The sequence below is a fragment of the Ovis canadensis genome, chromosome 16, assembly GCF_042477335.2.
Source record: "Ovis canadensis isolate MfBH-ARS-UI-01 breed Bighorn chromosome 16, ARS-UI_OviCan_v2, whole genome shotgun sequence".
Classification (NCBI taxonomy): Eukaryota; Metazoa; Chordata; class Mammalia; order Artiodactyla; family Bovidae; genus Ovis; species Ovis canadensis.
In genome coordinates this window covers 83,313,652-83,454,775 of record NC_091260.1, presented here as the reverse complement: position 1 = coordinate 83,454,775, position 141,124 = coordinate 83,313,652, and the positions used below count along the sequence as shown (strand labels likewise).

At 51.9% G+C, this 141,124-nt stretch overlaps 2 protein-coding genes and 4 long non-coding RNA genes across 7 annotated transcripts; 1 reads left to right on the top strand and 5 right to left on the bottom strand.

The window, feature by feature from the left end:
• Window positions 1-52,033: 52,033 nt before the first annotated feature.
• LOC138421573 (uncharacterized) lies at window positions 52,034-53,841 on the bottom strand. Its single transcript, XR_011249542.1, has 2 exons — window positions 52,840-53,841; window positions 52,034-52,699 (listed from the first exon to the last, which is right to left on the bottom strand). It is a non-coding gene; the product is annotated as an uncharacterized lncRNA (long non-coding RNA).
• Window positions 53,842-66,821: 12,980 nt separating this feature from the next.
• LOC138421660 (uncharacterized) lies at window positions 66,822-69,820 on the bottom strand. Its single transcript, XR_011249577.1, has 2 exons — window positions 68,705-69,820; window positions 66,822-67,967 (listed from the first exon to the last, which is right to left on the bottom strand). It is a non-coding gene; the product is annotated as an uncharacterized lncRNA (long non-coding RNA).
• Window positions 69,821-91,919: 22,099 nt separating this feature from the next.
• LOC138421963 (uncharacterized) lies at window positions 91,920-96,630 on the bottom strand. The gene is made up of 2 exons (XR_011249691.1): window positions 96,513-96,630; window positions 91,920-93,965 (listed from the first exon to the last, which is right to left on the bottom strand). It is a non-coding gene; the product is annotated as an uncharacterized lncRNA (long non-coding RNA).
• Window positions 96,631-100,230: 3,600 nt separating this feature from the next.
• IRX2 (iroquois homeobox 2) lies at window positions 100,231-105,635 on the bottom strand. 2 transcript variants are annotated; one of them, XM_069556463.1, is made up of 5 exons: window positions 105,083-105,635; window positions 103,328-103,733; window positions 102,336-103,058; window positions 101,475-101,549; window positions 100,231-100,842 (listed from the first exon to the last, which is right to left on the bottom strand). In XM_069556463.1, exons 1-4 carry the CDS (start codon window positions 105,329-105,331, stop codon window positions 101,497-101,499), a joined length of 1,431 nt encoding a protein of 476 aa, XP_069412564.1. In that variant the 5' UTR covers window positions 105,332-105,635; the 3' UTR covers window positions 100,231-100,842; window positions 101,475-101,496. The 2 variants fall into 2 exon arrangements, with proteins under 2 accessions (XP_069412564.1, XP_069412565.1); XM_069556464.1 differs by having other exon boundaries at window positions 102,336-103,004; window positions 105,083-105,571.
• On the top strand, window positions 105,330-109,520 carry LOC138421732 (collagen, type I, alpha 1a-like). The gene is made up of 5 exons (XM_069556093.1): window positions 105,330-105,434; window positions 105,481-106,353; window positions 106,532-106,655; window positions 108,657-108,968; window positions 109,134-109,520. The coding sequence occupies exons 1-5, from the start codon at window positions 105,330-105,332 to the stop codon at window positions 109,487-109,489; spliced, it is 1,770 nt and encodes a 589-aa protein (XP_069412194.1). The 3' UTR covers window positions 109,490-109,520.
• Window positions 109,521-114,093: 4,573 nt separating this feature from the next.
• On the bottom strand, window positions 114,094-122,185 carry LOC138421962 (uncharacterized). Its single transcript, XR_011249690.1, has 2 exons — window positions 121,910-122,185; window positions 114,094-115,031 (listed from the first exon to the last, which is right to left on the bottom strand). It is a non-coding gene; the product is annotated as an uncharacterized lncRNA (long non-coding RNA).
• Between the last annotated feature and the right edge of the window lie 18,939 nt (window positions 122,186-141,124).

Here is a 141,124-nt window from a genome sequence, read left to right as displayed (position 1 = left end):
GATTTTCAGTAACCTCCGAGAATTATTTAGGTACCATTCACACCTGCTGTTGACTTTAAGAAACGTATAAAGAAAAAAGATTTCCAGATTGAGGTGAGCTTTCGAACAAAATCCAACTGAGGCGATGGCAGGGGAAGGGTGGGAAGTGGGGGCCATTGATCCAGCTTCCGGAGTCCTCCTGCCAGTGATCCTGCTGGGGATGTGGGTGGGGGTGGGGGTTGTCCACAGGGTCAGGACCACAAACTAGAAAGTTCAGAAACAAGGAGTTTGCCCAGGGTAACATACTGCCCAGGGCCTAGACTGAAATTTCAGCTCCAGCCAGTCTGGATTTCATGAAGGTCAGATTTCAAAAGAGGTACTCTCTAGCTCAAAATTTAAAATGTTATTTCTGTGAAGCCAGCATTTTATTTTATTAGAAAAGCAATTCCAGGGATGGAGATGTTTATAAATACATACTTTCGATGTTAAAATGTTTTATAATGTTTGGTCCATTTGCAAACAAGTGTAAAATCACATGAGCTTTTCAGCCTTCCTTAAAAAAGGAAATTCTGTGGTTTAAAACCATCTTAAGTGACCCGTCTTGCCATCCATTCTGGGTCATCGACTATGACAAAGACAGCCCCGTGTTTCTGCATTTCTGTTGCTTTCTGAAGTACCTCAGATGTTTCAGTGAGTCCTAGAGTATTTTCAGGTCTTCCTGAAGACCACAGTCTCACTTTTTTCCTCCTTACACCCACCAGAAGCTAAGGACCGTGACATCTGGGTCATGACAGGCTCCATGCTGCTGCTCACCGCGCCCACCTTGGCATCGTGCTCTTTGCTCACGCCACCTCTGATCCTGGCACTACACCTGGGGTCTCCGGGACCATCTCTGCTTTTCTGAACAAAGAACCTGCCTCAGAGGCCGCTGCTCGTCAGGGACTCACCAGGATGTCTCTTAAGCGTCCTAGGGTCCGCACTCCTGAGCCTGCCCCCTCCCCACTTTGTGGGTTAAGCCCAGGGTTGGCCTGAACAGGGAGACACTCTGAGATTTGAGTCTTCTCACCCCCATCCCTGGGAGAACCAGGGATTTATCAGATTTGATCTAGTTTGATAATGGTCTCTGTGCTCATCTAAGTAATCAGCAATAAGAAGACATCCTGGAGTAGCACCCCATGTGTGAGCTGGGCTGGGGGCTGTGTGCTGCTACAGAACCCTGAAAAGGCAAGGCCACCCCCTGCCCCGCCCGCCCCGGGCGCAAGACGCAGCTGCTGGTGGCTGTGTGTGCCGGGGGGCCCCACACGCATGGACAATGCAACATGAACAAGAAAAGGCTCAAAAGCGTTTGCTTACGCCTTGACATTTGTATTTATTTATTCCACACTTTTTCCGTAAAAGGATTTAAGGCAGCTAATAATATACCCATTTTTTTAAAATGTGTTAAAATGTGAATATTGAATTTCCCCTTTAGGAAAATAGCTCAATAATGTGACTCACTTTATACTTATGAATATAACTTCAGAGAACATGTAGAAAATCGTTTGTAAAACACGAATGTAACATGAGTTTCTTAGATAAAGGCTGAAAGGTGGGAGATCATAGAATTAAGGCAGTTACGGGATTTGAAAGCAATTGTTTTGCTTTAAAAATGCTGGAATTTCCGTCTCTTCAGAGACTAAAAGAAAGGAAGGGTGCTGAAGGCAGCCGGTTGTAGACAAGAGGGCTCCTGAGGGAGACAGCCAGCCGGGGCAGCTTTTCCTGGACTGTCTGCACTTCTGAGCCTTTCACCAAGTTTCACCTGCTCAGACATGACCCAGCTCTTCATCCTCCGCACTTCAGTCAGAGACGGACCCTTTATTCAGGGGAGCAAATCTTTCGCCTGTGCTTGGCTCCGTTCTCTCCACTGCCATCATCTTCCTCCCACGACATACACAATTGGTTTAAAAAATAATTGATTTGAAGCAAATATCACCACAAAGTTTCCAACTCATACTGAGTTGAGACATATGAAAACTATCAGTGCAATATATTGACCATTTTTTTAACGTTGTTGTTTTTCCGTATGCATTCTTACAATCAAAGAAACACAAATTATGTTTATTTATGAGCATGATACAGTCAAGCTCATTTTGAAAAAGTTTTAAAAGACATTTATCATCTTAGCAAAATCACAAAAGCATTTTCTATAGTATGAGAAACGTCCATTTATCAACTAAGATGTATCAACAACATAAATTAATGGCTTTCCTCTGCTGATGCCTTTGTCCCCCGATGAAATGAATTCTTAGAATTGGAAACTGCAGAGCGCCTGCTGAACTTGTCCTGAATATACCGTGATTGTGCTCGAAAGACTGTCCGCTCGCTGGTTCGCTTCCTCCGAAGCTGCCCTGAGAAGCAGCGCATGTGTCTCCCGCATGTGTCCGCATCAGCTTTCTGCGTCTGAAGAGCTCCGTGCGCTTCCCTGGTGGCTCAGCTGTTAAAGAATCCACCTGCAATGCAGGAGACCTGGGTTCGACCCCTGGGTCAGGAAGATCCTCTGGAGAAGGTAATGGCCACCCACTCCAGTATCCGCATCACCAAATGAGTGGACACGAACTTGGGGAAAACTTCTGGGAGACAGTGAAGGGTGGGGAGCCTGGCATGCTGCAGCCCGTGGGGTCGCAAAGAGCCGGAAACAACCTCAACAGGCTGTTGAAGCCGCTTTGCCCCAAAGACCGAAGCCACCCTCCCCGCCCAGGGCAGCCCTCTGTCCATGGTGCTGACCCAGAGGAGGGACGCCTGCCCCCTCCAGTGCCGAGGAGGAAGGAACCTGGGACCAGACCCCCACTCCCGACGTGCCCGCAGCGTCAGGCGGAGTCTGATTCTCACCCTGCATCATCCAGCTCCCCACACCTGGAGAGTCATTCCTGACTCATCGTGGGCAAGTCTTCGTCTCAGAGTGTGTTGGGAGAAATCAACCGAAGAACCAAGCAACATGGCAGAGGGTAGAAACTCAAAATACTTCTCCCTGTGGTTAAAAATTGCAGCCTGGTTTTCCACTGCCAGTCTTAAGATAATAAGTGTTAAAGTAAATTGAGGGTAAGCTAGAACATCTTATCCGATGCTCTCATCATCTTCCTTAGTGTTTCCAAGCTTCTGTAACAATTCGGTGTACAGCAAAGTTGCATCAGTCGAATCCCCTGAGGTTGGATGGGAGAGTCACCGTGTCTGGGCTGCAGAGTCTGGGGTCCTCTGGGGAAGCGGTGCAGTTGGGGTGGGAGCTGAAGAGGTGCAGTTGCTCAGCTCCTAATGTGTACACTGTTATGTGTGTCGGAGGCTCAGAGGCTCCTGGAGGTTACAAAGCAGAAGAAAACAGCCTTCGCCAACCTCAGTATCCCCTTCCTGAGGCAAAACTGAGGATGCTGGCAGTGCTGCTGTAAGGCTGCCTCACATTTTAAGAGGAAAAAGAAAGAAATCCTCCAAAGTGGAAACATTCAGTCTGCTTAGAAACCTCCTGCTTATAGGAGGGCCTTGATCCTAAGTCTTCATGTACTCTCTGCTGGCTACAAGCGACGCGAGTCCCAGCAGGGGCCCCTGGCCCAGCCCGTGGAATAAAGTCAGATCAAGGACCACCAGGCCTGGAGTGAGGCCCCCTGGGGTCCAGTCCCGAAAGCAGTGGAGACTCAGGGACCACAGGGGTGATGATGAAGATCCCAGTGCTGCCTCAACAGTTCCAGCAGAAGCAGTCAACGCCTTTGTTCGTTCTTCAACAGACAAAACAAAAGGGTTTTTTTAAATGGATTGTTGTCAAAATCCTAGGGCCACAGTTTCCACCTGAGATGCCCTCCGGGAACACACAGTAAGTGAGGGGTCAAGCCAACCACTTTCCTTCTCGGGTGCGATCAGACACGGATGCAGCAGAGGGAGCTTTAGGTGGCTCCTGGAGGGAAGGACAGCTTTGTTCCCTCCTAAACTTTCTCTGTGGGCTCACGGGAGCAGCTGGGTGTCACCAAGGACTCACAGTGGGGCAATGAACAGCACATTCCCCTCATGGCCCCCTCATCAGCTGATGGGGAATCTATATTTGTGTTGACAGAGGGCTTGAAAATCCTGGCTTCTTGTAAAGTTAGCGATTAGTAAGCTAGAATGTCTTATCTGATGCTCTTATCACCTTCCTGGGCTTCCCTGGTGGCTCAGCTGGTAAAGAATCCACCTGCAATGCGGGAGACCAGCTGGAGAAGGAAATGGCTACCCACCCCAGCGTTCCTGCCTGGAGAATCTCATGGAGAGAGGAGGCTGGCAAGCTACAGTCCATGAAGTCACAAATAATCGGATATGACTTAGTGACTCCACAACCGCAGTCTGCATGCAACGCTGTAAGTTTAAGGTGTGCACGCGTGCGCATTGTGCTAAACAATCGCCAGGAGAAGTTTAGTTGGTCCCGTTGGCCTCCCACGGGTGTGTGTGTGTGTGTGTGTGTGTGTGTGTGTGTGCTGAGAACGTTAAAAACCTGCTCTCTTAGTAACTTTCAGACAGACGATACAGCATGGTTCACTACAGCCTCCATTCTGCACCTTACGTTGCTGGAACTTATTCCTCTGAAAGCTGGGTTTTTATATCTCTGACCACCGTCACTCACATCCCCCATTCCCCAGCCCCTGGAAACCACCAATCTACTGGTCCTTCCAGTCCAGTTTTTTTAGATTTCTCGTGTTAGTGAGGTCACAGGATGCCTGTTTTTCTCTATCTGACTTATTTCACTTATCACAATGACCTCAAGGTCCATCCATGATGTCAAAAGTGGCAGAGTTTCCTCCCTTTTTATGGCCGAGTTGTATACATATACGTGTGTATACATGCGCCTCCTACGCCTTTATCCAGTCATCTGTCGGCGGACACGCGCGCTGTCTCCATGTCCTGGCTACTGTGAATGACACTTCAATGGACACAGGAGTGCGGGAAATGCGAAGTCCTTTTCCTAGGGTTGTAGACCCAGAAACCTGAATTTCCCCCAAGCCCAAATTTCTAAAAGTTTGGTTATGATGTTCATTCATTTAATCTACATGTAGCTTCATCTTCACTAGTAGGAGGGGTTTTATTTTTTATTGCACTCTTTACTCTTTTGAACATGTCTAAATTTCTTTTGGTGGGGATGGGGGGGGCTATGCTGGGCACAGACTGTTTCCAATAGGAAAAGGAATGCCTCAAGGCTGTATATTGTCACCCTGTTTATTTAACTTATATTCAGAGTACATCGTGAGAAACGCTGGGCTGGATGAAGCACAAGCTGGAATCAAGATTGCCAGGAGAAATATCAATCACCTCAGATATGCAGATGACACCACCCTTATGGCAGAAAGTGAAGAGGAACAAAAGAGCCTCTTGATGAAAGTGAAAGAGGAGAGTGAAAAAGCTGACTTAAAGCTCAACATTCAGAAAACTAAGATCATGGCATCTGGTCCCATCACTTCACGGCAAATAGATGGGAAAACAATGGAAACAGTGACAGATTTTATTTTGGGGGGCTCCAAAATCACTGCAGATGGTGACTGCAGCCATAAAATTAAAAGACACTTACTCCTTGGAAGGAAAGCTATGACCAACCTAGACAGCTTATTAAAAAGCAGAGACATTACTTTGCCAACAAAGGTCCATCTAGTCCAGGCTATGGTTTTTTCCAGTGGTAATGTATGGATGTGAGAGTTGGACTATAAAGAAAGCTGAGCACCAAAGAAGTGATGCTTTTGGAGAAGACTCTTGAGAGTCCCATGGACTGCAAGAAGATCCAACCAGTCCATCCTAAAGGAAATCAGTCCTGAATATTCATTGGAAGGACTGATGTAGAAGCTGAAACTCCAATACTTTGGCCACCTGATGCAAAGAGCTGACTCATTGGAAAAGACCCTGATGCTGGGAAAGATTGAAGGCGGGAGGAGAAGGGGACGACAGAGAATGAGAGGGTTGGATGGCATCACCGACTCAATGGACAGGAGTTTGAGTGAACTCCGGGAGTTGGTGATGGACAGGGAGGCCTGGCGTGCTATGATTCATGGGGTCACAGAGTCAGACATGACTGAGCCCCTGAACTGAACTGAGCTGACGCTGTGCAGCAGGCAGATGTTAGTTCCCTGCCCAGAGATCCAGCTGGTGCACCTGCAGTGGAAGCACGGGGCCTCAACCACTGGACTGCCAGGGAAGTCCTGAAAACCTCTAACCTTCTGTTTGATGCCCCGACCCCTTTCCTTGGGTAGACCATCACTGGTGTTCCCAGTGAAAGACACCCACAAGACATACACCGTTCCCAGAGCACTTTAGTCTCTGTGGGACTTGACACCCTGATCCACCAGCATCCCTATTAGAGTTTGGGGATCTACCCAACGATGAGCCAAGGATGACTGTCTTCCTCTCCACCAGTGGGAGGAAATCCTGCGGATAGTACTGGCTCCAGAGAGAAAGCAGCTGCATTGCCATTGAACGTTACTAATCCATCAAGTTGAAGAGAACTGAGCTTATTAATGTCCCGAAATGTGTTAATCTTAGTGTTTAGATTACCTTTTGCAAGCTTAGAAAAGCAGTTCTGCTTGTAATTATCTTTTCATAAAATGTAATCATAAATGACACCCTAGCTCTGAAATAAACCAGAGGAAACCAGAATATTTTATGTGAAATTTAACATTCTACTGTGCTTTTTTTTTTCTTTTTGCAATGTACAAGCTCAAATAATATGTCAGAGATTAACTTGGCCATTCTTTCATTTAGGCTTCATACAGCAGATTTCACATTATTTAAAAAGCTTTATATAAAAGTCACTCAAACGTGAATAATTGAAATTATTTTTAATGATTGTCCCATTAGAGACCCAACTTACACAGATCTCAAACTGACCTAGTGTTTTTTTTTTTTTCCTTCCTTTCATCAGCTTATTTTGTTGGTGAATTTAAACAGATTCATCTCTAATTAGATATGTACTTTTCAAACAATATTGGAAAACAGCTCCTTTAACATTTGCTCTTTGCATCTGCCATCCCTGAAACACAGTGGCTTGTCTGTTATGTGTGTCCACGGATTTTCTCTCCTCATCCCTGTCAATTACACTGCTGGGAAGCTCTTGATGTCTCTAACCTTTCATTGTGAAGAACACACATCTAATTACAAGGAAAACGACTATGATGTAATAGGGCAGAACATGCATGCCTATCGCCTGGGAGGGGCTCCACAGAGGAGCCAGAGGGAGGGTCCATCCCCTTGGCTGAGCCACACCACTCACAGGGGCCCAGACACAAGGCTGCATCTTGGCCCCCCCCCCGCTGGAATGAGCAGTGTTCATTTGTTTAAAAGTAAGCGAACTATATAGGATGCAAATTGCCCTAAACATATAAAAGCATAAATATCCATCCAATCACCAATCTTAATATAGAGTCAAAGATGTTTCTCCGGACAAGAATTGCCTCATTGAAGAACCAGCATCTGTGATCTCTAGCTTCTTTTTGAAAAGTCTTCAGTTCAGTCGCTCAGTCATGTCTGACTCTTTGTGACCCCATGGACTGCAGCACGCCAGGCCTCCCTGTCCTTCACTAACTCCCAGAGCTTGCTCAAACTCCTGTCCATTGAGTCAGTGATGCCATTCAACCATCTGATCCTCTGTCATCCCCTTCTCCTCCCACCTTCAATCTTTCCCAGCATCAGGGTCTTTTCAAATGAGTCAGCTCTTCACATCAGGTGGCCAAACTACTGGTGTCTCAGCTTTAGCGTCATTCCTTCCAAAGAACACCCAGGGCTGATCTCCTTTAGAATGGACTGGTTGGAGCTCCTTGCAGTCCAAGGGACTCTCAAGAGTCTTCTTCAACACCACAGTTCAAAAGCATCAATTCTTCTGTGCTCAGCTTTCTTCACAGTCCAACTCTCACATCCATACATGACTGCTGGAAAAACCATAGCCTTGACTAGACAGACCTTTGTTGACAAAGTAATGTTTCTGTTTTTTAATATTTTGTCTAGGATTGTCATAGCTATTCTTCCAAGGAGCAAGCGTCTTTTAATTTCATGGCTGCAGTGATTTTGGAGCCCAAAAAAATCAAGTTGTCACCCTTTCCATTGTTTCCCCCCATCTATCTGCCATGAAGTGATGGGAACAGATGCCATGATCTTAATTTTCTGAATGTCGAGTTTTAAGTCAGCTTTTTCACTCTACTCTTTCATTTTCATCAAGAGTCTAGTGATTTGCTAAGATAATTTGCAAAGCAATCTGTCATTACCAAGTAGAATTTTTTTTAATTTGTAGAGTTTTATGAAAGAATGTTTAAATGATGTCTTGATAAAATCCTTACAAAGCATGAAACTTAAGTTTTGCACACAAAAAAATACTCTTCATACTTACTTATATCAATATTTTGTATTATACATACACTGAGTATTCACTTAGATGATCGTTCACTGAATGTGCAATTTAACAAGGATACCTGGGGCCTGGAGAAGGAAATGGCAACCCACTCCAGTATTCTTGTCTGGGAAACCCCATGGATAGAGGGCCCTGACAGGCTACAGTCCATGGGGTCACAAAGAGTCAGACACAGCTGAGTTACTGAGCATGCAACTGAGGCTAAGGAAAACCGCAGCTGACTCCTGGCGAATGTGAAATACAACCTCTGGGTCGGGTCAGAGGTCTGAGGGCAGTCCTGGGACCTACAGGTGTGCGTTTGGGCGTGATGACGAACTGGGCAGTTGCAGAACCACTAGGAGGCAAAGTCAGGAAATTCCTGGGTGAGGCCCCCGACTGGACTCAGCTGGTGAATGTGTGTGTCCATCACGCTCCTGCTGCAGCCGGGCAGTGAGCGTGGACTGAAGTATTGGTCACTGCGACCCCATCGACTGCAGCCCACCAGGCTCCTTTGTCCGTGGAATTGTCCAGGCCAGAATACTGGGGTGGGTTGCCATTGCCTTCTCCAGGGGATCTTCCTGACCCAGGGATGGAACCTGGCTGTCCTGCACTGCAGCGGATTCTTTACCGTCCGAGCCACCAGCGAAGCAGGACAAGAAGGCGCTTCTGGTCCACCAGGCCAGCTCTCCCGCGTGGGCTCTGAACACACTTTCCTGCCGGGATCCTGCTCGCCTTCAGGACCCCAGCAGAGAACTCCCGTGGGACCACGGAGTCAAAGCAGAGCCAGGATCTGGGGTTTGCTAGAGAGGCTCCTCGCTTGGATGGGGTGTGAGTTCCACTTCGGGGTCCATGGGACAGGGGCCTCTGGAGGGTGGACATGCTTCCTGGACCTGCCGCTCCTGCCTGGCCACCTTCTGCTGGCTGCTCACAAACTCCCCTTCAGGGGAGTGCCTCCGCCAGCAGGACCGGAAACGGTGGCACAGAAGGAACAGGAACCTTCCTGTTATCCAGGATCTCGTTTTCAGTGTCTAATACTTACTAGTGAGGAGCTAACAGGAAGCTGTGCAAACCAGGGAGGGCATTCCTCACGTGGTCCCCTTGGAGGAACCGTGTGGCCCCTCCCTGGTGCCCCATCACAGGAGGAAAAAGGTGACATCCCCCCCCGTGGGTGGTGGGGTGAGCCCAGGCTGTCCTTACAGAGGTGGAAGGGGGCTTCTCCATTATCTCGGGGAGTGAGGAGTCTGGGTGAAAGAACCTCCCCTCTTGCTGTTTCCAGTGCCTATAGGTCCTCTCCACGAGCTCAGAGGGGCCTGGAGCCTCTGGCCTGGACTGTTGTTTACCTGGAGCATCACAGTAAGTCAGAGTTCAAACAGCAGATACCGCAAAGGTGTATCGAGAATCTCTAAAGACTTACCCCGAAATGCTCTTTGCAGGGGAGCTGTGCTTGTGCAGACTCACCGCGCAAGGAAGCGGCCCTCGCTCTGATGGGAACGGACCAGCGGGGGCCCCGGCTGCCCGCGCCAGCACCGCACGTGGTGTTTGCACCCCTGCTAATCCAGGAGGCGCATCTTCTGAAGACCAGGGCTCACCACAAGGTTCAGGACCTCCTCCTCCTCCTCCTCCTCCTCCTCCTCCTCCTGCCCCACGGGGCCGGTATCTGCCTGGGTCAGCCTGTGCCAACGAGCACAAGACAGACCGAAATGGCCTGGGCTTCTGGAGTCCCAGACTGGCACGAGTGTGTCTGTGGAGACCTCAGGTCACCCACACGGGGGCCTGTGACTCAACGGTGGTCTATCTGCTTGGTGGCTGCCACTTCCAGCCTGGTTTCACTGTTGCCCTCCACAGTTCAGCTCAGCTCAGCTCAGTCACTCAGTCGTGTCCGACTCTCTGAGACCCCATGGACTGCAGCACGCCAGGCCTCCCTGTCCATCACCAACTCCCGGAGTTTACTCAGACTCATGCCCATTGAGTCAGTGATGCCATCCAGCCATCTCATCCTCTGTCGTCCCCTTCTCCTCCTGCCCTCAATCGTTCCCAGCATCAGGGTCTTTTCCAATGAGTCAGCTTTTCACATCAGGTGGCCAAAGTATTGGAGTTTCAGCTTCAGCATCAGTCCTTCCAATGAATATTCAGGACTGATTTCCTTCAGGATGGACTGGTTGGAGCTCCTTGCCGTCCGTAAGCCATGCAATACTCACCTTGAAAACAGGTCTCAGGTGAGGTTATTTTTCTTCCAGGCAGCACCTATTCCTCTAGGCGGTTGTGTGCAAACTGAACTCAGGACCAATCCTAAGAAAGCGCCTGACAGTGAAACCCGGATGCTCCGTGTGGAAGCAGCCCTGGCTCAGGCCCCGAGCTGCACGGACGCTCCTGGATTCCGCACCGCCGCCCCTCGGGGGTCCGTGCTCCGCCGGCTCCCTTCCTCGAGGAGCAGCCTGACCCTGAAAGCGGGCTGTGCACTGGTGAGGATTTGCAGCCAGCGCCCAGGAAACTGCCGCCCCCATCTGGGGGTCTGTCTGTGCCTTTCAGCTCTTGCTTTCCCTGTACCGGGTGTCTGCTCTGTGCTCAGTGACCCCAGCTGGGGGCCTTTGAGAACACAGGCCATCGGGAGCCCCAGCCATGCACGGCAGAACACAGGCTCTGGTCAGATGCCATGGGTCACTGGGGTCCTGGGCGCGCCGGAGGCTCTGTGGGCCCGAAATGCGATGCACCCTGAGCTCAGCAGGAATGCAGGCCCCCTCCTGGGAGGGCCAGGCTGTGAAGACTCCATGAGGAAGCCAGTGTGCACACGTACACACACACTGGAATACTGCTCAGCCGAAACACAGGGTGAGTGACGCCGTCTGCAGCAACAGGGATGGACGTAGAGGTCGTCACACTGAATGAAATGAGTCAGACAGAGAAGGATAAATACCACATGATGTCACTTATACGTGGGATCGAAAATATGCCACAGGCGAACTTATTTACAAAACAGAAATAGACTCACAGATACTGAAAATAAACTTGTGGTTACCCAAGGGTGGGGAGGGAAAAACCAGGAGTATGAGATCAGCAGTCACCAACAACTGTATATAAAGTAGATAGTCAACAAGGACCTACTGTATAGCACAGGGAACTGTATTCAATATTTTATAACAAACGGTAATGGAAAAGAATCTGGAAAAGAGTTTACGCATATGGGCTAAGTCACCTCAGTCGTGTCCAACTCTTTGTGAGTCCAAGCTCTTTTTTGGCTTGTAGCCCATTAGGCTCCTGGGTCCTTGGGATTTTCCAGGCAAGAATACTGGAGTGGCTTGCCATGCACTCCTCCAGAGGATCTTCCTGACCCAGGGGTCGAACCCAAGCCTCTTACATCCCCTGCATTGGCAGGCGGGTTCTTTACCACTAGAGCCCCCTGGGAAGTGCTATCTATCTATCTATCTATATAGATATACATAAAACTGAATCACTTTAATGTACCCCTGAATCACTATAAACAACTATTAATATACTTCAATTTTTAAAAAGTAAAATTAAAATTAAATCAATTGTTTTAATTTAAAACACAAGAAAATGCGGGGAAGGTGACATGACCAAGAGAAGACCCAGGAAAATAGCATCATCGCCACCCCCTCCTCTGTGGGCTGCAGGGGACGGGGCCAGCTGAAGCAGACAGGCTCTGCCTCACGCCCAGGACTGCACTGAAGGGCCACCCCAGATAGGGGAGACATTCCTACAAGTGACCCCGTCCATGCTTTGAAGGGGGCGCCCCGGTAAACTTGTGAGCTCACGGTGACAGGCAAAGAAATGGGTAGCTTTCCTTCAAACGTGCTGTGGCAGTTGAGATGAGCTGTCCCTCGGGCACCACTCGGACTGCGGGTATTGCTCTCTCAAAGGCTTCGGAAGTCCCATTAACTTGATTCAGACAATGCACTTTTTAAGTTCTAGGTATGATGTTGCAACCCACTCATTCAATTGTATCTGGACATGCAGTGAGTTTCAATAAGGGCTGTGAAATTTAGGTATAGGTGACTCAACCCAGTGTTAGGTAGACTTGGCTTTAAAAATCACTACACACAGGGACATTGGTTTTAAATTCCCGTCCGGGGGTGTTGGACGTTGGCTAATTCTCCCATCACTTTTTGTAAATGGACAGGATGCGGCCGTACATAATAAGCAATCGGTATCCCATGACAGAACCATCTAAAAACAGCCTCGCTCAAGTGATTCCAGCTTACATAAACCAAGGAGATGGTTTTCCCATCCAACCCAGATTTAAATTGACTGCTTTGTTTAGCACTAAATAAAACGCGGCTTTGTTAACTATCACCTCATCCTCTGGTCCTGGGAGACCCAGCCAATTGCTTCTTAAAACCACCAATAGACAAAGTAAAAATCCATAGCTACATTAGTTGCAGGTTACCGGTCAATAAGTGTTCATTAACTAGCGCATTGCTTCTATTCAGGGAGCAGCATCATTTGTTTTCTATTTTTATTAGCTTTGATCATACAATAAGGCTTCTTTTTTATTTTTTCCTGGAGCAGTAAATCTGCATCAATACAAGTAAATCTCCTCCTAACGCGCGGCGTTGCATCTTTATTAGCGCAGGAGCAGTCCTGCATGCAAACTTCCTCCCCTCCCCTTACTCTGTCTCTGTTACAGCAGCAGCAGAAGGCCTGAACATCGCGGAGGAAAATAGGAGCCAGTGGACGGCAGAGCCAGTTAAGCCTGGGCTCCGTCAGAGATGCTGCCACGCTGCTGGTGGATCCCCAGCACCCCCTCCGCTCCTCACCCAACCCCAGGGGTGGTCAGCGCTTGAGGGTCACCCAACCCCAGGGGTGGTCAGCGCTTGAGGGTCACTGCCCATCGCTGGCCCCGCCTTCCTCTGTGAGCCCCTGTCCTGTCGGTCAGCACAGTGAACTCGGGCACCTTCTGGCCCCAGATCCAGAGCAGTATCTCCCCGGGTCTCTCAGGGTCTGTAGAACGAGACCATGGATACTCCTGTGGCCGTGATTCAACAAACCAGGAGGATTAAACAAGATCAGGACTGTGAGATCCCCATCAGTCTGTATCCACTCATGGTTTTGTCTCCATCCCTCACTGTTTCTACCGTGCAGACCTCACCTGTGCTTTTAAGATGAGATATTGTCCCTCAGGATTCCCTGGTGGCTCAGATGTAAGGAATCTATCTGCAGTTTAGGAGACCCAGGTTTGATCCCAGATCAGGAAGATCCCCTGGAGAAGGGCTTGGCAACCTACTCCAGAATTCTTACCTGGAGAGTCCCCTGGATGAGGAGCCTAGGGGGCTACAGTCCAAGCGGTCACAAAGAGTCAGGCAGGACTGAAGAAACTGAACACACACAGCCGCACACACACACACACACAGCCGCACACACACATGCGCACACACACACACACTGTCACTTCATTGCATTATTGAATTTAAAAGAAAGACTCTTATATTTTATATTTTATGGGGAAAAAAAACTTCCCTTACCAAAACACTAGTAAATCACATGAAAAAAATAGACATTTAATTTTTGACCTTTTTGTCAAAATAACAACCAAGCCATTGGCTGTCTCCCCGGGCGATGCAACCCTTACAATATTCTGAAAACCAGGCCTCCTCCCGGAAGAGCAGCTAGAGCGCCGCAGCTGGCCCTCCGCGCCTGGGAACAGTCTGTCTGGTTCGCTCAAGAAACGCACACGCGGTTGCTCCCACTGTCCTGTTGCTGGTTTAGAGCAAGTTCTTGATGCTTCTTTGGGGGAAAAGAACTTTCAATTTCTAGGGAACCTCTTAGAGTTCACGCAAATACAGGCTAAAGAGTGTAAGCATTTCCATTTTGTTAAATCCAAAGCAGAGATGGTTAAGGGCCTCCCAGCTGCTCCTGGAGGAGCTCCTGCGTGGCCTGGAGTTCAGGGGAAATGCCTCTTGAAACCAAGCTCCCCAGAACTGAGCTTCCCTGCCAAGTCTATGCTCAACTTCTCTATCCAAAACTTTCTTGTCCCACCCTGTTCCCCTAAAGGATTGAAGAAGGTTGAAGAAAAGGCGGATTGAAACCTCCACTTCCCAGAGCAGGATCCTAGGGCCACCTGGGTACAAGCCATTCTCTCTCCCCCACTGCATTTAGTCTTCCCTGTGTTCCAAAAAGCAGAATCAGGCAGTTGGTGTTGAGGATGCCAGAGTCCCAGGACACTTAGTCCCTCCTGAAGGGATACGCATTACAATCCGATTCACATCTTTGAGTTGTTCTATAGAAACTAAGAATGCCCACCCAGAGAAGGATGTTAACCTCCTGCTGACCACAAGCACATGCATCCCAGGCTGGTTGGACCAGAAGGTGGATGACGCTGACTCCCAAAGCATCCCCCTGTGACCTCACCACCCACTGGTCAGAAGGATGTGCAGGAGCTGGCCAGGCATCCTGCAACCCTCGCCCCTAACAAGGCCTTCAGAAACCTTTCCCTGGACACCATCAGCGAGTTCTGTTCTTTTGAGCGTGAGCTGCCTGATGCCCTGCAACCAACACTGTACTTTCCTTCACCACAACTTGGTGTCGATAGATCGGCTTTGCTGTGTGTCAGGGGAATGGACCAGAGTTTGGTTCCATAACACCTTTTATGCACAAAGCGCTTGGCTGTGGATGAATTGAGCCCTGGGCCCAGATGCAGGGGAGTGTGGTTACAATGCTCTCTCATCTGATCTCTGAGCATTCACCTGCACTTTCCAGAAGTTTTTCTCATTTCACCTTTGAAAATTCTGCACTTTCCATCAGCTCCCTTCACCAGTGTCCACATCTTTTCAGCATTTTTTAGAGGATAATACAACCCTGATATGTTCTGCTCTCCACACAGGTGATGACAACTCCACTCACACGACTCAGTCGGGTGACGGGGCAGGAGACAAGGAAACTGGCAGAGAGAAGAGCCCCCAGCTGGCCGTGTCCATGCCTCATGGAGGTCGAGGGTGCTTAACCCCGCAGAAGAGCCACTCTCTGGCAACGGTGCCTTTATTCTTAATTTTGCCCAATGATGTTAAGTAATAATTTGGAAAGGCCAGGAAAAAGAGAAAGAGATCCATTTTTTTTCTTTTTACAACAACCTCCCTGACTTGGATGTTTTTATCAGCTCCTGATTGTGGAGCTAAATGATCCATGCACGGGTGGAGACATAGGAACCCTCGGTTCCCCCAAGGAAAGCGAGCATCAGGCTGCCCGGGAGGAAGCCCCTGCAGGTGCCGGCCTTGCCCTGAGGGTTCCCGGATCCTGTTTCAACCACAGCCCCTCTCAGCCCCCCAGTGAGGTCAAGCAATTTGGCCGCAGCGGTCACCGGCAGGTCCGGCTGTCCACCCAGAGTACAGCGGTGCCCGGGACGCTGAGCCTGCAGTGTAGGAGCTGAATGTGCGGCCTGACCATCCGGCTCCCCCTCCCCAGCTGTGAAAGCCTGGACGTCTCCAAGTCAGTCCCCCGTGGTCCCCTTGGCAGCTCCCCATTTGAGTGGATTCCGTATCCTCAGTGCCAGCCCATCTGTTGCGTTTCCCCGTGACACAATGTCCACTCACCCCCACGGCCCCCACGGCCCCTGTGCCGCCCCACTGCCCCAGACGTCCACTGCCAGCCCTGGCCGTCGAGCCCAGCAGGGCCCCTCCCCACTCTGCATCCCAGCAAGACCTGCAGAGGAGCTGACGCAGAGCCCCGCGGTCGGGCCCTGGGGCACCGTGTTCCTGGGCCACGGGGATGCCAGGATGCTGGCGGCGTGGCCCACGGTGACACGCAACAGAGGCTGGCTCACTGTCAGGGCACCTTCAGCACGGGGCCCGTGTTCCGTGCAGCGTACCCAGGGACCCCGTCCTCGTCCTCCCAGAGGGGTCAGCGGTTTCGCTCATCGCTGCTCCTGGTGCTACCAGGTTGGGAACTTCGAGACAAACAGGTTAAACTGGCTTCTTAACTGATGGGCTCTTTAGCGCTTTCCAACTTCAACGCCTGTGAGGCTCTCCACAGGACATAGGACACAGCAGACCCCGACCATCAGGGACACAGAGCCCTTTGTCCCAGGAAAGCCCAGGGGATGGAAAACTTTTCCAAGGACTTTGTCCTGCCTCAGCCTGTCTCACTCACCGCAAACCCCCGTCTGATCCAACCTCCAGGCACCATGACCCTCGTTTACAGATTGCCGCCGGCATCAGCCTGGGTGACACTCTCTGCTCTTTACACCTTGGCTTGAGCAGACTCAGAGGGTCAGTGTGGTCCAGGTGGGAAAGCACAGTGTCAGCCCTGGGACAGGGGCCAGTGGAGGGCCTGGCCCAGCACGGCTCCCACGTGCCCTGCCACCCCTGCAGTTTCCCAGGCCGCTCCGAGGCCACCCCGAGCCACCCACCCTGGCCAGCACCTTTCCCGAGTGGGTTGGCTGCCTGCAGTGACCTCTTGCCAGCTGGACTGCAATTTGACCTGTCATCGCACCTCCCCACCTTGTTTCACAGTTTCCACTCATCCCCCGGCTGGACACCAGCCAGACCCTCTGAGAGACCAGACGGGGAAGGGTGGGCCAGACTGCATGCGGGGGGATGGAGAGACAGCCTCCGAGCCTCCTCTTCTCAGCTGCACACGGCCCAGCGGGTCCCTCGGTCTCTGCAGAGACTGGACCTCACACACGTGCAGTGGCCCCAACAAGCGTGCCCTTCCCTGGCCCCGGGGCATAGTGCTGCCAGCCTTGTGTTCTTGAGGGTCTCAGGGCCAGCAGCACACGGGGCCCACCCCTTCCTGAGGGACCCAGCTCCTGCACACCCCTCGTCTGGGCCTAAAGCAGGGTTGCTCCCGTGCTGATCTGACGGGTAGCTCAGTGCCCCTCAGTCCAGGGGCCTGGCTTTAGACCCGGCCGTCCATTCGAAACTTACACCTGTCAGGCAGGGCATCCCGGGTGTCCTCCACGTCCTGTAACTGCTGCCCCACCCGGCAGATCGCTTACCGTCCGGTGGGCTCGCTGTTTGGGGGGGGGGGGCTCTCCATCCAGGCCCCACAGGAGGGAGTGCTCACTGCTCCCTATCTATATGACTGCATTACACACTGCGAGCCTACTCTCGGCAGTCAGTTAGAAAAGGATAAATCGACAGAGACCTCTGCTTTGAAATCTCACTTTACTTTTGATAAAGCTAAAACTTCCTAAAACCCAACAGTGTGCCACGTGGAGCTCAAGTTAAGACAGAAAATCTCTGCGTCTTCCCATTTTCAAAAACCTTGCTATCGTTGACCTTGAGGGCTGACAGTTTGGAGGCAGAGCCGTGTTCCTGCCGGCTCACCCCACGGGCGGGCAAGGCCACCTTCCCCTCAGAGACACAAGAGCACAGGCAGCCCGTCCTGGCCAGCACTCGCCTGGGGGACAGCAGGCTGCCCAGGCTCCTCCCGGGAGAGCAACTGGCTGGAGACGTGGCTCTGGGCACCCGCAGCGCCCAGGCCGCCTCCTCCCGGGCGCCGGCCGTTCCCAAGGCCAGTGAGTCTTGATTAATGGCCGGCTGCGAGAGGCCCCCCGCCACCCGTGCCCGCCTCCTGGGGCCTCCGGAGCCTCTGTGCCCCGTTGCCCTCCTTTCCTGCCCGGGAGCTTCCCGGCTCAGGTCAGAGCAAAAGCAGGCTTGGCCGTGCCCGGCAGAGTGAGGGCTGACCGCTGGGAGAACCATCAGCCGCGCCGCGAGACGATCAACTGAGCAGTAAATTAATCAATCATCATTTTATGCCTCATCAAGCACTTTGCTGAAGCTCTCAACAGGGGCCTCTCGAGGAGCCAATGGGAAGCTGACTGTTTTGTTTAGCTGGGTGAGACTTCCATAAACAGGGGAGGTTTTGACAAGCTAATAAATATGTCGTTCGTCTCTGCCACGGGCAGCAGCCGGCCCCACCTGCAAAGTGGTGGGGTTCTGCCTGGCCTGGCGGGCAGTGAGTGATGGCAGAGCCGTGCCTGGGGAGGTGGCAATCAGAGGCTCGGGGAGGGGGAGCCCCCAGAAGTTCCTGCGAGCTCTGTGGGAGGAGGGCCAACCCCAGCCCCGGCCCCACGCTGCCCTCAGGGGTCCCGCTAAGCGGGAAGTCCGGACTCTCGCCCTTGCGGCCTTCGCTGACATCACACAGGTTGCGGGGGCCTCTTCCCCAGAGGTTTCCTGATACAAGCACCAGTTCACACCTACGGATGCCCAAGCGAGACCCTCCAGAAACCCGTGTAGTGGTTCTAGCGCTCACGCGTGGATTCGGGAGTTCTGTGCTGATACTTCTCATCAACTTTAATGTGCACCAGAGCAGCTTTTTAGGAAAAGGTTCTCTCTGACCTCCATTCATCTCTATTAAGAAAAGTCCAGGAATGCAGAACCACCATTTTCTAGGAGACTAGGGGTGTTTTTAGTTGACTTTATAACATCCGGTTAATTTCAGGTGTGCAGCACAGCTATTCACTTATCCATGAATGCATATGAATATATATTCTTTTTCAGATTCCTTTTCCTTTACAGGTTGTTACAAAACATTGTGTATTTTACAATACTGTGCTACACGGCACGTCTATGTTGGTTATCTATTCTATATATAGCAGTGTGCGTCTGTTAATACAAACCTGAGTGAGGGGAGAGAAATGAGGTTTTTTAAAGCTAAAGCAGTGTTGACATTTGGGTGACGATTCTGATGACCTAGCAAATGCTTTCCTTTAGGTTTTAAATCCAATACAAAAGCTGATGGAGGCTGTTAGAGCATTAAAGAAATACAAATACCAGAAAGATACAAATGCAAACAGCTCACAGATCTCCAATTAATTTGCCAGTAAGTTTTAATCCACCTTCTATGAGAATTTCAAATGCCCTCTGATATCATTTGAAGAACACTCATGTCAGACGCGGCTTCCCAGGTGGTGCAGTGGTAAGGAATCCGCCTGCCAATGCAGGAGACTGCAAGAGATGCAGATTCGATCCCTTGGGTCAGGAAGAGCCCCTGAAGAAGGGAATGGCAACCCACTCCAGTATTCATGGAGGGAACCTGGCGGCTTCAGCCCATGGGATCGCATAGAGTGGGACACAGCTGAGCACTCACTCATGTCAGCTGAGCACTCACTCACGTCAGCTGAGGGTGGAGTTTCCAAGTGCAGGAGATGGGTTGCTGGCAGGTCCAACACATGGCATTTCTCATCAGGACAGCAGCAGCGGCCAGCGCGAACTTCGTGCGCTGTGGGTCCCTGCATCTGCCGCGCCGGCTCCTCCCAGGTCTTGGATGGCCTCAAGCACCCTCCGCCCCAGCTCTGGATAGTTTAAAGTTCCAAACTGCGGAAGAACCCAAGGGGCGCTGACGTGGAGCTCACAGAGGATGTCCCCGAGTTGCAATCCCGGGACCTTCAGCCTCGCCCTCCCCACCTCCCGCAGCCGCTTGCCAGGCGTTGCGGTGGCGGGGAGGGTCTAGGGCGCTTTTCCAGCAGGCCTCGCTGGGTCTGGAACCTGGGCCCCGGTTTCCGTCAGGAGCAGCCGCCGTCGGCAGAGGGCCAGAGCAGGTGGCCTCGGCTCCGCGGTCCCCGGCCGCGGCCATCCTGACTCCCGCACACGCGGTGCCCGGCATCCACAGTGACAGAAGGCAGGCCAGCGTGAGCAGCGCCAGCTCTCTTCCCAGCTCCAAATCACCGTCGGGGCGCACGGAGTCGGCGCCGGTGTCCTCTGAAAGGTAACTAGATGGGAGGCCTCGGAACGAGCCTCACGGTTCAGCGGAGCCGCGCGTCGCTCCAACCCGCCCCGCGTGGAGCACAGGCCTGCGCTTGCGGTCTGACGGTGCAGAGGAGCCTGTGGGACACCTGTTAGGGTGAGAGTCAACTTACTCCCTTCCGCTGGTGATAAAGAAGGGCGCTCCCTCTGGGCGTGCGCGCTCAAGGTCACTTCCTTGGGGGGCTCTAAGAGCAGGAAGCAGAGCTCAGGCCCATCCCTGTCTGCAGGCAGCTGTCTGCAAGGTCAGAGAAGAAGGCCTTGATTCTAACGGTTCGTGGGGGAATAAGATGTCAAAAGCCTGTGACCTCAGAGTTGATTCCTCCTTTGCTGTAAATGTTTTCCTTTTAACTCTAGTCTTCTCATTTTTTGGGGTCTCAGCTCAGGAGAAAGAAAGAGCATGGGAGAAGGGAGTGGGGGAGTCACCAATCGGGAAGTCAATGGAGTTCAGAATAAGGGACGCTGTCGAGTCCTGTTTCTGCTCCTGCCTGAACCGGCTTTCCTGCTTGAAGCCATAAGGACCAGCGCAGGGGAGGTAGCATTGCCCACCTGCAATGCCCCAGGACTGCCCCAGGAGGTGGATGTAGAAGTCTCAAGCTCAAGGACTCCCTGATGGGATCTCTGGACGCTCAGGACAGTGTTCTTGCCTTGTCTCCATCCTTGACCTTCACGTGGAAGTTAGTCAGTGAAGACCAGAGAGACTCGGGACTTCTGTGATGGTCCAGTAGCTAAGACTCCGCTCTCCAGATGCAGGGGGCCCAGGGGTCGACTCCTGGTCAGGGAACTAGATCCTACATGCCACAACTAAGAGCTGGCACAGCTGAGTAAATAAGAAAAATGAAATAAATAAATACTGGGGGAAAAAAAGACCGGCGTCTTCCTGCAGAGACCAGTTTACTTTAGTCCAGTCTGGTTTCTTAAATGTCCTCACCGTGAAGCCTCTCACCACAGAGTGGCTCAGGGTGTTCGAGGGTGACACACGGACCTCACCCCTTAAAGCCCCCTCCCCGAGCAGCAGCCCTGCTTTCCAGTGGGCAAGTTTCTTCCTCAAGGGCCTCGAGGCCCCATGATTCAAAAAGGTCCCCCTTCAGCCATCAGGCAGGCTGTCCCTGGAGCCCTAACTTTATCAGCTGCAAAGAGAGCAAACCACTCAGTCCTAGAGGAAATCAGTCCTGAGTGTTCACTGGAAGGACTGATGCTGAAGCTGAAGCTCCATTACTCTGGCCACCTGATGCGAAGAGCTGACTCATTAGAAAAGACCCTGATGCTGAGAAAGATTGCGGGCAGAAGAAGTAGGAGACAGAGACAAAGAGGTTTAGGAAGCATCACTGACTCAGTGGACACGGCTTTGCGCAAACTCTGGGAGACGGTGAAGGACAGAGGAGCCCGACGGACCACAGTCCATGGGGGTTACAGAGAGCTGGGCACGACCTAGCAACTGAGTAACACCAGCTGAGTTGTCTACGTTTTTCTCTGTTTATATTTTAGTAATTTGATTCATTCTTGGTGGGCATGATGCTCCTCCAAAATGGATAAAAATTGGTTCTCAGGGGGCAAAACAAAAACCTTACTCCTTCCATCTGCAAAGCACAAATACCCTTATAACACATCAACAGATATACTGTATACCTCTAGCATTAAATTTAATGCGGGTAGGAATTGCTCATTTAAAAAGCAATGATAAAAAAATAAGATGGAAAAGAACTTTTCCACTTTATCTGTCAAATTATGAGCCACGTGTATCTGACTCTCCTTGTGACTGTAGCCCGCGTTCTTTTCGTGTGTATATGCACACACACACACACACACACACACACACACACATTGCTCTTACATTAGCTGCTGCATCGTTGCCCCTCTGCTATACAGGAGGCCCTTGCTGGTCATCTGGTTTATATATAGCAGTGTGTGTATGTTAACTCCACTGCACTTAACACTAATAATTTTGCTTTGACTTGGTTTGGCTTCGGTGTTACGTACTGGCCTGTATCTTTATTTTCTGATCCTCCCCCATGACTTGATTTTGAAGACTTTCTTGCTATCCACAGAGTTGGATTTCATGACCACCACTTCCTGAGTTTTGACGTAGATGCTGAACCCAGTGGCAAAGAGCTTGGTGACTGGGGGGTCTGTGTTGGGGACTTTTAAATCCTTCACTTCATCCCATCATTTCTCTCCCGTAAGGTCTGTGCTTCTGTAGTTCAGGCGTCTTTAGCTAAGGCGTATGTTGCAGGCATCTCTCATTATCTCGGTACGCTCAGACGTGGTTTCACACATCGCACATTTGACTGAAACTCTTTGTCTTTTCCTGTCTTGAATTCCTGGTTCAGCTGGCATTTGGTATGCTCCCTTCTGGGGCTTCCCAGGTGGCACAGTGGTGGAGAACCCGCCTGCAATGGAGGAGTCATGAGAGACACAGGTTCCATCCCTGGGTGGGGAAGGTCCCCTACAGGAAGGCACGGCAGCCCACTCCAGTATGCTTGCCTGCAAAACCCCACGAACAGAGGAGCCTGGTGGGCCACGAGTCCGGACTCCGTGTCCACACTGCAGGGGGCACAGGTCTGAGCCCTGGTCGGGGAACTAAAATCCCGCAGGATGCTCTTGGCCAGGAGAGAAAAGGATTGACCCAGATGTTGCCCAGCGGTGGCGTATTGCTGTCGTAAAGCGTGATGTAACCTTGGCAGGACAGCATTGCCACCTCTGCATATGGGCGTGTGGGCTGGCCAGAATGTTCACTGTACAGAGAGCTGGGAATTGGGGGCCGTGTGTTTGTGTTTGCGGGTTGTGTAGGGAAAATCGCTTCCTTGGTGTATGGGTGCTGCGCTAGGTGAGGGAGGGAGGGAGTGGAAGGGGCCCGGCAGGTGTGGCTGACGAGGGTGGAGGCTGGAGGGAGACTGGGCCCTTCCTTTACGGGCCTTTGAGCAGCTCCAGGTGTCATGATGAGCGTGTTTATAGTACAGTTTAAAGAAACAGAGTAAAACAAACCTGGAAGGAAATACAATCCACTTTAATCAAGCAGCGATTCAGCATCTGAAAGCCGTCACGCCAGCGTCCCCCCGGAGCTTTCGCAGCAGGTCGTGCAGGACCATTTGCAGCTGCCTCCCAGCTGCAGCCTGAACCCGCGGGCCCGTCAGGTCCCTGCCCACCGGCCTTCTCCTCACTCGAGTGTGGCTGCAGCTCACCTTCTCCTTACACCTAGTTTCACAAGCCGCCTGATTTCTGCCTTCTTGGAAAACATTCAGAAAAGTTCATCATACGTGTTTCAAGTGGCAATGCATCCCAGGCTACCTTGGGTTGTTTGTCTGGTTTAGACAACTATCTCCAGATTATATCTGATAAGAATTTCCATACGTCAAGCATTTTCTTCTTCAACTGTGATATAGGTTCATGAAGGTAGGGGCTGCATGTTTTAGATATATTGCACCCATAATAATGCATCACAGGTAATGGAAATCAATAGAAAGATTGATTGGTAGCTATCTGATGGTCTGCTGGAAAGCTAGACCAGATAGCAGGGTCTTACAATGCAAGCTTTTATGTCTTCAGGACATTCTTAGAACAGGGCCCCTGTGCGATTGTATTGGGCAGCATTCAACAACAACGTCACTATCGGCTTCTCTTTCTTTCACTTCCAGCTTCAAAATATACTCCATACCATGTCAAACAGACACAGTTATCAACAACTTGCAAGGATATCAAAGCAGTCAATCCTAAAGAATATCAACCCTGACTATTCATTGGAAGGACTGATGCTGAAGCTAAAGCTCCAGGACTTTGGCCACCTGATGGGAAGGGCTGACTCACTGGAAAAGACCCTGATGCTGGGAGGGATTGAAGACAAAGGGACGAGTGGGTGGCAGAGGATGAGATGCTTCGATAGCGTCACCAACTCAGTGGATATGAATTTGAGCAAAAACTCTGGGAAACAGTGGGCAGAGGAGCCTGGAGTGTTCAATCCAGGAAGTCAAAGAGTCAGACACAGCTTAGCAACTGGAAGCCATGAACAACCGTCCGTGAACTAAAAACATAGATTTTTTTAAAATTAAAAAGATTTTTCAACTTTTGAGATTAAATTGTCATTGCAGAGAGAGTCAAACTGCAATTTGGAAAACCTGTTTCCGAATAATAAGAAATGTCCAAGCCGCATTACCGAGTTTATTGCCTAAGCACCAAATTGGTTGGTGTTTTGTTTTCTTCCCTGGCCTTCTCTGTAACTTAGAAAGATCATGTTAAATCCTTGGATTTAAACACAAGGAAAGTGAATAAATCAGCAATGTATAAACAAACTAGGGAAGCAAACAGCAAAGGACCAAAAGCAACACTTTCTCTAAAATTCTTTGTCGCATGAAATGGGTACTTTGTTTTCAGGCCAACGGAAGACTCCAGTTGCCTCTAATTTATCTGCTTCGAGGCTTCACGTATGTCCTTCTATGGTGTGATTCTCTCATTCCTGATTTTATACGTGGCTTTTCTCTCTAACGGATGAAGAAGGTGTTCAAGCCTTTGTCTTTTGCAGAGCACACAGGTGGCATGCTTCCTGAGGCTTTTCACTGAGAACATCGCCCAACCTGGGAGACGATGTCAAACACAATGGAACTTGGGGACCCCACCGGTCTTCTGGGTCCCAAGTGACCCCCTGCCATTCACCACCTACGACTGCAGAGCAGAAGTCTACAGCGAGTTGAATCGCTTACTTTTTTGTCCCTTAAGAATGCCTGCCAGTATATACATATATTTTTAATTTAGGAGTTTCAAAAATTGCCGCAATCTGTCTAAGGGTTCTCCCTGATGTCTGGGTCCTTGAGGTCAGCAGCCCGCAGCCTCCTTCCTTGCATCTAACAAGAGAACTTCCTTATCGAGAAGGAATAAAGGAACCAGAGCAGGCTTAGCCATTCTTTCCACCCCCCTTTCCTTCCCCCGCATTAAAAGCTCTCGCTCCAGAACGACTCTCCCTAACCCCTAGACCACGAGGAGTGGGTCACCGTGGGGGTCCCCCTTGGTGGCCCGGAAGGACACCCCACTCTCTGCCTGCATATGAGCAAGTGAGCAGCCTAACGTGCCAGCCTGTGAGGACTCAGCATCCTCCCAGAAGCTGTGGCCGCTCCTTCCAGAGGTGGACGGTAATGCGCCCTAACAAGTCAAGTCCCTGCTTCTCCCCAGGGCTGACAGGCCTCAAGAATCGGACCCAAGATTGCTGCAAAGCAGTGCATGTTGCTCGGGACAGAAGGACAGCTTCGTAATTAAACCATTGTTCACATAGCAGTTCTCTCTCCGTTCCTGGTTCCCTGTCCTGCCGATCGCCGGGTTCCATCTAGATGTCTGAAACCTCTCCTTTGTGGTTAATGGCTTGTCCTACTAAGCGTGCTAGTCCCTGCAGCTCCACCGAATCCCGTCCCCACTGTGTCTACGCAAAACGCCGTGTCTGGGTCAAAGACAGGTCCACACTGTGAGTGCCCATGGACCTCGGGGTCTCCTCTGAATTCCAGGTGGACATGTCCTCCTGAAAAGTCATTCTTGAGAGGACCCACAGGACAGATGCTGAGATACGATTTTAAAGCCAACTGATGCAGCTTCTATAGTAAAGTCTCTTAGAAATACTTTAAACAGAAACACAAAGGGGTTTTATGGCAGACCCACGCAGCTTAATGATTGAGCAACAATTCTTTTAATAAGGAGTGAAACGTTCTGACAGGTAGTGAGGGGTGAGGCTGATGGTCCCCCTCACCGCAAAATCTCAGTGGGTTAAATGAGCAAACTTGTTTCTCATTCATTCGCCCCATGTCCGTGTGATGGTTTTTTCTTTCAAACGTCACACACACGTGTGGGTGGCTGGTGGCCTGAGGTGGGGCACACTTTCTGCCCATCCTGGACCATCCAGGCCGATGGAGCCACCAGCTGCACACAGGCTGCCTCTGTGGCAGGTGAGGGGGGATGCAGTGTCTCACACGTGGGCTCTGAGAAAGTCTGTGCAGATCGTGTAGCTCCGTGTGGGCCCCTGTGGCAGAGACTCTCTCAGCTGAGCTCAGCCAGTGCACACCCCTGATGCAGCGGGTCAGGGAGGCGATGCCCCAGGAGTGGGTCCCTAAGGAGAATGAGAATGCTTACTGAGAAATGGCTCAGGGGCTACGAGAACAACCACCTCCCAAGACCTGGTAGAATCAATCCTACAGTTGGGAGAAACACACATGGGAGGTGCAGAGATCACAAAAGGGAAAGAATAAGCCACGAACGTTAGCACCATCAGAAGAAGGCAATAAAATCAAAGATGATTTCACAATAGGACATCTATTTTAGCCAGCACTTTTATTAAATAAAAAAAACTGTAACTTTTTGATTCATTCTACTTGATAGACATCGGTGGTTTTAAATGCTTGTGTCTTTTTAATTCATTAAATATAAAGTTTGGTGATAAACATTTTTGCGAATCATGATTTCCCAGATGTTGCCTTCAGAAACTGAGCTCAGGAACTACCTGCCCCCTAGGATGCCTTCACCTGTACCAGCTTTCCTAAATGGCACTCAAAAACGCTGTTGGCTTTGATTACAGGTTAAGTGGTATTCAGTGGAAATCTATCTTGCTAATTAAGTTAGGATAGCAAACTAACGGGATATGAGAATTAATCTGTGTTCTGCGAAGGTCTGGCTCTAAGGCGCTCCTGTGCTCATATAACATGATTAGACCCATTTGCTCTCTTTCAGGCTCTCAGTCGCGTTGGATGCTGTGACCCCACGCAGCAGCCGGAGTTCACCTAAACCCATGTCCGTTGAATCAGTGATGCCATCCAACCGTCTCATCCTCTGCTTCCTCCGTTCCTTTCTGCCCTCAATCTTTCCCAGCATCGGGGCCTTTTCCAATGAGTCAGCTCTTCACATCAGGTGGCCAAAGTCCTGGAGGTTTGGCATCAGTCCTTCCAATGAATACTGATTTCCTTTAGGATGAAGCAGAAGTAGGTGTTTTTCTGGAACTCCCTTGCTTTCTCCATTATCCAGCGGACAATTTGATCTCTGGATCCTTTGCCTTTTCTCAACCCAGCTTGTACATCTGAAAGTTCTTGGTTCAGGTACTGCTGAAGCCTAGCTTGAAAGATTCTGAGCATAACCTTGTTAGCATGAGTGTAAGTGTATGGTAGTTTGAACATTCTTTGGCATTGCCTTTCCTTGAGATTGAAATGAAAACTGTCCTTTTCCAGTCCTGTGACGACTGCTCAGTTTTCCAAATTTGCTGACACATTGAGTGCAGCACTTTAACAGCATCATCTGCTAGGATTTGAAACAGCTCAGCTGGAATTCTATCACCTCCACTAGCTTTGTTCGTAGCAATGCTTCCTAAGGCCCTCTTGACTTTGCAATCCATGTGGATGATATCCACATATCACTCAAATCTGTGGAGGAACAAACCTCTACACCATGGGCAAAAACGAGCTGTACATGCTGTTTCCAGCACACACACCTGAGACTGTCTGGAAAGAGAGTTCTGATAAGGAGCCGCCCCAAATGGGCAGTGACACACGGCATGAATAAACGGCTTTGAAGTTGGCAGGAGGAGGGCAGGGTAGTCTCGGACCCGGGCGGCGGACAGGTGCTTCCATTCAGAGGGACTCGATTTCTGGCTTCAGCGGCAAGTGGCATCACCAGGAAGCTTCATGGAATTAATCGCTCTGTTGTTTCAGAGAGGACTGCTGATGTTGACCCAAGCCTTGGGGTCTCTATTGTCACACTAGGTAATTTTTTAGAGACTAAAACCACCTTTTATGATCCTGTAGGTAATTGAGGGGGGTGGTGACTGTCCTCTTTTTTATGGCTGGGGCCACAGGGTTGGATAAGCTTCCCTCAAAGGGGACCATTCTTTTCTGAGGCCGACGAGATGTGGGAGAGGTAGCCGAACTCAGTCTTGGCCTCTGGACAGAGTGAGAAAAATGTGCCTCTGAGGAAGCTTCTAAAAGAGGAGTTAAGGGGATGACATGTCAGAGGACACCCCGGGGATGCTGCAGGTCCCGGGAAGAAGGCCAGCCACTGAATAATGCAGCTGGCAAGGGGGCGGTGGTGCAAGGACAACCTGGGGACCGGTGATGAGGCTCAGGACAGTCCCCCTGAGGCTGCGGCCTGAACACAGCCCAGCAGGCATCCCGAGCCCACTGAGAAGCCATCATGTTATGACCGGGGACACTCAGGTCAGCGGAAAGCCTCCTTTTCAACCATCCAGAGAGACAGGAATTGCAACACTGCTTCCGAGACGTCAGAGGCAGGAGGCATGGATCTCTGGTGGACTCGCTCCGGGATGGTCTCGCGGGGAAGCGGAGCTCGGAGTGCGTGAATCTCTGCAAACAAGCCCTGCTGGAAGGGGCTGGCAGAGCCCGGGCCGAGGGCACCCACGCTTCCCCGGCTCCCGGTCAGCCGTGCCCACGCTTGGCTCCCAAGAGTGTTCCCAGCCCTGGGCCTCTGAGTCACTTCCTCCCTCAAGCCCATCTCTCTGTTCATGTCAGCTTGAGATAAACTACATTTGTTCTCACCTCAGAGTGACGTGGAGGCGTGCTCACCCGCAGGCCTCTGTTCTCCCCTCCACCCCCCTTAAAAACTGCCTCTGACACTCACTTAGCAAGCGTTGGAGGACCTGCCCTGGGGGGCCCAGACCCAGACCAGGTCTCAGAGGGCCTCTCATACTCTTGAGTCAGAGCCTGAATCAGTGCACTGTCCGCCCTTCAGCAGGACAGACCCCTGCGGAGGCTGAGATGGTGGGGGAGCACTCAGGTACTGCCTGCAGACCCCAGCCCAGGTGGGCCTCCATTCCGGATGAGCCTCCATCCTAAATGGGCCTCCACCCCCGGTGGGCCTCCACCCTAGACCGGCTTCTGCTCTAGGTGGGCCTCCACCCCAGATGGGCCTCCGCCACGTGGGCAGGAGGGAGAAAGATCCTGGAATCCAGCCAATCCAATCCATTATGTAAGGCCTTCTTTCTGAAAGCCTGGCAGGGAAGAGGGACATGGCGGGGGGCGGGGGGCGGTGCAGGGCCCGGTGCTTTCTCACCGCCCCCTGCCCAGTAGGTGTGGCAGTCAATGGAGCCGGCGGTTTGAAGGTGGCCTCAGTTGCTGTCGTCCGCGTTCCACCCAAGACGGTGACAAGTGTCTGGGATGTCCCTCTGCCTGTTACTCAGGTCTGTGGATAAAAGCGGAACCTAAACTTGCTTTGTTTACCCTGTTAATGCAGAGCCTTTGGGGATGTTCATAAAATTTTCAGCAGAAAGGGGAGACCACCACTTTGGAGAATTTGGGGGCCCTTACCCCCTGTTCTGGATCCTTCTGTACAAAACTTCTCACATAACTTCCCACAGTCCTGGAGGGGGCATGGACCTCTTCTCGGAGGAGGTGGGGCAATAGAGCTGAAAGGCAAGGACTAAGTTTCCTACAGGGCTGCCCGATGTCTCCCCTTCCACGAGGTCCTGGGTGCAGTTATCTGTTGGGTGCTGGACCCAAGCGTCCCTCAGTCATTAGAGGTTCCCATAAAACTAGCTGAACTCCCGAAGTTCTGAGTGGTCTCCATCCAGGGCTCTGACAAAGAAGCCACTCCTCAGGCTCAGCGAGCAGGACTCTTCCCGTGGGATGACTCACATGGAGGACAGCTGGAAGGAAAGCAAACCAGCTGATTGGTGGGGATGAGATTCCATCCGAAGGCAACGGCACCCCCATTCCAGTGCTCTTGCCTGGAAAATCCCATGGACGGGGGAGCCTGGTGGGCTGCCGTCTATGGGGTCACACAGAGTCGGACGCGACTGAAGCGACTTAGCAGCTTAGCAGCTGCTTTGCTGATTTTGTACTTGTTAGAGTTAGGGGAAAGTCTTCTAAATAGGCTTTAAAAAGATACTGTTTCTTCAGGAGTGGGGCGAAGGCAGCGTCAGCTGTCAGCTGTTTGCCCGGCAGCCCTGCCCCGCCCCAGGTGGGGAGGGCACATCCGAGGGCCCCTTGCCCCCCGCCCCCACGCCTGAGTCATGCTCACTCCCCGCCCGCTGCGTTCAGTGCGTTACCTCTGCTGGACCCGCTCCAGACTTCCAAATTTAGCAATCCTCTGCTTAGGCACGGCTTCTTGGAGTCCTAGCCATATCTTAATGATGCAAAAAAAAAAAGTGTGCAGCCCATTAAGCATGATCTGATGGCTATCTGCAACTTGAGCGATGTAGCTGACAGCTCAGAATGAAAGAAGATACAGGAGGCCCCACAACTGGGCACGCAGAGTGCGCTCAGTACAAACAAGGACAGTAGATTTCATCTTTCCAATAAACCGGAGGCTCATCTCTCGCACCGCCCGCCGCGAACCGCCGGGGCCTCCCTAACAACCCGGCTAAGGAGGGGGCGCTGGGGGTGGGGGGCCAGGGACCCCACGGTCAGGTGCAGGCTGCCTGCCCAGCTGAGACGGCCACTTAATCTAATCTGTTATCCCAATGTGGTTTGTAGGAACAGTAAACCGCACCCAGATTTTAAAGAATGAGAAAGGCCTCCACCGTTTCAGACCTCCACATCCACTGGGTGATGCAAGGGGGCGCCCTGAGTGGCCCCCGGTCTTCTCTCTGTTCTGAATATATCAGAACTGGGGAAAGAAGCTCTCGTCTTCAGGGATCAGGTGAGGGGGTCAGGAGCAGGGAAGGTGGGTTTGTGGCCTGCCACCTAAGCACCCGAGAACTGCCTGGGCAGAATTCAGCTCTTCTCCAGAAAGCTACTGGTCGTGGGCAGGCTGGATCTGCTCTTGGGGTAAAGTTCCTTCTTAATGAGCTGCGATTCTTGCTCAACAGCCAGCCCCCACCCCAGGCACTTCTCATCAAGATGATAACATCAACCCAGGTGCCGGGCAGTCTTTAAAAGTCGTAAATCTTCGCCGTCACCTAAGGGAACCAGAGGAATAAAGGTGAAACAAGTTTGCAAGAACCTTTCCCAGGTGTTATTTTGCAAGTCGAGAGCTAATTGATGGTTGTGCCACAATAGGTACAAGTGATAAAGATCGTGTAAACACTCCCCACTGGAGGCAAGTCAGGGAGTCCCCGGGGGTGTGCAGCCACCAGATGGAGCCGCTGCCTCCCGCCGCCAGTACCCCTGCGTGGCCTGATGGCTCGGAAGGCTGGCTACCACCCGAGTCAAGGTGAGGAAGGTCCCGGGAGGGACAGAAGTCTAGGCAAAAGGATGATTGGGGGGAGTGGGCAGGTGCCTCCCACTGAAGTCAAAGGCAAGGCTCTCCGCCACGACCAGGTTGCTAAGAAACAGTGGTGGAGGAGCTTGAATTTGCTCTTAGGATCCCATCTTTGCCTCCCGCTGCCCCCCCCACCCCAACCCTGCCAACACACATACACCAGCTTCTAAAGGGCATAAGATTCATTTTAAAGCTAGTAACTCTCTTTGCAAGATGAGGAAGGGGAGGAAAGCTACCCCATGGTCCCCCCCTCCCCTGCAGCCCTGAGCGTGCACCGGGGCCTCAGGACGTAATGGGATTCTGGGGGCTGGGGGCGAGGGTGGGAGAGGGGTGATAAAGCCCGGTGAGAATTGCCACACAGAAGCACAAAGCCCATTTACATTTCCATTGGCTTCACAAGAAGAAAGTGTGGAGTTTTCCTCATTTTTGCCATCGCTGAAAAATTAGCCTTTGCCTGAGCAAAGATGGTCATGTTTACGTGCATGGTATCACCCCCGACTCAGAGGGAGTCTGGAGCATCAGAAAAACTTTTAAAAAATTACAGATGATAACATTTTCATTTGCTTCTTTATATTCCGTAGCCTGGTTTTTAACTGCATTTGCTTGGGGATTTTTTTCTTATGAAAATAGTATTATGTGTGACATTCAGGCTTCCATAAAAATGATGAGAGCCACAGTGTCTTTGATGATATGTATTTGGAACCTATAAATAACACCAATATAAATAAGTCCTGAAGCAACAATGGGCAAAAGGAAGTCATGTCAGGTTCCATGCCGGGCTCACCCCGCTTGCCTTTCCATTTCACCACCTGGAAGTTCAGGAGCAAACCACTGCCTCGTCCAGGAGGATGGGGTAGGGACGGGGGCACACCTAGGCCCACCCCCAGCGGGAGAGCCCGGCGTCTAAGACAGGCCCTCTTCCACCTGAGAGGGCCAGGGACCCCCAGGGAGCACACCAGCTCTCAGCGTGGCCAGTGACTCGAACTAGGGAGTGAGAGGAAAAGCAAGCTGCTGAAGGAAATGCCTCTGGCTCCCGCCCCCTCTTTATCTTGCCTCTGGAATTGGGCACCAATGAATCTCTCCCTGTCAGCTCTTGCTTCTCAAGAGTGTGAGCTCCTGAAAACAGGGCTTAAAAGTTCTGATTACTTTTAAAGGATTAAATTGTGTCTTGTTTGTGTATTCTCCTTCTCTGAATGGCAGAGCTCTGGATCCACGCGCTGGCCATTTTCACAGCATCAGCCTGGGTTTGGAATGACTTACTCCCGGAGAGCTGGTGCCCCGGTGGGAGCAGAGAGCCGACGTCAGGGGCCCGGCTCATGAGACTTTCAGGTCAATTCTAGGCCTTCCCTAGTGGTCGCCAAGTCCCCAGGGTCTCAGACGGTAAAGAATCTGCCTGCAGTGCAGGAGACCCAGGTTTGATCCCTGGATTGGGAAGATCCCCTGGAGAAGGGAATGGCAACCCACTCCAGTATTCTTGCCTGGAGAATCCCGTGGACAGAGGGGCCTGTTGGGTACTGTCCATGGAGTCCCAGAGTCAGTGACCACTGAGCCACTAACACACTGGACAATCCAGGGCCGGGCTATCCTAGCCACTGGCAGAGAAAGATCTGAAACAAAGCTTACACAGTCCTTCAAATTCTCCCCTTAAGAAACCAAAGTAAGTCCCCTGCCCCACCCGGAGGCAAATGGATCTGGCAAAATACAGGCCTCCTGCACTAAAGGCCTCCCTGGGGTAAAAGAATTAACGTGGGAGAGACCACTGCCGGGCAGGGCTGGGGAACACGTCCAGACATCTTCAGTCCAGTCACTCAGTCGTGTCCGACTCTTTGTGACCCCATGGACTGCAGCACGCCAGGCCTCCCTGTCCATCACCAACTCCCGGAGCTTACTCAAACTCATGTCCATTGAGTTAGTGATGCCATCCAACCATCTCATCCTCTGTCATCCCCTTCTCCTCCTGCCCTCAATCTCTCCCAGCATCGGGGTGTTTTCAAATGAGTCAAGTCTTCGCATCTGGTGGCCAAACTATTGGGAGTTTCAGCTTCAGCATCTGTCCTTCCACTGAATATTCCGGACTGATCTCCTTTAGGATGGGCTGGTTGGATCTCCTTGCAGTCCAAGGGACTCTCAAGAGTCTTCTCCGACACCACAGTTCAAAAGCACCAAATCTTTGGGCTCAGCTTTCTTTATAGTGCACTCTCACGTCCATTCCTGACCACTGGAAAATCCCTAGCTTTGACTGGACGGACGGTTTTCATGTGAATGAACGGTTAGCAAGAAGGCGCTGCCGGTGAACCAGGTACAGTGTGGCCCGAGGCTTCTGAGCTGTGGGGCCTGGGGCGGGGCAGCTGTGGCGGCACAGACTCAGCCCCGTGAGTCTGTGGGCACCGGGCGCCTCCCCATCACTCGGCAGCACTGAGACTAGGAGATGCCCGGACCTGGACTCCTCGCCAACCCCGTCAGGAGGGGACGCTCAGTTCCGGGGCGGGACCCTGCAGCAGCCGCCGCAGGACGTGGGCTGGCAGCCGCAGGCCCCTCAAGCGCTGTCGCCAGGAGCCTGCTTTGCTGGGTGCATCAGCTGGGCCTGCCGTTTTGGTTTTGACTTAATAAAGTTGATTTAAAACGACTTGTCGCTGCTGCAGTCAGAATCATTTGCAGCTTCTAAACACAGGCCTGTTTGAAGCAAACAGCCCTCTTAAACTCTGAAATGAGTTTCCTAAGACTTTAGCATAATTTACAAGGATTAGTAAATCTGAACCATTTCTTAGACGTGACCCCTGGAGGGACTCGGGCTTCCGTCGGGGAGGACTGTAACTGTTTATGAGCAGTTCTGATGCAGGCGGGGCCTGAAGTCCAGGTCAGGTAGGAGCTGTTCTGAGCCGAAGAAGCAGCCCCAGGAGTCCTTGTTCAGGGTATTTCTCCTGCCCTGCTCATGGTGGAGAATCGGGGGATAGTGGGTTTTCTGCAGAAGCACCCTGGCCCCTCATGGGGACGGGCTTGGCCACAGATCCTCGCTTTTCCCTGGAAGAAGGTGTTCTCAGGGGCCCTGCGGAGCTTCCTGACCGCCCTCAACATCAATACTGACCCCGACCCTGAATCTGGGTGTGGTTTGCAAGCTTGCAAGAATTCAGTCACCTCCTCCAACACTCCATGCAATCCCCAAACGGGGGAAACCAAGAAGCGCAAATATTTTTTCTGACAATTAGTAGAGAGACGCGCAGTCCTCTTATGCTTCCCTTGACCCCTCCCCTCCTCCCCTCCTCCTCCGGCTCCCCCTCCCCCACAAACGCCGCCTCTCCCCGTGAGTCTCACAGGTGACCACCTCGTCCTGCAGGGAGGGGACTCATCCTGTGAGGGGGGCTGCTGACCCCCTCCCGCGACCCCCTCCCGGGCTGCCCACCTGGGCCAGGCCTGCGGACACTGGGGCCCAAACAGAGCCAACTGCCAAAGGGGGGCCTCTCCTCGGACCGCTTGGCAGAGCTCATCAGGCCAGCATGCTTCGGAGGATCATCCAAACGCATTTAAAACGCAGGGCGGCAGAACCTCGGGTTTGATAACTGTTATTGGAGCCAAAAGAGTTACATTAAAAATAGATCATTTGGCCACACTCAACAAAGTCAGAGCCTGCACACGGTTCTGAATGGTCTGGGCGTGCAGGGGCCTCCTCTAACTGGCTGGTGCCCTGAGACTGCTGGGGAGTGAGGCCAACCGCGCCCCTGTGTTAGGAAAGCCCTGCGCTCCAGGGCTGGGCCCTCGGAGGGCAGGCAGGCAGGCCCAGCCCAGGCTCCGCCGCAGGGGTGCGCAGCTCCCCTGAGTCTGCGCTGCTCGCTCACATCCTGGCACTCACACCCACGGACAAGCGGGCAGATTTCGCTGCCTCTTCTGAGTCCTGAGCTCAAGCAGAACACAGTCCTGCAGACTGCTGTTCTGCCCCATTTATCACTCATCTCCACCAAAAGCCACTGTGAAGATAGGAAACGCTTGGCCGCTCTGCTGAGTTAGGAGCTTCTAACTCACTCCCACTCCAAATGTGCATGCTGCGTGCCAAGTTGCTCAGTCGTGTCCAGCTCTTTGTGACCCTCACGGACAGTAGCTCACCGGGCTCCTCTGCCCATGGGCTGCTCCAGGCAGGACTGGAGTGGGGCTCCAGGCAGGACTGGAGTGGGTTTCCATGCCCTCTTCCAGGAGACCTTCCGACACAGGGATTGAACCCGGGTCTCCTGTGAGTCCTGCATCGCAGGCAGACTCTACTGCTGAGCCACCGGGAAGACCAGCCGTCACTAAATACTGCCCCCCCCAATCAATTCGATCATCACATATTCAGGCCCACCCTTCGTATTCGGTGGCCTTGCCCCCTTGTGCAGAGGAAGCACCTTTCAGAGGATGCAAACGGCATGTTTTTTCAATCACTGAACGACTTGTTCAGACCAGCAAGAGCAGTTCCCTTTGTTTCCAAAGATTTAGGAAACAGAACTACCAGCCGTCCACCTGCGCTTGTGTCTCACTGACTGAAGAGAGATCAGTAAAGGAGGGCAAATCATTGCCATTGGAGGAGCTTTGCCGCTGCGCCCCACAGGTGACGTCCTCTGCCTCGTGCTAAATGGAGCTCAGCCCAGGGGAAGGACCACATCTGGAAAAGATGCTGAGGTGGCCGCTCAGGAGACGCGGAGGAGAAATGCACTCGGAACGAGGGTGAGGGGCCGCTGCTCGGGGGCCAGCGGGGACATCTCTGGACAGCAGCGCAAGCTTGTGTTGATCATTTTTACGTTATCAACATAATAAAGTTTTTAAAAAAAACCTCTCTGCTCGAGAAAAGAAAAAGCACAGCTACTGTCCTTTCGAGTGTTTAGGATCTTCACTGGCACCAATTCTTCACTATTATCTTTTGTAAATTATTAAATTGCATTTCCTTTCTAAGTTGGCCTGGTCACTTTCCCTCCCACACATTTTGTTCAGGAAATCCCGAATAGAGGGAGATTTTAGAGTGGAGGGAAAGGTATAGACCCAAAACACACCCTTGTAGTTTAGAAATGTTTGCTTCATAAGGGAAGAGAAACTCATCGTGGTAGAACAATCGTCCTTTCAGTTTGATTTCTGGGGCAGAGGGGTTCAATTTCCATAAAGATGTGGTTTTAAATCTATATATTTTTAATGAGATTGACTTGTTTCAATCCATGTGGAGGTATGGTTATGTTCTTCACAGACAGGAGAGAGAGAGAGATTTATTTCCCAGAAACCATAGAATGCCAAAATCTCCCTGGAAGGGATAGCCCCCACCCCCGATCGCTCTGCTCCCCGGAGCCGGCCCCCCTCCACTGAGAACAGATAAAGCCTGTGATTTATTCGGGGAGCGCCCGCTTTGCTCGGGGGTAAATACTGCACTCCTCCCACGGGGGTGCAGCTGGAGCTAGCCAGTGCCGCAGCGGGGCTGGGAACGCGACCCTCCCCAGCTTCCTATGGGCCTGCAGAGTGAAAGCATCTCATTTAATTAACAGCAGAAGATGAACGATCGTCTGTGAGCTCTACTCACAGTCATATTTCAACAGTTGCACCTTTCTGATACATATTCTTTGTTTTTCCAACTGTTCCCTAATCTGAAAGAGTTTGCAGTGTCAGCAATAAATGAGAGTTAATAGGATTTGCCTTTTATGAGGAGAAAAATATACATAGAATTCAGTCATGAGAAGAAAATGAAAAGCCTGCTTAATCGGCAAGAGCAGAACATTTTGCAACATCAGATGAGCTAATACACACTCACTAATGCGCCTACCCAGAGTCTAACACAGCCCAAGGGAAGAGCCACGTGATTTCAGGACTTCCTCCCCCAGTGTTAACCAAAGGACCCCAGTGATTCTGACAACTCTTTAAATTTACTAGTGATTACCAAAGCTAAAAATCCTCGACTTTGTAAATCACTAAACCCTGGCAGAGCCTGGAGATGTTGTGGGTTTGGTTCCAGACCACGGGAATAAAGCAAATATCACAACAAAATGAATTGCACAGGAGTTTTGGCTTCCCAAAAGATACACTTGCACTGCAGAGTAGTCCATGCTAAGCTGCTGCTGCTGCTGCTAAGTCGCTTCAGTCGTGTCTGACTCTGTGCGACCCCATAGACGGCAGCCCATGAGGCTCCCCCGTCCCTGGGATTCTCCAGGCAAGAACACTGGAGTGGGTTGCCATTTCCTTCTCCAATGCACGAAGTGAAAAGTCAAAGTGAAGTCGTTCAGTCGTGTCCGACCCTCAGCGACGCCATGGACTGCAGCCTACCAGGCTTCTCCACCCATGGGATTTTCCAGGCAAGAGTACTGGAGTGGGGTGCCATTGCCTTCTCCAAGAGTAGTCCATAAGTGCACTTAAAAAAAAAACAATCCATGCACCTTAATTAAAAATACTTTGTTGGTAAAAATTGCCCCATCATCCGCGCCTTCAGTGAGCCGTGGAAGCAGCATCAGAGACTGCAGATCCCAGCTCACCACGAGGCACCAGAAATGGTGAAAAAGTGTGAAATAGTTGAGAATCACCAACATATGGCTCAGAGACGCAAAGTGAGCAAAAGCTGTTGGGAGAACTGTGCCAATAGGCACGTCCGATGCAGGGTTACCAGAAAGCTTCTGTCTGTAAGGAAACACACAGTGCTGCCAAGCGCCATAAGAAGCAGCACAGCAAGATGAGACGGACCTCAGCTGCCCACACAGAGTCCTCCGGGGAGAAGGAGCCAGAGGGGCCGTTAGCGTCTCTGCACCTCATGGTGTTGGAGCCTGCTGTGTAGATTCTGATTTCATCAAGTCGGAACAGAAAGGCCAGGAACTAAATAGAGCACAGACGAAAATGTAAACATCGGTAAGATGACCTCTCCAATCACTGCCTTAAAGAGGGAGTTTTTTTCATAAATGGTGTGGGGTTCAGCACTTGCGCAAAGACACAATCTGATCCATACCTCACACCGCACACCCCAGAGAACTGGCTTCTGAGATTCTGAAGGAGAGAGATAGAATTCCTTCTCTTATCATTGTTGCCATTCTTTTTAAATGTTTTATTTAATAGGCCTGTCAGGCTTCCCTGGTGGCTCAGCTGGTAAAGAATCCGCCTGCAATGCGGGAGTCCCCAGCTTGAGTCCTGGTTTGGGAAGACCTGCTGGAGAAGGGATAGGATACCCACTCCAGGATTCTTGGGCTTCCCTGGTGGCTCACAGTTTCAGAGACGAACAGGTAGACCCCTGCCAGTGTCAGCCTGAACCGGGAAGGGCAGAAAATGGGTTCTCCCGGGGCTCCGCCTCCCCTGCAGAGCCTTCCCGTCTCCACGGTGCAGGACCCTGGGGACAGGACCCAAGGGGGCAGGGGTGGGGGACGGGCACATTCACTCAACTCACATGAAGGAGTTATGGATTCACAATGAACTGGACTTTTCACGTTAAAAATTAGATTTCATTTTATCTTACTTTTGTAGTTGTCTGGAGGCACTAAAATGTCTGGTTTCACAGAGTTTGGGCTGGTCCCCCCTCCAGGCAAGTTAGTAGTGAATTTTTTTTTCTTCCAGGTGGAGTCATGGAACATTGTGTTTCCTCTAGAGAGGGTCACATGGCATTGACGCCACCAGGACCCCACGGCATGTGGCAATCAGTAGGTCCCTTCTGAGGACAGAAGCATCCTTTCATTACTGATGTGATTTAAAGGTCCCCTTCACAATCTGCAGGCCCCACCGGAGGCTGGGATGCTGGCTCAGACCATAGCCTGACCTGCGGTCACACAGGAAGCTGCCTCTGATCAGTGCATTCTAGAGAAAAAGCAGCAGTGTGACTATTATTGAGATGCCAACGTTCTCACAAGGATCACAGAAAACCCGGCAACTGTGAGGTCCCTGCAGTAGTGTGTTACTGTGACTGTCTTGGGTTTTGTACGAAGTCTCCCAAAGACGGTCACGGCGTAGCCCCCCATCCATCAAGTCTGTCTCCCAGACGCCAGCCGAGGGCCAGCCTCGTGAACCCACCTTTCCAAACAGAGCAGTCTCAGGCCAGCTGTGCTAACCCTCTCTGTGCAGAATTTATTCTCTTCAACGGATTTTTGGAGTGTGGCAGCTATTATCCATTAAATATGTGTTATTAAGTTGAAATTGTGTGAACTTAAGTTACAAGGTATGAAGAAGTCCCTGAGAGTGAAGAGTTAATGAAAGAACAGAGAGGCGTGCGGGCGGGTTGGTGGCTGCGTGTCTGTCTTCCTTTCCCAGCTGCCTTGCATGATTTATAATAACATTACATCGATAATAAAAAACGTTAAGTATTGGAAATTAACAGAAGCTCTGGTGCCCGGAAGTCCCCAGCATAGAGGCTAGGAGAGAAATTCTCTCTCCCAGGCACCCTGGGACACCTCCCCCTGGAAACGGTCATCTCCAGCCTGGTGGTGGTCATCGCCTCCTCACAGGCATTCTGGCAAAGCTTGAACTTAACTCCCATTGACTGCACTGTTTTACCGATTGAGAAAGAACCGATCTTGACCGGGTTAACACCACACGTGGGATCTGCCCCACGGCCCAGCCCCCCTCTCATGCCATTACTGAGAACCCCAGGCCACGGATGGACACAGAGGGCGTCCCCATGGCACCAGTCACATGATACAGGATGAAGAGCAGCGTGAGTCTGTCTGAACATCTTCCGACTGTCAGATTACCTAATCTGACAAGACCCGGCCAGAGGAAATGGGCATTGGTTAGGAAAGAATTTTAATAAAAAGTGAGCCTAAATGACGCTTCCAGGCTTAAATCCCCTAGCATCACTGGCTTTTCAGTTGAAATGGGAGGAATACAGAGGCTGCTACTGATGAACTCAGAAATGTTTCCAGGAAATGACATAATTTCAGACTTGAAAGTGTGAAAGTGGCTTGGAAGCACTATTTGTCATTTCTTTCAGAGTGGACATGAGTGTCTGGTCATGAAAATTAACTGAGGGCAGGCCCTGGTTGGATAGCTGCTGCAGAGGCTGAGGGCCTGCATGCGAAACAGGCAGGTACCGTGTGAGAGGCCGAGATCCTTGCTGGGGCCAGGGGCTGGGAGGCTGGGGGACTGGGTCTGGGGGCAGCCTCCTGTTTTCCTGGCCCGCAATTGCTGCTGCTTCGGTCCCTGGAGCCCACCATGTGTGGTGGGTATGGGCGCCGGGGTGGCCACAGGGCAGCCCTCTGCAGAAAACACCCAGCCCATCGTTGCAGGGAAGCTACCCCAGGTGTGGCCTGAGTTGTGGTGAAGATGTTCCAGATAACCGTCCACTGCAGCTGAGCTCGACTGCCTCTGAGCAGAGCTGGGGGCCTCAGGCAGGCAGCCAGGGGTGAGCAGCCCGCCCACGGCGGTGTGAATGCCCCAACCCCTTCCCCGGCGTCCTAAACCACGGACGCTTGGCAGCAGAGTCTCTGTGGGTTGGATCACCCAGCTGGTGCCATCATCTTGGGCAAATTTGCTTTTCCACTATCTGGTGACAATATCACTCTGAGTTAGACGAAGTTTTCTGTCTGCAGATTAAAGACTCGAGTTTTTTCTGAGGGTGCCATTTCTCCTTAATGGGATGGGTCACATCCCCATAGCAGGGCCCGAAGGAAAGTTAGAAAAGACGTTAGCAGTGACCTTGCAGGATATAAAACGCACCTTCGAATTCTCCCTGTGGTATTGCCATATTTCCAATTGGAAACGTATATGGTTGGAACACAAACGTGTTTTCTTCTAGAAGTATTTAAAAAAAGAAAAAATCAGTGCGTACAGACGACAGTGAAGCCCTTGGCTTCGACCTTTCATCTGTTAGGGACACAACGGCTCGGAGGCTGGTGCCCAGGCCCCCTGGCTGCAGGCAGGTCCCGGCAGGTGTTTGCCAGGAAGCAGGTCATCAGAAGCGGGGGCTGATCGGGACAGTCCCCGCACAGTACAAATGAGCCCCATCAAAGCACAGCCGCAGAGAGATCCATCAGGGAGGCAGCCTTCTGTGCCTCAGCCATCCCCGCTCCCGGACCTGGAAGGGAAACCCAGCGGCTGATTCAAAAAGTGACAAAAACCTCAGGCAGAGGAAAGATTCAGTGCCAGGCCGTGTCCTTGAGGGAGGCCGAAGAGTCCTTCAAAATGCAAAGAGGCAAAGGTTCTTCAGAGACAGGAAACCTCAAAACCGTGTTTCCAGGATCCCAGGACATGAAGCTGGAGAGGTCCTCGGAGGCCCTGCAGCGGATGTTTCCCCCCAAGCCTCTTAACAAGAGGAGGCCTAGTCAGCGTGGGGACAAAGTGCAGCGCAGGGTCCACTTGGCCTCACCTGGGGCAGCCCGCCAGTACTAACGCAATGAGTTTCCAGGAACGTTGTGAGTTGAGCAAGGATTGTTGCTATTCAATTGCTAAGTGCTGTCTGATGCTTTGTGACCCCATGGACTGCAGCACGCCAGGCTTCCCTGTCCGTCACTGTCTCCCTGAGTTTGTTCAAACCCATGTCCATTGAGTCAGTGTTGCCATCCAACCATCTCATCCTCCGTCGTCCCCTTCTCCTCCTGCCCTCAATCTTGCCTAGCTTCAAGGTATCACCTTGATATCACCTTGATATCATCAGTGAATCACCTCTCCCCATCACGTGACCAAAGTGTTGGAGCTTCAGCTTCAGCATCAGTCCTTCCAAAGAACATTCACGGTTGATTTAGGATCGATTGGCTGGATCTCCTTGCAGTCCAAGGGACTCTCAAGAGTCTTCTCCAACATCACACCTGAGAAGCATTTCTTCGGTGCTCAGCTTTCTTTATGGTCTACCTCTCACATCCATACATGACTACTGGAAAAGCCACAGCTTTGACTAAATGGACCCTTGTCAGCAAAGTGATGTCTCTGCTTTTTAATACACTGTCTGGGTTTGTCATAGCTAGTCTTCCAAGGAGCAAGCGTCTTTAATTTCGTGATTGCAGTTTACTGTCCACATTGATTTGGAGCCCAGGAAAATGGAATCTGACACTGTTTCCACATTTCCTCCAACTGTTTGCCATGGAGTGATGGGACTGGATGCCATGATCTTAGTTTTTTGAATTTTGAACAAGGGGTTTTTGCAACCCAAAGAAATTTGGAATTCTATTTTACAAATAAGTAAACAAAGCTCCCCAGGGGTCAGTGGCCTCCTAGGAAGAAAGATCTAGAACTTGGCTCTTTCCACTCAGCCCCGCAGCTCCCAGATGATGACAGCCTGGGGCCCAGAAGCGGAGTCCGGAATGGGGGTCAGGAGGCGTCCGGCGACACTGCGGCTGAGAGGGAGCCGGCGAGGGCTGTCTGGGGGAGACGGCATTGTTTATCCTCTGTTTTTTCCTCTTCCGGTCCCTGATGACAAGGCCAGTGGAAGCATGACCCCCAAAGATGCTCAGGCCCTGTTCCTCCTGAACCTGTGGCTGAGTTGTGCTCAGTGACAAAGAAGACTCTGCAGAGGGGATTAAGGAGATGGAGCCTCATCTGGGCTCCCTGGGTAGGCAGTCTCTCCTTGTGAGCCCTTAGGGTACACACCATCTCTGCCTGGAGGCAGGAGAGCTGGAGACATTTGAAGGTTGAGAGGGGCGTGAGGGGCTGCTTCCAGGGGGCCACAGGTGGGGCATGAGAGGCACCTCGGGGGACCTGCTGGCGTGCGACCAGACTCGGCTGGTCTCCTGCAGGACCACGGGGCCTCAGTTCCCCAGCAGGACGACCTGAACTCCACGAGCAACAGGAACGAGCTTGGAAGTGGTTGCACGTCCAGGGCTCCCAGGAAGGGCCCTGCCAAGGCTCTGATGGGCTGTGCTGCTGTGGACGTGGACATACAAACATATCTCCTAATCTCTGCTCTCAGCTCTTTCGAGCGTTTAGGCAGGAGTACAATCACTAGACCACACGGCAGCTCTGATTCTGACGTTGTAAGGACGCACCATACTGTTCTCCACAGCGGCCGCGGCACTTTGCATTCCCACCGACGGTGCACAAGGGGTGTAACTTGCCTTCATCCTTGGCAATACTTTGGTAGCTTCTGGACATTTTGATGGTAGCCAGCCTCGTGGGTATGAAGTGGCGTCTCTGGGGTTTTGAGTCACTGTTCTCTGCTACTCAGTGATGCCCAGCATCTTTCCGTGTGCCTGTTGCCCACTGAATACCTTCCTTGGAGGAATGTGCTCAAGCCTCTTGCTCGCTTCATAATCAAGTTGCTTCCTCATGGGTGAGTTGCACCACCTCTTCGTATATTCTAGATACTAAACTCTTGTCCCGCGTGTGATGTTTCTCCCCCCCTCTGTGGACTGCCTTTTTACTGTGCCTTTTGATAAATAAGAAGATTCTCTTTGAAGGATTAATTGTCCTTCTGAAAACACCATAAGCTAAGATTAAAAACTATAAAAAATTAAATGAGCTTATGCAAACACTTAACATAGTACTTAACATACTGTTGTGTACAATAGGTGTTAGCTTTAGTGGGCCAGAGGGCTTAGTTGCTCAGTCGTGCCCCACTCATTGCGACTTCATGGACCGTAGCCCACCAGGCTTCTCCATCCATGGGTTTACCCGGGCAAGAATGCTGAAGAGAGGATCATCTTCTCCAGGGGATCATCCCGACCCTGGGATCAAACCCGCGTCTCCTGTTTCTGGGGCACTGACAGGCAGACTCTTTACCACCTGGAGGCCCTAGAATTGGTGCATACCTAGTCTAATAATAAAACTATGGCTTTAAAATTTCAGAACTTTAAAAAATTTTCTGTTAGGAATCATTTTGCATAGCATTTTAATTCCAAAGATAATCAGCCTCCTTATTTATAAACATGTTTATTAAGAGACTAAATACACAGTATTGGCTTAGTAATCATGGATTTTACACTTAGATTTTCTCCATGCTAAGTGTTGAGACTTTGGGTGGGTTCTATGAGCTAAATCTGCTCTCAGCCACAGAGTGTTCACTGCCGCTGAAGTACACACGGTGGAGTTGCTGACTAGTTTGAGCTTCAGTGCCACAACTTAAAAAATGAGCGTTGGGTTAAATGGGCTTTCGCGCTGGAAATGTCTTCTTTAAGAGAGAAACATTTAAAGCCAGCGTTCAGGTATGGTCCGTCTGCAGCCAGCGGCCACCTCCGTTGCCTTGACCACTCGGGAGCTTTGCGGATCCCCAGTGCTGGAACGGTGGTGCTGACACCTTCCGGTCCTCTGACCAGCCTGGCTGGGAGCCGCGTTCCTCTCTCCCGTTGGTCTGCGGAGAGTCACAGCCAGCGTCGCCCACCTTCCCCATCTGCAGGACTGCAGGACCAGCCAGGCAGATCGATGGAGGAGCGTCAGAGTCCCCCGGGGACGCTGAAGCCGTGCCGCTGTCCAGCTGATGACGGGCACTCTTTGTCGCCAACAGAGCTATATTCTGACCCGAAAAGGGGAGAAGTTCTTCGTTTATTCAGCCAGTAACTCTGGGCCTGGCAAGTGCTCCATCCTGGAGATGAAGTGTGCCTGGGTAAACAGTGAGTTGATCAACCTGCAAACTATGTAGGCTGTAATGGATCCCGAGATCTTCTCATTGTTAAATTGCTGCAGAACAAGAGCCCTTCTGTTTAGACCTGTTGTCTGAAGATGGATCATTCTGACTGGTTGAGCCAATCATTCAATTATGTACTTCCTCAAAGACAATTTGGACAACTCAGTCTGGAAATGCAGAAGTGAGCAGAGTGCTCGCAGGCTGACCATTTCATCTGGGTTTTCTTGCAGAACTACTGCTGCATTCTCTTCAGGGCCTCTGGTTTTGTCTTGTCTTGAGTTCCAGCCCTTAAATGATGATATACTGTGAGCGAGCGGCTGCCATGGTCTGCACAGTGACACGGTCCTCTCGGCCAAAATAAATTCAGACAAAGCAATTAAAGTCTGCCTCTTTGAAATGCTCCGAGTTGCCCAAAGCCAGCGGTGTGCATAAATTATAAAATCCAAAGCCAATGGATTCCTCGGCCGATTCTGCATCACAAAATTACCCAAAGCCACAGGAGAATCAGATGAATTCTCACAAGACGTGACATTCTTGGGGTGGCAGATCAAAGCGGATCTTCAGGAGTGGAGTTTAGCTGCAGTGGAAGTTGGCAAATGGACCCTGAGTAAAGGCTGATGAATGAGACGGTTCTTCTGGAAGCGACTCTGTTACCTGCTTGCTTCGCCCCCATTTCCAACGGGCAGAAGCCCATCGGGGGAAGGGGATTTTTAAATTGTTCCTGCCTGGAGACTAAATAATAACTGGGTTTTAGTTCATTTACATCTGAGGTGGAAACAACACTCTGGCTGGTGGGCAAGCCGTGGGTCGGTGGTTCCCTAGCCCTGCTCAGCCCACAGCACCCAGAGCCCACGCAGAAAGTCAGACGTGTGCAGGGTGGAGGGGCTCTGAGCAGTCAACCAACCGTGCTTGGAGAGCATCTTCCTTCTTCTGAGTTTACATCCTTCCATGGTTAGGAAGAGAAAATGCCCTTTCCTTCACCAAAGGCAGTGTCAGAGCAGAGTCAGAGTTGTGTTTCCTGTCGGCCTTTAACGCCTTCTCTTGTTTAAATAAAAGTTGGCAACCTTTCCTGCAACCTACGATACACTTATTTTCTTTACGAGTTTTTGAAAATTGAGAATTCCCAATTTTCCAAATTCGTTCTCACAGCGAACACTTTACACTGCGGTCGGGGGCTTGGGTTTGAGGAACGTGGGTGGTAGATACAGAAGGGCCGGTGAGGGGACACACGCAGGACGAGCCCCCATTCCGTGGGCTCACGCCGACCTCGGGCTGGATGGCTCCCCTGAGCCCTGAGCCCCTCCACCCTGGGCAGGCACCTCCTTCGTTCCAAGCACCCGTGGGGAGCAGCCGTGGAGGTGGGGAGACAGTGGATCCGCAGCAAATGCTGACACACGGCTTCAGGAGGATGAAGAGGTCTTGCTAAGAGGAGACGTCCCTCTGGCTGTGAACTGGGGTCCAGCCCAGTGGGTTAGAGGCTCACCCGTCAGGCCAAGTAGAGCCGCCGGGTGGTGACACAGCCTTGGTCCTGACGTGCCAGAGATGCCCAGTCTGGGGGGACAAGTGTGGTCAGAGGCGCTCTGACCAGTCGGCCAATCTGCCCATGAGGATGGCGCTGCCAGGCTCCGCGTGCAGGCTCCACCGAGCCCCACAACCCCTCCAAGTGGTAGGCAGACCCCAGGCAAACAGGGCGTGCAGTCCCCAACCCCGGGCCCGGCAGCCCTGAAATCTCTGCTTGTTCCGCAGGCCCTCTGCTCCTCACCGGCCGGAGGGGCGGGCGGCCGAGACGAACCCCACGGCGGTCCAGCTGGAGCCAGCCAGGCTCAGCCAGCGCCGGCCAGGGCTGCACCATCCACAGTGCGCTCTCGAGCCATCGTACCATGTGGACCCAGCCACATTCTGCGCCTTGTCTCTGTGCTGAGGACTTACCACGAATGATGGGTTGACCAGAAAAAGCTAACCGAGTGAGGGGCTTAGAAGCTTGGGCTCCCTGTTGTCCCCCAAGTCCCCATCATCAGAAAAGCAGGGTGGGTTGCTGAGCTGGCGATGAAGAGGGCTGACCCCTGGTCAGCCTGATGTGGACACTGAACCTTGAAGACCAGGGACAGGGATCTGGCCGCCACCTGGAGAGCCAAGGTCACAAGGACAGGCAGAGACGCCAGCCGAGTGTCGGGAGGGCCCAGGAGGAGCTCGACCCCCCTTCTGGGGACACGCCCACCCTCATCAGCCGAAAGTCCTCTCTCCTTGTCAGTGGCAGGGAATCCCACCCCTGGGACCCTGCTTATGAGATGCCCTCAGAGGGTCTTTTGACCTAATTCAGCCAGCTCAATGGCATTTTACTTAAAAGCCCTTTGGGTTTTTATCTCCCAGACACATGCCTTGTTTTGTGTTTTGCTTTTTTTTCCTTCCAGATTAGCTGATGGGAAGCAGGAAGTGAAGTTCTCACCCTCCTCCCTCCCACCCGCGGCGTCCCCACCCTCCTGTCCCCTTCTTCTCCGGTTCTCCCCCTTCAGAGACATGGATGTCGCTTTCCGTGGACTCAGAAACCACTTCACAGTCTCCCAGCACCAAGATGGGGCAGGACTATAGAGTCACTGTTTCTTCACAAATGGGATTTCAGACTTGCAGGGTTTAAAAACATACTGCCTGTTTATCAAAAAGAATGCAGGTTAAAATCATAACAGATATCAGACAAGGTTGTTGCAGATAACAACAAAGAAGAAAGGGGACATCACCTCTTGATGAATCTGTACATTGTGAACTTACACGCATTTTGTCATACACTTTAGCCACCTGATGCAAACAGCTAACTCGTTGGAAAAGCCCCTGTTGCTGGGACAGACCGAAGGCAAGAGGAGAAGAGGGCAGCAGACAATGCGATGGTTCGATGGAGTCACCGATTTAATGGACAGGAACTTGGGCTAACTCTGGGAGATAGGAAGGGCCAGGGAGGCCTGGCATGCTGCAGTCCACGGTCACAGAGTCCGGCGTGACTGAGCAGCTGAGCAACGATGTGTCTTGTTAGCTTCCTCCTCCTGAAGCTGGAGCTGTGATATGGTGATGTGGGTGTCCCCCTGGGGGTCACGTGTTCACCGGTTTAAAGATAGGGACTTACCGTTTCAATTTCAGTATTCTTTCCGGCCACAACGAGGCTTCAGACTTTCGATGGGTCTGAAGTGCTCTGCGTGGTTTCAGCTGCTGTTAAGTATCCGCTCCTGACCCTGCAATGGCGCCCACTCCAGTGCTCTCGCCTGGAGAATCCCAGGGACGGGGAGCCTGGTGGGCTGCCGTCCATGGGGTCGCTAAGAGTCAGATATGACTGAGCAACTTCACTTTCACTTTTCACTTTCATGCACTGGAGAAGGAAATGGCAGCCCACTCCAGTGTTCTTGCCTGGAGAATCCCAGGGACGGGGAGCCTAGTGGGCTGCTGTCTATGGGGTCGCACAGAGTTGGACACGACTGAAGCGGCTTGGCAGCAGCAGTTGACCCCAAGGACTTTTCTCTCAGGTGTATGCCTCCTCCTTGATTTATCATATGCCGTCTTTGTTCATTTTATCCCTTCTTCTTACTTGATTTCTGCTTTTATTTGCTCTGAATAGAATTTAAATTTTTACTAGTCAAAATTTTCATTGTTTTTCAGAAAAATTCAGGTCCACGAAATTCAAGTTTGATCTCTGGGTTGGGAAGATCCCCTGGAGAAGAAATGGCAACCCACTCCGGTGCTCTTGCCTGGAAAATCCCATGGACAGCTGGCAGGCTCCAGTCATAGGGTGGCACAGAGTGAGGGAAGTGACTTAGCATGCATATCTTGACAGTTCTTCCTAAAACCAGAACAATGTAACAAAAATGAACTTACTCCTCTTCCTAAACCTCTTTGGTTTTATTTTTTGGGTTTTGAATACTGTTATACACCTTACATTTATTTTTGTGTAAGATGTATATTCCTATTTTATCAAATGGATTATTTGCATTCAGATTTTTTGCATATGAGTTTTTTCCCCCCAAATGAGTAGCCAAAAGTGATCGTGAAGTCAATACCTCATCATTTTCTTGTCAGCATAAATGCTCCTTTGTACTTTGGCAGATGAGTGTCTGTCCTCTTTCCTCAGATGAGGCACACAATTCCATTAACTGTTCCATCCTTTCCTAGGCAAGCACTCAAGGATTCTAATTACTAGAACGCTTTCTTTTTTTCTTGACTATGCTGTGCACCTTGCAGGGTCTCAGTTCCCCGACCAAGGACTGAACCTGGGCCCTGGCAGTGAAAGCCAGAAAATCCTAACCGCTAGACCACCTGGGTGGGTCTTGCACAGTAATATGACTAATTCAGAAAGACCTGCTTTTGAAAGAAGTCATCTATGGATAAAAAATATGTAATGACTAAGGTAAAAAATCACACTAAGCCAATAATAGAAAAGCAAAAGAGAAACATTTGTATCAACAAGCTGGAAGCAGATGCAGAAGCCAGGATTATCAAATACCATGTTGACACAGAGTCAAGAGAGATCTCTAATCCTGAGGAACAGAGTCCTCCTTTACAGGGAACGCCAAGGAGCAGCATTAGCAAGGTGAAGTCCCGGGATAACCGTGATGCTGTGCACTTAGGGTGGGCAAACCGACTCCACGTGTATGGGGAGGGAAAGCCCCGGATTAACACAGCCTCTTGTGGGAAAGACCCAGGGCTTTACCTCACCACAAGTGCAGCATCAGCCACAGGCGAGTTTAGGCAGCACCAGCGGATTTAGCATCTCCACGGCAACCAGAGGTAGCTGAGCTCCCCCTAGGTTCTGAGCTCCCCGCCCCTGGCTTCCTCACACTGGGCCCCCAGGAAGCCAACAGCCCCCTGGGGCAGGCGCTCCAGTCTTCGTCCACTGAAGCTCTCGGGGGAGACACAGTAAATACTTTGGAAGCAGTAGTCCCTGTCTAGACTAGAATTTCCTTACAGTTGTTTTAGGCTTTCAACATGTTCCCTCAAAATGAGGTTTTTAGAAAAATCACCCTTGTACCAACAGAAATTATGATATTTTAATAAGAAGGCCATGAATCGCTCTCTATATACCTTTTCAAAAGATGCTCCAAGGAGTATTTCATCTGCCCTTGCATCAAGGAGATAGACCACAGGTGGAAGGGAGGCGACCCCACGAACTGTAACCCGCCAGGCTCCTCTGTCCACGGGATTCTCCAGGCCAGCATACGGGAGTGGGTTCCCGTTTCCTTCTCCAGGGGATCTTCCCCACCCAGAGATCGAACCTGCATCTCCTGCCTTGGTGGGCTGATTCTTTACCACGCAGCCACCCAGGAAGACCTTTCTGGGCGGCACAAGATGCCGAAGTTGATCCTGAAGTGGAAGACACTACAGGAGAGAGGAAAGCAGTAAGAAGGCGAGCCTGAAAGTATATCTGGATCTCTGCAGAGCGTACAAAGACAGACAGCGGAGCACGCTTCCCCCTCGCTTTGAAGCACTCGCTCAGTTTAGGAAACAAAAGAGACAGACGGAATGGAGGAGCCGGAGGTCAGAGGAGGACGGGAAACAGTGGGAACAGCAAGCGAAGGACGAGGAGGGGACAGGGAAAGGAGGCTCAAGCACACCGGTTTCTGGAACTGCCAGGCAAATGGATGCGTTGCCAGAAAAATAACAAACGAAGCTGTCACACCGGCTCTCAAAGACCCGCAGCCTCCTGAAGCTGGCCTCGGGCCTGCAGCCTCCCTGTCCGGGTGGGCTGCCCCCGGTCACAGCCCCATGGGCAGCAGCGACCTTGTTCCCCCAGGTCTTCCACCAGCCGCTGGGGGGACAACATCCATGTCCACGTCCAAGCTCAGGATGCATCTTCTCCTGAAATCAGCTCCAGGGGAGTCAGCGGCACTGAACAGGACCAGCTGAGCTTTCTACGGGCTGGCCTGGGACCTTCACCACCATATATGGGGCTGTTTTGGGAACTTGCACATGAGCCTTTGGAGTTCAGTCCATTCATAAGCTGAAGACTGCTCATCCTTGCCACAAGCCTATTTGCCCAGTCCTGGGCTGACAAGCACAGCAGCTGTGAAAGCCGCCTTTGATGTGAGCCTAATTGATTCCAAATATTTCCTTTGTGAGCCTAGGGCTGGAACTTTGTGGTGGAGGCTGTTGGACCTTCCTGAACTGGATCTGCTGGGACCCCGCCTACTGGAGAGTGTGAGCTGTGGTCCCCTTACAGCCTTTGGCCTGATGGTCAAGTGCAGACGTGGAGACGGTCTACGCGAGATAAAGTCACATGATAACCAGGCGGGTCTCTCAGGAGCCACGTGCTGCCTCCAAGCCAGGCCTGTCATTATTTCAGCCGCGTCAACACTCCTCCCCGCTTTGCCGCCCCATGATTTGAAGTGACTGATAAAAGTAACACAATCGCGTTTACTTGTTTAAACACAGCTTGGAAAGTGTTGGGTTGTATCGCAGTGTTTAATTGCTACCAAAATAGGTGTGTGTCGAGTAAACAGTTATAGATAAAAGGAAGTCATTGTTCAGAAAATGGATTAATTAGTATTTAATTGCTATAACTTGCAATTAATCCTTTAATATTAGGAATGCAAGCTTGTAACAAATTAGTGAGGCACTAAAGAAAGCAACAAGGGATGTGAGGTCCTTTGCCAAATCCACACGGCCGAGCATTCCCAACCCCACCCCACCCCGCAGCCTTGAGAGGGGCCAGTCAGAACCTCGAGGTCTCTGCTCTGGTTGAAACCCAAATTTTTTTTCTCACCCCAGAATCTGTCATTTTAAATGGCTAAAACGTAGACTCGGGATCCATTCTGATGACTCACTTGGAGGTGATACGGGCAGGAGTGGGTGTCTTCAGCTCAGAGCACATCTGAAAATAATCGCTTTGCAGGTACGCAAACCCCAAATGTCCTCTGCCTCCCTCTGTGGGGGCTTCTGGAAGATCTGAAACCTCGGCTCAAACCAGGCGAGTATTTTCTAACACATCTCTGTCCAGGGGGCTGCGCATGGGCCTCAGTCACCCCTTGGAAACTGGGCCACCTTTAGGGTGAACGCAGTTCCAGCTCCTGGCATGGCCTGGGAAACTCTGTGGGGCCCCTACCTGAGTCACCGGGACCCCAGCCGGCTCTGCTGGGCACCCAGGCCCCGGTCGAGGCCGGAGCTGCCCAGTCCCTGGGGAGCTGAGTCCAGCTGCTCCTCAGGAAATCAGAACCCCACACACGATGGGTCCCCAGGCATCTGCCACTCCCACCCACCCGGTCCACCCACCTCCTGCTCTTAAAGGCCTCTCTGAATCGTCTGCTGTCAGCAGAACAAGCGTGTGCCCTGGGATCCCGCAGACAACAAAGCCCCCAGCAGCATTTCAGGCAGGTGATGTCACCCAGGTAAAACTGTACTGACAAGCTTTTAATTAAAGTTTTCCCACACATCTTTCCACGGGTCCCCGGAGCGATTATTCATTATGTGCCTACTGCCAGCCAATTGTGAGTTGGGAGGGAAGTGCTTTATTTTCAAAGCTCTTGCTGACAGCTAGAGAACACTCTGTTATACAATCTGTTTACATCTTCACACACACACACACTCACACACACACACACACACACACTCGCACGCACGGTCTCGCTCAAGGAGAAGCGGCCGCGCAGGGTGGTGCGGCAGTAATGAAAAGCATCTGCTGTTGGGATACGAGGAGGCTGGGGGTGCACAGCACAGCTCCTCTGCAAACAGTCCCCCGTCCCAGCCAGACCCCTCACTGGTCGAGGAGAGACGTGCCCGGGAAGGCGTGGGTCTGAGTGGGTGCAGGGGCCCCGAGGCTGGGGTCTGAGCCGAAGGGGGTGCCTCGTGCGGGGGTAACAGGCAGTCACGCAGGCGTCTGTAAGTGCCCATGATGGGGTCTCAGTGCCGCAGAGTGGAGGCCTGCAGAAGCCTTGATCGGGCGAGGGAGGTCGGACTCACTGGGGATGGGGCTCCGGGTCCCTGGTTCCTGCTGCGGAGCTTCTGCAGAAAACTCGGGCCTGCATCTCTGCATCACCATCACTGGGACAAACTCTCCAAATCCTGGGGAGGGAGGAGGGATGGAGGGGTGAGGGGCGAGGGGAGCCCACCCCCACCCCATGAGAAGTGGCCCAAATCCTGGGGAGGGGGGAGGGGAGGGAGGGGTGCCCCAGGCCCCTTGCTTCCTCCCATCGCGGCTCAACTGTGAAGCCGAAGCAGGATCAGGCTCCTCCACTCAAGCAGGCCGGGGCCCACGATGCCCCCACGATGTCTCCCCCAGGACCTGCCTCCAGACACCCAGAACGTCTTGCAGAGACCCCAGCTGGGGTGTAGGCGGGTCCCCCAGCCAGGCCCATGACAGGCCCTTCCAGCCCCAAGCCACGGGGCCCGCCAGCACTTCCTGCTCGTGGCCCGTCTGCTCTGAAATCATCAGTGAGCTAGGAAATCATCAGTGAGCTGGGAAGTCATCAGTGAGCTGGGAAGTCATCGGTGAGCTGGGAAAAGAAAATGTGTGGCTATATGTGCGGCCATCTGGAACGCCGTCCGCTCTCCCGGTGCAGAAGTAAGAGGGGGTGTAGGGCCACTGCTGTGGGCCCACGGAGGCGCCTTCATGGACCGGGCCTCGCTCTGACACCGTGGCCTGGCCGGGCTGGTTCCTGCGCTGCTTCTTGCGCTCCTGGACCACGGATGCGTGGAGGGGCTCGGGATGCACCCGCGACGAGTGATGGCCGTGCCTCAGCCTCCCTCACCTCCTCTGCCGTCCCCCCTGGAGCCTGACTCCCCTTGAGCCTGAGATGTCAACCAGAGAGTTAAAGAGAACCTCTGACTCATGCGGGCACAGTGGGGAGCAGAGCCTGGATTCCCAGCATCGCTTCGAGGGCAAAGGACTGTCCTTTACAGCCCATGCCCCCGCCCCCCACCCTGGGGACAGAAGTCCTCCTCCAGGGTCCAGCATCCCACTTCCAGGCGCTGGGCAGAGGCGCAGAAGCAAGGTAGAGTGGCCGGCCGGGGTGGACTCCTCCCCTCAGCGCAGGCTCCAGACTGCACTGAGGGGACCACGATCAGCCGGAGAAGCAGCTCCTGGAACGGTTAGACCAGCGCCCGCCGCCCCTGCACACACGAGGCCTGGGGGTGGGGCCGGGGTCACAGTCCTGCGCGGGACACGCTGGTCCTGCCCTCTTCGCGTCCGGCTGCGGCTGCAGACCCTGGAAGGAGCGCAGAGGACACAGGAGATGCTGGAACACGGAGAAGGGAGTTCGCAACGGAGGGGAAGGCAGGGAGGGCTCCAGCAAAGTCGCCAAGACCAGGGGAGAGAGAGGAAGAGGCAGACGTGGAGAGAGACAGACAGAGCCTGAAGGGTCGGGGTTGAGCTCTGTGTGTGAGGCCTGAGTCCATGCGGAGAACAGCAGTGGAAGGAGGGGGCTGAGACCCCGAGATGGGCGGGAGGGCGGGCCTGAGCTCCCGGGGCACACTCCAGGGCACCTGCCTCGGCACAGGAGCAGGTGGAGCCCCGGGAAGGCTGTGAGCAGGAAAGGCCGTGGTCCCCTCTGTGTTTTAGAGAGAGCTTCCTGGTGGCTGGGCAGAGGGTGGATAAGACAGGGGCGTGGAGGAGTAGGGGGCCCTTGGGACACTCGACAGCCCCGCCCCGAGTGGGAGGGGTCCTCCGAGACCCGGCCGAGCCAGTGGGGATGCAGAAGGTGGCCACAGCTCCGCACAGCCTGTCATACGAGCTGCATGGTGGGAACATGTGTGTAAACACATGGGTGGATGGATGGATTCCATTAATGAACGAGCAGAAAATCATTTGCCCTCAGCTATCTGGCAGTTTCATTATTTGGAATTGGTTTAGTTAATCTAATTTGGCATAATGCATGAGGCAATTTATGAAGGGGGAAAGAAAAAACAAACAGCCGAGAAAGTCTCTGCTGCTCCTCCCATCGGGCTGGGGGCTACAAGCCCCCTCCTCTCCCTCCCCCGGCAGTCAGCATCTGCCCCACCCTGCACAGCCTCAGGCACTCGTGTTCCACGTCTAAGGCTGGTTTGAAACACACAGCCCAGCTTCGGCTTGCCCTCCTGAGCCCTGGTGTTGGAGGGTCTGTTGTGTTTAAGAAGTTCAGCCATGTGGACCCATCCTGGCCGACCGTTCCAGCACCAGACAACTTTTCTGATGCTTTGCTCAAATCATCCCCCACACCCCCATTCTATGGGTCAGAACAAACTTTGTGTGTTTCCATCCAGATACTGCAAATCAGAGACACACTGCCTCCTCAGTGGCCTAATTCCTAACTCCCTGAGTATACTAGCAGATTTCAACGGTCATTTATGCCATTAAGTTCTGGGTGGCTTGTTTGTGTCAGTAGGAATGAGAAGAGAATTTGGCAGCTAAAAATGAGACGCCACCATCCGGAAAACCTGGGATATACTGGTTTCAGGGCCTTGAGGAGACTGTGGGCAGAAGACAGAACTATGTGTTAAGAAGGGTGAATGAAATCTCAATAAAAAGTGAGGAAAAGGTTCTTAGAGGAAAGAAGACCCTGCTAATTCAGTGGACATTTTAGCAAAATTATTGCCTGAAATAATGCATGTAATCAAATGGTAGATTTGTCTACAGAAATGGTTAAGGGAATGTCGAAACTGTCACCTAGTCTAGAATGAACATCGTAAGGTAAGGAGGAAAAATAGTGAGCTACTGAAGGGATTACTCAGTTTTGAAGAAGGATTTAGAGGAAAAATAAACAGGCAGGACTTGCTGGCCTTGAAAATATAAAGCCCAGAGAATTAAGGCAGTGATTCATGACTCTTTCAAACTAACCCATCTTCTCAGAATCTCAAGGCACAGATCCAGCTGGTTAAACAATAGGGTTTCTAAGAATCTTAAAGTTGTTCTCCACACTGTGCTCAAAGGGAGCTCAGATTAGAGGAGGGCTCACCTTGAAAATGCTGAGGATGTGCCATTGATTAAAGGAATCAATTAAAAGTGATACGAAAGAAACCCACAGTGTTTTTGAAGAAAAAGTACAAAAAAAGAGAGCATTTTGGAAGTGCAATATTTGACATCAGGTAGTAGGTTGACCCGGCTGTTCAGTTTAATTCAGGTCCCTTTCTTACAGAAAAGGACCAGTGACGCTTCTGTGCACAGGTCTGGGGCTTCCCTGACAGCTCAGTTGGTAAAGAATCCGCCCGCAATGCGGGAGACCTGGGTTCGATCCCTGGGTTGGGAAGATCCCCTGGAGAAGGCCAGAGCTGCCCAGTCCCCAGGGATCTCCAATATTTTGGCCTGGAAAGTTACATGGACTGTGCAGTCCATGGGGTCGCAAAGAGTCAGACACGACTGAGCAACTTTCACTTTCTACAAGGACCCACACACACAGCTCTCCTTCTCACTAGGAGGCTGATCCTGTGTTTAGTCTTGAGATTTTTGCACAAGAGAAAAATATAAATAGTTTGTGATCAGAGAACAGACTGTAATTTTTTTAAGGAAAATGAATATGAATTTCTTCAACAGTCCTTTAGATATGGGGTCTTTGTCCTGTCTTCTTAAATCTGGTAAGACTTGTGGTTGTTTTAGCTAAGAGCACAGCAGAAAAGATGCCTGGGTTCCTGAGGCTAGTCCCTGGGGATGGCCCAGGCTTTTCCTGGCTCCCGGGAGCCCTCAGTATGGACCCTGGGCCACTGACAAGGAGCTCCGGGTCCTGGAGCCTGCCGCACCACGAAGAGGCCCGAGTCGCACAGGGGGTCGCAGCAGCTGGTTCTACAGTCCCAGCCAGAACACGTGGGCAACGGGCTCTGCGATTTCAGCCACAAGCCAAGGAACAGAGGCCGGCCGCCAGACTCGGGCAGAGGCCAGGAAGCCTCCAAAGGGAGCGCCTGTGCCCTGCTGGGACCCTCGTTTCGGGCGCTGGGCTCCAGAACCGCAAGAGCACACAGTCAGAGCTGGAGCAGGTCTGTGTCCACCACCCGCTCAGCCAGGACAAGTGCCCCACGAGGCCCGCCCGTCAGAGGCCCAGAGGCCGTCCTCACGGGGCACACGGGGCACCCGGAGCCCAGGATGGCTCTAGGGCTCGGGACCACAGTGCTCCCCAGACTTCAGGGCACGCTGGAGACAGATGAGACGCCATCTCACACGGACGAGACCCCGTCCCTCCCGTGCGCAGACCTGACCTCCAGGCCCCACCGTCCATGCAGACGCTCCCTGGTTATTCTCAGCATTCAATCCCTAAGTCACGTCCAGGAGCCCCGTGGACAGTGTAAAAAGGCAGAGAGACGCTTGCTCACCGGGGCTTCGTAAGTTCCCCGCAGTGCGGCTCTCTTAGAGCGAACCCCCGCACCACAGACAGGCGCGCCCGGGCCTCCTCTAGGATTCCCTCCCCCCTTCCGGCCCTGTTCCTCTGTCCCTCCCTCCCATCTTGCCTGCCATCTTTCTGTCTGTCTTTCTTAGTGTTCCTGAGCAGCCCTTGAGACATGCAGGGGGAGTTTGGGGAACGTGCTCCCCTCGTGCCCGCAGGAGGTGGGCTTGCCTCTCGCTCCACCAGCAGAGGCGGGACCACGGGGCCTGTGGCCTTTTCCCTCGGTCCCGTATCTGTCCTGTTCCTCCTGTCTCCAGGTAACCTTGGGGAGGCCGGGGCGTCATGGGTGTGAACAGCCACACCGTCTATGGAAATGGTGGGCTCCGACTTTGCTGGGTTCACTGCGGACTCACAGCTCCAGGAGGAGCGCTGGCCCGGGAGTCCCCTGGACATGCCTGTCCCTGCACGCACGGCCTCAGCCAAGCGCCTGGCCTTCGCCCCGGCTGTCTGCCCCCAGCAGAATCTTGAGAAAGAATCAGCCATACAATAATAGAGAAGGCGTTCCCGAGTACGCGAGAGGCAGAGGACACCGACGGGAGAGCGCCACCTTCAAGACTCAGCCGCTGAGAGATTCCACCGCCTCCATCCGAGGGAGTGGAAAGCAGCCTGGCACCACAGGTGACCTTCTCCTCCCGTCCCCCAACCTAGTGTTCCCGGCCGTGGAGGCCTGAGTTGTGAAGTGGAGGTGCACGCTGGCCCAGGATGGAGACACCCCCCTGCCCAGCACCCTGGCCTCATGGGCTTCCCTGTGGGGGCCTCCCGGGGGTCTGGGTGAGAGGGAAGTCTCTGATGTGAGATGCAGAGGCCTGAAGACCCTGGCTGCACGGACACACCCTCAGCCTGTGTCCACCCAGAGTGGCCGCCAGCAGGGGTCTGCGGAGAGCCCTGGGTGCCCTACCTAGGACGGTCACCACAAGAGACGTGGCCTGGATTTCTGCTCTCAGGGAGGAAGCTACTGAGATGCGTTTTCTCACCAAACAGTCTTCTGGTTTTGTTTTATTTGCTTGCTGGCTTCATGGGAAGGGCCTTCCCTGGTGGCTCAGAAGGTAAAGAATCCACCTGCAATGCAGGAGATGTGGGTTCGACCCCTGGGTCGGGAAGACCCCCTGGAGGAGGAAATGGCATCCCACTCCTGTAGGTATTCTTGCTTAGAGGATCCCATGGACAGAGGAGCCTGGGGGGCTACAGGTCGCATAGAGGTGGGACATGGCAGAGTGCTTAACATTTTTTGCTTTTGTGGGGAGAGTTGCTTTTCTCTCTTGTGGCATTCTTTTTTTTTTGGCTTCCTGCATGATTACTGGGATCTAAGTGAAGCCACCTCTCGGGCTGCCCTGTTATTCATTATGCAGATGCCTCCCAAGTTTGGACAGGTGTGTGAATCACATTCACAGGCACTCAAACTTTCAGAACTGTCCTTCCTAACCCACTAAGCAGTGGGTACCAACCAGTGATTAACGGTGTTGCTCCAACGGTCTTGGAGTAGAATGGCATCATGGAGAGAAACTCAGCCTGGCGAGGTGAGGAGAGCATGCTGGGAGGAGGGAGGGTGTCCAGAGCACTGGGAAGATGGACTGGACCGTGTGTGCAGCCGAGGACTTCCCTGAAGACAGTGGGCAGCACTGGGTCAGGTCAGGCTGGGAGCCGAGCAACTGGGGCTGCTAGAGCGTGAGCTGAGCGTGTGTGTGTGAATTCCCTTCAGCCCTGTCTGACCGCTTGCCACCAGGCTCCTCTGTCCATGGGATTCTCCAGGCGAGGACACTGGAGCGGGTTGCCATCTCCTCCTCCAGGGGATCTTCCCGACCCAGGGATGGAACCGTGTCTCCTGGATCTCCTGCACTGGCCAGCAGACTGTTCACCACTAGCACCACCTGGGAAGCCCACACGGCCTGACACTAACCAGAAACTGTTCCCTGCGGTTTCCATCCCAGAGTCTCTTGCATTGGCACGTGAGACAGACACACAGGAAGGAGAAAGAAGACGAGAGCCCCCGGAGGACTGCTGGTCAGCAGCTCCCCTTCTATGCGGGCTGTCTCTCCCTCGCCCACGTCCGGTGAGGACCCCAGGGTGTCCAAGGGAAGGCTTTGTTGGGGCAGGCGCTCCCCCTGGCTCATGCAGCTGGCAGATATGTGGGAGGCTTTGATAACCGGGAAACCCTGAAACAGACTGTGGAGGGAAATTATCTGCAGCTGTGTTGCAGGGGGACAAGCCCAAGGATGGCCAATAAATTAGTCAAAATTACATTTCCCGAGATCAGCATCATCTGCCTTCTGAAGTATAAATTATGGTGCTGGGCCTGCGATCTAAACTTTCCTAAGTCTTCAAAGGCAAAGCACCCAGAGTCCTGGCTGTTCTGGACAAATCTGTGTTTCTTCCCTGATGGTGCTCGCAGGAGAGCTGAGATGTGTTCTGGAGGTTTACCAGTAGGCAGAGGAGCCTGTTAGGAAGAGCGAGGGCCCTCGGGGCTGCCCTGGAGTGGAGCTGAGGGCTTGCTGCCCTGGGTCCAGAGAGCAGACCCTCCCCTGCTCCCGGGGTCAGGGGACACCACCCCTGCTGAGCCTGGGAGGTGCTCGTGTGCTCCTTGCGTGCCTCTCTGCTCAAGGAACGCTGGTCCTCAGGCATGAAACCCCTGTGTTCTTCTGATGACCCTGACATCACTACGGTGAACAGAGAGACTCTGTTTTCACTAACCGCCGCTTTAAAGGAGCAGAAAGCCCCACCACAGAGAAACCTGGATCAGCAGATCCCCAGCTGTGCCGAGACTCCTCAGAACGCAGCCGAGGGATGCCGGTCTCTGCTGGGCACAGGACACTTCCAAGCGCTGACTCCTCAGTGTCCGGTATTCCAAGGGATTCCCAAGACAAAAAAACAGAACCAGCCTGAAGGGAATATTCGAGGAAACACACAAGAAGTTTCTTGGAAACTGAGTTTGAAGAGGTGTGTTGAATTTCTGCCCTTCAGATCATGTTGACTGGTTTGTTAGGAAACAGCTAACATACGGACAGTCCATCAGTCATGTCTGACTCTTGAGACCCCATGGACTGCAGCCCGCCAGGCTCCTCTGTCCATGGGATTCTGCAGGCAAGAATACTGGAGTGGGTTGCCATTTCCTTCTCAGGGGAGTCTTCCCAACCCAGGGATCAAACCGGGATCTCCTGCATTGAAGGTGGATTTTTTACCATCTGAGCCGTAATATACTGGTGCAATTAACAAGCAAGAAGTAAAGCACGCCTCCTTTTCCCAGGTGGCTCTCACTCGCTCCCTCTGGAGATGCGCTTGAACCCGCAGGGGCGAGGATGCCGAGTGCCCTGGTGGGGGTGCGGGGGACACCTGCCAGACGTGGGGGGCCCTCGCGCTGGGGGTGCCTCCTCCGACTCCCGGGCGAGGCGCCATTCATCTCCCCCTCACTGTACAGGCTCGTCCAGCGTCCCTCCAAGAGCGGCGTCCACTGTGACTTCAGGGTGCGAGCAGCACCACCCGCCGGGCCGGTGATGACGTGCTGCACGCCGGGGGGCGCGCACACACAGCGGAGCGTACCGCTTACGGTTCTGGAGGCTGGACGGCCACGCTCAAGGCGCCAGCAGGGTGAGCAGGCGGCCTGGCTTCCTGGCCCCCCGATGTGCCACAGGGCTCTGAGTCCAGTCCTTGCGAGAAGGCCGGGAGGAGGGCCCACCCTGGGGGTGAAGGCGGCTGGACTCTGCCCACATTCAGCACCTCCGCAGCCCCCACCCCATGTCTGAGACGCGGCTGCCTGGTGGGGGTGTCCGGCTGACCGAGGACCCTCTCCTCCACTGGGGACGCCAGTTCCTTCTCTAAGTCGCCCCTGATGGCTGCCTCTTCGTCACCAACCCCAGCAGAGTATATGGGAGTATCTGGTGTGTCCTGGCACCTCCCGGCAGGCCTGGGGTGTGACCTGGTGCCTGCTGAGGGCCTGGCCAGAGGAGGGCAGGGGGCCCGGAAGCGGCAGGATGGAAGGCGTGCAGAAGGAGACCAGGGCCCAGTCTCGGGGGTCCTGAGCTGCCTCCGAGGGCCCGAGAACCCGCCCCCTGGAGCCCGAGGGGAGGGAAGGCTCGGGGAGACCCTTGGGGGCACCTGGCAAGGATCTCCCACATGAAGACAGGACCCCCCCCCCCTTCGCCCCAGCCTGCCCACCACAGGAGAGCCACCCGGGGCACCCAGGCCCTCTCCGCACAAAACCCTGCCCCTGCGCAGGTGGCCCCACCCGCCCTGGCCCGCCCCGGCCCCACCCCGACCCCACCCCTGGCCCTGGGCTGATGGCTCCACCCACCCCGGCCCCTAGCAGAGCCAGCCGTGCCTGCGACCTCAGGGAGAAGGAAGGGTCAGAGAGGGTCAGTCGGGCCGGTTTCTGGGGACCTCACGGCCAGAGCTCCCCCATCCCTGTCCAGCCTGCCTCACCCCCACCCCGAGCACACGCTGCTGCACCCTGATGGCTTTTCACTCCGCACGGGGGCCTTTGCGTGCGCCTGCGAAGGAGGGAAGTCGTCCCCTGCCTCCCGCCACCCACCTCCTCATCTGTAAGGAAACCTAGCGCCAACTCCGCCTGATGACACACAGGGAGCCCCTTGCTGGGAATTTGCCTCCGCAGCCCACCTTGGCCAGGGCTGCCTCCCACCCTGCCCCCCCCAGTGTGGGGCGCTGCGTGGCGGGCACGTGGCCGCCACGGTACCCAGGGAGTCCCTTGGGACAGATGCCTCTCCTCCCACAAAGGCGATGGGCACACATTTGGGACAAGAAAGGGGGTCCCTCGGGCACCGCGTGGCTACCAAAGGCTGGAGGACCAGTTAGCTGCACATTTAGACACCTTTCATCTGGACCAGCACAGCCCCCAGCTCACCCCCACCCGCCTGCCCTCCACGCATGCCGAGGGGCACCACGGGCAGGGCCTCGGGACCCCCCACGTCACCCCCTCACATCAACCTGCTCTCAGGATTAAAACGTTTGGCGGCTGCCCATGGACCTTGCCGGCTGCTGATTATGTCTCCTCCTCCAGGAAGCCTTCTCTGCCTTCCCCAGGCCTAGCCGGCTGAGCAACCTTTTCTACTGTCTGGGGCACCGAACCTGGCTGTTTCACAGCCCTCGGGGGAGGGTCGTTCCGTCTTCGTGCCCTGAGCTTCTCCGGAGAAGGAACACAGGGTGTCTGTTTGAAGCTGCAGCAGCGCTGACTCACTCACTCACTCACTCACTCGCCTGGGAAGTGACCGTCACACAGGACCCTTGTACTGGGGCTGAGAAGGAGCAGTGATGAGACAGGTAAGGCGCCCACCAGGAGCTCACACAGGATAGGGGAGACACCCAGTGTAAAGTCCAAGGACAAGATACCCTGCATGAGTTACCTAGACGTGCGTCAGCTTCAGCTTGAGGATGGCCAGATCTTAAGCACAGACTTCTGAGAAGGACAAAAGCAGGCTTCGTATACACTCTGGCCTCACCAATGTTAAAAGCACAGACAGTGAGCATCTCCTCTGTGTTGGTAACACACATGGTGCCTTTGCAGACGCAAGCAGATCAGAGGACGTTAGCTGAGGGCCTTTCCACCAGCCAGTGTCCTGACAAGCATCTGCCTGTACCTCCTCTTTCTGTCACCCTGGAGGGTGGCCCCCAAGTCCCTGAACACTGCGCTGTCTCCCGAGGGCCTCGGGCAGGGCCACCTGGATCACGGGAGAAGAATCCAGCCCCTCCCCGGTCTCCTGCGTGTCCCAGGGCCTCGGGCGCCAGGCTGGCCTCAGGGATGGAGCTGGGCGGCCCCTAACTCAGTATTTGTGTCTTTTGCGCAAAGAGCTGGGCTACCGGATTTTCTGGGTAACACACATGGAGCCTTGGAAGTTAGACTGCCCTCGTATTTGTAAAGCCCCTCTGTGTCCCCATGGCATCATCCGACAGTGCTGGGGAGCCGGGCCTTGGAAAGAGCAAGACCCTGCAGCTTGTTGAAGCCAAGCTGCGCCAGCCCTTCCACAGGGACCTGGCCGGGGGGTCTTCCAGACAAGCCTGCTGGAGTCCCCCAGGGACTGTACCGGGCACGCGGCCGCCAGGCTGTTCTGCCCCATTGCTTCCTGGCGAAATGAAAATACTAATAATTCCTAAGGCTTCAGACTCTGCCTCCCAAAGTACTTTTCCAGGAGCACGCTTTGAAAGAACACCATAGAAAATATGGTCCCGGTGACACCGAGCTTCAGACATCCTCATGATTTAGGGGGCGAGACCGCGAAGGGGCTCCTGCAAGGATTTTTTCATTTCTGAAATTTCAGAAGCAAGAAAACACACCTTTGAGCCGAGCCTGTACTGTCAGCAGTCAAAGTGCCTCCAAGCTTTGCTTGGCTGGTGCCCGTTCTAAGAGAAAAAGAGCGTGTGGGCTGTGGAGGCCTGGCTGTCTGCAGGTGTCCCCATCCTAAGTGGGGGAAGGGCAGTGCTAGAGATGATGTCCGAAGTGTAAAGTCTCGTACAAAAGTCACTGGATAAAGCACAGATGAGGAGAGAAGGTACTGGAAGGTTCTAGAGAAGGTTCTAGGGGAGGTGAGTCCTCCGGGTGCATGAAGGTTCTGGAATGATTCACCCAGACACAGCTGTGTGTACGTGAGTGAGCACCTACTCTCCCCTTGGCCCTAAGCTCTGGGGAGAGCGCGTGCCCAGATGGAGGGTCCGTCCTGTGACCGTGATCGCTCCTTCATGTGAGGCTCCTGGGCTGCCCCTGGGGAGGGACGCAGAGCCAGCTCCTCGCGGCTGATCACTCCAGACTCGAGAGCCGCACCGAGTGCCGCTTGGACCAGAAGACCTCTGTCTTTTCTGAGCGGTGATTCAAAGCTAGCATTCACACGCATAATGCAGAATGCCTCCTGCTGCTCCAGAAAGGGACCCTGAGTTGGAAAATGTAAGAGGAGAGATGGAGACCCCGGGCTTCCTTGAACACAGCCGTGGTTTAGCCAGGTCAGCTCAGAAATGGTCCCAGACAGCTGGAGAGGTGGCAGAGGGCGACTGATCCAGACTCTTGCTTCTACCCACGAATCCTGGGCATCATCATGTTGAGGGGGCGTGGATGTCTCTAACAATTCCGTCTTGCTTTCCTGGGAAATCTGGCATTAAACAATGAAGAAAAATCTTGAAAAATTTCTTTCAAGAAAGTTGGGCAGACAAATACACAGTGGGTCACATCGTTTCAAGACTTCCCTGGAACAAGCAGACAGCTTTGCCCTGTATCCAGAGAATAAAGTATAGAGCTAACCGCTTTGGGGGTGGGGGTGGGCCGTGGGCATGCGCCTTCCTCCCCACGTCCAGGCAGATCTGGAGCCCTTGGGTGCAAACCCTCCCTGTTGCTGGAAGCGTCGCGAAGCCCGCTGACGCCTCACTGCAGAGCTGCCAGGCCCGCCTGACAGTGATACGGTATCTCGTGCAGAAGGAGACAGGACCATGCCCCAGATTAATACTTTGCCTTTTTAATCTATTAATCTACCACCTCTGGGACATGGTTGCAAATCCACTCCAGAGCAAAGTGACTGAAAATCACTCCAGTCTGACAGTTTTAAAAGATCACAAGCGAAATGTGTTAAGAAGGTCTCAGCCCATCGATTCAGCACGAGGACGCCTCTCTGGAAGCCTCCGGGGCCGGGCGATGCTTCTCCTCCCTCCCATTGGGAGCGTCCCACGCAGACAGGCGCAGGGCAGCCAGGATATGGTGCGATTAGACGGGGTAACGGGGTGAGTCCCTGCTCTATCAGATCTGAGCAGAGGACGGTGCTCTATCAGATCTGAGCAGAGGACGGTGCTCTATCAGATCTGAGCAGAGGACGGGTATTGCTGATGTGGTTCAGAGACCCTCGGAGTTCCTGGAGGAGACATCCCTCTTCTCTGCTGGGATGGGCCCTGGTCAGTTAAAGAGGGGAGGGGGGTACGGGCCAGAAACAGTGGATAGAGCCTCTGTTTTGTTGTTGTTGTTTACGTTTCTTTTTTGACAACACCGAAGCAGAGTGTGTCTGCATTTTTAACACCAACGACTGAGTCCCCGCTTCCCTAGTCAGTCCCTGTGCTCACCAGCCCAGGTAACCCCCGTGGCCAGGAATGGCCCTCCAAAACGGGCTCCGAAAGCATCTCTCCATGCTAAGGCCACAGATGTCCCCGGCCAGCCCACCATCAGCACGGGATGATAACTCACAGAGCTCAGCCTCCCAAGTAGCGGAAGAGGGGAGAGGAAGGACAAGCCTTGCTTCCCCCCCCCCACCCCCATCAGGCGTCCACACTGCACATCTGGCCGTTTGCAGGCACGTGTTCTGACTACACCAGTGTGAAGGGAAGTGTCGGTCCCTTAATCATGTCCGATTGTCTGCGACCCCATGGGCTGTAGCCCGCCAGGCTCCTCTGTTCATGAAATTCTCCAAGCAAGAACACTGAAGTGGGTCGCTATTTCCTTCTCCAGGGGATCTTCCCGACCCAGGGATCAAACCCAGGGCCTCCCATATCACAGGCAGATTCTTGACTGTGACATTCAGGAATCATCTGCCTGTGGGGGACAAGGAGGAGGAAGCACCAAACAGAGAGAGGGGGTCACTGGGAGAGCAGCTAAGTGACGTGTCCGGGATGACCCGTGGCCAAGGACAGAGGTGGGGGGCTCGGCCTTTGGTCGGCGGGGCGACAATTTGATAGGGAGGACTCGAGCGGCCGGAGGTGTCCCGTCATGGGGACAGACAGGAAGCGTGGACGCTGCTCCTAGGATCCATCAGAGGAGGAAAGGACACCGGCTGGGCTGCGGGGCGGGGCGGGGCCAGGAGGCGGTGGAGGGCGGGGGCTGGTGTGCCCGCAGGTCAGAGACCCGCAGCAAGCCGTGCAGCCAGCGCGGAGGGGCGGGAGGGCAGGGGTCCCCAGCACAGAGGACACGGGGCCTTCAGTGAGGCCGGAGCAGGAGCCTGGACGCCCGGTGCAAGGGGCTCTGCCAGGGCCGAGCCTCCTGCTGCTGGCTCTCCTCTGTATGCGGAAAGCCTGCAGTCACTTGGGCGGGAGCCGGGGGTGTCAAACCCGGATCGCTCACCTCTGAGGCCCTGCCAAGGCAAGTCCGCCGGGGCCTCCTGACCCGGCCTCTGGGATCACCTCCCGCATCAGCTCCGCGCTCCTGCCGCCTTCACCCGGAAGCGGCTCCGGGGTCACTGGGAGAGGCTGTTAGGCATGAGAGGGGGAGCGGGGGCCCTTAGCAAAATGCCTCCTGGAAAAACCAAAAGGACAGTCAGCGCTGTGCAGGCGCGGAGGCAGAGTGGAGGGAGGGGCTTCAGATCCCCCTGCAAGCGTCAGCGGGACACAGGTTGTAGCTGATCCGCCCAGGGCCTGTCTGTCCCAGTCCTCAGTCCTGGCCCCCCTGTCGTTCCTGAAATAGCTGAAGCAAAACGCAGGACAAGAGTACAGCCAGAAGTATCTCTCTGTCCTTTTCAGGCTCAGACAGTAAAGAATCTGCCTGCAATGCAGGAGACCCGGTTCAGTCCCTGGGTTGGGAAGATCCCTTGGAGGAGGGCATGCCCACCCACTCCAGTATTCTTGCCTGGAGAATCTCATGGACAGAGGAGCCTGGAGGCTACAGTCCATGGGGTTGCAAGAGCTGGACACAGTTTAGTTACTAAACCACCACTAATTAACATGCCTCATAAATAAATATATATTCAAGTTTAGTCATGTTCAGGATAAGTTCACGATTAGAAATACACTCATTTATTATAAAAAATTTTAAAATGGAATAAAAAGACCTGTGCGATTTGACTAATCTGAAACTATCATGCTTCGGATGTTCCATTTCAGTCTTTTTCTATAGGCACATATTTTTAATGAAATTCAGTTTCCTACAGTTCATATTGTCTCACGGTGTGTTCCTTTTATTTTCTCCACACACACACAAAGCATATGACTGGCCTTCTGCCCATTAGTTTTTACGTGAAAAGTCTTTGATATTTTGGTCTTTTGCTACCAGAATTATGTCTAGTCTGCCTTGTCTTCCCGGGAAATGGCAGAGGATAGCTCTCTTGCCTTCAGGTTTTCACATGGCTGGTTTAAATTCAGAAGCGTGTTAATTAATATTTTATTGTTAGAGTGAGAAGCTGCAATCATTTTAATCCCTCCACACAAGATAACTGTGTTGCCGTTTCTCCACACCCTAAAATTTCTAGACAAAGTTTGAGGGTTGAGACACGTATTACCCTCCTTTGAACAACTGGGGTCTCCATTTCATTCTGCTGGTTACCACCTCTCCAGCGTCTTTCTGGATTAACCCGCTGTGTATTTTCTAAGATTCTCTGCCGAGCCGGGGTCCGTCTTCCGCACTCTGGTTTGCTTCAACCCCCAGCCTTCTTGTGCCTCCTTAAGCGGTAGAGCTTAGTTTTCCACAGAAGGCAATCGCGTGGCACGCTCTCTGAGCCCCGGCGGTCTGGGTGGCTCGTCTGTGTGGATGGAAGCTCTCAGCTGAGCTGAGAAAAGGCCCTTCTCCAACAGGCTGGAGCAGCAGGAGACGGACCACCCCGGCGCCGGATGGAGACCTTAACAGGGGCCATGGATGCCCAGGTGTGCTGTGCATGGTTCTGTGACGTGGAGCATCGGTGTCATCCTAGGCTGGAAGCCCTCGTGCTCACAGTGAGGCTGCCAGTGCCCAGCAGGACTTCGTCGCTCTTCCCTCCAGACAGAGAGAGGCTCCGTCTACCCTAAGTGTTTTCCCAGCCACTTCCACAAACCTCTTCTGAGCTCTCACCGCCAGCTCTCATTCCTCTGTGGGGTCAGGTTCAGCAGGGGACGTGGTCAGTCCTAGAGAGGCCAGGCCTCCTGATGCCCAAGGCTCATGGCCACACAAGAGAGGCCTGGGGAGAGCCCGGCAATCTGGGAAGTGTGGATGGGTAACACATGCACCGCGAGGACAGACCACTGTTGACTTTCTCCATACACAACGGGTTATGGGGTTCATGGTGCTGGAACAAATGTGTTGCCTTGAAATAGTAACATCTGCTACATCTCTGTAATTAAAGAAATAATAATAATTGAACTGCAAACACTACTCCTGCCTGGACTATTCCAAGCATTAAAGTTTCCTTCTCAGAGAAGAAAATGTTCTTCGATTTTAGTTCTGACTATGCTGCAACGTCAGCTGGCACTTGGCCCTGAGTTCTCCCCTGTCCCATCCCCAGTCCTCTCCCGAGTGACCACCGGCCCCTGCGGACCCTTCCTCTGTTCCCATTTTACCAGAGGAGAGGCAGGGTGACCTTCTTATGCCATCTTCTCCCTGACCCAGAAGACAACCGGCTACACAGGCAGCTTCCTCGCCCCGCGCCTTTGACCTCATCGCACCCAGCATCCCGGGATAGGTGCTCCCGATCCTGCCTGGGGACGGGACTGGTCCTCTGACCCTCTTTACCACGTGGCTACTGGAGTTTACTATCACCTTCTCACCCGACAGGCTCTCTGTGTTCATTTTCCCCGACTTCTGTGGCAAAGCACAGGCTAAGGGGCTTCAGACCCTAGAAATGTGTTCTCTCCCAGCTCTGGGGGCCAGAGTCTGACATTAAGGTGGCAGCGGGGCTGCGCTCCCTACAAGGTTGCAGATGGGGGTCCTTCCTGCCTCTTGCAGCCCCGGGGCCCACCACGCCACCCCCTGCCCTCACCGTCACCCGGCCTCCTCCGCTGTGTCCCTCTTTTCCCGTGTCTGTCTAACCTCCCTCTTAGAAGGACACCTGTCTTTGGATTCAGGGCCCACCAGGTAATCCAGGACAGGTTTCTCATCCCAAGATCCTCAATCACATGTTCAAAGACCCTTCTTCCAGGTAAGGTTCCATTCCCAGGTCCGAGTGTCGGGGTGCAGTCTTCGTCCCCGGCGGCCACCGTTCGGCCCACTGCACCTGGTGACTTGCCCTGCTCGGCTGATGCTGCTTCCGGCTGTGCAGATAAACCCTGGGTGCGATTTCTAGAGGAGCTCCTGAGAGCTGGAGGGTGACTGTCTGGGGGTTTTTGCCATATTTCATCCAATTCCACGCCCCTCCCCACTGGATCCCCCACGGATTTCTTTTCTCTTAACACAAGTGACTGGGAACATCTCCCTGGGACTGAAAGCAACTTACCTGCGTTTCCATTCTCGGTGAAAGTCTTCTCATGTTGCTTGTCCACTTTTCTTAGAGGTTGGCACTCCCCTTGATTACTCAAAACATTTTAAAATTTACGGTTTTTAGCCCTTCTACTAAAATATGCATCTACTCAAAGCTATGGTTTTCTCAGCAGTCATGTGTGGATGTGAGACGTGGACCATAAAGAAGGCTGAGGACCAAAGGACTGAAACTTTTAAACTGTGGTGCTGGAGAAGACTCTTGAGAGTCCCTTGGTCTGTGGAGATCCAACCAGTCCATCCTAAAGGAAGTCAGTCCTGAATATTCATTGGAAGGACTGATGCTGAAGCTTAAGCTTTATTTGGCCACCTGATGGGAAGAGCTGACTCACTGGAAAGACCCTGATGCTGACGGAGGGTGAGATGGTTGGATGGCAACACTGACTCGGCGTACATGAGTTGAACAAACTCCGGGAGACGGTGAAGGACAGGGAAGCCTGGCGTGCTGGAGTCCATGGGTTCTCAAAGAGTCAGACACGACTGAGAGACTGCACAACACCAAAGATGTGTGTCCTCAGTCGCGCAGTCGTGTCCGACTCTCTGCGACCCCGTGGACTGCAGCCCACCAGGCTCCTCTGTCCATGGGATTCTCCAGGCAAGAACACCGGAGTGGGCTGCCATTTCCTCCTCCAGGGGATCTTCCCCACCCAGGGATTGAGCCCACATCTCCTGCCTCAGCAGGTGGGCTCTCTATCACTGAGCCACCCGGGAAGCCCCAGGTTAGGCTTGTGTCCTCCTAAATGTCCCTCAGCCCTCTCTCCCCCTCTCACCTGCCCCCTTCCCCCTCCCCCCTCCCCCCTTCCTCCCCCTCCCAGGCTGGCTCCCTCCTGCCATTTCAGCCAGTTCCCAGAAAGAGGCTCCTAGGGCATCTGTTCACAGCCTGGCCTGTGCAGCCCTCTGGGCCTCCCCGTCACCAAGGGCAGCCCCTGGCAGTTCAGCTTCCGCTGCCCCCAGCCCCCACCCCAGGCACCCGGCCTGGGCTGACCAGCATGGAGACCCTGGGCTGCGGTTGCCTTTGGGAGAAAAGTTGGACACCTGCTCTGGGACCCCCTAAGGGAGGGACATCGTCACTGAGCAGAGGGTGCCCCCACGCCCTGGGCCCAGACCAGAGTGGGGCCTCTGAAGGGCACTCCCTGCTGGGGGACGGGGCGGGGGGCCTCGTGTGTTATGATGGACAGAGGCCCCCGTTCACACGGAGTGGCCAGTTAGCCAGAGGTGACCCCGTGTCCAGGACGGACCCTCCCCTAATGGGGCCCCCTGAGCTCTGGACAGCCCTCTGTCCTCTCGGTCAGGGTGGCCAGCTGCCCGTCAGCCCTTCAGGCAGCAGGAAGTCCATCCGTGCGGCAGCCTCTCGCCTGTAGCCCTGAACTCGGTGACAACACGGGGGGCTGCAGGCCAGGAAGGGGGCCAAGAGTTACAGGAAGGCCCCGACTTCAGACCCAGGGCGGGAACAGGGAGACAGGACTGGGCAGGGCCCCACACCCTCCTCAGAGCACTCTGGGGGGCACTCCAGCTGATTCCAGGGTTTGGGGTACCTCCATGAGCTCTCACATCAGAGGCCCTCCCCGGAGAAGCAAAACCACTACAGAATTACCAGAAAGCAGATCCGACAGCGTCAACCTCGTCTTTGTGACGCTCTGCACCACACGCATTCAAGTTCAAGCGTCATCACTTTTCTCTTCCCGCCTAATAGGCAGACGCAGACCGGAAAAGCAGCCTGGAGCCAAGTCGAGACAAAGAACAAAGTGTGGGCTCACAGGATTCAGCACCCCCTTGGCCTCACGAATGAAGCTGGTTCACACACAGTTTAAGCAAACTATCTACACTTTACAGCCCCAGCTGTGTGTTTAGTCCCTGTTCACAGAGGAGCAGCGATTGGTCAGCAAGCTATCTCGTGGTCAATGAATCATCACAGGGAGATGGGCCCTCCGTGGTTAGCACCCAAGCATTTCAGCAGACCGTGTCCCTGGTCTTGCTGCTGGAAGCTTCCCTCCGGCCTGAATGCCGAGGGTGGGGTCGTCTCACAGGTACAGACACAAAACGATCTCCACGACTTTCACTTTAGACCTTTGCTCAGACTCCTACTTCTGAAAATGGTCAATGAGTCCCATTAGCTGTTTTTAAACAGCAAAACCAAGGAAGAAATTATCACGCAAATAGAAAGAGAAGCATAGTTCTCTTCTACTGTGTGCTGGCGGAATATTTACAGATGGCCAGTGCGTGGGATCCCTGCTAGCAGTGTATTTAAAATGATCACTTCCAGGGTCAGTAGCTGGGCCAGGGTGGGGAGGGTGGGTTCCTCTCCTCCGTGGGTGCTAAGGAAGTGTTTCTACAGCGACTTCCAGGACGGTCACTTGTGGAACCCACTCAGAAGCGCGACACCAAGGTGGGGATTCCACCTCTGGCTTCAATATTATTCACAAATTTAAAATAACAAAGTGTTAAAAAATATATTATAGCAAGTAACCGCCACCAATAATGCATCCAGGAGGTGGAACGGACTACATTGGAGGTATTAAAATTGAAGTTGATGGTGACCCCACATTATTCATTACATCAAATGGAGATGCCTTTAAATTTATATTAAATTCAATTTAAATGCCATCAAAACCATGGTTGACAAAGTACTGATGGATGAATATTTTAGTCTGATTCAATAGGGGTAAACTTTATTTTCTTACCTTGAGGCAAGGTGATGGAGTTTTTATATGCAGTAGGTTGAACTGGGTTTGTAGTAACATGGCTTCTGATTTCCATAAAATAAAATTTTATCTTTTAAAAATGATTTTCAAGGGTTTAAGTCTTGAACTCTGAAAACACTTCCTCAGGGTTCTTTCTGCTTCACTCATTACTTTATACTCTGAAATCCAAAACCTTTCTTATACCACTCTTCAAAATATCTTCTGGTTTAGAATGAACAATTAGTCATTTTAAAGGTTTCGTGTTTGATGTTGATATTCAGTAATATTTCAGCTCAATTTTTCCACTTACAGCTCTTGGTCATAGGGGAAAAGCCACTTACACAGAAATTCACTTGGAGTTGGCATTGAATGCATATGCATTAAACGACTGAATGAAATGATTAAATAATTGATTAATTATAATTAACTAGTCTCCACAACTCTTTCTAACGAAAGAGAGGCAGTCTTTTGTCTGCCCATGGATATAGCCCTTTTCTTAAGAGCTTACAGGTCGCCTCACAAAAAGACATAGCCAATGTCCCTAAAGAGAGTATTAGTGATATGAATATTGATCATTACCAATGTAGAGAAATAGTTGGCTATGGACTGAGGCCTCTGGCCCCACCTGCTTCTGTCTAAGCTCCTGGAATTCAGGGAGGGTTTTCCCACCGCATCTGGTTTCTGGAACAAAGACCCTGGTTTTCCTGTGTGTAGTTTTCCCAGAGATGCCCAGAAGCGCCTGCACTGGGCCAGCATTCTGTCACATATCCCTGTGTGTTGTAACCTTCTTTAGCCCAGTGTATTTTTCAGTTCAGTTCAGTTCAGTTGCTCAGTCGTGCCCAACTCTCTGCGACCCCATGGACTGCAGCATGCCAGGCCTCCCTGTCTATCACCAATTCCTGGAGTTTGCTCAAACTCATGTCCATCAAGTCAGTGATACCATCCAACTGTCTCATCCTCTGTCGTCCCCTTCTCCTCCTTCCTTCAATCTTTCCTAGCATCAGGGTCTTTAGCAATGAGTCAGTTCTTCACGTGAGGTGACCAAATTATTGGAGGTTCATCTTCAGCATCGGTCCTTCCAAAGAAAATTCAGGATTGATTTCCTTTAGGATGGACTGGTTGGATCTCTTTGCAGTCCAAGGGACTCTCAAGAGTCTTCTCCAGCACCACAGTTCAAAAGCATCAATTCTTTGGTGCTCAGCTTTCATTATAGTCCAACTCTCACATCCATACATGACCACTGGAAAAACCATCGCCTTGACTGGATGGACTTTAGTCAGAAAAGTAATGTCTCTGCTTTTTAATATGCTGTCTAGGTTGGTCACAGCCTGTCTTCCAAGGAGCAAGCGTCTTTTAATTTCATGGCTGCAGTCACCATCTGCAGTGATTGTGGAGCCCCCTAAAATTAAAGTCTCTCACTGTTTCCCCATCTATTTGCCATGAAGGGTGGTGTCATCTGCATATCTGGGGTTATTGATATTTCTACTGGCAGTCTTGACTCCAGCTTGTGCTTCTTCCAGCCCAGCGTTTCTCATGATGTACTCTGCATATAAGTTAAATTAGCAGGGTGACAATATACAGCCTTGATGTACTTCTTTCACAATTTGGAACATCTGTTGTTCCATGTCCAGTTCTAACTGTTGCTTCCTGACCTGCATACAGATTTCTTAGGAGGCAGGTCAGGTGGTCTGGTATTCCCATCTCTTTCAGAGTTTCCCACAGTTTGTTGTGATCCACACAGTCAAAGGCTTTGGCATAGTCAATAAAGCAAAAATAGATGTTTTTCTAGAACTCTCTTGTTTTTTCCATGATCCAGCAGATGTTGGCAATTTGATTTCTGATTCCTCTGCCTTTTCTAAAACCAGCTTGAACATCTGGAAGTTCACTTTTCATGTACTGTTGAAGCCTGTTTTGGAAAATTTTGAGCATTACTTTGCTATTGTGTGAGATGAGTGCAGTTGTGTGGTAGTTTGAGCATTCTTTGGCATTGTCTTTCTTTAGGATTGGAATGAAAACTGACCTTTTCCAGTCCTGTGACCATGATGAGTTTACCAAATTTGCTGGCATATTGAGTGCAACACTTTCACAGCATCATCTTTTAGGATTTGAAATAGCTGAACTGGAATTCCATCGCCTCCACTAGCTTTGTTCATAATGATGCTTTCTAAGGCCCACTTGACTTCACATTTTAGGATGTCTGGCTCCTGGTGAGTGATCACACCATCGTGGTTATCTGGGTCGTGAATATCTTTTTTGTATAGTTTTTATGTGTATTCTTGCCACCTCTTCTTAATAGCTTTTGCTTCTGTTAGGTCCATACCGTTTCTGTCCTTTATTGTGCCCGTCTTTGCAATTTTTATCTAGTTAATGCCTCCTTTGTCCATAGAATTCTCCAGGCAAGAATACTGGAGTGGGTTGTCATTTCCTTCTCCAGGGGATCTTCCCAACCCAGGGATCGAACTCAGGTCTCCTTCATTGTAGGGAGATTCCTTACCATTCCAGTCACAGAGAGGAGTGCAGCTAGTGGCTCTTTCTTCCTAAATGGTGACGGCCACAGCTTCGGGGGAAGGACAGACACAGCTGAAGGTCAGGAAGCCATTGCTCAGCTGTGACTTTAAAACAGCCATAGAAAATGGGGTGTCCACGAGATATGGGAGCCAGGACTTCCACTGCAAAGCCAAGTCCTTGGTAAATAAAAAAGACGCACAGCCATTTACACTTTGCCTGGTTGACTAGGAGGGGTTCCGTGGCCGGGGCTGAGCAGCAGGGAGCTCTGTGGAGTAAACGCCCAGCTTTTCCAGAGTCTAGAGAGGAAGGAGGGGGTGTGGAGGGGCTGGGCATGAGGCAGCTGCAACGATGTTGACGGCAGCCCTCCGGCACTGTCCTCAGCTCTGGAAACGGGCAGGACTGTGTGCCGGTGCAGACGCCTGCCTCGGATCCCCGCCCAGATGGCTGTGCTTTGCTTCCTCCCTGTGTGTCAGCAATGGCCTCTCTGGTGATGAAGGCTGACACCTCCTAGGGCCCCTGCTTGCAGAGGCTGTTGTTGAAACCATCTTCTTGCTGACCGGTTCCCACTGCCATTGGGAAGACATCGTCACAATCATAACATTTTGCATCCTCCACCATATCACCTCCAGGATGGAAGGGCTGCATGCTGGTGGGCAGAAAGCAGGTTGGGGTTCTCAGGTTCCAGGTCCCTCCGTCACCTCGTCAAGGCTCACCTGAAGGGCCACCTGGTCAAAGGAGCACGCAGTGATCCAACATGGTTGCAAGTGGTGACCGCTTCAAGTGCTTGACTTTAATTGCCCCATTATTTTTATAAATGTTTAGAAAACTTTTTTCCAAACATATTTCTTAATTAATACAAAATAGATCATTTAAAAAGAAAAATCTGTAGTAGGAGAGAAAAATCAGCGTGGAAAGATGATTTACTTCAGCATAAAATCGGTCACTTCTTACTGAACAGCAAAAACCTGTGACTGCCGTACACAGTATCAGGAACGCAGTCTCAGGATGGGTTTTGTCTGTTCTTGGCTTTGCAGGACCAAACACAGACTGAGAAACGAGGCGTCACTTCACAACGCAGCGCCATGCCGAAAGCACTGCATGGTGCTTGCCCTTCACAGGACCTAGAGTAACACTGCTGTGTGGCCATAGACATTTACACATTACTTGTTGATTCACAATATGTATACTTTAAAGGCGTACAGACTTGTCCCACTTTCCAGGATCCCAATATACACATTTATGAAATGATTTACAAATTTCACTTTGTTTTTTTTGAATTATCCGCATCTCCAGAGGCTCTGAGGTGTCCCTGCTGCTGCTGCTGCTGCTAAGTCACTTTAGTCGTGTCCAACTCTGTGCAACCCCATAGATGGCAGCCCACCAGGCTCCCCCGTCCCTGGGACTCTCCAGGCAAGAACACTGGAGTGGGCTGCCATTTCTTTCTCCAATGCATGAAAGTGAAAAGTGAAAGTGAAGTCACTGAGTCATGTCAGACTCTTAGCGACCCCATGGACTGCGGGCCACCAGGCTCCTCCGTCCATGAGATTTTCCAGGCAAGAGTGCTGGAGTGGGGTGCCATTGCCTTCTCCCTGAGGTGTCCCTAGAACCTCGCAATTCTGAGCAGAGTATCCTTGCCTCATGTTTAAAAATAGAAGCCATGATATTCTCTAGCTTTTGCCAAACTGCAAATAAGTGAGCAGCGTGAAGAACGATGTGATGAGTCAGAGCCGAAATCCTCAAGCCCAACAAGTGTCGAGGAGCAATTACACAGCCTCACCCTGAGTCCCACACCCTCTGCTCTGGCCCGGCGAGGGTGGTCAGACCTTGGGTCATCAGCACTGAGGTCAGGCCCATCCATGCATCTGAAGCATCTTTGAGAAAAGGCAACAGATCCCAGCTCCTAAAATACGTAGGTGAAAGGAGCGAGCCACACGTGTGTCTCAGCCAGCGACCCAGCACGCGGGGAGAGCTTCTTTGCACGGCCGCTTTGTCACATGGCACTGGGTGACGGGCCTGCTCAGACCTAGCTGGAATCTCAGAGCGTGCGGGGAGCCCTGAGGCTGATTGCTCCATATACAGTCCCCAGGAAGTAAAATTCCGTGATTTATGGTGGTATTAAAACGCTCCTAAGTTAGAAGACCACACGCTCACAATGGCCTGTGTTACCTGGGGAAAAGGGTGATGCGTTCTTATTCCGCACGTTGTCAGTTGGTCCTTCCCCCACTCACTCACACCCACCAGCCACTGAAATGTCTCGTGGCGACTTCAGCAGCAGAATCCGGGCTTTGCCGTCAGGAATGTGATGAGGATTAAGTCCAGCTGACTCTGCACCTGCGGCTTTGGGAAGATGGTCCAGTGGTACGGGGAACGGGCAGGGAGGTGGCTCGCAGGACGGGCTGGGTGTGGGCTGGCCTTGCCCTCCTAGCCCCTGAGTGCTGCCCCACCCCCAGCGCACACGCCCGGCCAGTCCTGGGGGTCAGGCGGGGCCGCACCTGCTCTGGGGGTGATGCAGGTGCGGCTCCATCAATGCACCGGAAGACTTCCATCTGCAGGGGCAGGCCCGGGGCTGAGCGCACAGCAGGCGCAGGGCCAGCCACACAGCCCCTCTCGGTGGCCACAGGGCTTGTCCAGCGGTGACCACCCCCACCGGCAGCCTGGTGGGAGCCCTTTCACCAGACTTGTGCTTCATCCCACCCCCGATTCTCTGAAACACCAGGGAGAAGTGGAGCCTGAACACAAGGCCACATGCTTATAGAGGGGAGGACACGCTCCAGAGACGTCCTTCCCCCCAGTGGAGAAGTGGAGCCTGGACGCAAGGCCACATGCTCATAGAGGGGAGGACACGCTCCAGAGACGTCCTTCCCCCCAGTGGAGAAGTGGAGCCTGGACGCAAGGCCACATGCTCATAGAGGGGAGGACACGCTCCAGAGACGTCCTTCCCCCCAGTGGAGAAGTGGAGCCTGGACGCAAGGCCACATGCTCATAGAGGGGAGGACACGCTCCAGAGACGTCCTTCCCCCCAGTGGAGAAGTGGAGCCTGGACGCAAAGCCACATGCTCATAGAGGGGAGGACACGCTCCAGAGACGTCCTTCCCCCCAGTGGAGAAGTGGAGCCTGGACGCAAGGCCACATGCTCATAGAGGGGAGGACACGCTCCAGAGACGTCCTTCCCCCCAGTGGAGAAGTGGAGCCTGGACGCAAGGCCACATGCTCATAGAGGGGAGGACACGCTCCAGAGACGTCCTTCCCCCCAGTGGAGAAGTGGAGCCTGGACGCAAGGCCACATGCTCATAGAGGGGAGGACACGCTCCAGAGACGTCCTTCCCCCCAGTGGAGAAGTGGAGCCTGGACGCAAGGCCACATGCTCATAGAGGGGAGGACACGCTCCAGAGACGTCCTTCCCCCCAGTGGAGTAGGGGGAGCCCTTTGGAAGGGCTGCCAGTGGGTATGAAGGGGCTGTGACAAGGCAGACAGCTGAGCCCGAAGTGTGAGACGCTGGGCTCGTGGCCCATCCCGGAGCCACGTTCCCTGATGGAGTCACCCGCTCATCCCAACAGGAGCCTGTAGTCAGAGCCCCACGTGGTCCTGACTTAAGTATGACCTCTGCTCCTAAACCAGCCTGCACAGGATGCCCAAGAAAACCACTGTCCATGCAACAGTGAGAGTCAGGATGCCTCCTTCCCGCTTTCGCTGTCGTGGGTGTTTATTGCAAGTAATCAGGAAAACGCGAAATGTACAGAAGACAGGCCAAAGGATCACAGCCTGCTCCTCTTCCTCTCTCAGCTGGAATGCTCTTGCCTGCCCCAGTCTTCACTAGAGCATCAGAGTACCAGGGGCCCCTCACTTAGTGAACGCTGAGCCCCCAGACTAAGAAGAACGGCCGGGTTAAAGGGGACAGGCCCTCACCCCAGAGGCACGTCCTGGCTGCACTAATGTATCCCTGCACACTGCAGGGGAGAGGGCTTATTCCCCATCAGAACAGAAACCCAGAGCCAAGGCCGCATACACCAAGGTCATTCCTTCTCGTGATCATGCAGAGTGGCCACTGACCTGGGTGCCCAGGAGGGAAGAGACTTTGCCGATGGAAGTGAAGGAAGGGTGTCTGCAGACAGGAAACCCCAGAGTCTGGGGACAGGGGGACCCTCCCCGACCCTGGTCATTTCAGGGTCCATGGTGCATCAGCGATGCCCAGCCCCAGCACACAGGAGCTGTCCATTTACTGCTTTAAACAAATGGAAACTTCCTATTTAACTATTCTGGGGCTGCAGGCAGAGAATGAGAGGTTTTGGGATAACCGCAAAGAGAGCATGGTGCCCTGGAGCCATTTTGGAGGACAGGCGTCCTTGTGTCCTAGAGTAGAGCTGCAGAGAGGACAGCCCCTCGCACACACAGGGCACCTGCACAGCCCACCGGCTGCGCTTGGCTTTGGTTTCTCTCCCCAACCATTTCAGGACTTCAAGCTCATGAATGTTACGGAGTAAACGTGCTTGACAAAACAAAACTTAGCTGGAAATGATTCTCACAATCTCCAGAACTTTTAGGGTGTGTAATATACATTAAAGCATGTCAAAAGTTAAGCCCATAAGTCACAGGACCTCTCCTGGCTTTGGATCCCGGATTTGGGAATGAGATGATAAAAGTGTAAAGACGCAGCTGAAGCACGCGGAGCACCTCGGAGAGCTCCCGAGCCCATCTTCCACTGAGTAGCAGGAAACAGCTGGCCAGAATTTCTGAGCGCCTTTAATGAAGAGGGTTCTTCGTTGTTCGGATCTGGTGATTAAATGGAATAAGACTAATATTCCTTAGTGGGTTTCCTGAAAGAAGATTGCCCTGGAAGACAACTGGGGCTGAGAATCCATCCTGGGGCCCCACGGGGCTACGGCAGGGGTGGGGAGCCAACCATGGAAATTAAGATTTCGATCACGTGGTCCTTGTCAGTGTGCCTTCTCCTCCCCCTCCCCAGCTATTTCAAGACTCTTTCTAAGAGGTCTGGGTTACTCTGTTTGCTGGGATTTCTCTTCTCAGAATATAGTGCCAAGAGTTTGTACAATAGCCTCCCCATGGTGGCTGGTGGAATGATGGAATGAGACCACGCTGCTGTGTGCAGGGCTGAAGCAGGAAAACTGGGAACTTTCAGGGGGCAAGAACGCCCACAAGGGCTCCGCAGAAATGTTCCCAGGCCCCAGACACTTTCTCTCCAGGATGCAGAAGTCCTGACATCACCAGCCGTCACCAGCAGCTCAAGGTGAAGTTTGTGCCATTTAACTATGTACTGAAGCTGACAGCGATCGTAGTCACAGCTTTTTAGCTGAGTAGTTTCTGCTTCTCTCACCTTTGGGGGTTTTCAGTGTCTTAGTCGGGCTTCCCTGGTGGCTCAGCTGGTGAAGATTCTACCTGCAATGCAGGAGGCCCCAGTTCGGTTCCTGGGTTGGGAAGATCCACTGGAGAAAGGATAGGCTACCCACTCCAGTATTCTGGGGCTTCCCTTGTGGCTCAGCTGGTAAAGAATCTGCCTGCAATGCAGGGGACCTGAGTTTGATCCCTGGGTTGGGAAGATCCCCTGGAGAAGGAAAAGGCTACCCACTCCAGTATTCCTGCCTGGAGAATTCCACGGGCTGTATAGTCCATGGGGTTGCAAAGAGTCGGACACGACTGGGCAACTTTCACTTCTCACTGTCTTAATTGGCAGGCAGAGATGGAGGCCTGGGGTGGGGTGTGCAGTGGTGGGTTGGGCTGCCCTACGCACGAGCAATAGCAGGGGCCCAGGTTCCTGCTGGCTCACAGACACTGCAGCCCAGTGCCCGGGCTTTGCTGCACAAAGCCCCACAGAGAGAAGTGTCCCAGGTGGAGCCCGGCGGAAATCCTGCCCACTGTCAGAGAAGCACGGCTTGTCACTCACTCACAGCCCCCACCCGGCGGCTTCCGAGCACAGTCCTCAGAAAGAAGTACCATCTGCACACACGTTCTCACACAGCTGAAACACATGTCCACAGAATGCCCCTTACCTTCTGGGTGTTACTTTCTCTTCTGTCTATTTCATTTAAGGAAAACTGGATACACACTGTGGGGAGAAACCCACAATTCGAAAACAAACTTGAATTTCTCGGACCATCTTGCTTGTTCCTGGCTGCCTCACTGCAGATTCACGCCCAGAGCATCTGTCCACGAGCTTTTCCCTGCATAGAGTGAGACACTGCCATTTCTGTGGCCACAAGGAGCCTGTTTCCAAGAGGCATTTAGCTAGATTCCAGCCACTACTGCAGACTCAGCCCTTGTCTGCGTGCATGCACGCTGAGTTGCTTCAGTCACGTCTGACTCTTTCAACACTACAGACTGGAGCCTGCCAGGCTCCTCTGTCCATGGGGATTCTCCAGACAAGCATACTGGAGTGGGTTGCCATGCCCTCCTCCAGAGGATCTTCCCGACCCAGGGTTTGAACTCGTGTCTCGTAAGTCTCCTGCCTTGACAAGTGGCTTCTTTACCACTAGCACCACCTGGGAAGCCTTCATCCTTGTATAATCGACTTAAGCTTTTATCCAAGGTAGTTAAACAGCTTAATGAGACAGACAGGAGTTATCAGTGAGCTTCGTATAGGACCGCCTCTGTTTAAGGAGCTCTTAGTAACTTCAAAAAGATCGCATGTCAGTCCAGACGATCTCGGGGTTATGAACTCTTATTAGCTCTGGGAGAAACTGAAGCATTGGCCCTTCTTCCCAATGCTTGTTTTATTCATTAAAAGGAAAGCATCTGTGAAGTACACTGTCCGACCCAGCACCCAGTACGCAACGGCAGTGCAGTTATACAAACTGAATTAATGAGCATGACCCCTTGGGCAAGGCCAAGGCCACACAGCAAGCCCCAGGATGGGCTGAGTTCTGTGTTGGCACCCCTCGACCATGGCCCCAGCTCACCTTCACGCTGGTAAAGACACTGCTTCCCGAAACCGAAGATCCTCCCAGCTGAGAGGGCAGGACCACCGCTCTGCCCTACCTGTGCACTCCTGCCTGCTCTCCCACGCCTCTGAGCTGAGACAGGAGATGGGGTGACAACTCCCCCAGAGTCTCGTCTCTCATAAGCTCACCTAGAAGGCAAACCCACAGCCCACGTCTCATGAGCTCCGGGTTTTGATGAGGTTAGATTGCGGGAAGCAAGAAACAGGAAGTTTCGTTTAATCTAAATTCACGCCCCTGAGGTGGCATTCCCAGGGGAAGATAAAACGCGTCTTTGAAACAAAAACTGCTTAAGAAGGGCCACACAAGCGACAAGAGGGAAGGGACCCACTGGGCCTCCTGCCTCCTGCTTACCCCTGGATGTGGTTGGGAAGGTTTTTCATTTGTAGAATCCAAGGTCATTTTAGTCACTAGTGAAGTGCTTGTGAGGAATTATTAATAGAAACGGTGAACAACGCCGCCGTCAGACAGCATCCTGATCTATCCGCCTGTGTCAAGCAGAGTGTTAAGGAATCTGAGAGGTTTGGATAACAATAGCTGGTTTTTCTCATACAAATGGGGCACCTGTCAGCTTCTCCAGTAAAGAACTTTCACGTGAAGCGTACTAAACTCTTCCTGCCCGGCTGCCAGCGTCCCGCCATCAGGCACAGGTATTTTTAAACGTCTTTCAGTATAGTTTATCACCTCCGAGTGCAGCGGAAATAGCCTGTCGACGTGAAGCCTTTCCCGAATGCGACACCAAGCAATCAAGCGTCTTAGAGACAGCAAGCCATCACCCTAATCGCTTCTGATTTTCTCCTTCAAAACCACATCATGAAAACACCGCACTGTGAATAAAGGGATTGTTCTCGAGGAAAAGAAGCGGAAGTTCCGTTCAGGGTGCACAGAATCCCCGGGGGCTCTGCGGGGCCCCCTGGGCTGTGGTCAGGGCCATGCCTGAGGGTGAGGGTGACCGGCTCCTCTCCAGCCCGGGGACACTCCAGTGACCTTAGTGAAGGCGCTTCAGCCTCAGGAACCCGGATGCTGCTGCTTCTGCCTTGCTGCCTCCACAGCTGTGGATGAGTTGGTGAATTCATGCTTGTGAAATACTGAGAGCCTCTCGGAGAGGGTCTCAGGGGTAGGAACCACACGGCTCCTCTCACAGAGGGAAAACTCAAGAGGAGGCAACGTGCAAATGAGAATCGGGATAAGTGCAACACACCGTCACCACACTGTGAGTTATGAGTCCACCTAGTTCTGTTTCCCGTGAGCCCCTGGCTCCGTGAATCCAGAAGGCGTTCCCTCTCAAACAGGAACAGAGAAGCTCCAGAGCCCGCCTTCCATCAGTTCAGTCAGTTCAGTTCAGTCGCTCAGTCGTGTCTGACTCTTTTGACCCCATGAACTGCAGCATGCCAGGCCTCCCTGTCCATCACCAGCTCCCAGAGTTTACACAAACTCATGTCCATCAAGTCAGTGATGCCATCCAACCCTCTCATCCTCTGTCGTCCCCTTCTGCTCCCACCTTCCATCTTGCCCAGCATCAGGGTCTTTTCAAGTGAGTCAGTTCTGTGCATCGGGTGGCCAAAGGATTGGAGTTTCAGCTTCAGCATCAGTCCTTCCAATGAGCACCCAGGACTGATCTCCTTTAGGATGGACTGGTTGGATCTCCTTGCAGTCCAAGGGACTCTCAAGAGTCTTCTCCAGCACCACAGCTCAAAAGCATCAACTCTTCAGTGCTCAGCCTTCTTCATGGTGCAGCTCTCACGTCCATACATGACCACATTCCACAGAGACAAACAATCAGCTAGGGCATTTTTCTGTTCTACCGACAGAGGCCTAAGTCAATACAGCTCTCCTGGATTTCTTTTCACCTTTATAAAGTCTCTCTCAGCTTCCTTCTTTCCCACCGTGGGGGTGGTGGGGGGAGCACTCTGCCGCTGGGGGGTGGTCACTTTGTAACCAAAAGTGGGGTCTGGCTGCTGGCTGCTCAACAGTCCATAAAGAGGTCTGGTTGGAGGAGCAGAAAGCTTGCTGTGTTTCAGATGCTGGGCTGGCAGCTCTGGGGAAGGCAGCCTCCTCTCACCCCTCCTGCCCCACCCGCACAACAATCCGGGGGCAGGAGCTTTCACAGGCAGAGGAGGGGGGCTGCAGGCAGAAACAGCACCGTCAGCTCTGACAGGCATCTTCAGAGTGGTCTTCGGTGGTCTGACGAGCGTCGCCTTGATCGTTTTACGCACAGTTGGTCTTCAGTTCCCGGGTCGGTTTGCTCCCATTTCTCGAGGCCCGTTCTCAGGATGCTGGAGCTTATGTCACGGGCGTCGTCTGGTCCTCGTGGAGCTAACCTCTCCCACCTGGCAGGGGCTTCAGCATCTAAGACGCAGCTCACAGGACACAGCCCGGAGCATTATGTCCAGCCCTTGAGAAGGAACTGAAGGCCCTTGACTGTGCTCAGTGGCTGCGGGGTTATTTGTCCTGTTTGACTGCTTTCTTCTGTTTTGACATTTTTCTCACTTCTCTGATTAAACTTATTCTTTGCTTAAAGTTTTTCCACAGACAAAAGACAGATGTAGGACATGGGGGTTATGGGCCATAGGATTGCACTCTATTTCAACATTATTGGTTTTTTTTTCCTGTTTCCTTTTATGTATGGGATCACATTCATGGATAATAGATACCACACCCATCTGCTGTCTCTAAGCTTTAGGAATAGTTCTGAGTGATCTCTCCAACAGAGGATTCAGCTTATAATTAGCACTATCCCAGTGACTCAGTGGCAAAGAACCTGCCTGCAATGCAGGAGATGCAAGAGGTGCACATTAGACCCCTGGGTGGGGGAGATCTCCTGGAGTGTGAAATGACAGCGCATTCCAGGATTCTCGTCTGGAGAGTCCCATGGACAGAGGAGCCTGGTGGGCTACCATTCAAAGAGTCGCAAAGGGTCGGACATGCCTGAAGTGGCCAAGCAGCGACAGAGTTAATAATACTCAATGAATTGAATAATTTATCCCATTCTTAACAGTAGTAGAAAACCTGTTGATTGCTGGGTATTTCATGAGGCCCATGTTACTTACTTGGTGGTTGTGATGAAGTATAGTTGGTTGACAATGTTGTGCTAGTTTCTGCTCTACAGCAAAGGGGTTCCGTTTTACATGTATCCTCTTTTTATATCCTTTCCATTATGGCTTACCTCGGGATATTGAATATAGTTCCTGGTGCTCTAGCAGGACTCTGTTTATCCACCTTACAGGTAGTCCTTGGCATCAGCCAATCCCAAGCTCCCACACTGTCCCTCCCCCAGGCTCCCTCCCCCGGGGCTCTCTGTCTGTGAGTCGGCTTCTGTCCCATAAGCCGTATTTCAGATTCACATATAAGTGATCTCTCGTGGTATTTGTCTTTCTCTCTGACTTCATTCAGTATGAGACCTTCAGATCTATCCATGTTCCTGCAAATGGCATTATTCCGTTACTCTTTATGGCTGAGTAGTAGTCTTTTATAATTTTCTTTTTTATCTGAAGGAGAAGGCAACGGCACCCCACTCCAGTGCTCTTGCCTGGAAAATCCCGTAGACGGAGGAGCCTGGTGGGCTGCAGTCCATGGGGTCGCTTAGAGTCAGACACGACTGAGCGACTTCACTTTCACTTTTCACTTTCATGCATTGGAGAAGGCAATGGCAACCCACTCCAGTGTCCTTGCCTGGAGAATCCCAGGGACGGGGGAGCCTGGTGGGCTGCCATCTATGGGGTTGCACCGAGTTGGACACGACTGAAGCGACTCAGCAGCATTGGTGATTTACAGTATTGCCAATTTCTGCTGTAAAGCAAAGTGATTCAGTTACACATAGATACACATTCTTCAGTATCTTCACATGGACTCCATTTTAAAAAATAACCTTTTCAAGAGTGAACAGTCTTGGCTTTGTTACCACCAAGTACACTTTGCAGGAACTCCAGGATGACGGCAGACACTCCTCCTGATAGTGAGCTGATCAGTGTGTTGTCTGACATTCTCAGTTCTGCAGAATCACAGGCAGCCCGACGTGAGAGGGCCCCGAGTCCCAGAGCCTCCGCGTGGACGCGGCTCCAAGGCTGCTCTGGTACTGGTGCAGGAAGGATGGGGATGTCCGGGGAGCGGGAGGAGGCCGTGTCTGACCCCCGCCCCGAATGTGCCGCCCACGCCCTCTCAGATCAGGGGACACTCAATAAACCCATGTTTGAGATGTGATTTTCAAAATACTCGCTCTCACAGTCCGCCAGGATGCAGGCCTCCAACACGGGGCCCAGAGTGGAGCCAACAGCAGGTAAGGGACTGTCCCCGCCAGACACTTCCGGCCCCCACTGGGAAGAGGGGCTGCACCCACACCCCAGGGGCACTGTCGGGGGGGGGGGCCTCACCCCAAGGGGATGGGGCAAGGGGGACCCCATGGAGAAGCCTGGGAGCCGGACACGGGGATCACATGGAGGGGGTTTTCCCCTGTCCCCAGGAGGCCACACTGGGGGCGGTCGCCCTTGTACCCCCATGCTGCCCCCCCACTGTTGCCAGTAGCCCTCCCTGCTGACTCCCCCTCCCAGTCAGTGGAACTTAACCTTCATCCAGAAGTTGAATATTTGCTTGTGTAAACATCTGGCGATGCCTGTCCACTGAATCGAGGCCTGCAGACCCCAACCAGCTCCCGATGCCTTTGAAAGAGACAGAGGAACACACAGGAGCCGGTGAACCCCACCCAGCCCATCTTTCCCAGGCAGCTGGTGCAAGACAGACAGTGTCGAGATGCTGACGGATGACGGGTGACAGTCCCCACGTATTCCTGAGATACGCGGTCAACTTGATTCGTCTTGCTTAAGGGCTGTTTCTCCACAGCATGGAGCAGGCAGACATACTTCTGCTCCAAAATTAGATTGTGCAGGCGAGGCAGGAATCTGAGCCTCGTGCACAATTAGGGGAGTGTTGCAGTCCTCTGGGGAACGTAATGGGGTGTGTGTGTGTGTGTGTGTGTGTGACAGAGAAATCAAGAGGCAAAGACACCATGCCTGATTTTTAAGGGTTGCACAACCTCAACTATTGTTTGTGCCAAGGACACTCAGTTTTTAAAACAGGAGAACAATTTACTAGAGAGGGCAAGAGATGAGACCTACCTGGGTAAGCTGAGGGTGCCTGGCTGTTGTCCTGTGTATCTCAGGTCAGGAAAAAGCTGACAGTTTATTCAATAGAAGGGAGCAAATTCAAGTGATGTTTCCATAAGCTGCAGCTCTAGACTTCAGCTCCCTTTCAGATTTTTGTTTATTCTTAAAAATGTAAACTTCATGGGTAAGGGATGGTATATGAGTAGAGAGAGAAAGACAGACAGACAGAAACAGAGAGAAAGAGACGCAGAGAGAGACACTCCGAGAGGTAGGCATCCTAAGTTGCTTCAGTCGTGTCCGACTCTTTAGGGCCCCATGTATGGACCATGGACCTCCAGGCTCCCCTGTCCATGGGGTTCTCCAGGCAAGAATGCTGGAACGGGCTGTCATGCCCTCCTCCGGGATCCTCCTGACCCAGGGGTCGAACTTGTGTCTGCCATGCTTCCTGTCTTGCAGGTGAGGGTTTTTGACCACTAGTGCTGCCTGGGAAGGCCGTAGAGAGCTACATCAGATCAAAAGACCTCAGCTCTCAGGGAGGAAACCAGCGGGTCCAGGAGCAAGAAGGCCGCAGTCCCTCTCGGTCCCCGTGTGCAGAGCCCGGGCAGAGCGCAGGGTCCGTCTGAGCGCGCCCTGGCCCCCCAGGCCCCAGAAGGACAGCAGAGCCCAGCCCCATTGGCTTGAGGGCTGAGACCAGCATCGTCCGTGCCTTTCTGCCAGGCGCTGGTTTGGACGCTACAGCGCATCCGTGGGTTTCTGCAAACCTGGAAGCCCCCTTTTATGAACTTGCTGTGGAGCAGTTTTAGGAGGATGCTGGCACCTGCTCTGCTGAAACCAGGACGGACTTTGCGGTTCCCGTCTGCGGGGGACGTTGGGCGCTGCAGGCGCGGTTTCATGGGACTGTGTTCACATGTGTCCACAGGTCCTGGGGACATTTACCAGGGCCGATGAGGATGGGCCATGGGGATGGGCCCCCCTGTTGTCATTTCCTCCATGACCTTTGTTTGCTTGAAGGCCGGCCGCTGGCCCTGGGGACAGCACCAAGGGCCTTTGGCAAGGTGGGGAGGAGCCGAAGCTCAGTGGCATCTGAGCTGGGCCCCGCGACCTGGCCCAGAGCAGAGTCCTCAGCACAGGCCCCGCTGGGGGTTAATCCGGGCAACTCACAAGTCTCAGGCTTCTCACCTGTAAAGCGGAGATGAAGCTCACAACCCTTCTTCAGGGCTGCCGGAAAGGGTAGGCGAGATGACCCAGGGCAAGTGCACGGATCAGTTCAGTTCAGGCGCTCAGTCGTGCCCGACTCTGTGCGACCCCAGGGACTGCAGCTCGCCAGGCCTCCCTGTCCATCACCAACTCCTGGAGTTTATCCAAACTCATATCCACCGAGTCAGTGATGCCATCCAACTGTCTCATCCTCTGTCGCCCCCTTCTCGTCCCACCTTTAATCTTTCCCAGCACCAGGGTCTTCTCCAATGAGTCAGTTCTTGGAGTGGGCACCAACTGCACGCGGGCAGCCACTGCCTCTCCCATCAATGGCATGTCCTTAGACAAAACATTTGGAACATCCACGCTCCCCCGTGTGCCACGTGAAGAACATGGTGTCGGCCCGGAGAGCCCTGAGGGATGGCGTTTAAATCAGATACTGCAGGGGATAAGGCAGGTGCTGCTCACTCTCAGCTGGTCCCACGGCGATGTGCGTCCTCTCCAGCTCTGCTCATGGGGCGCCTCCAGCCCCAAGATTCCCGCTCCATGAAATTCTGTGAGATCCCCCAGCTTCTCTGTCAAAATACCTAACTTCCAACTCTTGAACGTCACCCGGGTCACTGGAATGAACTGAGGTTCAGGCATCAGCCATGAAAGCCCCATGTGGGTTTTCATCTTGTGCTGTGTGCTAAGTCGCTTCAGGCATGTATCCAACTCTTTTCGACCCCATGGACAGTCACCCACCAGGCTCCTCCATCCGTGGGATTCTCCAGGCAAACCTGCAGTGGGCGCCGGAAGTGTCTGGTGGGGACGGTTCCTTACCTGCTGTTGGCTCCACCCTGGAGTGGGCTGCCATTTCCTTCTCCGGGGGGGTCTTCCTGACCCAGGGATCGAACCCGGGGCTCTCGCCATGCCTCCTGCCTTGCAGGTGGCTTCTTTACCATCTGAGCCACCAGGGAAGGCTGGAGAGCCTTGTACCCAGCCGCAGCGTGCGTGTCCTGGGGCTCGCGAGCTGGGAGTGCGGCCTGGGAGGTGAGAACGCCACCGGTGCCTGCGCAGACAGCTGCAGACTCAGTTCCCACACACCTGCGGTTTTTAATTTTGGGCTATAACACATGCATAGTGCATTGATAAGCAGAGTTGTCAGCTTAACTGCTGTATCCATCGGGGTTGATGTATGACATCGGGGTTAGTTCAGAGAGAACGGGATTTTCAAGCAGCGATTTACACTCTTAGTGGAGAGAACTGATATTGAGAAGAAACAAGAGACGCACTAAGCCCGGGGCTCAAGAGATGCCGAACCTTGTGCTTTCAGCTGCTTTGGAGGGAAGGCGCGTGCCAGTGGGGAGCAGTGCCCGTGGCCCACGTCCTCTGCCCCCTTGCTGCCTCTCCAGCCTTCCCTTTGGTGTCCTTGCGGGCAGTCCTCACCTCTCTGCCCCCGCAACGTCCAGGCCCTGGGTTCCTGCCTGAGTCCCTCCTGGTGCCAAGCCATCCCACACCAAACTCCAAAATCCCCATTGCTATGTCTGGGGCAGTTAAAAGTCTGATGTCCTTCCACAGACATGCAAGGCAGCCACCGCGAAATGGACACAGGCCAGGCGCTGGGCGCAGGATTCCTCTGCTCTGTGCTGAAGGGCAGAGACCACAGACCACAAAGGTCGGTGTGTTCTTAATACACACGTCCAGGGCTGCACAGTGACAGGCCAGCGGGAAGCTCCTAAGAAACCTGAGTCCCTAGAGGTTTGCGGTGGATTCTAAGGGGCTTATTGATAACACATCTGGATTCATAACGGGACTGTCCCACCACAATGAAATCCAATGAGAAATTACTGAAAACTGAAGCTACATCCCCTGCCTGTAATTCCTGTTGAACGGAACAGTAAGTACACTGGAAACACCCAAGTCCATTACCAAGGGCCCAGGATCCCAGCGTGGACCAACGTGAAAGCAGCTTGTGGAGGTGACGACAGGCGCCAGGAGCCCAAACCTCAGGAAAAGCCTCACGACCAAACCTACCGCTTCAGTCCCACCCTGTTGCTCCTCTCCTATTTGCAAACACCTAAATCCATAAATACTCACCGTGTCGCTCTGGAGTCAAGGCCACCCCCGCGAGGCTCCCTGCCCATCGAGTCCCCAGATCTCGGCGCTGGCCGGAGCTGGGACAGGCAGCCTTGCAGGTCAAATCGTCTGCAGAGAAGAGCTCAGGGCTGAGCTCTGAACAGCGGCACCCCTTCTTCCTGCTGAGTGCAGTGAAAAGTGGCCTGTGTGCCCACCGGGCTGAGGCCGCCCCCACCCTGGGCACCACTATCTGCCACACGCAGATACCGCGCTGCCTCTGACGGACACCAAAGGGCCTCCTGACCCCGCGGTGGCCTCGCTAAGCCACCGTCTCCAGTGTCTCCACACAGCTTCGTTTGCCGGACGTCAGGGGTCCCTGGAAATGCCTGGCTCTTTGGAGAGCATGTGGGCCCTCACGTCTGCGCTCCACCCTGGAGGAAGTCCACAGACGCTCTGGGGCCAGCCCTGTCCTGCAGGACTCCAGCCCCTGAGGCCTCCTTAAGGCCCACTGTGGCTTGCTTTGTTCGCACTGTCTCACCTCAGTCCTGCGCCTGGGTCCCGTCAGAACGACGGAGCCCCGATCTCCACAGCCGAATTCAAGGCTCTTCTGGCTCAGAACCATTGGGTTAATGTATGAAGCTACTTAATGTACAATGTAAAAGCCTCAAATGCGGGTGACTGTCAACAAACCCATGAAGTCAGGTGACCGTTTTGAAATAGCAGCATTTACTTCTGAGAAGAGAATGTGAATTGGGGGCAGCTTTTCACTGAAGAAATGTGAGATGGAGGGTTTGGAGAGGGATCCTTTGGAGGAAAGAATTGTTGAGGTCTCTCTGTATGAAGCTCAAGTTGAATCAAGACCCCTGGGAGTCATATCAATAACCTCAGATATACAGATGACACCATTCTAAGGGCAGAAAGCAAAGAGAAACTAAAGAGACTCTTGATGAAGGTGAAAGAGGAGAGTGAAAAAGCTGGTTTAAAATTCAACATCTAAAAAATGAAGATCATGACACCTAGTCCCATCCCTTCACAGCAAATAAAAGGGGGAAAATGGAAACAGTGACAGACTTTATTTTCCTGGGCTCCAAAATCACTTCAGATGGTGACTGCAGCCATGAAATTAAAAGGTACTTGCTCAGTTGGTAAAGAATCCTCCTTCAGTGTAGGAGACTCAGGTTCAATCCCTGGATTGGGAAGATCCCCTGGAGAAGGGAACAGCAACCCACTCCAGTATTCTTGCCTGGAGAACTCCATGGACAGAGGAGTCTGGTGGGCTCCAGTCCACGGGAAAGAGTCGGGCATGAGTGAGCAGCTAACACTTGCTCCTTGGAAGAACAGCTATGAAAACCCTAGACAGTGTATTAAAAAGCAGAGATATCACCTTGACAACAAAGGTCTGTATACTCAAAGCTATGGTTTTTCCAGTAGTTATACAAGGCTGAGCACTGAAGAGCTGATGCTGCTGAACTGCGCTGTTGCAGAAGACTCTTGAGAGTCCTTTGGATAGTAAGGAGATCCAACCAGTCCATCCTAAAGGAGATCAATAGTAAGGAGATCCAACCAGTCCATCCGAAAGATCAGTCCTGGGTGTTCACTGGAAGGACTGATGCTGAAGCTGAAACTCCAATACCTTGGGCACCTGATGTGAAGAGTCAATTCATTGGAAAAGACCCTGATGCTGGGAAAGATTGAGGGCAGGAAGAGAAGAGGGTGACAGAGGATGAGATGGTTGGATGGCATCACCGACTCAATGGACATGAGTTTGAGCAACCTGGGAGACAGTGAAGGATAGAGAAGCCTGGCGAGCTGCAGTCCCTGGGGTTGCAGAGCTGGACACGACTGAGCAACTGAACAACGAACTCTGTATAAAAAGAAGTTTCGCCTGCTTTCTGTCTCTGGGTGACGTAATCCTGGCTTGAACCCAAGTCCCATTACACTTCTAATTCCATCCGTGCAAGTCACTAAATTCAATCCTGTCAATTCTGCCCCAATTCTCCTCCCACACACCTCTGTTCCAAGCCATGTATGAAGAAAGTATCATTTGAGAAATATTTTTAATGCATTTCATCAGTATGAAGGTTGCCAGATTTAGCAAATAAAAAACAGAACACCAAGTTTGGGGTATTCTTGTTTTTTGCATCTGGTTTACTACATAGTTTCTGTTGAAAATGTTCTTAAATGTATACTTTGAATACAACTGCTTTCTAATTTTTGAATCATTATTGTCAGTGGAACACAAATTATATAAAAAGCTTGATTACTACACGGTAAGGAGTGATCCTGCTGAAAAGAAGACAAGAAAAAGATTAAATAAATATATAATTTATGAATTACACGGCCTTTATTACAAATCTGAGCATCGCCGCCCCTCAGAACGAAACGCCCAGACTGCAGAGTAATCGTTAAAGTCAGTCCTCTTTGATATGGTAGTGATTTCTGTGCAAGTTTTGCTTTGCACACATTTTGTGAGTGTGTCAGTTGAAGGTGTATTTTTCCCAGGTAGAAAGCTAAAACATACTGCGTGGGGCAGTTTGTAAGCCTTATTTGAAAACGGTGAGCATTCTGAACAGGCCTCAGTTTACCCTCTTGGCCTGGTCCCTTCGTGGCCGTCATTCATGGCCCCTACGTTACCCTTCGTGGCCGTCACTGGGCCTCGGGCTCTGAACAGGCCAACGGGGCAGGTGGATGCTGACGCTGGGCCAGAATCACCCAGCGAGGAGCCCCTGGGAGAGCCTCCAGGGCAGGAGGAGCTGGGAAGTGGAGGCAGACCACCTGGGGTGCTCAAAGGAGCCCCCAGAATCATCCTGAGCTTGTGGTGGGCACTGGCAGGCCTTGCTTCGTCTGGGGTTGCCTGCCCAGCAGCTCTGCCTCCAGAGTGCAGACCCTGCCTCTTTCCACAGGACCCCTGCCCAGAGCCAGAGCTGCAGCCCTACGGAGGAGGCCGCCTGCGCACCCCACTCCGCTCCATCGTCCAGCGTGGGACACACTCCAGATGCCGACACCATCACGGCACTCAGCGCCTGCGTTGGGCATCCTCCCTGAGGCCTCCCAGGCCTCTACCACCACCACGAGCCAGGACCACCGCGGGCCCGTCTCCCACAGGCTCGCTACCAGCAGCTTTCCCTGATCACCAGGGAACAGGCCAAGCGGGCTCCGCCTGCAGCCCACTGCCCACCTGCGGCTTACCCTTCTGTCTGGCTCTGACACCTTCGCGCGGGCAGGCAGGGCCAGCAGGGGCAAGCGCCTGAGAACATCCTGTGCTCCTGCTTAAAGATCTAAAGTCGGTAGAAAGTTTACATTGTAACTCGCTTGTGCCACTCTCTCCTTGCAAGCCCCTTTATCTTCTTTCAAAGCCCAGCGGCCTTAAATCAGCCCCTTCCTCTGCAAGAGGCCCAGCCCCACCAGAGGTTAAGCCACCGGCCTTTCTCATCAGGGCTTGGGGTCCCCCAACCCCTGCCACAGACAGCCCCCCACCCCCACCCCCACCCCCACCCACCCCCAGGAAGCCGGGACTTTCAGGAACTCCTGTTTACATCTGGGCCCATTACCAGCTAAGGCGTTATTGTTGGAAGGGCTGAGGATCACTAATCATTTTAAAACAAATTGCTTTTCCACTGCCTGAGAGTCAGAAAGAATAAACCTGGAGCCGGCCTGGGCCTCCTGTCTAAATAAACCAGCACCCTGGACCGGGATCTGCCCAGGGGTCCGTTGGGCCCTAAATCCCACCGCACTCCTCCCACCCTTCCACCCACCCAGCCCTCCCTTCCTCCAGGCCTTGGCGGGTTGGTCCAGGCCCCTTCAACCGTCTCCCCATCCTGGATGTGTATGGACCACCGCCCTGCCCCCTCCTGGAGTGGGATGGCAGGAAGCTGGGGCCAAAGTCATGTCCTGGGCACAGCTGACCCAGAACAACAGGCCCGCCAGAGGATTCCCAAAGGGTACAGAGCACCTCCCAGGTACAACCCTCACTGGCCCCCAGCCCCAGAGCCTCCCGGAGGGACCAGGCCTCCTGCAGGTGCTGCCTTCCTTACGGACCCTCTCCAGCCCAGCAGGAAGCTCCAGACACCACTCCTGTGGTCCCACCTCCGCGCTGCAAGCTCTGAGTGTCCAAGCCGAAGTTGCCAGGACCCCCCAAAGGAGGGCCCCGGTCGTGTCTGGCAGGCACAAGTTCCGGAAGTGAAGGGTTGGAGGTTCAAGGGTTCAAGCACCCCCGCTCCCCTTGACTCTGGAGCTTGTCCTGAGGGACTGTAGCTGATGGTCACCCAGGCGACCTGGCACGCCCGAGGGTGCCCCTATCCAAGCCCCGAACTCCGCTGTGTCCCCGCGGGCTCCTCAGCACCTCCAGGCAGTCCTCCAACCGGTTCTTAAAAAGAAGCGTGTGGAGCTAAGTCAACTCGCCTGGTCTGTAAAACCCCGACCTCTCCTGGTAGGCGCTCTGAGAAGGAATGTCTCAGGCTCGTCGCCTGTAGGAAGTCGCGCCCAGGCCGAGCGGCTCGCTCAAGAGCCGTCAGGCCTCTGACTCGCTGCCCCGGGGTGCGGGGAGGGCGGGGTCCCCGCCCAGGTCCCGCCCGGAGGGACGAGCGGAGAGAGCGCTGCCGGCGGCCCAGCGAGCGGCCTCCCGCACTGGGCCCCCAGCGCCGCCAGCAGCGCCGCGCGCGCCGCAGACTCGCGGAGGCAGAGCGGGGCGGGCGGGCAGCGGCTGGCGGCGGCTGCTCCCTCGCGGGAGTGGGAAGGGCGCCCGAGCCTCCGCCCACCGTCCCGAGCGCCGAGGCAGGGCTTTCGGTTTGCGGCGGCCCGGGTGTGCACTCGGGGCCCCTTCCGCGCGCTCACCGCTCCAGAGGGGCAGGGCGGGCGGCACCCAGAACGAGGGCGCCCGGAGCAGGGCTGGAGGGCGTGGGGGCGCGGAGAGGGCCCGGGAGGAGGGGAGGCTTGCCTCGGAGTGGGGGCCGGCCCGGGGCCGGGGACGCCGAGCTAGGGGCGCGCGTCGTCGGGGGAGCCCGGGTTGGGGCCTCCCCTGGGACCCGGCGAGAGCCTCGCGTCCCTGAAGGCTGCTGGATGGCCCGGGCCCTGGCTGCGGCCTCCTAAGGAGGCCTCGAAGGGTGACCCAAGCCCGCTTCCCTCGAGGGGCTGGGGCCCGGAAATGGCGGGGGGCCTTAAGCAGGCCGCGCGCCCCCCACTTCCCGGTGCCCGGGCAAGTCTCCGTGCTTCCGGGACCTGCGGCTCGGCTCGCCGGCTTCGGTGCTGGTGCTGCCTTTCGGGGCCTCCACGTGACCAAGGCGCGCGCACGCGGTGGCGCTGCGCCGGGGGCGGCGGGGCAGAAATGAGTCTGGGGGTGTCCGCTGCAGGCCGACCTCAACCCCAGAAGGCCCCCCCGGGGGCTGGAGGCAGAGGAGAAAAGACAGTTCCCTGGGGAAATGATTGTAGCAGTTGTGCAGGACCCAAACGTGGGCTCGAACCTTCCCCGGGGTGGCAGACGTTAAAGAACTTCAGGCCGCCGGGCCGCCTCCAGCGCGCGCGCCTCCTTCGGGGCCGCCGGCGCCCACGGCCCTCCTCGCGCGCGCTCCGGGGCGGCCTCCTGGGCTGACACTGCCTCCCCGGAGGACATCCATCTGCCGCCCCCATCTTCCCCGGACACCTACTTGTCCCCACCTGACCTACAGCTCACCTCCCAACTTTTCAGGGTCGAGGACGTTGCCCTTGCCCGCGGGCCGGAGGTGGATGAGGGAGCCGGGCGCACGCGGAACCCGCGCCCGCGCCGGGCGAACACGCGGCACCCTTCCCACCCCCGGGCCAGGCGGCCTCGCTATGCTGGTGCGAACAGGGCCTGGAAACGGGCGTTCTCTCGCAAGCCCACCCTTCCCCGTTGGAAGATGTCGGGGTTAAATGTTCGCTTTGCCCTTTCTCTTGATCTTGGAGGGAAAAGGGGGGGGGGGAACTGCTGGCACCTTTATGGGCCTTAGACCTGTGGCGGCGAGCAATCCCAGCCCCGCTAACTCTGATCAGCCTTATTAATTCCAGCTGCGCTCTATTTGTTTGTCATTTTCCCCTTTTCCTGCGCAATCGTTATTTATGGCAGAGGAAAAGGGGGGGGGGAGTGCCTGAAGTAGAATGGAGGCAGAGAGGGGGTTTCTGACAAGGAGAACAGTGAATGTGTTTTCCCTAAAGGTCACCAACAGGAGGGGCCTGGTCTGATCATCTCCCCTCTGAATCATTCCTCAAGAGCATTAACTTAATTATGCGACCAGAGAAATGAAAAAAAAAGTCTTTAAAATAACCAAAGGTAATTATAACCGTGTTGTTGACACTAATGGTTAATAATTGATCAGGACTTACACACAATCAATTGCCAATTTATCTCCCCCACAAAACCCTGAGTGATGTCCTGTTACTCCACTCCTGCCCTTGGACACTGCCTACCAAGCTCCACGGCTGCAGCCACTGGAGGCAGCCCCAAGCTTCTCACTTGCTTCTCTAAGAGCCTTCCATTTAATTTGTTTTCAGTTTCATCCAGAACAGACTAACACGGGGATGCCTTTTAAAAGGCCTTTCCTTATTATCTTGGAGCCACCCTTAAACAAACAAAGACCATTCTTCCTCTTTCCTTTTACCTGGGATTGCAAAAGAACGGTCCTGGTGTTTCCTAAGCCATCCCATCTGCATTATATTACCAGAAGAGTCCTCCTTCCTAACATCCTCAGTTTTTATCTTTCTTAGAAAGAGCGTGAACACGCTGCCCTCAGCAGAGGGAAGAGAAACCCGTCCTCTGCCTGGAGGGTGGAGGGTGAAAGTGCCAGCTAAGACAACGTCCCTCTGTTAGCAGGAGACACAGGTGAAAGAGCAGAGCGGTGTGTGCGGAAGGGGTGTATTTGCTCCCCAAACCCGGGGTGGGAGTGCTTTCTCTCTCACTTACCAAGGCCTGACGTCCAAGTGCACAGCATCAAATACCAGCTTGCTCGCCTTGCAGCCCAAGCACAGGGGAGGGCTGGCGTGTGCTTTCATTACGGCCAATAGAAAGTAATTTCCAGCAACTGGAAAATTATATTGTCATAGATTACTTCTCCTTATAATAAGCCTTTAAAATATCTGTAGGGATTTGTCACTTACATAAAGGTTTGCAAATACATCAAAGGGACATGTCCCCTCTGCGATTTGTAGAAATTCAAATGCTGTTAATCATAATATCCACATATCACAGACTGTTGTGTATTGTTCCCAAGACTGCCTCTTGAGTTAACACATTTTTTAAGTGTTTACAATGTTTTTAAAAAGCAATGTAAAAACACATATTTAAAAGGTCTATTTATGTCCGTAATTTGGGGGTTAAAATGAATGCTTTCCTTGGGATTGTCAATGCACTGGGGAACTAAAGGAAAATTATATGGTGGGTGATCATTGGAGACTGTTACTTGGAGGAACTTTATAATAATCCAGTGTATTATTTACACTTGAAAGAGATGCTCTGACTTCACAGATAAATGCCTTTGGATGATTTTGGCCAACGGTTGATTGTTTACTTCGACTTGAGCAGAGAAAGTTTAAGGCATATTTTCTGACCCGTTTAAGAAACAAAAAGATCGAATTGACTCTTAGCCTCTTTGATAGTATCTCTCAATGCGGTGTGAGATGACCGCAAAACGAGCAGCGGCGCGCACGGGCCAGGCCCGCAGGTGCCGGCTGAACACGCGCGGGGCGGGCCTCGCGGGGACCGGCTGCTCGCCGCCTCCTGGACCAGCTCGGTGGCGGCGGCGGCGGCGGCGGCGCGGGCCGCGCAGAGCCCTGGTCCTTTCCTCTCCGCCGGCCCCGCCGCCTGGCCGCAGACAAAGGTGGATGAAGTTCTTTTCAACTTTCAAAGGCAGTTGCGCAGCAGCTTTGCAGAAACAATAACTCTTTTATTGGGAACAAATGTTGACATTTGACGGGCGAGGGAGGCAGCGGCGGCCGGGCCAGCGCCCCGCTTGCTCTCGGCCCGGTCCCCGGGGCCCACCTGAGATTAAAGCGCGAATTCCGATAAGTCGGCTCTAACGCGCCCGGGGCGGCGCAGGGCAGAGGCCGGCGGGCCGGGCCACACGGGCTCCGTCCTGCGGCCCCGCGGCCCCGCGCTCGCAGCCGCCCGCCTCCCTCTCCCCGGCCTCCGCTAACATCTGTGAAAGCCTCCGTGGGCCGGGACGTAATGTTTGATTAGCTGAATTCTAAAGCAGAAGAGAGCAATCAGACACAGTAACCCTCTTCCCTGAGAAGAGCCTCTCTGTTTCTCCCTCATCTTTCCTAAAGACCTGCAACGGAGGAACCATAAAACGCATTCTACATTTCCTTTAAAAAGATGCCTCTAAACACCTGCGGGTTTTCTGTGCTTAGCATACATTAAAAAAAAATCAAGTTTTCCCGAAAGAAATTCAGGTCAGGTGGCAGGGTGGGTAAGTTATGGAAATCATTGATAATTTGTTGGGCATACAAACATCAAAGAGGGTTCGTTAGTCTGGGCTAATCTCCTGAGCTGCTCGGAGTTTGCACCAATTGAAAGGTGCAGATTGTCCCTGAGAAGGAGGTCTGGGGTGTGTGTGTGTGTGCGTGTGTGTGTGTGCACTCGCGCTCGCCTGCACGCCCGTGTGTGCAGCGAAGGGATCATGTATCCAGGTAAAACAATCTTCTGTTCCGAAGGGAGGCAGTTTTCAGGCAGGCTTCAGTTTCTGAACATATGCAGGGAGATCGGTTTTTACTCGGTGCCCTCGCCTCCCTGCTTCTTTAAGAGCGAGAGTGCTGTCTCTAGCATCGCCATCAGGCAGCACGGTCTCTCAGTGCCTATTTGTTAAATATTGTTAACTTCCATACTTTTCACCCAAGCCTTCAAATTAGAATATCACATATAGGAAATATTGCTGTCACGGAGGTTGGATTCTCTGCTGATTTAGGAAATATGGCTAATGTTAATAAAAGCAAAACCGCTTAACATCTGCAGACTGCAATGTCAAATGCTATCTGGAGGGAAAATCATTATCCTCACGGTAATTCCACAAAGGTTCCATCTGAAACAAAAACAGGCAAAGGAGCTCCTGGCTCCCTTTTATGTGCACAGACTCGAATCTGTTTTCCTCCAGACGGCTGCCACAGAGCAACCAGGCTCCCCACGTGAAAAATCTTCCCTGTCACCAAGAGATAGCTCCACTCCAAACACGTCCAGATCTCCTACTAGGGGAGGCAGGAAGGAGGAAAAAATAGTTCTCTACCCGCAAAAATTCGCTTTCTGCTAACCTCTGATCTCATAGCTACTCCAAGCCAACAGAATGCCTGAAAATGAACAGAAAACCGAAGCCGTGGTGTGTGCCTTCCTGGGCAGTCAGACCCCATAAAAGGCAGGGCTCTGTGACCAGTTCACAGCCCCCTAGCTTTGCCTCAAGTAGCTAAGATTACTTTCAAATACCCTTTCTAACAAGACCCCAGCAAGAGGCCACTAATTTCCACGGCACAAAAAGCCACTGGAGAGAGATCCGTTTGTCAATATCAACTGGTCCGGCAATTTCCCATCCTCAGACACATCGGCCTATCAGAGCCGGCAGATGTTTAGACAAGATTTTATAAATTGTTCAATATCAGCCCATAATGAACCCCAACTGACCATTCCAAAGCAGCTAAAAGCATCCGGGCCGACCCCCGCTGGGATCCAATAATGCTCTCAGGCTGCAACATTATTAATCATGGAATAAAATAGATGAACCTCTTGAAAAATAAGTGTATGATTGATTAAAGGGCAATCTAAGAAGCTATTATTCTTGTTTTATAACCGTAAGTTATATTCACTCAATTTATCTTTGGAGAGGAAATAAATGATTGTTCATTTCTTTTCTGAAATTATATTATATGGGTATCCATATAATTTTGCTGAAAATTAAAGTGACAGTTTTGCTGCTTTTATGATACTAATCAAAGGGAATATGTTCCTTGACTACAAATTGTAGACTTGTCCTAGAATTAGGTAGTGAGTCACACAATAACGAGGCAATAGTCTAGGGTTCTTTAAACTTTTCTTTCCCCCCAGGGTAAGGCTAAGAGCCACTGAAAGGAAAATAAATCTCTCCTCCCCGGATTTTCGCCTTGTGTTTAACGTGAGTTATATGAAAAGAGGAGTTAAGAAGCCGTTCATTAAATCTGAATAATCTACGCCAATTTGGGCAATTCAAATAAACAATAAACAATTATTTCACTCAATAATTTATGGTGGGGGCATCATTTATACCCCATATTATCCACATTATCCACTCACAATACTCTAGTTACTGAGGAGGCTCAGTAAGCCCAGAAATAAATGTCCAATGGATCCTAATACATGGAGTATCAGATCATTTTATTTTGCCAAGTTTTTTAAATGTACACTAACAAGCCATTTGCATATTCAGAACACAAAATCCAGATTTTCTTACAATGCATGTGTATATAAATAATGTAAAACCATGCGTATCTCCCTACTGTGTACTGCTCTTGCCTCTGCCTTCTTGCAGGAGCAGAAGGGAGGGATTATTTTACACATTTTCATTAAAAAGCCTGAGGTCAGATCACCTGGGGGGAGGGGCTGCTATCCCCAGGGCTCCCTACCCAAAGACTCTTCCAGGACAAATGAGCCCCAAACACCACACTGCTGTAGACTAGTTTGTTTTTATTTACAATTTAAGATATAAATTAGTAAAGAATTCTTGTTAAACAACCAACAAAGATTGTATAACCAGCAATGTTCAAATAAAAACCAGGCAGAATTTATTTACAAAAGGTTTAGATTCCATTGCAATACAACTTGCATAAATTACTAGAAGCTTTATATCATTATAAAAATAAATATCAAATTTGTTTCCACTTCTTAAGTACTCAAGTTCTATAATCACGTTTTATTTCTACTGTGTACATCTTTTACAAATAAATTTTACAGTAAATCCTATCACACCTATAGAATATATACCGTGGCAATGAAGTGATCAATTCAAGATATCCTGAGAAAAAAGATTGTTTTCAAAAGTCACACATACATTGGGGAAGCTATACTATGCCAACAAATTCACGTATGTCCAACAAAAGTCTGTTCCGATAGAGTCTGTGGGTTGGCAGTGCCCTGTGGATCCTTCCTTTTACAGTGGCACGAGATGCGGTCCGGATTTAGAGGTCATTTTATATATATATATCTGTATATTTATGAACTTGGGAGGAGAGAATGGCCTGCTGACTTTTTTTTTTTCCAAAGCAATTGTGACACCTACCTGTGGACCAAGGAAAAAACCAAGTCATCCCCCAAATCCTTCAGCCCCCACCAGTACCAGTCACCACATTCTAAAAAGGGTCCATCTCAAAAGGCTTCACTTCTTGCCCACCTTCAAGATCTGTGATGAGTAATTTTGCCTACTTGTAAAGTAGTTTTCTTTTTGAGATACTACTGTCAGCCAGGCAAACTGCTGATCCTATCTAGTCCATCTGGACACGGGGACAGGCCTGATAAAAGACTCTCCAGTCTGGCTGCAAATGTCATCTAAAAAGGGGTCTGATACCCCCAGTTTCAGGAGCACTAGCTCATGAAAGCAAGTGCCTTTTAAGTTTTTCCAAAGAGAAAACAGCAGCAGTGGTGTGATAAATGCATTCCAGTTGAAGGAGTGATTTTTTTTTTTAAGCAGAATTTGAGCCAAAAAAAAAAAAAAAAAGAGAGAGAGAGGAGCTCTCAAAAAGAGCATAATCCTCTCCCACTCAAAGAAAAGAAAAAAGAGAGAGAGAAGTAAGGCTCTGTCCTCAGACCCCATGACAAGAAGCAAGAAACACATTCAGCGAATTTGCTGGGCAATTGGTGCCGGAAGGTTCCGCATGGGGTGTGGGGAGGGGGAACCCCAGGGAGCCCACTTACTTGCATTGCTGTCTCGGCCCTTCTATAGGTAGGGCTGGACGCCCCCACCAACCGCGGTGCAGCCCTCGCTGGCATCTGTCAGGGGAGGGGGCAGTTAGTCAGGACCCGACCCCAGAGCCATCTGCCTCCCGACAGCCTCGCGGCCACCAGCCTCGAGCCGCCCCACCACGCCGTGCCCTTCCCCCTGAATCCCCAAGCGGTCTGGGGGACCCGGCTGCCCCCCGCCACCACCCGCCCCCTGAGACACTCGCCCGTCACATTTCCGCATTTTCTGCCCCCTTGACCTCCTTTTATAGGTCTGATCGGCTCAAGCCTCCATTAGGAGCAACAGAGGCGAGGCAAAGAAAGGGAGGGAGAAAACGGACTCTCGTTTTCTGTTCTGAAGATTTAAAAACCGGAGGCCCCAGGGAGGAAGCAGAAGGCTTTATCTCCTTGCAGCCGAAGGCAGAAAAGGAGATTGAGCTGAGACTCGGAACCGTCAGAAAGCGCCGAGACTGACGCTCAGGACGCCGGAGGGAAGCTACACTTGGCGTCGATTTGTATTTGCCAAACCGAAAACAGTCAGGACGATACCAACAAAAGGAATAATAAATCAAGTGAAAAATCAGTCATAAGGGGGTCAGTCTGTCTCCGTCTCGAGTCAGGATCGTCTGGCCCCCACCCCGTTTCTGTCTTCACCAGCTCCCCCTTCGTTTCTAACTTGGGAGTTAGAAACTCCCATCCGTTCCCCGTTCCCGGTTCAGGGACAGGGCTTTCCCAGCCAGACCTACAGGTGCCCGGTTCCCTTTCCCGGCTCCTAGGGGTGCTCGCCCGCCGGGACCCTCCGCCCCCTCCGCCCCCGGGGCCCCGAGGGCCGCCTACCTTTCTTCGGCTCGTAGCCGCCGCCCGGGGGCCGGTAGTGGGGCTCCGGGAGCGGGTGCGCGCCCGCCTTGCCCGCGTCGCTGGCGGCCTTCGGCGCGGCGTGCAGCGCTTCTGCGGGGGCCGCGGCCGCCGAGTTGTACCGAAGCAGCCCCTGGCCCTGCAGCGCCGCGTTCAAGTTACCGTAGTTTGTGTAGCTGCCGTAGAAGGGCGAGGTGTAGTAGAGATGACGGCCGAGCAGCGGCGACGCGGGGTAGGGCGAGCCGCCCGGCGGAGCCCCGCTCGAGGCGGGCGCCGCGGCCGCCGGCAGCCCGGGCGGCGCGCAGCCCGGGCCCAGGCTCGGCTGCTTGAGGTCCGACGTGGCGATCTCGGCCAGAGACCACAGCTTGGGCTTGCTGGCGGCCGGCGGCGCGCCTGGCGACGTCCGGTTGCCCAGCGGCGTCTTGCCGCCCCCGCCCCCGCGGGGCGCCGCCTCGGGCGGGGGGCTCAGCAGCGGCGGCGCCTCCACGCCGGTGAGCGGCGACGAGGTCACGGGCTTGGGCGGCGCCAGGTCCCGCTCGCCGTCCTCGTCCTCGTCGTCGTCGTCGTCGTCGTCCAGGTCGTCGTACTTCTTGCACTCCGAGCCCGACTCGCACAGGGGGTCCCCGGCGCGGCAGGGCAGCTTCTCTCCGTCTGACTCGGCAGAGCAGGAGTGGTCGGTGAGCGAGTCCACGTGCAGGCTGATCCCTGCAGAGGCGCGGGGTGGGGGGCACGGTCTGTGGCACCCCAGGCCCCGCTGCCCACCGCTCCCCGCCCCCGCCATCCCTCACCCCGACCCCACCCGAGCCGCGTGCTCCAGGCAGCCTGACCTCCCTGCTCGTACGGGGCCTCAGAGGCGCCAGGCAGCGGCGCCTGGAGTGCTGTGCGGGTGGGCGGCCTCCTCTCCGGCCTCAGCTCGGCGCCCCGCCTGGGAAGAAGGAGGCTCCGCGCCCCTGCGCCGCCTCGGCCGCGCTCACCTTCGTCCTCCGCCGACGTCTCGGTGCCCTCGTGCGCCTTGTCCGCACTCTCCTCCTTGCCCCTCGCCGCGTCGCCCTCGTCCTCGTCCTCGTCCTCACTTTTGTTCCTGGGGGCCCACGTCATCTTGTTCTCCTTCTTGAGGCGCCGGCGCGCGTTGGCGAACCAGGTGGAGACCTGCGTGAGGGTCATCTTGGTGATGATGGCCAGCATGATCTTCTCGCCCTTGGTGGGGTAGGGGTTCTTGCGGTGCTCGTTGAGCCAGGCCTTGAGCGTGGCCGTGGCGTCCCGCGTGGCGTTCTTGCGGTAGGCCGGGTCGTTGAGCTGGTACGGGTAGGCCGCGCTGCCGTAAGGGTGGTAGCTGATGGCGCCCGTCATCCCGGTCGTGTGTGCGTCGTAGGGCGCGCCCTGCAACCGACAAGAGCCCGGTGAGCGGTCGTCCGAGGGCCCGACAGGCGTCAGCGCCCCGGCGACCCCTCCACCCGCCCGCGGCCGCCTTTCCCACGGTGCCTCCCCGCGCTGGGACTGCGCCTTCCTGCAGCAACAGATCCGGAGGACGCAAAGGGTCGTTTAACGCCAGCTGTAGATCTCGGAAAGCGCTGCGGTTTTATTCCCAAACTTCCCAACGATTTCATTTTCCTAAAAATGGCACATCTGGCCCCGAATGCCCCTGAGCCGCCGGTACGTGCGTGCACAAACAGGCCCGCACACACGGGCCCGCAGGTAGCGTCTTGATATCTAAATTTCTCCTGGTGTGAAGAGTCGCCGCCTCCTCCTAGTCCCCTTCCCCTCCCTTTAATGGTTAAAAAAAACACCCCAGAGCCCCCGCTCCGCTATTCACCACTCTAAAGCTGGGCAAATCCAATTTGCAACTCGAAGCCAGTCACCGTTTCGAATTCTTCAAATACGCGGCAATTAGCATTTTAATTCAGCCCTTAACGTTTAAATTCGAGACTTCTACAGCCAGCGCCGAGGCCCCGGCTACCCCGTCTCTGCTCTGGAATTCCGCCGAGGGCGGGAGGTGGCCACCAGCTCCCCCCCCCCCCCCCCCCCACCGCGTCCGGGCCTCCAGCGTCTAAAACACGCTTTGCCAGCCCCCGGGCCTGGCCGGGCCGCGGAGCCGGAGGAGCGCGGGCCGGCCCGGGGGCTCGGGACGCAGGGGCTGCTCTCGGCGCCCGGGGACCGAGGCGGCACTTAGCCGGCCGAACGCTGGCCGACATGTTTTTCTAAAGCACGGGCCTGTGGGGCAGATGGAGGCGAAGATCTGAGCGGCCCGGCCGGGCCCCGGAGCCGCGGCCGAGGCTCCGCTGATGTCCCCAGCCCCGTGATCACAAGCCCCGCGAGAAAGTGCCCAGCGCCTGGCGATCGCCCCGGAGGCCCAGGGGCGCCGACCCTTGCTGCCCGCGCCGGAAGAAGCGAGCCCCGGCCCGCTCAAGACTCCTCGCCCAGCTTCGGCGCCTGAAAGAGGGCCACCCAGGCCAGAGCCCGTCCCCACCCCAGTGGGGTCGCACTTCTCGGGCTCGCGGGGAGATGACCTCCGCAGCCGAGGGGAAGGGCGCGCGGAGCCCCGCGCTCCGGCCGTCGCCGGCCGACCGCCCCGCCTCTCGTCCGCGCCGGCCGCGCCACGGCCCCAACTCCGCGACTTCGGAGCCGCCCCCCAACACTACGTTCCCCGCGACCCTCGGCTCGCCGATCACAGGCCAGGGTCTCTGCGCCCGGCATCTCGCGGCCCCGCCCGCCAGCCCGCGCTCGGTTACCATGTAGGACGGGAAGCCGGCGGCGGCGGCGGCGGCGTCGGCGGAGTACTGCAGCGGGCTGCCGAAGCCGGTGGCCGCTTGCGCGGTGAAGGCCGCGGAGCCGGGGTAGGGGCTGAACGCCGAGCCCGACGCCGACCGCGCCAGCTCCTCGCTGCGCGGCGCCGCCAGCGCCGACGCGCCGTACGCCGGACACGAATAGAGCGCCAGCGAGCCGGGCGCCTGGTACAGGTAGCCCTGCGGGTAGGACATGGTGGGCGCGGGGCGCGGGGGCCCGCGTCACGCCGAGCAGCGGGCAGGGCGCGCGGCGCCCTCCATCCACGCCCGGCCGGGGCGCGAGGCGGCGGCGGCGGCGGCGGGCGCGGGGACCGCCAGCCGAGGCAGGCCGGCCCGCGCACTAGCCCGGGCGGCCCCGCGGGCCAGGGGATTGGCGCGGCGGCGGCGGCGGCGGCGGCGGCGGCAGCTCGGAGCCGGTGGGCGCAGCCGCGCGCCAGGCCGGCGGTCGGGGTTTGGGGGAGTCTGGAGTCGGGAGTGAGGAGTTGAGGAAGGAGCGCTCGAGTTTCCGAGGGACATTGGAACGCGGAGCTGTCCGTCACGGGCTCATCTGCATATCCGGGCGCCCGCCCCCTCCCCTGCTCCGCCCGCTCCGCCCGCTCCCGCCGCCCGGCCGCTGCCGGGGAGGGGCGGGGACGCCGGGGGAGGGGCGGGCGCAGCGGCGGCGGGAGCGCGAGGCCGGGCGCGCAGGCTTTTGTGGCTCAGCCGCCTCTCGCGCAGCCCCAGCCCCCGGCCCGCAGCCCGGCCGCACCGGGCAGTGCGCGCTCCCCCTGCCCACTCGCGCGGACTCCCGGCGCCCGCCCCCGCGCCCCCCACCTTCCCGGCCGCCCCCCTCGCCCCCGCCCGCCGCTCTGCCCCCTCCCCCTGCCCCGCCCCCAGCTCGGCCCGCCAGGACCCGCGCAGAGGCCGCCCGCTGCCACTTGGGGTGGGGGGGGGATGAGCGGCCCGGGCCCCCCTCACCGGCCGCGCACTGCGCGCCGCACCCTCGTGCCCGGGTCGGAGCTACGGGTGATGCGGCGGGGGTGAGGCGCCGCGGCCCGGGTCCTCCGGCGGGCGGCGTGAGCGGCTCTCACGCCCGTCTCCCCCGGTCCGTTCTTGCCGCGCGGGCTGAGCCTCCGCGCGGGACCTCGCGGCTGGCCGCCGGCCCCGCGCCGCCCGGCGTGCCCTGCGGGGCCCGGATCCCGGGCGCTTCCGTCGCGAGCCGCCAGGAGGGCCCTGAGGTGAGCTCTCTGCCCCGGGGTGCGCAGTGGCCCGCGGGCCTGGGGGTCAGGACTCTCTGCTCTCGGACGCGGCTTAGCCCGCGCCTCCAGTGCTTTTCCAGGACGCCGCCGCCTCCCCCAAAGGGTTTTTTATTTTGTTTTAATAAGTTGACGCCTCTTTCGGATTTGTGTTGTAAAGCACTCGGGGGAAACGATCGTCACCGGACAGACCGCCTCTGGCAGGACGTGGAGCCTCGCTGTCACTCGGGAAGGGACGAGACAGTCACAGGCCGGGGGCGCGGGCGGCGCACGCGGCTGCCCAGGTAGCGCAGGTAACAGGGGACTCGAGGGCCGCCTCGCGGGGCCCAGCGGCGAGGCGCTCGGCAGGAGGCTCTGGGACCCAGCCCTACAGACACCCTTCTCCACGGGCCTCGTCCACCCTCCCCCACCGGGCCTTGGAGAAGGGTGTCTGGCGTTTGGTTTGAGGGAAGGGGTGCAGATGGGGCCACCGGTGGGCGCTCAGGAAGTGGGCGCACGGGGAGGGGGGCGGCGGTTGTGCGAGGCCCCGCCGTGGTGGTCAACACAACAGGTGCCTCTTCCTGCGGGGAGGGTGGGGAACGCGGTAGGCCGGAGCTCCAGGCCTCAGCCTCTCCGACCCACCCCCCAAACTCCTCCACCCCCTACCCACCTCCCCCTCACTCCCTACCGACCCCTCTACCCCATACCCTACTCCTCTACCCCCCACCCCGCTACCCCACCGCCTACCCATCGCCCTGGCCCACTTCCCAGCCCGGTTGGCTGGGCAGATCGCGGAGGGACCAGGGTGATCCCATTCGGGTCTCGGTCTCCCGGGTACCCCGGGCGCCATGCGGCCTCTTGCGGGGCGCGGCTGCAGCTCGAGCACCAGGAGGCTCCAGCCTCGGGCAGGGCTTGACCTCTGACCGCCTGCGGAACCTTCGAGGCTGTGTTTGTTCCCCCAGATCCAAGGAGACCGGTTGTAAACTGCAGGATTGGACTTGAGCAGAGCCCACCCGCCTCCACCTGCAGGCGGTGGCCCCCCCCCCCCCCCCCGGTAGGTGAGGTCCAGGCGCCTGACCCCAGCCGCCTCCCCACTAGCTCCCAAACCGCTGCACCCTCGCCTGTCCCCCCAACACCGGCTCTCCTCTCTGAGCCACCGCGCCGCCCACAAACCGCAGCCTGCACCCTCTACACTTGCCTAGCCGCCTCACCCCCAAACACATACTCCCCCACCCCTCACCCCCACCCCAACTTTCACCCCCACCCCAGCCCGCCCCACCCCACACACTCTGCGCTGCCGGGAGGGCCCAGCAGGTGAGTTTCAGCAATCCTTTGACCCCAAGCAGGATGCCCTAATTCAGTTCAGGGCAGTTATTTTAAATCAATTATTGTCGCGTTAAAAAGGAAAGGGAAGCAGGGAGAGTCAGAGGCCGCAGCAGCCCCGTGGAGCCTGCTTTTCCCAGGGTCCGCGGCATCTGTGGTCTTCCCGGGAGGGAATTCGGCCAGGAAGAGGCCGAAATGAGACAGACACACGACGGATGACCAACGTTCACGGCGCCAGACCAGGTTCCGGGCCTTCGGTTCCCTTCCAATTACATAGTTCAAGTGAAAAAAAGGGGGAAAAAAAAAATCAGGTCTAATTTTTATCTCCGAGGAGGACGGGCCTGAGTATTTCCATTTCTAAAGACCAGTTCCTGCCGTTGTCTCATTAGCATTTGGGGCCGCCTCCTCCCCCTCCCTCGATTCCCCCCCCACACACACCCCCACCCCCCACCCCCAGGGCTTGATCTCTGCCAGGGGCAGAAAAGAAAACAGCGAATTATTACAAAAACATCCCCAGTTTGGAGCAGGGAGCATAAGCTCCGATACAGTCGATTTTGACATCAATTAAGTGTGTAACCAGACATGTGCACGTGGCCTTGGAGGGTCTCGCGTCGCCCAGGGTGCTTCTCCAGAAAGGGCTGCCGGCTCTCGCGCTTCCCGCAGCTCAGCGCAGCTGATCCGGAAGACAGTCTCTGCTCAGTGTCTTTTTTTTCCCCCCCCAGCAATTATACTCCTCCACTGAAAACTAAATTTTCCATACTGCTGCCTGCTACTAATAAAAGCCGTCTACCTTGCACTATTAAACAGTCGAATCGTACTACATGCCGTTTTTATTGGTGGTGACTGTAGCAAATTAAAATGCCTACGCAGAGACATTAACATTTACGCTCTGCATTGTTACCGGGATATATAAACTCCGTTTCTCTTTAAAGCACTTTGATTTTTTTTTTTAATATATAAAATCACTTTTTCTTTTCTTAAAGTTGGCTCGGTCTTCTTTTCTAAAAACTCAATCGAAAGAACAGCCTGCAAGTGTGGAGGCGCGATGGCTGGGCGCGCGGCCGCCTGGGAGGGTGGCCTGGAATCCTGCCACTGCACCTCGGGTCACCGCGGGGAGCGCCCGGACCCCACGGCCGCCGCTTTCCTGGAGCAGGAGCTGGATGCTCCGCTCACGGGCGAGGAGCCCGTTCAGGCCTGTGGAGCGCCGGGGTCTGGACGGACACTGGGCCTCTGTCACTTTCGGTTGCCCTCCTCACTGGGATGGAAGAGAAAGAGCCGGCGCGCAGGCCAACCGGGTGCGTGCGCTGAAAGCGATGGATCCGAGCAGTTCGGTTTCGGGGTTTACGGTGGATTCCACCCCCCCCCCCCCCCACACACACTTTGCTCCAGGTGTGCATTCAAAAAAAAAAAAAAGGAGGGATCGGTTAACACCGTCACCTTTCTGTTTCTTGTCCGCACAGTGCTTTTGGAACCAGTTGGCGTGGACACGCGTGTTTCCGGGAACCGCGGTTTCCTGGAGGCCGAGCTCTGGGAAACGGCGGCCTGGGGCTCGAGGTCCTCCTCGGAAAGCAGCGGCGGCGCAGACCGAGGCGCCCTCCACTCCTTGTCCGGGGCTCCCGGGAGGCGGGCAGGCCCAGCGGCGACGCGGCCCGAAGTCGTGCGCGCGGGCGGCGAGGGGGCGCTGTGGCCCGCGGATGCCGCCTCGTCCCCGCCGCGGTGGGCCTGGTGCCGTCCCCGGCCACCGAGGGCGCCCCGGCCGGACCTCCCCAACGTCGATTGCATTGGGGCAAACGGACAGCAACACTGGAGCGTTTGAATAAAGCCTAGCCGAACCCGGCTTCTCTCTCTTCCCGCCTTTTGCCCTGTCTTGGGAGTTTGTAAGAATTGGGTGGGCAAAGAGGTACCATCTTGGAACGTGTAGATATGCCGGGGGGAGGGGGTCAATTAAGATTTTAAAAGACACATTGTACGTGGTTCCTCCTGGTGAAGTTCCGTGTCAAGTGGAAGTGGTTTCCATGTATAGGGCACCTGTCCCCTCTGATGTCGCTCTTCCTGGGGGACTGCGAAGCGAGTGGCGTCAGAAACTGGCAAGAAGAGCCGGCAGCCCGGGTCTGCGTTTTCTTATCTGGGAAACAGGAGCACTTCGCTGTAAACTGTACAGAGTTTAAGTCAAATGAAATGAGAATGCCTTCCAAGCGGGGTCGAGCCCGCTCGCGGGTCTCTGGACACTCTGGCCTTTCGAGACTCTGACAGGGTCTTCTGATGCGGCCACGTGTGTCTGCAAAACACCGCGGGAGGCGAGGCCCAGGGGGTCCCCGCCGCTCCAGTCAGGGAACCCGGAGCGCGGACGCGGCCCCTGGGTTTCCACCGGCACGAAGGACTGGGGCCCCGCGGGCAGCGCCGCGGGAGGGGTCCCTGAACCGGGGCTCCCTCTTCTGCACGTTCTGGGCTCAGCCCGCAACCCGGTTCTAGCACCGCGGCCCAGGCCCTGAGGTCGGAGGACTGGAAGTCTGCGGGCCGCTAACGTATCCCTCCTGGTTTCGCTCAGCGGCCGCACACGTCCCATCCTCTCCGCGAACGCCCGTCCTCCGACCAGCTTCCTGAAGTTTATCCCGCGCCGCGGCCCAGGAATCAGCATCCTTCGCCTCTTCTCCGCGTCCCGTGCTCCCATCGCTCCGGCTCTTCCCTGCCCCCCGCGAACCCCGACCCGCAGCCCCTTTCGGCGAGCCGTGCGCGCGTCCCCGGGCCCAGGTCCCCGCCGGCGTCCGCGTCCCCGGCCGGGAGCGCCGAGCGGCGGTGCGGACGCCGCGGACGGGACGAAGGATCCCAGTGACCCGCCCGAGACCCTCTTCCGGAGCCGCCAAGACCCGAGCGCCCTCTTTCAGCGGTCGGCGACCGTTTGGAAGGACACTGTGGGCGAGCGCTCTGCCCTCCGCGTGCACGGCCGCGCGGCGCGGCGCCCCGACCCGCACACGCGTGCGCGCGCACAGTCGCGCTGCCCGGGGAGGTCCGCGCGCCGCGGGAGCGGCTCTAGGCGAGTGGAAACAGATGAGAGGTGTCCGTTTTTCTTTATCTTTTCTTTTAGATGTTTCTGCGAGACAGCCTTTGGAAGAACTTAGCTCATACACACCCATCCCTCACCCCACCCCCACCCCCGCCGACGCCCAGACCGTCCGCAGCCTCTCCAGTGCTCGCTTTGCTTTCCCCGTTTTCCACACCGGAGCGCAGCTCGGCACGTGCAGGCGGGTGTGAGCGTGCCCAGGGGCTGCAGAGACCCGGAGCGTCGCTCGGATCCGGCCAGAGCGGGTAGGATCCTCGCTCTCAAGAAAACCAGCGGAGGAAAAGGAACTATGTTTCGCCCATTACTTTTATTAGACGAGAGAGGCTATAGAGGGCGTCTTCCCGGGCCACGTTTCATAGCCGCCTGCTGACTCGTCACCCAAAGGGTCGTCCAGACCGCGCACACTAACGCAGCTGTTAGTGTGGTCAGGCGCACACTAACGCAGCTGGGTGGGAGAGCCGCGGGTAAGGAAGGCCTTTTTTTGGTTGGTCTTGTTAATACTGGCGGAAATGCAGAAAGAAAGGTTTGATAAATTTCATTGCATTAAAAGTAAAAAAACTTCAGTTGAACAGAAATTGCTGGCACTGACCTGGGGAAAAAGGTTTGCAGGGCCCGTAAATGGCAAAGACTGCCCTGCAGAACCAGGAAGGACGCCCAAGGTCAGCAGGTGAAGCCACCCGCCAGAGAGATGGCCCAAGGAGGCCGGCAGAGTCTCCGCACAGAGGACAGAGGCCCACGTTCGCCCTTGACGGGGACGCCGCACCGTGTGTCAGATGCCACGGTGTGACCCCAGACGAGGCCCTGGGTGTGGGGAGACCAGGCGCGCTCTCCCTGCCGTGCTAGCCGAAACTGCTACAAAGGAATCTGGGAGACATTTGGCCGCATCTGAAAGAGCAGCAGCTGCCCACCGCTCTGACCCCCAGATCCCTGCCTCATTGTCCGCCGCTGAGAAAATGCCAGGCTGGGGGCACTGAGCCCTGGCACTGGCCTTGCAGCGTTGTCTGCGGAGTGCGGGGGCTGGAAGCGTCCTAAATGGCAGTCAGAGGAGGTCTGGCTGCAGAGCCCAGCCCGGGGCATGTCCCCCGGAACAGAGTGTTCCCCAGGGATGATGGGAACCACCCCAGGAGCCGGTCCTGGGGGTGTATAAGGTTGAGCTGGGGAAAATAATACTTTCAGAAAAGGATACCGGCAGCTTGCTGCTGCTGCTGAAATTGACAAGAAGAAAACAAACCAGCAATATACCTGCTGTTTACAGGTAGGGGTGGCACTGTGGCTATGGGGCCTCTCCCCTTGGCTGCAGGCCCACTGGGTGCCTGAAGAGAGGCTGGGGGCCCACACTGGTAGGCACGCTTTGTTTCTGAAAAATCTATCTGCGGCAAATGTCACCAGAGATTGTTAACTTGGAATGGTGGCTACATGGATTCTATCACTCTCTACATTTCTAGCATGTGAAATATTTAACACTTGGAAAATTAAAACAAGAATGTGTTATCGGTTAAAAGAAGTGTCATAGCAAAAGTATAGGGAACTAATTGAGGAGTGCTTTCTTAAAAAAAATTAGTTTCTCAAAAATGTACATTTTTGTCTCTTTCTTCCTGACTTCACCTCCCCGCACCCTCGCCCATCCCATCTTTCAGAACGTAAAGAAAGATACAGTCTTAGATTTTCGGTGTTGACCTCTGAACGGACTGCCCCCAGCGTGTCTGTCACTGGGTGTCATCCAGAACATGGCAGAGAGAGACAGGCTTCCTGGGCAGGACCCTGCCCACAGGACCTCAGGCTCCTTACCTGGGCCCATCAGGTGAGCAGCTCACCTGTGGCCACTGGCTCCTGTCAGGAGCTGGCCACTCTCATCTCTAGGGAGGGGCGCTTTTGCCCTGGAGAAGTCTGCATCTTTTCACCACCCACAGTAAAGGTGCCTTAGAAAATTCAAGTCAAGCTCAGACAGAGGAGGGCTGCGCCCTTAGATGGGGCAGCTTCCTGTGGAGCCCCGTGTGTCCAAAGGCTTCCCTGTGCCCACGAGGTTGAAGGCCCTTGGGACTGACTGCCATCCCAAACTGGCTAGCTCTCTGCTGAGGCTCCTGGCCTGCTGGCCCTTCTGCCTGCAGCCACACACCCCCTCATATCAGTCCCTGCCCCTTGCAAAGGTCCTCCCCATGGGGCTCCGTCACCCGCTGCCGTGGGGCTCTGTGGAGCGCTGGACACGTAACTGACTGACTGACTGAGTCGGTGAATGGCTTGCTCTTGGCTACTCACTTTTTCTTCTCAAACGTACCCGGGATACTGAGGACAGAAACAGAAAAATCACGGTTGCGTGCGTTTCCCACCGGCTTCCCTACTAGGCATCCTCTGTGCACCTGAGTATCTTGATCTCGAGTGATCCAGGCAAACCTGATCACACCTCAGGAGCCCTGGCTCTCCAGTATGAAGCATGGTGCATTGGCACGTTGAATTTCAAGCCCCAATAGGTATGGGCACTGAAAATAGCACTTCATTTTAAAAATTAATTCCTGAGTTAGCAATCGGCCCCAAACCTTGCATTTCTTGAGAAGGGCGAGCGTGCATTTTTTTTTTTTTGCATTCTGCGTGACGTGTGCCATTCCCAGCACACAGACATTCGTGGAAAAGGAAAGTGAGCAGAAGCAAACCAGACTGATGATACTGTTAGTGAAAATTCAGAGTGGGACCAACGCTTTAAAGCTGATTGGATCCTAGCAAGGGTTTTTTAGAAACAGACAAGTTTCTTCTGAAATTTATTTTTAGTGGCAGGAATCTTAGGATGGCTAAAACAATTCTGACAAAGAAGAATAAAGTGGGAAGAGTCAGTCTACCCAATTCCAAGACATTACATCATTGGAACAAAAGAGAAAATCCCAAAAACAAGCATCTAGACATATTCCTGACTTATTTTGACAGGATGCAAAGCAATTCAATGGAGGAAAGTCAGTCTTTTCAACAGATAGTGCTGGACCAATTGAACGTCCCTAAGCAAGTGTGTGGGACTTCCCAGGTATCTCAGTGGTAAAGAACCCACCTGTAGATGAAAGAGATGCAAGAGATGGGGGTTTGATCCCTGGGTCAGGAAGATCCCCTGGAGTAGGAAACGGTGATCCACTCTAGTATTCTCGCCTGGGAAATCCCAGGGACAGAGGAGCCTGATGGGCTACAGTAAGTGGGGCCACAAAGATTCGGACACAACTGAGCATGGGGACTCCCACCCAGCTCCCGTACCTTATGCGAAAATTAACTAGACATGGATCACAGACTTACGTGTCAAATTATGAAACTTTTAGAAAAACAGAGGATAAAAATCTCCAGATCTATGACAAGGCAAAGAATTTGTAGACTAGACACCAAAAGCAGAATCCATGAATTAAAATTTTATTCTCTGAAAGAATGAAAAGAATGCAGACTGACAGAAAATATTTTCAAATCATGTATCCAACAAAGGACTAGTATCTAGAATATATAAAGAATCCTCAAAGCCAAATATTAAAACAAAACAATACAAAACTATCCAATTGGAATTTGGTCAAAAGACATTTCACCAGACAGGATATACAGATAGCAAATATTCTCGTGAAAGGTGTCCAACATCATCAGCCATCAACGAGAAGCAAATTAAAAGCACTGTGAAGCATCTGCACCCATCAGGATGGCTACAATAAGAATCTAAAGTAGCAATAACATCAAAGGTGAGAATGCAAAGAAACAAGGCCGTTCATGCATTGCTGGCGGGAACGTAACGAGGTAAACCCGCTGTGGGAACTCGCTGGGCAGTTTCTGGTAGACAGTGCGAGTCTGATGCATGACACAGGGCCCCCGTGCCGTGGACACCCCACCCTGGAAGGGCGGGGAGGGAGGGAGGTGGGAAGGGGGCAGAGGATGGAGGGGACACATGTATGCCTGGGACTGACTCACGATGACGCAAAGACCATCACAATACTGCACAGCAATGATCCTCCAATTAAAATAAATCAATTAAAAGAAAAAAAGAAGACTGGACTTGAAACGACCATGCAGGCTGGTGATTGCATTCCTGGGCATTGTTCCCAGAGAAACAGAAGCTTGTGTTCACACAAACCCTGTACACGGATGTTCGCAGCACCTTTATTTGTAACAGACAGAAACTGGAGTCAGCCCAAATGTCCTTCAGTGGGTGGAACGAACTAACGCTCAACCGTAGAAGCGAGTTATTGGTCCAAACAGCTAGCATGAAATCTCCAGAGAACTGGGCTGGAGGACAAAAGCTGATGCCAAAGCTTCTTTACTGTGTGATTCTGCCAGGAGGACATTTCTGAAATTACAAAAGTTTAGAAAGGGAGAATGGGTTGATGGCTGTCAGGGACAAGGTGGGGGAGTCAGGGGGGTATGAGAGAAGGGGGCGTGTTTACAAAAAGGACCAGGTGGGATCCTTAGGGTGATGAGAGGCAACACCTTGATTGTCTGTGTCTTCAGAGACCTTTCAGGCATTCGAGGTGCAGAAGACATGGGACTCAGAGCGCGGTGCCCGCTCTGAGCACAGGCATGCGGGACATGTGACGAGGGGGCGGTAAGAGGAGGCATCTCTGCAGGAGCAAAGCCAGGAACACTGCCTTCTGCATCTTTGATTTTATAAGTATTTGATGATTTTTAAGAAGTTATATACAGAGCTGGGGAGGGATAAATTGGAAGTTTGGGATCAACAAATCTAATATATATACATAATAGATAAACAACCAATACCTACTACACAGCACAGGGAACAATACTCAGTATCTCAGAATAGCCCATTGTGGGAAAGGATCTGAGAAAGTGTGTGCACACTTCCTCTCAGGTGGCCTCAGTGGTAAAGAACCTGCCTGTCAGTGCAGGAGACATAGGGGTGCAGGTCCTATCCCTGGTCGGGAAGATCCCCTGGAGGAGGGCATGGCAACCCACTCCAGTATTCTTGCCTGGAGAGTCCCATGGGCAGAGGAGCCCGGCAGGCTACAGGCAGGGTTTGCAAAGAATTGGACATGACTGAAGTGACTTAGCGCGTGCACACACACACACACACACACACGTACATATATATACATATAACTGAGTCAGTGTGCTTTACACCTGAAATCAACACAACATTCTAAGTCAACTAGACTTCAATTAAAAAAAATATATACAGATATGACAAATTGAGTGTATACTGAAATGAGATGAGAAAAACATGTTTTTATGTTATCTTTTGAAATCCCTGACTTTCATATATTTTTACATTAGTCTGAGAGAAATATATATTATACATCTATGTTCTGAATTATTATAGATAATAAATTATAGTTGAGATAAGCACGCACTTTAATTCATATTTAATGTTTCTTTATATCTTTCTTCATATATTGAAACTCTTCATTCTTTCACCAGTCTTTGTTTATTTGATTTGTTGTGAACATACATAAATGCTTCAAAACTATAAATATCTGCATTACTACTAACAAATAATAAATCACTGAGTACAGCTTTGATTTTCCTTTGCAGATCACTTAATGTCTAGAAAATATCACACTTGGGATTCACAAAATAATCTACAAAATTACTTGAAAATAGTGTTTCATCTGTTATTAGTTTAACACAAAGATTTGTTTTTCTGTGCTAAGTTAGTGCTAGGACTTTCCTCCGTTTCAGCGGCGCTGCACTTTGGCTCAGTGGCTGGCGTGGGTACGAGTCAGGGAGCCTGCGCCCTGCAGGCTGGTCCTGTCTCCCACTTCCCCTGCCCTCCAGAGGTCCCTCTGCACCCTCATTAGCGTCTACAAGTCTTTGCAGCATTTCTTTTTGCAAACGTGAGCAAATACATGCGCACGTTCATGGCCATTAGTCAATAAATCCTCTCCCTTTCTTTCTCAGGGTACATGCATCCTTGCAAAACTTGCTATGTTTTCCTAACAGTAACTCAAGGAGATTACTACGGATTCCTTTCTGGAGATTTCCCCCAAATATACCTGATTTTCTGCAAAATCCCTGAATAGTATCCCCTTCAGGGCTGCGTCATAGTCACTCCACCAGACCCCTGGTGAAGGACTCTGGCGCTGTGGTTGGCAGCTCTCTTCCAGGCTGTTTCTTGCTGGAGAAGACGCCGCTTCAGCCTGGCACTCAGACCTGGGACGTCTGGTCACAGGGTGCGGTTTTTCCTGGAACTGGCAGACCTCTGTTCTGTTTTGTACTCAGATACCAGCCTGAGTAACTGCTCGTTTCTCCTCACCCCTACAGTGTAGACTGTTCAGAGAAACTCGGTGTGTTGTCTAGTCTGATGTGTGACACGTGAGCCATAAAGCCTCCTTTCCATGGCACTGACCTCTTGGCGTTGGAGCTCAGTCACCTCCTGGAGGTAAAACCCCACACGTTCATTTCAGAACGAAGTAGCCATTTCATTACAGCTGAAGGTGAACTTTCCAAATGACCAATGATGCTGATCACTTGCTCCTGTGCTCTGGGCCGTCCATGTGCCTTCTTTTCTGAAGTGGCTATATACTTCTTGTGGTCATTTTTAAAAATGCATTTTCTTCTAATTATTGCGTTATAAGGGTTCTTTATACATTCTGGCCACAAGTCCTATCTCGGATATATGCTTTGCAGACACTTTCTCCCAATCTGTACCTTGCACTTTCAATTTCTTTTTATTCTATTAATGGAGTTTTTCAACAAGCAAAACTTCCCATTTTTATAAAATTCAGTTTTCAAAAATCCTTCCTTTGATGTGTGTATGCGTGTTCTTTTAACGTAATATTTGCCTGATCCGAGGTCATGGAGATTTTCTCCTATGTGATTTCTGCACTTTCTGTGATTGTAGCTCTTACCTTTACCTGTTACGATTCATTTTGGAATAATTTTGTGTGTGATGTGTGGTAAGAGTCAACATTATTTTTTTCCCATCTAGTATGTAGTTGTTTCATGCCAGGAATTGGAGATCATATTTTAGCCAGTGAATTATCTTGGCACTTTTGCAGAAAAGAAAAAAAAAAAAACCAATTGCCCATTTGAGTGTGGGTGTATTTCTGGCTTCTTAACAATGTCCCTTTCAGATCTGTCTGTCCTTAGCTCAATACCGTATTGTTTTGTTTTTTATCTCTTTACAGAAAATCTTAAATTATGTAGCATGTCTTTTAACTTTATTTTTCTTTCATAAAATTGTTTTGGAAATTCGAAGTCCTTTGTATTTCCATGTAAATTTTGAATTAGTCCTTCAATGTCTACAATTCAATTTCTACAAATTCTACGATTTGATTGGAACTTAGTTGATAATATGTATCAATTTGTGGGAAACTGGTCTTTTAAAAAATATTGACTTATTCAATCCATAAAGATAGTATACCTTTCCTTTTATTTAGTTTTTTGAAAAATGTCTTACATACATCAACATGCTTTGGCCACAGGCACACATGTGTCCCCCTTCCTGAACGCTCCCACCCCTCTGCGCTGTCCCAGGGCCCCAGCTCTGGGTGCCCTGCTTCATGCGTGGAGCTTGCACTTGTCATCGGTTTTACGTATGGTAATGTGCATGTTTCAGTGCCGTTCTCCCAAATCATCCCACCCTGGCCTGCTCCCACTGAGTCCAAAAATTTTTCTCTTTCATTTTTAGTGTAGACATTTTGGACAAGATTTACTGAAGCTATTACTAAGCATTTTATTTTCTTATTTAAGCCATTGGGAATGCCTTTCTGTGACATATTTTGACGTTGCTTATTTAGAAATAGAAGTGATTTTTGTATATTGACCACGTGTTTTTCGATCTTGTTTACTTCAGTGATTTGTTATAGTGGTTTCTGTAAATTCTGAAAATTTCCCGCGTGAGCAATTATGTCTTTCGTGGATAGAGTTTTATTTCGACCTTTCCAGCTTGTTTGCTGTCTCAGTCATTGTCTTTCTTGCACCAGCCAGCGCCTCTGGGGTTATGCAGCAGAAGTGTGATGGAGGCATCCTTGTTTTGCCATGACCCTAGTTAGAAAGGTCAGCCTTTCCTCACTAAGCATGATGCTGCTGTAAGCTCTGGATACGTCCTTAAGTGAGGAGTTTCCCTCTTTTTCTAAGTTGCCCAGAGTTTTCAAACATGGAGGGGAGCTGCATTTTCTTTGAAATTGTTTTTCTGTATCTACTGATTAAATCTATCTTAAAAACTTATTCCACTGAGGTGATGCTCTACAGTAATCAGCTTTCAAATGTTGAACCAGCCTTGCCTTGTGCCGCGTGCTTAGTCGCTCAGGGGCGTCCGACTCTTTGCAACCCATGGACTGTAACCCACCGGGCTCCTCTGTCCGTGGAGATTCTCCAGGAAGGAATACTGGAGTGGGTTGCGATGCCCTCCTCCAGGGGATCTTCCTGACCCAGCGATCGAACCCAAGTCTCCCGCATTGCAGGTGGATTCTTTACTGCCTGAACCGCCAGGGAGGCCCAACCTTGCCTTTTGGTCACGGTTAGTTGTTGTTCAGCTGCTAAGTCGTCTCCGACTCCTTGTGACCCCGTGAACTGCAGCACACTGGGCTGCCCTGTCCTTCACTGTCTCCCGGAGTTTGCTCACTCATGTCTGTTGAGCCGGTGATACCATCCAGCCATCCCATCCCGTCACCCCCTCCTGTCGCTCCTCTTGGTTGTGGTCACATGATCATTTTCCAGGCCTCCATGTCTCGTGACACACGGGAGAAGGAAATGCGACCCAAGCAGCCTCGTGGGCACCCTGACCTTGGATTGCTGACCTCCAGAACGGTGCGGAAATAAATTCCTGCTCTTTGCTCAGTCAGGCCACTTCATTAGGGCAGCGGGAGGAGATGATACAAACACCTTCAAAGTGACAGCCACTGGGCCCGCCTCTATGAATGCCACTATGAGTCAGAAAAAGTGGTCTGGTTGCACGGGTTTACGCTCAGCTGAGGGTGAGGATGCAAGTGTGAAAGTGAAAGTCTCTCGGTCGTGTCCAACTCTTTGCGACCCCTTGGACTATACAGTGCATGGAATTCTCCAGGCCAGAATACTGGAGTGTGTAGCCTTTCCCTTCTCCAGGGGATCTTCCCAAGCCAGGGATGGAACCCAGGTCTCCCACTTTGCAGGCGGACTCTTCACCAGCTGAGCCACCAGGGGGAGGATCAAATGCACTGCTTCCCCGGCACACACCGGCTCCGCCTGCGTTTCCTGACTGCGACTGCTGTCTTCCACCCCGATCTGCACCCTTGACCCCAACATCAAGCTAAGGGAACAGGTGGTTTGTCACACTTCCCAGCTCATTTGTCTTGAGATGGGCTCAAAAACAGAAATCCCAGTGCTCATTGGGCAGATTATTGGCAGGCTCCCTGTGGGTGGGAGGTGGGCAAGCAGCCCTCCACTCCCCAGGCAGCACCGTGTGCCAGGGCTAGTGGCGGACACCTAGAGCCACCTGCGGGCTCCCCCACCCCAGCCTGAGCGTCTTGCAGATTGGGTGGGAAGGGGCTGTCCCTGAGACCTAATCTCCTCCCTCTGGGGGTTTGCTGCAGTGTTCGCAGCAGAGCAGGCTGAAGCTGGGATGAGTGGGGGCCCTGCAGTGCTCCGAGCAGTTACACTGCATTCGCGCACAAGAACTCCCGCACCGTGGGGCAGAGAGGCTGCAGCACCACCGACTCTTCCTAAACCCATCAGAAGACTTGGAGAGACACGCAGGCCAACCTCCACCAGGTTATGTAATCTATAAATTTACACAGAATAGAGAGGGCTGGGATTTCAACACAGGAGTCCAAACCTCCTGCCAACATCCAAAGTGACTGCGGCCACTTCGTGCAGAATCATGTGCGGGGACCAGCGTTCCCAGTGCAGCCCGTGTGCTCCAGGGCATGCTCGTGTGCAGACGCCAATACCCCCTCATCACTGCTGGCCCTTCGGGTGTTCTCATTCTCTCTTAGGTTTGCTGAAGGATATGCTGATCGTCCTGGGCTTTAGACCGGGCTTTCCTTTTCATTTTCTAAAAGCATGACAGCTTCGTGAACCCCTGTCAGCCCGGTGGTTAGGACCCCTTGCTTCCCCTGTGGGGGGCATGGGCGCATGCCTTGGATCTTGTGAGCTCAAGATCTCGCAAGATCTTGATGGTGTGGCCAAAGGCATGATAAAATTAGAGCATCACAGCTTTATCTCCAGTGAGCCTCCCCTTCACCCCGTATTCAACGGGGTTATTTTTTGGTTATTTCTGGCTTTGTTTTGGTTTGTTTCTTTCATATTCATCCATCTTTCACATTCATCTTTATTTGTTAATATATCATGATAATCTAAACAAACTAAACATTTTAATGTTGTCGTGCTCTTTTGGTTTGTATTCAAACAAAATTAGCGATATTTTAGCAATGCAAATTTTACATTAATATGATATATTACCTTGGCTGGGGCTTCCATGCATTTTATCAGTCTCATAAAAGCTCTTTTCCAAAGAAAGTTATAAAGAGAAAGGTAACTGGCTTTTAGGAATTAGTGTGGTTATTGGTATGCTGGGGCTTCCACAGTGGCTCAAGTGGTAAAGAGTCCGCCAGCAATGCGGGAGCCACAGGAGACACGCATTCAATCCGTGGGTTGGGAAGATCCCTGGGGGAAGGGAAGGCTTCCCTGATGGCTCAGGTGGTAAAGAATCCACCTGCAATGCAGTTCGACTCCTGGGTGGGGAAGATCCGCTGGAGAAGGGAAAGGATACCCACTCCAGTATCCTTGGGATTCCCCTGTGGCTCAGCTGGTTAAGAATCCATTAGCATTGCGGGAGACCTGGGTTCAATCCCCGGGTTGGGACGATCCCCTGGAGAAGGGAAAGGCGAACCACTTCCGTATTCTGGCCTGGAGAATCCCATGGACTGTGTAGTCCACACTCGCAAAGATTTGGACACGACTGAGTGACTTTCACTTTCACTTTCCTGGAGAAGGGAATGGCAGCCCACTCCAGTGTTCTCACCTGGAGAATCCCACGGACAGAGGACCCTGGCAGGCTACAGTCCATGGGGCTGCAAAGAGTTGAACACAACGGAAGCAACTTAGCACGCACACTGGTAATGCCAAAAGCATTCAAAAACCTGCAACAAATACCACATCTTTAACTCTACACTGCAGCCTAAGCAGCCGAGCAAGGGACAGAAAAGCAGAGGAAATCCCATTTCCTCAAGAGGAAATTGAGAAAACCCAGCGCGGTTTCCAGTCAACTATGACGTGAGCACCATTTCTCACCTGAGCTTCCTTTTCCTCTGTTGTTGGAGGAAAATCTATTTCCGGGGCGTGTGTGTCAGGCAGCTGGTCTTCTCGACTGCCTTGGATGTCCAGGCGTGTGCTGTAAGAGTAGAATGAGGAGGGGATCTCTCCCTGAAGGGCCTCCAGAGGTCTCTGTGGGTGTAGCGACATTCTTGTGCAGGGCGTCTCTGAGTCCTGTGAGCACAGAACTGGGGCTCCTCTCTGTGGTCAGGTCCCAGCGGTCCTCACGTGCAGCAGGTGTGGACTTGGGAAGCTGCAGGTTAGAGGGAGGGCCAGGTACAGGTCTCTGGGGCTGGACTCCAGCCCCGAGAGGTGTCTGCTAAGGAGACTGTCTGAGAGGTTGGCCAGGCGGATCGATGGAATCCGTCCCATTTTCTGCTATGGGGGAAGTGACGGGGGAAGGGACCGGCCACAGGGCATGTGATCAGAGGGCCCTCTTGTCAGATGTCAAGCTGATAAGATGATCTTTAAGCATCTTTAACCTGAGAAAAGTGAGAGAGAGCTTCCCTAAGGTGTGGGGAGGTGGGCACAGGCTTCCAATCTCACAGGGAGCAGGACGGAATTCAAGGTGTATTTGTTTCCTGTGACTGATGTAGACAATGAGTCAAAAGGGGTTCTTCAACAGATGGGAACACCAGACCACCTGACCTGCCTCCTGAGAAATCTGTATGCAGGTCAAGAAGCAACAGTCAGAATCGGACACAGAACAATGGACTGGTTCCAAATTGAGAAATGAGTACATCAAGGGGTCTATTGCCACACTGCTTATTTAACTTCTATGCAGAGTACATCATGTGAAACGCTGGGTTGGATGAAGCACAAGCTAGAATTAAGATAGCCGGGAGAAATACCAATAACCTCAGATATGCAGATGAAAACACTCTTATGAGATAAGGCAAAGAAGAACTAAAGAGCCTCTTGATAAAAGTGAAAGAGGAGAGTGAAAAAGCTGGCTTAAAGCTCAACATTCAAAAACTAAGATCACAGCATACTGTCCCATCACTTCATGGCAAATAGATACGGAAACAATGGAAATAGTGAGAGACTTTCTTTTGGGGGCTCCAAAATCACTGCAGATGGTGACGGCAGCCATGAAATTAAAAGATGCTTGCTCATTGGAAGAAAAGTTATGATCAACCCAGACAGTGTATTAAAAAGCAGAGATATTACTTTGCCAACAAAGGTCTGCCTAGTCAAGCTGTGGTTTTTCTGGTAGTCATATATGGATGTGAGAGTTGGACCACAAAGAAAGCTGAGCGCCAAAGAATTGATGCTTTTAAACTCTGGTATTGGAGAAGACTCTTGAGAGTCCCTTGGACTGTGAGGAGATCCAACCTGTCCCTCCTAAAGGAAATCAGTCCTGAATATTCAGTGGAAGGACTGATGCTGAGGCTGGAACTCCAATCCTTTGGCCACCTGATGCAAAGAACTGACTCACTGGAAAAGTCCCTGATGCTGGGAAAGATTGAAGGCAGGAGGAGAAGGGGCCGACAGAGGATGAGATGGTTGGATGGCATAACTGACTCATGGACATGAGTCATGAGTTTGAGCAAGCTCCGGGAGTTGGTGAAGGACAGGGAAGCCTGGCATGTTGCAGTCCCTGGGGTCGCAAGAGTTGGACTTGACTGAGTGACGGAGCAGATCTGAAACCAGCAGGACTGGGTTTTCCCACAGCTCTGCAGGTCAGAAGTGTGACGTCCAGATGCCCAGGGCAGGCTCCCTCCTGAGGCCTCCTTCAGTGTCTGGGGCCAGCTCCCCATCTCCAAGCTCTGCCTCTGTGCTCGGTGGTCTTCCACTCTGCATCTTCTTCTTAGAAGGACACGGTCTTGGACTTAGACCCCCCTAGCCCAGGCCAAGGCTTGCCTTGGTCACGTCTGCAGAGACCCTATATCTAGATAAGGTCATGGTCGCAGGTGCCAAGTGGATCTATATTTTTTGGGGGGGAGGGTTGTCTATTCAACCAACTACAATATGTAGAAATTACAGGCTTCCCTGGTGGCTCAGATGGTAAAGAATCTACCTGCCAATGCAGGAGATGCAAGAGACACGGGTTCGATCCCGGTGGTGGGGAAGATCCCCTGGAGAAGGAAATGGCAACCCACTCCAGTATTCTTGCCTGGAGAATCCCATGGACAGAGGAGCCTGGTGGCTACAGTCCACTGGGTCGCAGAGAGTCACACAAGACTTAGCTACTAAACAACATCAGCACAGACTTTAGAGGAATTCAGAATCAGTGGGTCCCGAGAGAGAACACTCAGGACTGCTCTGAAAACAGGGAGAGCGGCTGTCCCCACCCAGACTCGGCTGGCATCGGGGGGCCATTCAGCAACCCCCACCCCCGCCCAGAACACCGCCCTGACTCACTGGGGAGGGGCAGGGGCCGGCGGGCAGCAGGTCTGCACTGCCCTGACTCTTCTCACGTCTCCACCGACCCTTCCCTCCAGTTTCGGTTTCCAGGGTCCCCCTACCGCCCCAAGGTCACCCCGACTGAGCGCTCACCTCCCCGGCTCTGCCCTCGGGCTGCGGAAGGCTCCCTGCCTTCCCCCTCTCCCGTCCCCAGGCCGAGGCCCAGCCGAAGGGCCGCTCTCATTTCTGGAGGCCTGCGGAGGGGACCGTCTGAATTGCGGGCCCGCTCCAGTTTGTGGGGGGGGTCCTCTGCCCCCCACTCCCGCGCTGGGGCGCCCCTCGCCCCTGCCCCCACTCCCCAGCCAGCAGCCTCTGCTGCCGCAGGAATGCGCCCTCCGGTCCCACAGGCTGCGTGCAGGCGGAGAGGCTCCGGAGCGCAACTGGTTCAACCAGTTTCAGCCCAGACTCCCCACCGCCTGCTGGGAGCCTCCGGAGGCGGGGGGCCACGGCGACTCCAGCCCGCGCCCCGAGGAGGCGCCGAGCTCCGCACCTGCGCTCGGGGAGGCGGGAGGCGCGCCCAGAGCCCGGGACGGCTGGGCCTCGGCGGGAGAACGAGGGGAGGGCCTGCAGCAAGAGCAGGGCCTTCCACTCCCCGCAGTGTCCCCAGAGCGCCCGCCCTGCCCCCTGCTCGTCCACCCGTGCCTGCGTCCCAAACGCCAGGGCGCGCTCTTTCTTGGACAGGGCACGGTGACCACTGTTCCCTGAGTGGGCTTCTGCCGGCAGTCAGCCGTCAGCCTCAAGCTTCTCAAGGTTTTATGCTGACAGACAGTTTTCTAAGAGGAATTCATGTAGCCGCTGTCAACTAGTGCCTTTTATGTGACGGAATATATACATATCTTAATTGAAAATTTGCATATGTAATATATATTTGTATATACATGTATGTTATGCATATCCACTTTCAGCAAATAAAAATCTTTATTAAATTCATAGAAAATTTATTAAAATTGTCCTAAATCCCCAAATAAAAGATAGGCAACCATAATATCATAAATTAACAAAAAAAATAACCCCCAAACAACCTACTTTGAAATGAAACAACATTAGCAACAGCAACAAGGGAAAAAGCTCAAGCTATTTGGTGAGTGAATGTGAGAATGTGGAGAGGGGAAACAAAAGATAGATTGGGGCACAATTATACACTAGTTACACGTTTTGGAGGCCATTTGACAGTGTTCCTCAAAATTTAAAATCTTCATAATCTCTGAAATAGGAATTTTATTTCTACAAATTTAAATTGTGGAAATACCCCCCAAATTGTTTAAAAGGGCGTTTCTTACTGCAGGTCTGTAACAGCCTTAAATTAAGCAAACGTCTACTGTCAGGGAAATGCAGTAAGTAAGAGTTCATGAGTGGAATATTTGGCAAGTCTTAAGATCAGTTGTCCGTACAGTTGATATACACACTAAAATCTTTTGTTAAGATTCGTCCCGTATGGTTAAATACTATATGAATAACTTCTGAGGAATGGAATAAAGGAAACCAGGAGGAGCTTGTGTACTTCTTAATTTTCTTCTTTTTTATTTTTACCGCAGGTATGTAGTATTTTATAATTTAAAAAGATGGCTAATAGGTCCTCAGTCACATACCTTATGGTTCAGTCCAACAGTAGAATGTTAAGTAGATTCTGAAAAAGGACAAAGCAGTAATATATGAAATAAAATGTGAAGATCGCCTCTATAACTTATTAGATTCTGTGTATGATAAAGCAAGTGTGATCTACACATGTCCTATTAATAAAACCATGGAAAGCTAAATGGCAATGGCACAGTAAGCTGTCTTGAATCCTATGCATTATTTGAATGATTTCAACGATGGACTGTTTCTGGCTGATGCAACAGAACCTGTTTGCCTCTCATCAGCAAGCCCCTGCTTCCTATGCGAGTGGTGTCCACAGGACGCGATTTTGACCTGTCGTGACTGGGAAATGCTATAGCCTAGAACCCTTCGGCACACAAACCGCCCAGTCCTAGAAGTACAGAACCTTGGTGTTTAGCTGAGTCCATGGGATCCGGGAGTAAGGACCACATTTCCCAGAATGCCATGCAGCTAGGTCATGTGGCCGGGTGCTGACTGTAGGTATGAGCAGAAAGGATGCTGCAAAGACCCTTTGCTCAAATAAGGTCTCATGTCCAGGTTCTGGGGTTAGGACGAGGGCGGATTTGGACGCCCACCGTAACACACCCACCTCAGCTCAGTACCTCAATCTCATCTCCCCACTTCGGGGTCAGGGTGTCTGTCTGGAGCTTTCTTCAAGCATTTCTGTGCATGTACGTGCATCTGCAGACATGTCGGGCGCAGGCGCGTGCATACGCACGTGCAGGCGTGTAAGGCACGTGTATACACATGACAGGAGCGAGACTTCATTCACTGGTTAGCACGTGCGTGCCAAATCCCTCTGTCACGTCTGACCCTTTGAGACCCTGTGGACTGTACCTGCCAGGCTCCCCTGTCCATGGGATTCTCCAAGCAAGAATACTGGCGAGTACTGGAGTGGGTTGCCGTTTCCTACTGCAGTGGATCTTCCCCACCCAGGGAGCGAACTCGCCTTTTATATCTCCTACATTGGCGGGTGGGTTCTTTACCACGTAGCACCACCTGGGAAGCCTTTGACCAGAATGTGGCATAAAGGTGGACTCTCAAGTCTGATTCCATCCGATTCCATCGTGGGTGCGCTTTCTCTTGTTCTGGTGGAGAGCCAGCTCTCTGCGGAGCAGCCTGTGAACAGCCTGCCTGGTGGGGGGCCGTGGCCAGCCTACAGACATGTTTTGGACTTGGAGGAGGGTCCTTGATCCCAGTGGGATCAAGTTAGATTTTCTCCCAGTGAGATGGCTATGGTCTCAGCTATTAGCAGCACCACAGCCTTTCCAGAGATTCTAAGTCACTCAGATTTCTGAACCACAGACTGAAATAATAGGTGTATACTCAATAGATAATGCAGTGGGTCCTATAGCACCTGCTGTGTGTATCGGCAGTTTTCTTTCATTAAAGAACCTTTAAGAACTTTTCATATCATCAAATTTCTTTCATATCATCAAAGTTTTCATATCATCAAATCCCTGCAAAATATTCCATGTTTTAGATTTTCCACCTGTTCCTGAGAGAGTATTGTCTATTTACGTCTCCATGATAATTCCCTTACGTCTAGATTTTAAAATGTGTTTCTGTAAAGTTTTAATCACTTATGCTCTTCTTCCACGGTGAATTTTGGTTGTTTGTGTTTTCCCACTTTTTCTTATTCAAACTTATGCAGTTTTCATCTTGTTTCTTTTCTAAACATCAATTTTTATATCCATCAAGAGACTGTCTAAGATTCATTTAAAATGTGTTGAATTTCTGTGTGCAGTAATAAATGCCCAATTTTTGTGACAGTTTCATGATTATTTTAAAAGACAGCATATTCTTTCATTGTTCAATTTCAATATTGAAAGGCAAAGTAGATAAAGCCAACTTTTCAGGATTAAACATTTTCTGTTTAATCTGTTGTTAATAGTTTCTGAAATTTAAGTTTATGTTTCTTCTGTGAGAATTTTTCCCTCATCTTTATCTTGTGTCCTTTTAAGGAATACTGTTGGGGACAAACAAGGTTTCTGAATGGCAAGTTCTTAGTGCATTATCCCCTCTGTTATATCAATATCCAGCCTCATCCATTTTGTTGTCTTAGCTCTGAATTCTAATTGGTTCCACATCAATATTGCTCCGGTTGCTTGCATTTTATTAACATCTGATTGGCCTATCTTTATCCTTCCCATTCTTTTCAGCTTCCATGTTTTGATGTGTCTCTTCAGTCGATTTAAAATAGGATTTTTTAAACCCAGTTTGTAAGATCCTGTTTATGGCATGAATGTAGCCCACTCACATTTATTATAAGTACTGATGGGCTTAGCTTTTCTTTTCTGCATATTTTTGTTTGCTTTTTGTTTCTCTAGGTACCGTATTTTCCCTTTTTATCCTTTCCTTGTAAACTTTATTTTGTTGATCATGTTTTCTAAGTTAGCCCCGGCCTCTCTCTAATTGTATATTTAAGCATCATTATCAGAGCGTGATGTTATGTACTCATTGAGGCTATTAAGAATAAAACTGCTATGAACACTCATGTGCAAGTTTGATATAGGCTGCTTTCACTTGCCTTGGGTAAATATCCAGGAGTGCAAGCGCTATATCGCACAAGCGCCTTGTAATAAGTATGCTTCTGACGTCATAAGACCTCTTGACTGCTCTGCCAAGGAGCATATTGTTTCCACCAGTAATGATGAGAGTTGTACTTACTCTAAATCCACACCAACACTTCTGTCTTCCAGCTTTTAAAAAATAACTATTCCAATGGTTTCATACGCAGTCAATGCCTTTCATGTGCTTACTGATCTTTCTCGTATCTTTTGTTTATATGTAGCATGTTTAAATATTTGCCCACATTAAAAAATTTGTCAATTTGTGTTCTTATTATTGAGTTACAAGAGTTCTTTATATATTTCGGATATAAACCCTTGGTCTGACTTGTGAATATTTTCCCTAGTTGGTGGCACGCCTTTTTACTTTTTAGAAATCTTTCCAAGAGCAGAGGTTTTTGATTCTATTCAAGTTCAATTTATCAATTTTTATTTTATGGAATTTACATTTTTTTCATTCTAAGAAATCTCTGCCTGCCTCAATATCACACATATTTTCTTTTAAAAAGGTCAGTTTTCGTTCAAGTCCCAAAGAAAGGCAGTGCCAAAGAGTGTTCAAACTACCGCACAATCGCACTGATCTCACATGCTAGCAAGGTAATGCTCAAAATCCTTCAAGCTAGTCTTCAATGGTACATGAACAAAGAACTTCCAGATGTTTAAACTGGATTTAGAAAAGGTAGAATAACCAGAGATCAGATTGCCAATACCAGGTGGATAAAAGAAAGAGCAAGAGAATTTCAGAAAAAAAAAAACTACTTCTGTTTCATTGACTATGCTAAAGCCTTTGACTCTGTGGATCACAATAAATTGTGGAAAATTCTTCAAGAGATAGGAATACCAGACCATCTTACCTGCCTCCTGAGAAATAGGTATGCAGTTCAAGAAGCAACAGTTAGAACTGGGCATGGAACAACGAACTGGTCCCAAATCGGAAAAGGAGTACGTCAAGTTTGTATATTGTCACCATGCTTATTTAACTTATATGCAGAGTACACCATGTGAAATGCTGGGCTGGATGAAACACAAGCTGGAATCAAAATAGCCAGAAGAAATATCAATAAGCTCAAATATGCAGATGACACTACCCTTATGGCAGAAATCAAAGAGGAACTAAAGAGCCTCTTGATGAAAACGAAAGAGGAGAGTGAAAAAGTGGCTTAAAACTCAACATTCAGAAAACTAAGACCATGGCATCCAGTCCCATCACTTCATGGCAGATAGATGGGGAAACAATGGAAACAGTGACAGACTTTATTTTTGGGGGGCTCCAAAATCACTGCAGATGGTGATTGTAGCCAGACATTAAAAGATGCAAAGATCAAACAAGTCAATCCTAAGGGAAATCAAGCCTAAATATTAATTGGCAGGGCTGATGCTGAAGCTGAAGCTCCAATACTTTGGCCACCTGATGAGGCTTCCCTGTCCATCACCAACTACTGGAGCTTACTCAAACTCATGTCCATTGAGTCAGTGATGCCATCCAACCATCTCATCCTCTGTCATCCCTTTCTCCTCCAGCCTTCAGTCTTTCCCAGCATCACTGTATTTTCCAGGGAGTCAGTTCTTCGCATCAGGTGGCCAAAGGATTGGAGTTTTTGCTTCAGCATCAGTCCTTCCACTGAATATTCAGGACTGATATCCTTTAGGATGGACAGGTTGGATCTCCTTGCCATCCAAGGGACTCTCAAGAGTATTCTCCAGCATGACAGTTCAATAACATCAATTCTTTGGTGCTCAGCCTTCTTTTTTGTTCCAACTCTCACATCCATACATGACCACTGGGAAAACCATAGCTTTGACTAGACGGACCTTTGTTGGCAAAGTAATGTCTCTGCTTTTTAATATGCTGTCTAGGTTGATCATAGTTTTTCTTTCAAGGAGCAAGCATCTTTTAATTTCATGGCTGCAGTCACCATCTGCAGTGATTTTGGAGCCCAAGAAAATAAAGTCTCTCACTGCTTTCATTGTTTCCCCATCTATTTGCATGGGACCAGATGCCATTATCATAGTTTTTTGAATGTTGAATCTTTTTTTTTAAATTTAAATTTATTCATTTTAATTGGAGGCTAGTTACTTTACAGTATTGTATTGGTTTTGCCATACATCAACATGAATCTGCCACGGGTTTACACATGTTCCCAATCCTGAACCCCTCTCCCACCTCCCTCCCCATACCATCCCTCTGGGTCATCCCAGTGCACCAGCCCCGAGCATCCTGTATCATGCATCGAACCTGGACTGGTCATTCGTTTCATATATGATATTATACATGTTTCAATGCCGTTCTCCCAAATCATCCCACCCTCTCCCACAGAGTCCAAAAGACTGTTCTATACATCTGTGTCTCTTTTGCTGTCTCATATACAGGGTTATCATAACCATCTTTCTAAATTCCATACATATGTGTTAGTATACTGTATGGGTGCTTTTCTTTCCAGCTTACTTCACTCTGTATAATAGGCTTCAGTTTCATCCACCTCATTAGAACTGATTCAAATGTATTCTTTTTAATGGCTGAGTAATACTCCATTGTGTATATGTACCACAGCTTTCTTATCCATTCATCTGCTGATGGACATCTAGGTTGCTTCCATGTCCTGGCTATTATAAACAGCACTGCGATGAACATTGGGGTACACGTGTCTCTTTCAATTCTGGTTTCCTCGGTGTGCATGCCCAGCAGTGGGATTGCTGGGTCATGGCAGTTCTATTTCCAGTTTTTTAAGGAATCTCCACACTGTTCTCCATAGTGGCTATACTAGTTTGCATTCCCACCAACAGTGTAAGAGGGTTCCCTTTTCTCCACACCCTCTCCAGCATTTATTGCTTGCAGGTTTTTGGATCAAAGCCATTCTGACTGGTGTGAAATGGTACCTCATTGTGGTCTTGATTTGCATTTCTCTGATAATGAGTGATGCTGAGCATCTTTTCATGCGTTTGTTAGCCATCTGTATATCTTCTTTGGAGAAATGTCTATTTAGTTCTTTGGCCCATTTTTTGATTGGGTCGTTTATTATTCTGGAATTGAGCTGCAGGAGTTGCTTGTATGTTTTTGAGATTAGCTGTTTGTCAATTGCTTCATTTGCTATTATTTTCTCCCATTCTGAAGGCTGTCTTTTCACCTTGCTTATATTTTCCTTTGTTGTGAGGAAGCTTTTAATTTTAATTAGGTCCCATTTGTTTATTTTTGCTTTATTTCCAGTGTTCTGGGAGGTGGGTCATAGAGGATCCTGCTGTGATTTATGTCTGAGAGAGTTTCGCCTATGTTCTCCTCTACGAGTTTTATAGTTTCTAGATTTACGTTTAGATCTTTAATCCATTTTGAGTTTATTTTTGTGTGTGGTGTTAGAAAGTGATCTAGTTTCATTCTTTTACAAGTGGTTGACCAGTTTTCCCAGCACCACTTGTTAAAGAGATTGTCAAGCCAACTTTTTCACTCTCCTTTCACTTTCATCAAGAGGCTCTTTAGTTCTTCTTCGCTTTCTGCCATAAGGGCAGTGTCATCTGAATATCTGAGGTTATTGATATTTCTCCTGGCAATCTGGATTCCAGCTTGTGTTTCATCCAGCCCAGCATTTCACATGATTTACTCTGCATATAAGTTAATTAAGCAGGGCGACAGTATACAGCCTTGATGTACTCCTTTCCAGATTTGGAACCAGTCTGTTGTTCCATGTCCAGTTCTAACTGTTGCTTCCTGACCTGCATACAGATTTCTCAAGAGGCAGGTCAGGTGGTCTGGTATTCCCATATCTTGAAGAATTTCCCACAGTTTGTTGTGATCCACACAGTCAAAGGCTTTGGCATAGTCAATAAAGCAGAAGTTGATGTTTTTCTGGAACTCTCTTGCTTTTTCCATGATCCAAATGGATGTTGTTTAATCTCTGGTTCCTCTGCCTTTTCTAAATCCAGCTTGAATCTGGAAGTTCACGGTTCATGTACTGTTGAAGCCTGGCTTGGAGAATTTTGATCATTTCTTTGCTAGTGTGTGAAATGAGTGCAATTGTGCGGTAGTTTGAGCATTCTTTGGCGTTGCCTTTCTTTGGGATTTGAATGAAAACTGACCTTTTCCAGTCCTGTGGCCATGATGAGTTTTCCAAATTTGCTGGCATATGGAATATAGCACTATAACATCATCTTTTAGGATTTGAAACAGCTCAGCTGGAATTCCATCACCTCCACTAGCTTTGTTTGTAAAGCTGCTTCATAATGCCCACCTGACTTCACATTCCAGGATATCTGGCTCTAGGTGTCTCTAGCAACATCTTGGTTGTCTGGCTCATGAAGATCTTTTTTGCAGAGTTCTTCTGGGTATTCTTGCCACCACTTCTTAATATCTTCTGCTTCTGTTAGGTCCATACCATTTCAGTCCTTCCTTGTGCCCATCTTCACATGAAATGCTCCCTTGGTGTCTCTAATTTTCTTGAAGAGATCTCTAGTCTTTCTCATTTTATTGTTTTCCTCTATTTCTTTGCACTGATCGCTGAGGAAGGCTTTCTTTTCTCTCCTTGCTCTTCTTTGGAACTCTGCATTCAGATGGGTGCATTGTTCCTTTTCTCCTTTGCCTTCAGCCTCTTTTCTCTTCTCAGCTATTTGTAAGGCCTCCTCAGACAACCATTTTGCCTTTTTGCATTTCTTTCTCTTGGGGATGGTCTTGTTCACTGCCTCCTCTACAATGTCACAAATCTCCACCCATAGTTCTTCAGGCACTCTGTCTATCAGATCTAATCCCTTGAATCTGTTTGTCACTTCCAGTGTATAGTCGTAAGGGATTTGATTTTGGTCATACCTGAATGGCCTAGTGGTTTTCCCTACTTTCTTCAATTTAAGTCTGAATTTGGCAGTAAGGAGTTCATGATCTGAGCTACCATCAGCTCCCAGTCTTTTTTTTTTTTCTAACTGTATAGAGCATCTCCATCTTTGGCTGCAAAGAATATAATCAATCTGATTTCGGTGTTGACCATCTGGTGATGTCCATGTTGTACAGCCTTTTTCTGTGTTGTTGGAAGAAGGTGTTTGCTATAACCAGTGCATTCTCTTGGCAAAACTTTTTTGGCCTTTGACCTGCTTCATTTTGTACTCCCAGGCCAAATTTGCCTGTTACTCCAGGTATCTCTTGACTTTCTGCTTTTGCATTCCAGTCCCCTATAATGAAAAGGGACTTTTAGTTAGTTCTGAAATGTCTTGTAGGTCTTCATAGAACCGTTCAACTTCAGCTTCTTCCACATTACTGGTCGGGGCATAGACTTGGATGACTGTGATATTGAATGGTTTGCCTTGGAAATGAACAGAGACCATTCTGTCATTTTTGAGGTTACGTGCAAGTACTGCATTTCGGACTCTTTTGTTGACCATGATGGCTACTCCATTTCTTCTGAGGGATTCCTGCCCACAGTAGTAGATATAATGGTCATCTGAGTTAAATTCACCCATTCCAGTCCATTTTAGTTCACTGATTCCTAGAATGTTGACATTCACTCTTGCCATCTCCTGTTTGACCACTTCCAGTTTGCCTTGATTCATGGGCCTGACATTTCAGGTTCCTATGCAATATTGCTCTTACAGCATCAGTCTTTACTTCCATCACCAGTCACATCCGCAACTGGGCATGGTTTTTGCTTTGACTCAAACTCCGTTCAATGTTCTAGTGCCATTTACTAAGAAGACTCCCCTTTACTCACTGACTCGCCTTATTATCTTTGTAGAAAGGCGTCTGACCACTGAAACGTGCATCCGTGTCTTGGCTGTTCCTTCTGTTCCGCTGACCCACGTGCCTGTTTCAATCCCGGTACCATTGTTGCTGCAGCAGACTTTGTGATCACACTGAGTCTTCCGTGTCTAACCCATCTTAAAACAGCCAGATCCTGTGCATTTTCACAGAAGTATTAGAACCAGCCTGCCACTTTCCACTGATAGACCACTTAGGATCTTGATTTGGATTGTACTTAATCTATCCCACTAACTGAGAGGCATTTTGTATTGTTCTGTTCAGTTCAGTTCAGTCGCTCAGTCGTGTCCGACTCTTTGCGACCCCATGAACCGCAGTACGCCAGGCCTCCCTGTCCATCACCAACTCCCGGAGTTTACTCAGACTCATGCCCATTGAGTCAGTGATGCCATCCAGCCATCTCATCCTCTGTCGTCCCCTTCTCCTCCTGCCCCCAATCCCTCCCAGCATCAGAGTCTTTTCTAATGAGTCAACTCTTCGCATGAGGTGGCCAAAGTACTGGAGTTTCAGCTTTAGCATCATTCCTTCCAAAGAAATCCCAGGGCTGATCTCCTTCAGAATGGACTGGTTGGATCTCCTTGCAGTCCAAGGGACTCTCAAGAGTCTTCTCCAACACCACAGTTCAAAAGCATCAATTCTTCGGCGCTCAGCCTTCTTCACAGTCCAACTCTCACATCCATACATGACCACAGGAAAAAGCATAGCCTTGACTATTTTTATTGTTACGATACTGAAAATCCAATCAGTGAATATGACATATCTATCCAGTAATTTAAGTCTATTTAATTTTTCTCAGCAATATTGTATAGTTTTCAGTGTACAAATATTGTACATATTTTGATATTTTTGTTCCTGAAAAATGTTTTTATGCTATTGATGGTGAATATTAAAAAAATCATTTTCTAACTTGCTGTTGATAGCATAGAAAATATAATCAGTTATAGTGTTATGCCTTCTTATTCTATGGTCTTGTTAATTCACTTCTTAATTCTAGAAGCTTTAATAGGTTTTTTTTTTAGGATCGACCACATACAACATTACATAGTCTGCAAATAAAGACAGTTTTGTTGCTTCTTTTGAGGTCTCCGTGACTTTTGCTTTTTCTTGTTTCTTGTTCCCTGATGGTGCCTTCGGTAAAGAATCCACCTGCAGTGCAGGGGACGCCAGTTCGATTCCTGGGTCAGGAAGACCTACTGGAGATGGGATAGGCTTCCCACTCCAGTACCATTGGGCTTCCCTGGCTCAGCTGGTAAAGAATCCGCCTGCAACGTATGAGATCTGGGTTCAACCCCTGGGTTGGGAAGATCCGCTGGAGAAGGGAAAGGCTGCCCACTCCAGTCTTCTGGCCTGGAGAGTGCATGGACTGTGTAGCCCATGGGGTCACAATGAGTTGGGCAGGACTCAGTGCCTTTCGCTCCCGCTTTGTTGCGCTCGACAGAGCCTGTAGTGCAGTGTCTGCTGGAAGTGGTGGAAACAGACATTCGGGCCTGTTCCTGGTCAGAGGAGGACACGCAGCGTTCCATCGTCTAATGTGACGTGACATGATTAAACGGCCGTGTTCCCTGCTCCGATTAGTTCTTTCAGAGTTCTTCGTCGTGAACGGGTATATAATTGCGTCAAATGCTTTCTCTCCGTCTATAGAGGTAACTGCATGGTTTTTCTTCTTTCTTTCGTTACTGTGGTGAATTGTATTGATTGATTTTTCAATGTTAAGCTTGAATTTTTTAGACAACTTCATTTGGTCAAAATATATTTTCTTCTTGTTGCTCGATTTAACTTTTACTAGTTTTTTTTTTTTTTTTAATTCTCATCCTTTTTTTCATGATGGATTTTGGTAATTTTCCTTTCTTACAAGGTTTTTGTCTGGGTTTGGTCCCTTGGTATCAAAATCGTTCTAGAATCACAATGTGTGAGACGTATTCCACCCCCTCCTCTATTTTCTGAAAGATTTTGTGTGTTACTATTATCTTCTTAAAATGTTGATAAATTTTATCACTGAAGTCATATGGGCCAATCACTTTCTTTATGGGAAGATTTTAAATTATAACTGCAATTTTTATGTAGACCTAGAACTACTGAAGCTTTTCTATGCTTCTTAAGTCTGACATCTTTCAAGAAATGGCTCCCTTTTATCTAGGTGGTTGAATGTTAGCTTACATCTCTTTACCATCTTTCCTTATCATCTTTTTGCTGTTTGCGGGATCTGTAGCGCTTAGCGAAATGCCTTCGCTGATTCTTGGTGGTGGTGTGTTAGATCTCTTTTTCCCTTGTTTAGATCACTGGAGGTTTATGGATTTTATTGATTTTTTTCAAAGAATTGATTTCTTTGTTTTTTTTCGAAGAATGAGAAATTGGTTTTCTTTACAGTTAGTCTATTCTACATTTCATTGACTTCAGCTCTGGTCTTTATTATTTTCTTCCTTCTCTTATTTCCTTACTGCTGTTTAGCTTCTGAATATGGAGGCTTAGACCCTTTTAGACTTTTGATCTTTTCTAACACAGCATTTAATGCTATAAATTTCCCGCTAAACACTGCTTTTTGCTGAAGCCTGAAAAAAAGTTTTATTTTTGTTTACTTAAAAATACTTTCTAATTTTTCTTTCTTCTTCTTTGATCATTCAGTTATTTAAACATATTTTGCTTAATTTCCAAATACTTGTAATTTCATAAATGTATTCTTATTATTTATTTCTAATTTAATATCATGTCAGATGATGTATAACTTCATCCCTGCCCAACTTATTGAAACATCTCATGGTCTATTATTTGGTCTATATGGGGGGAGATTTTAGGCTCTCTCAAAAGGTTATAAATTCACTCAAACAGTTATAAAGACTCTGCTGCTGCTGCTAAGTCGCTTCAGTCGTGTCCGACTCTGTGCGACCCCATAGACGGCAGCCTGCCAGGCTCCCCCGTCCCCGGGATTCTCCAGGCAAGAACGCTGGAGTGGGCGACTCTAGGTTCACTCAGAAGGCTGCTGTAAGGTAGAGCAGTCTATAAAGGCCCATCTGTTAAAGGTGGCTGCCTATGCTGTCTAGGTCACCTGCGTTCTTAGTGATTCTCTATCTGCTGGTTCTGCCGAGCGCTGAGAAAGGAATGTTAATGCTGTCAACTGCATCTGTCTGTTTCTTCACCACTTTATCAGTTTTTTGCCCCTGTGTTTCAGCACATTAGTGTCGGGTGCATGTGCGCCTGGTACTGTTACGTGTTTGTGGTTAATCGGCAGTTTGGCCATCGTGTAAGATCTCCCTGCAGGCATAGCGCTAAGGTGTGCCGTGTCTGACACCAAGGTCATCGTTCCAGCCTTCTTATGATCAGCGTTTGCATTATATGTTCTTTCTCACTATTTTCTTTTAAAAAAAATTCCATTTTATCTTGGAGTACAGCCGATTAACAGCACTGTGATAGTTTCAGGTGAACAGCAAAGGGACGCAGTTATATATGCACGTCTTCATTCTCCCAAACTTCCCTCCCAACCAGACTGCCACACAACGTTCAGCAGGGCTCCCTGTACTGTACAGTAGGGCCTTGCTGGCTGTCCATTTTAACATTTTCGTTTATTTTAATTTAGCTGTGTTTCTGTATTTGAAGCTTATTTCTTGTAGGCAGTACATAGTTGGGTCTTGTTTTTCTATCAGTTCTAACAGTCTCTACCATTTAACTGGTGTTTTTAGATCTCTTATATTTAATGTGACTATTGTTATAATTTGGATTAAGTCTCAGTTCAGTTCATTTCAGTCACTCTTTGTGACCCCATGGTCTGCAGCACACCAGGCTTCACTGTCCAGCCCCAACTTCCAGAGCTCACTCAAACTCTTGTCCATTCACTCAGTGATGCCATCCAACCATCTCATCCTCTGTTGTCCCCTTCTCCTCCCGCCTTCAATCTTTCCCAGCATCAGGGTCTTTTCTAATGAGTCAGTTCTTTGCATCAGATGACCAAAGTGCTGGAATTTCAGCTTCAGCATCAGTCCTTCCAATGAATAGTCAAGACCGATTTCCTTTAGGAGGGACTGGTTGGATCTCCTTGCTATCTGTCCATCTTTTCTTTTTCCTTGTTTATCCTTTTCTGCCTTCTTAGAGAAGGCAGATTTTTAAAATTATTATTCTACTTTATCTCATTATTGGCTCATTAAACATACATCTTTTTAATTATATGTTTTTACTGGTTTCTTGAGTTTACAATATTTGATATTAGTTCAATAAAATATGCTTTTAAATTTTATATCTAATATGTTAATACAAGAATCTTATAAGAATGTGCTTCCATTTTACAATGATATATATTATATTTACCTATGATATAAAGCTCACAAAATCTAATTACATTACATTTTACTTTAAATAGTCAGTTATCCTTAAAATAATTCAAAATTGAAAATATTTCAATGCTTATATACATATTTACCACTTCTGTAGTTACAGTTAGAAATGAACATGAAACAACAGACTGGTTCCAAATTGGGAAAGGAGTGCGTCAAGGCTGTATACTGTCACCCTGCTTGTTTAACTTATACTCAGAGTACATCATGCGAAATGCCAGGCTGGATGAAGAACAAGCTGGAATCAAGATTGCTGGGAGAAATATCTATAACCTCAGATATGCAGATGACACCACCCTTATGGCAGAAAGTAAAGAAGGACTAAAGAGCCTCTTGATAAAAGTGAAAGAGGAGAGTGAAAAACCCGACGTAAAACCCAACATTCAAAAACTAAGATCATGACATCTGGTCCTATCACTTCACGGCAAATATATGGGAAAACAATGAAAACAGTGAGAGGCTTTATTTCCTTGGATTCCAAAATCACTGTAGACGGTGACTGCAGCCATGAAATTAAAAGAAGCTTGCTCCTTGGAAGAAAAGCTATGGCCAACCTAGACAGCATATTAAAAAGCAGAGACATTACTTTGCCAACAAAGGTCTGTCTAGTCAAGGCTATGGTTTTTCCAGTAATCATGTATGAATGTGAGAGTTGGACTATAAAGAAAGCTGAGCACTGAAGAGTTGATGTTTTTGAACTATGGTGTTGGAGAAGACTCTTGAGAGTCCCTTGGACTGCAAGGAGATTCAACCAGTCCATCCTAAAGGAAACCAGTCCTGAATATTCTTTGGAAAGATTGATGCTGAAGCTGAAACTCCAATACTTTGGCCACCTGATGAGAAGAACTGACTCATTGGAAAAGATCCTGATGCTGGTAAAAACTGAAGGCAGGAGAAGGGGACGACCGAGAATGAGATAGCTGGATGGCATCACTGACTTGATGGACATGAGTTTGAGCAAGCTCTGGGAGCTGGTTATGGACAGAGAAGCCTGGCATACTGCAGTCCACGGGGTTGCGAAGAGTTAGATACGACTGAGAGACTGAACTGAACTGAGGTTCTTTATTTCTTTTATGTCGATCAAAGTTTCCATTTAGTATTGTTTAACTTCAGCGTGGATAAGTTTTTTTTTAATTAATATGGATTGTAGTCAATCAATTCTTTCAGCCTTTATTTATCTGGAAAAATACTGCAGCCCTCCAGACTCCCCTGTCCATAGAGTTCTCCAGGCAAGAAGCACCCAGGGATTGAACCCAGGTCTCCTGCACTGCAGGAATATTCTTTGCCATCTGAGCCATCAGGGAAGCTGCAAAAATCCTTTCTTGGCTTATTTTTGAAAGACGATGCCCTGTAGGGTATAGGCTTTTCCCACTGTCTCCCGGCTCCACCGATTCTGAGGAGACTCATACGGTCACTGTTACCCTTGCACCAGTGCGCCTTGTGCACCAACCCCGTGACCCCTGGCTGCCTGTGCGCTTTTCCTTCTATTTATCCTGATGGGCTTTGATGGATTTCTTCTGTCTGTTTTATTCAGTTTGGAAAAATATTGATCATTATTCATTCAAATGTATTTATCTTTCAAGGGCTCCAAATATACTTAGATTTTTTTTTTATATTTTCCGCCAGTCCCTGAGATGCTGGTCTTTTCTAAGTCTAGCTCCCCCATCTCTGTGCTTCTTCTTTAATATTTTACGTTGCTGTACGTTCATGTTCCCTAAGCTTTCACGCTGCAGTGTTCAGCTCTCGTTCTTTCTGATGGCTGTGTTATATTCCATGGAGTGAAAGGAGAGCACTGTGGTTTGCTCACTCACTTCCCTAAGGAAGGCATCTCTACTGTCCCCTGTCGCTTGCTATTTGCAGAGACCCTGTAATATCCTTGTGCATACATTGCCATTTGCTTTTATTTCTGTGTAATAAGGTTTCAAGTCTGAGATCTCTGGGTCAAAGGCATATGCATTTTTTAATTTCAGTATTACTGCCAAATGATGCTTTCCAAATATTCCATCTCAAACATATCTGTTTGACTATATACTTACTATAAGTTATACAAAATAATTAATGTGACGATCTCAAGTTTTATTTTCAGTAATCGCTGTTTCCTTTTCCTTCTGTGCTTCATGGCCCCTCAAGTTCCCCTCTGTTCTCCAAGTTATGTTTTCCTGTGACGCTTACCTTTCTAAATCTACCAGCGACTTTTAAATTTCCAATATCGACTTCTTACTTCCACTAGTTCCACTTGCCTCTTGGTGGATTTTTACTAGGAGCAGAGTGAGAAAGCACAACATGGAACATTTAGTATGATATATAAACTGGTGACCAAAATAAATGGTAGAAGGTGCTTATGTTTACATATAAAATAGATACATATTTGCTGGAAGAGCGACCCCATTGATTGTAGCCCACCAGGCTCCTCTGTTCATGGGATTTCCCAGGCAAGAATATTGGAGTGAAATGCCTTTTCCTTCTCCAGGGGATCTTTCTGACCTAGGGATCAAACCCGTGTCTCCTGCATTGGCAGGTGGGTTTTTGTTTTTTTTTTTAACCAGTCAGCCACCAGGGAAGTTTG

Coding starts and splice junctions, on each gene's coding strand:
- LOC138421732 (XM_069556093.1), top strand. CDS start 105,330: ATGGTGGGCGCGGGGCGCGGGGGCCCGCGTCACGCCGAGCAGCGGGCA. Junction 105,435..105,480: donor GCGAGGCGGCGGCGGCGGCG/GCGGGCGCGGGG, acceptor CCCGCGCACTAG/CCCGGGCGGCCCCGCGGGCC. Junction 108,969..109,133: donor CCGGCGCGCAGGCCAACCGG/GTGCGTGCGCTG, acceptor TTGTCCGCACAG/TGCTTTTGGAACCAGTTGGC.
- IRX2 (XM_069556463.1), bottom strand. CDS start 105,331: ATGTCCTACCCGCAGGGCTACCTGTACCAGGCGCCCGGCTCGCTGGCG. Junction 103,734..105,082: donor CCGGCTTCCCGTCCTACATG/GTAACCGAGCGC, acceptor TGTCGGTTGCAG/GGCGCGCCCTACGACGCACA. Junction 101,550..102,335: donor CGGCTACGAGCCGAAGAAAG/GTAGGCGGCCCT, acceptor CTCCCCTGACAG/ATGCCAGCGAGGGCTGCACC.